Source organism: Bos indicus x Bos taurus, chromosome 6, assembly GCF_003369695.1.
Source record: "Bos indicus x Bos taurus breed Angus x Brahman F1 hybrid chromosome 6, Bos_hybrid_MaternalHap_v2.0, whole genome shotgun sequence".
In the NCBI taxonomy this organism is placed as follows: domain Eukaryota; kingdom Metazoa; phylum Chordata; class Mammalia; order Artiodactyla; family Bovidae; genus Bos; species Bos indicus x Bos taurus.
In genome coordinates this window covers 21,845,649-21,961,754 of record NC_040081.1, presented here as the reverse complement: position 1 = coordinate 21,961,754, position 116,106 = coordinate 21,845,649, and the positions used below count along the sequence as shown (strand labels likewise).

General features: G+C 37.2%; 1 protein-coding gene across 5 annotated transcripts; it reads right to left on the bottom strand.

Annotated features, from left to right (window-relative positions):
* Positions 1–3,480: 3,480 nt before the first annotated feature.
* CENPE (centromere protein E) lies at positions 3,481–85,841 on the bottom strand. 5 transcript variants are annotated; one of them, XM_027543932.1, is made up of 49 exons: positions 85,713–85,841; positions 84,211–84,302; positions 81,499–81,588; positions 81,265–81,383; positions 80,027–80,146; positions 79,499–79,580; positions 79,282–79,349; positions 79,139–79,204; positions 70,891–70,942; positions 69,091–69,178; positions 68,397–68,526; positions 67,337–67,456; positions 66,285–66,443; positions 62,757–62,901; positions 60,789–60,877; positions 59,121–59,288; positions 55,017–55,091; positions 54,678–54,797; positions 52,124–52,246; positions 51,872–52,037; positions 51,323–51,477; positions 50,517–50,831; positions 50,135–50,407; positions 49,835–49,993; positions 43,022–43,225; positions 40,907–41,065; positions 38,841–39,131; positions 38,558–38,716; positions 35,165–35,449; positions 34,861–35,019; positions 34,375–34,656; positions 33,658–33,945; positions 32,499–32,657; positions 32,037–32,318; positions 30,849–31,007; positions 29,493–29,783; positions 28,721–28,879; positions 28,026–28,316; positions 26,142–26,243; positions 24,024–24,242; positions 21,920–22,117; positions 21,061–21,264; positions 18,686–18,901; positions 16,368–16,553; positions 14,056–14,168; positions 12,047–12,144; positions 9,456–9,639; positions 7,568–7,833; positions 3,481–5,007 (listed from the first exon to the last, which is right to left on the bottom strand). In XM_027543932.1, exons 1-49 carry the CDS (start codon positions 85,766–85,768, stop codon positions 4,913–4,915), a joined length of 8,079 nt encoding a protein of 2,692 aa, XP_027399733.1. In that variant the 5' UTR covers positions 85,769–85,841; the 3' UTR covers positions 3,481–4,912. The 5 variants fall into 5 exon arrangements, with proteins under 5 accessions (XP_027399733.1, XP_027399728.1, XP_027399729.1 ...); XM_027543927.1 differs by lacking the exon at positions 28,026–28,316 and having other exon boundaries at positions 26,142–26,246; positions 85,713–85,840; XM_027543928.1 differs by lacking the exon at positions 28,026–28,316 and having other exon boundaries at positions 85,713–85,840.
* Positions 85,842–116,106: the final 30,265 nt, after the last annotated feature.

The following is a 116,106-nucleotide window of genomic DNA, read 5'->3' as shown; positions in this document are numbered from 1 at the left end:
CATCTTGAGTGCACTGCGGGGGCTGAGTCGGGGAACTTCGAAGTGTATGCTGGGTAAGAGCCAAAAATCAAGTTTGGTTAAAGAGAATGGAAATATCAAATGGAAAAAGATTTACTAGATCATGTGAGCCCTCTCTACAAGGCTTACTAACTCATACTTAACAGGCATGTAACTGAGCCTAGAGACTGTTTAGGCTAGTTTGTGCATGTGCTATTTAAGTAGGGGTCTCTTAATACCCACGTAACTCACTTTCCCCTGCCTTTTGCTTTATAAAAGCTGGAAAACAACTCGCAAATTCCCAGCCGTCTTTGCTTCTAGAGCTGCTCAATGAAATAAATGTAAGCTGAAATCTCCAAGATCTTCCTTCTTGGATAGAACCCTGAGGACTCTCTGAAAAAGCTTTTGACTTTTGCCCTTTTCTCCTGGAATGCAGTTGTGATGCCTAGGGACATGGCAACCATGTTGTGACTTGGTGTGAGGTCAGAAGCATACGTTAAAGACAGCAGGGTGAGTGAGAGAAGGGCCTTGGTTCCTTTAAGACAGCCTTAAGTTGACAGCATTACCATGTGACAGGCTGTCCTATAGTAACCATAACTGTTGAAAATCAGCTCTCTGAACTTCTTATGTGAGAAAATAAACTTCTTTAGATCATGCTTTTTGCTCTTGGAGTGAATGTGTGTTTATAGTAATCACAGTGGCTCAGAACAAAGACTGTGAAGTCAGAAGGATGAAGGTACGTCCCACATCTTTCCCTCACTAGCTAAGTCAGTCACTTAACTCTACAAATCTGTTTTCTCGTCTGTGAATGATCACAGCACTTGCCTCAGCGATGTCACGAGGAGGAAGGACTTGGCGTGTGAAGCCATCAGTAGAATATGCTATTTTTGTACTTTGTTGTTATTCAGTTATTGTGTCCGACCCTGTGACCTCACGGACTGCAGCATGCCAGGCTTCCCTGCCCATCACCAATTCCCGGAGTTTGCTCAACTCATGTCCATTGATTTGGTGATGCGGTCCAACCGTCTCATTCTCTGTCATGCCCTTTTCCTCCTGCCTTCAATCTTTCTCAGCAATAGGGTCTTTTCCGATGAGTCGGCTCTTCCCATCAGGTGGCTGAAGTATTGGAGTACTTGATAAAAGAGTGTTTTTGTACTTAATAAATATTATTAAAAATTCAATTATAATGGATAGAAAATATTGTCCTTAGGGAAAAAAAAAAAAAAAGGCACCAACACCCAAAACACCCTGGCCTAGTTTTTGGTAACAGAACCTCATTGCCTTACTATAGTTTATACTGTTGAGTCTAATGATCTGAAACCATTATCCAGCTGTGCTCCTTGCTTTAATAACAATCCCTTTTCTTTGACTTTTGCAGATTTTGGAATACACATTTTATGAACATGAGAGTTCTCTAATCAAGGCCAACTCTGATACTTTTTCTTGAGGCAGCTTTCTTGAACCTTCCTTCATCCCCTGATCTTCAACAGTAGTGGTTGCTTTATGACCGCCTGTCTCATGGTGATGCAAATATCTGCTTAACCATTTGTATTGTCAGTGGACTAAATTTCTCCAAAGCTAGGGACTGTAACTTTTCCACCTTTACATTGTGATCAGTTCATATTAAAACTATATGCGTTGTTTTCCAAATACGATGAGTTCCACAAAGGAGGTACATTTTGGTGCCTAGACCGATGATGAGCACGTAGTTGATGGTTGTTTAATATTTGCTGAATATGAACGGTAAGGTCTCGGTAATAATTGTGAGGCTCGAGAGCATGTCTCCTATGAATAATATTTTGTCTTCTTTGTTCCTAATTTTGCTTTTCAGATCATTTTAGTATTGTCTGACCATAGTATTGTTTTTTAACATTCTCGCGAGTTTCCATTGCTGATTTTCATAATCGTTCCTTTGCAGTCATTCACAATATTGAAATTCGTTATCATTAGAGGTAAACAACATACCAAGTGAGATGTCAGAGAGATGGAGGGACAGAAGCTCTTTCCCTGACAGACACCAACTTAACAACAATATATGGGCCAAAATACTTTTGTGAAAACTTTAGAAGCCAGTTAAGAAGGGCTTCCCTGGTGGCAGTACCCTAGGTCAGGGCAAAGCTGGGAATGGCCACACTGAAGCAGGTGAGGAGAGCTGTTTCACTTCACCTGCAGCCACCCCTCCCTGGGCTAGCACAGCTTAGCCCCTGGCTCAGTTTCCCCATCATGGGGAGTAGGGGCAAGAAGAGAGTGGAAGGTTCACCGGAAGTTCCAGCTTTTTGAGGGGTGCCTGAGTGACTGGTTACTCTCCCCTGACTCGGAGTCTTGATGGAACTGGCATGGCTTGGCACCAGAGAACCTGCAGAGCCTGGTGTGGCTCTTGCAGTGAGGCCCACGTACCCCCTGGAGGCTTCATTTTTGGGAGGGAGGAGAAGAGTGAGTGTCTGGTGTTCCAGCTTTCTGAATGGCTGCACAAGAGACTGGTTTGTGTTTCGCCTGACTTGGGGTGCTGACGGGGAAGCTGATACACTTTGGATGCGTGGGGGCTGATGAGAAAAAAGGACCGTGGTGTGACTTGCTGCTGCAGCACCAAAGAGCCTGCAGTACTGCAGACAGACACCAGAGGGAGAGATCATGAGCGCCTGAAAAAGAATTTGGCAACCCTCTCATTTGCAAGCCCAGGGAAGGGCATACCCTCCAAAGGTTTCAGAGGCTCCCCAGAATCTATAAACGAGCTGACTGATGAAGGTGTTTCCCTGTATGAGACTAGAAGAGGTGGCTGCTTTTTTTCAAATGCATAAAACCCAGCAAAACGTCAGAAGCCACACAAACATGGACTATCGAAAGAAACAAGATAAATCTCCCGAAACTCAAAAAAATGGTGATCTAAGAATCACCTATCAAAGAATTAAAAATAACAGAAGCTCAATGATCTCAAGACAATGCAGACAACTAAATGAATTTTGGAAAATAATGCATGAACAGCATGAAAATATTAACTAGTAAATAGAAACTATGAAGAAGAACCAAACAAATTCTGGTGCTGAATAATAATCAAATTGAAAAATTCACTAGAGGGGTTGAACAGCAGACTTGATCAAGCAGAAAAATCAACAAACTGGTCATTTGAAGTTACCCGGTCAGAGAAGCCTAAAGGAAAAAAGAAAAGTGTAGAGAGCCTAAGGTACTTAGTGGACCAACATATGGTGGTACTTCGAGAGGAGAGACAGGGACAAAAAGTTGATTTGAAGAAATAATGGCCCCCAAACTTCCCAAATCTGAGGAAGGAACTGAACATCCAAATTCAGAGACTTAAGCAGCATTCTGTTAGACTGGAAACCCGATGACTGATTTTACTGTTAATGGCCTTTAGTTTCCCTGGGGAAAGGAATGCCGACTCACTCCAGTATTCTTGCCTGGGAAACCCCATGGACAGAGGAGCCTGGCGGGCTATAGTCTGTGGGGTCACAGAGTTGGACACAATTGTGTGAGCATACACAGAGCAGTTTTATTATTCAGGTGAATTTACCTACCATTATCAATACTTTGGGGGAAGCGGACATTGTAAAGAATCAAACCCGCAGTGCTGTTACAGTGTCTTGTTTGGGTAACGGTGGAAAGGAGAAACAGGTCCAGGTGAGAGGATTATAGGAGGGGACACTTTCCCCTTAGCGTTAGTGAATTCCTATGACAGTGTTAAGATAAGGGAAAATATCCTATCCACAGACTTTAGAATGATGACTATGATGCAATTCATAATCTCTTTCTCTGAATAAATAGTCTTACCAAAGAGCCAAGAATGCCTTGAAATCACTAACTGTTCTAAATGCGTCTTGCTGTTTTGTGTGGTTTTTCAAAATCGTGTGATATAAAGTATCAGATACTTTCTAAAATCATAGTTCATAACAACCTCTTATAGGTCAGAGACCCCTCTGGGGATATGACAAGAGACAGTATGGACCTTAGTATCCTAGGAAAATGGATCCACACACACAAGTTAATATTTACAGACTGCATGAAGTCCAGATGCCTTGTGTATCTGTGGGCACCTTAGATTTAGAAAACTCTACCTTGATAGAAACTCTGGCGCTGTTTCCTCATGTCTAAAATTAAAGGACACAATAAATTGGTGTGGTTTTTTTCCAGTTGCTAATGAAGTGCAACCGACTACAAAGTCTAATAACAAACCAATTTAGAGTGCTTGCACAGAGAGTGGGGTGGGTTGTAACTGGAAAGTGAGAAACAACTTCCATAGCTGTTTCAGCAAAAGGAAGATTAAAACTAGAAAATGCAGAGGCTGTATCACTTGCTATCCCTTAACAGCCGAAATATGGAATGCATATGTATATTTTTACAGGAAAATTCTGAAAGTCAACACAGAAGAAGAGAGGAGGGCCAGATACACTCTGAGTATCCCCCCAAGAAACCATCAGTTAAATTACATGGTGCTGTGATCTGGAACAAGTACTCAAACATTTACTGAATGTTCAAGACACTAAAAGAAGAGTCTGTAATTTTGTTAATCAAATGATACTTTATATTAACTTATGACTTACGCTTTGGAATTCTCTAAGTCATACGTGGATAACTTTATATTAATAAAAATATATACATTTTATGTATACATGGAAAGATTGGAAATTTCCTTCAATAACTTTATTCTTTATAAAACCTATAAATAAATAAAACTTTTCAACTTCTAAAGGATTACCACGTTTAAGAAGAAGGTATATTGCTATCACCATTCTAGATTATGGGAATGCATCCCATTCCTTCATCTTCCAATCCTAGTGGCAAAGTGGGAACTGAAATGAAGTTGGATTGAGACAGGACTGCCAGGGATAGACACATAAAGAAATAAACACAGACACTTCCAAACATGGAATGCTGGGCCTCCAGGAAAGTGGCAGAGCGGAGTCTACTGAGTCTTGCACTCTGGCACATCTTTTCCTGACGACATTTGCCAAGGACCTGGCTGGGGATCCTCGGTCTCCACTTCAGCAGTTTGTTCTTCTGAGGAGGAAAAAAAAAAATATCAACAACAAAAGTAATCTTAGTGAAAACATAGACAAAACCCAAATATAACTAAAGTGGAAAGGATGTTGTGACAGTAGAGACATGTGAAGAATAAAACATGGCGCTTTGACACAGTTGTTAATTTCCTTGTTAAAAAGGTACGCTTCACTTCATCAGAGTTGAAGATGTTTATTCCCCATTTTCCTATAAAATGAATGGTTAGAAAAACCATATTGTACATAAAACCTAGAAGTAATAAATTTTTGGTTGGAATCCATCAGTCTGAGAAGCAAAGTGAATCAAACAGATTAGCTGAGTTTGGTTTTCTTTTGTCCTATTTTCAGGGAAAAACTAGTGTGTTATACACTACTATGCATTTTAGAGGATACTTAGCCATCATTGGAAAGCTTTCTTTGAAGCTTTAAAAAGGCACTTTAACTGCATCTATTTACTTATAAGTAATAACTGTTTTAAAATTATATATGCATAAATCTAGGATAGCTGATCTTGAGATAATGAAAATTTCCTTTTATAATTAAAATTAAAAACTGACATTAACTTTTTAGGTTGATATTTTATTAATACTAATTCAAGGATTATGTCCTTTAATTCTGAATTGGTGAATTTTTGATTTATGTATCCCCCCCGGCCTTTTATTTCACTTAAAAATCATACCGGAAAGATCCATGTATTGATAAAAAGACTTAAACATTTTTATTTGCAGTTGGATTAGTTCATATTATGCTTGTGCCTTTGGCACTGTCAGATAAAATCAAAACATGATTAGAAAACGTATCAGTTTTTCCAAAGACTCTTCTAAAATGGTATGTGTGTGTGTGTGTGTGTGTACACACCAAAAGCTCTATGGAAGTGTTAACTAGTGGAAGGTCCTTAAGTGTTTGTTAAATACTATTCAAAGAGCTGAATGAAGAGTTTCAGTTTTTTCCCCAAATTGCTTTGTTCTATACTATCTCCCTAAGAGCACTGTCAAGGTGCTGACTTGATTCAATTTGATGTGCAGTTGATGAGAATGAACTGATTCCTTCTTTGTCACAGTTCCCATTTTCTTGCCTGGAGAATTCCATGGACAGAGGAGCCTGGAGAGATACTCCATGGGGTCCCAAAGAGTCAGACACCACTGAGTGACAAAAACTTTGACTTTTCAGAGCTCTCATACACCCTGGCAACCTTTGCTCAGAGCTTTACGTATCTGGCAGCTGCCTCTTTTGATGAAGCTTTTTTTGTTTTAGGTTTCTACAAATGCATAATAGGGTATTTCTGACAGGTGGAGACACTGTCACAAAGGGCTCTGGCCATGCACTCCTGGGCATGTGGTGAGAAAGGCTAAGACACAGCATATTACAGAGCTTCTCCCGGCACGTTCCCCATCTCTGTGGACAGTGCCTCCGCATAGCTGGGGGTGAGCCTGATGCCCGACACCCACTCCATCCAATCAGGCACTGAGCCTGCTGATTCTACCTCCAGATCTCTCCCATCTGTCACATCTCCTCGACTCTATTGTGCCTGCCCAAGTTCACGCTGTCCCCTTGCCCAGGCACCTGTTAAACTCTTGCTCCCATGATTTGTGGGTTACCCTACAGCTGAGGCAATGTGTTCAAAATGTACGCGCCATCACGCTCCTCTGCTCTTGTTTGAAATCCGAAGGCTTCTTCCATCTACTCTCAGGGTCAAGTTTAAATTCTCTACACTCTTTACAGAGTCCTGCAGGTCTGGCTCTTGCCTCTCTTCTTTGGTTCACTGACTCCATCCACAGAAGCCTGCTTTCCTTGCGCCCTGGCCACATCATGCTCTTTCAGCCCTCCCCCGACCGTGGTCCCTCCTACTCTGGCTGGGGCTGTCAATGTTCTGTTTGTAAATGCTCTGCCCTCCTCTCTCTGCTCAGCTAGCTCCCGTTAACCTGTTAGATCTCAGTTCCCCTCTTCAAGGAAGACTTCCGTAATATTCCTAAAACAAAAACCTACTCTAAGCCTCAGAGCCGTTTGCACTCTAGAATTTTCCCTTTGACTACCTGATTGCTGTCTATACCTAGTACACTGTAAGCTCTAGAAGGACAGGAACCACATCTAGTTTTGCTTGTTACTTCACCATTAGTGTATAATATGTATCACAGAGTTGATATTAAAGAATTCTGATATTAAAGAATTGACTGAATGAATCAGTAAATGATACAAGTCTATGATCTGGCTTGTGTAAAATGAATATATAATCCTACTGGAAATACTGGCCCACTGAATTCATAAGAAAGTCTTTTTCAGTAAAAGTAGTTTTGTGAATAGGGTAGCATCTTTATGTCCTTGGGAATGTTGCTTGTCCATTTCAGGGAAAAGTTGACGGTTTAACACACAGACTTCACTCAGGGTAAAAAGTGACTGTGCTTCAGAGAAACTCGGTCCCCCCCAGAAAGCAATGAAGTCTCTGCCCTGTGAGCTTGGTCAACTCTATCCTCTCCTGTCGGTACTTGCCTGTGGCGTCACGTGGTAAAGAGAAGTTCCCACTGTTATCCCCCCATTTCTGAGTAACCAGTGTATTTACCTACCTGGACAAAGGCCTAAACCTGAGTTATCAAAATAGCGAACTGGAGGAGGTACTGGTAAAGACTTTGATCGGTTATCAAAAAACCAAGATTTCGGCGACTCCTTCGGCACAGGATCTTGGACATTCCGTTCCTTGCATTGAGAAGACATATGGTGTCTCTTTTTAGAGGGTGTCCCAGTCACTTTAGGAGACTTTGGAGAATTCTCACAAGTTACTTCTTTGTGAACCTCTCTTTTAAGCGTTCTCTCCTTCCATGTCTTGACCTCACTGGAAAGATGATGATAATAGCTTAAATGTGGTGGTGGTGGGCGAGGGGGAGTAGGAGAAAAAAGGAGACCACAGACTGCAATTCCTGCAATGTATTCACACTTTAAAAAAAAAGTTTTTAAATTGTGGTGTGTGTTACAATATACATAACATAACATTTAGCATTTTATCATATTTACATTCTTGTTTCAACCTAATGCTTCCTGTTTGGACTGTTTTGACAGTTCAGAAAATGAAATGAGGTCAGTATAAACTGAGTAATTGTAGTAAATCTCCATAATCATGGGGGTTTGAAAAGAAATGATATCAGATTTTTAAATGAATCAATGATATGATCTAGTGTATTTTGTGGCCATAATTTGATAAATTAGTCTCTGGGATAGATGACTCTAATGTATCTGTTATTTTAAGAGAAATAATTCGTGGTGCTTTCCTGGATTCATTATATTCTTGCTTCATAGAGGAAATGCTACCACATTGCTCTGGTTCCTCCAGAGAGAAACCTGGGCAACAATCCTAGGGCCCCGTCTTCCTCATACTTATTCCTCAAATTCATCTCCTTATTTTTATCTGCACTGGCACTATTCCAGTCCATGCCAAAACTATCTTTTGCTTGGGCAACAATAAACCAATTCCTAAGTTGGGGCCTCCTATACTGAGATCCTGTCTGATCTCGGAAGGTCAAGGTCTCCTCCAGTGGAGGCAATCCTTCCATTACATTTCAGATCCCCTCCAAACGTCCTCCCAGTGACCTCTGGGGGCCTGTGCTATCCGGACCAGTTCCCTCTGGTGTTTCATCTCACGCCTCACTGTCTCCATCTCTGCCCTTGCTACACTGGATGTCTTTCAGCTCCACCAGCAGGTCACTGTTTCTGACTCAGAGCATGTGCACATGCCATTCCCTCAGCCTAGAGAGCTTACCTGCCTCTCCTTTCATCTGGCCTAACTTCTATTCAGTTTTCACACTGAATCTTAAAGATTAATCTCTTGATCAACACCACTCCCCACACCAAGACTTGATCTCTCTGTTATATACTCTTTCCTCATGTCCTACTTTTTGATGTTGCTGTTTGCTTGACAGCACTCACTACAAAGAATTAGTTAGTTGTGGACTTTACTTAGTTTAATGCCTATTTTTCCTCTATTGTATCACTGGTAGAGGTTAGTACAAGATTCTATTCTTGGGTAGAAGCCAAATAATTAAATTTGTTAGATACGTTTACAAGTAAAACTAAGCAGCTACAGTAAGGGACCTAAGGGGCTCTTCCTTGAGTAGGGCCCACTGACTTGGGTATATGGACTTGTGGTATATATGAGCTGCCCCTCAAAGATCTTTTTTTACTTCCTGGTTCTTGGCTTAGTTAAACGTAGGTCAGTTGATACATGGCAAACAGATGGAATGGTGCTAGTGTATTCCTATTCCTTTTAGAAAAGACACATGAACTTTAAAAGTTACTTTCTCCATATTGTGTCAAGGATTATCAAATGCAAAAAAATATTTAGTTGGGAAAAAGTCCCCCCCTCTAAAAGAAAACAAACTAAAAAGACAAAACTTATGTGTTTACACCATTCTCCCCAACATGTAACAGACGTAATTTCTGTATCATATAAGGCCATCTTACCTTGACAGTTCGTTCTTTTGCTTTATGAGCTGTTCATTTTGCTGCTTTAACTTAGAAACCTCCTTTTCCAGCCGTATATATTCACTTTTCAGGATAAGAGCTTTCGTGCTTTGTACAATGCCGCTGCCACCTCCACAGGTTAAGGGTTTATTTGAAGGCTGAGTATCAATATGTTCTGATAGTACTGTGGGATGCAAAAGCACAGACAGGTGGGGGATAATTTGAATAGCTCAAAATTAAAACCATAACAAAGGGCAGTAAGTCATAAAAATACTTCGACTACCCTCTATCTGGAAGTCAACCTTGACTTCCTTCTCCCTTACCTCACATGCCTATTTGGCCATCAATTTCACATAGCTCTAGAATCCTCCTGCTGCTTTCTACCAATCAATCCCACTACCATAACCCTGTTAGTATTGTTTTCCGTGGCTGCAGTAGTAAGGGTCCTCCCCAGACAGAGCCGTCCCTCACTTGTTGGTCTTCTATTACCAGCGGAACCACCTGGCAGACTTCCTCCTACAGTGTGTGTGTGTCCACCACTCAGTGAACCTCTAGTACTCAATACTGTTCACTAAATGAACCTGAGTTGATATTAAAGCATACATTATTAAAGATTCTACCCTATGTGTGCAGAAGAAATGTAAGGAACTGCTTTGTGCATTTTAGATAAAACTGCATGAAACTGTGAGGTGCTTTCTGACGTAGACTAATCCACTGGGTCACTGGCAATTTCTTACAGAAGGGTACAGGTGTGTGTGGGGAAGATACTCAATGTCCATTTCCTTTTGAATGATTCTGAAATCAGGGACAACATGAAAGTCACAAATCAAGAGTACTTATAGTGATCCTCCTGTAACAACAAGAACTCTCAGGTCTATTTTTATCTCTTGAAGTTTTTCAGGTTGCAGCTGTGATCACCTTAACACTATCTCTGATTCTTTCTTTCTTTCTTTACTTGGCTGGTCAGGTCTTAGTTGAGGCATGTGGGTTCTTTTGTTGTGGCACACAGGCTCTCTAGTTATGGCACACGGGCTCTCTACTTACGGCACACAGGCTTAGTAGTTCTGCGGCATGTGGGTTCTTAGTTTCCTGACCAGGGATTGAACCTGCATTCCCTGCGTTGCAAGGTGGATTCTTCAACCACCAGATCACCAGCGAAGTGTACTCTGATTTTTTTTTTAAATGAGTGGACAATAATACACACAAATATCATCCTACATTTGCTAGACCTTCAGAATTTTCAGCGTGCTCGCACATACAACTTTTAGTGTGATCCTTCAAACAATTACACACATAAGCTAAGTCAGGGCTGTCCTCAGGGTTTCACACAGCGTTAAACGAGGGCAATCAATTCAGAGACCTGTCCTTCACTGTGAATTCAATGCTTGTCCTACTCTACAAAGCTGATCTAAGTATTGGTTAGTGTTTTCTCTTTATAAATGAAACACAAGAAACAGAAATACAGAAAAAGGTATAGTTTGAGAGATAGTGTCAGACTTTATTTTTTTGGGCTACAAAATCACTGCAGATGGTGACTGCAGCCATGATATTAAAAGATGCTTAATCCTTGGAAGGAAAGTTATGACCAACCTAGATAGCATATTCCAAAGCAGAGACATTACTTTGCCAACAAAGGTCCGTCTAGTCAAGGCTATGGTTTTTCCAGTGGTCATGTATGGATGTGAGAGTTGGACTGTGAAGAAAGCTGAGTGCCGAAGAATTGATGCTTTTGAACTGTGGTGTTGGAGAAGACTCTTGAGAGTCCCTTGGACTAGAAGGAGATCCAACCAGTCCATCCTAAAGGAGATCAGTCCTGGGTGTTCATTGGAAGGAATGATGCTAAAGCTGAAACTCCAGTACTTCAGCCACCTCATGCGAAGAGTTGATTCACTGGAAAAGACTCTGATGCTGGGAGGGATTGGGGGCAGGAGGAGAAGGGGACGACAGGGGATGAGATGGCTGGATAGCATCACATCCGACTCGATGGATGTGAGTTTGAGTGAACTCTGGGAGTTGGTGATGGACAGGGAGGCCTGGTGTGCTGCAATTCATGGGGTTGCAAAGAGTCAGACATGACTGAGCGACTGAACTGAGAGATATATAGACAGAAATTTGATCACTGGACTTGAAGACTGTTCCTATGATAAATTTCAAACACCCTGCCAGTAAGAACAAGTTGGATAATATTTATTTTTACTATGAATGGATATTTTTACTGTGCATGTGGTTACAATCTAAGATATGTGCTTGTATTTTTATTGGGAAGTATACTTATACCCTGATAGTTAAGTTATTCTTTTATAGTACTGAAGATATCTTCACTAATATGTAAAGATTTGATAATGCAAAAGCAAATTTCCTATTTTCTAAGACTCTATAATGGAGAAACAGTCAAGATTATAGGAAACTAAGAAGATATCACAGGATAAATATAAGCCCAATGAATTCATCTGAAAAACAAGTTTTTTCTAAATCAGTGATTAACTTAGGTTTATTCTTGATCGTCATTACCTATAATAGTACTGTTCAAAATGTTCAAGTGTACTGAAGTAAAATGGAAAGATCAGGAAGTATCAGCATTTTCCACTTACTTGAGGTATCTTGGGCCTGTTGATTTCTTCTAAGATTTTCTCTCAATAGCCTTATAACTTCTTTTTGATATTCTACAGTGGCTTTTGTTGAAGCAATTCTATTAAGAGCAACAGAAATATGTAAAAACCCAGAAACAGATTTTTAATGAAGGAATAAACACAACTGCTGTCAAGAATTTTCTAGTAAGAAGACACATCATATCAACATAATGTTTATAGGTAGCAGTAGGTAACCCCTCATGATACCTTCCTGGTATCACACATTTCACAGCTATTATATCATCAAATTGGAAGCATTTTGCCTGGTTGCAGGAATGATTTCTTTTTTTAACACTGAGAAATCAATTCTATTTAAATTTCTGGAAGCTCAATAGCTATTAAAGGTATATTGAGTAAAGTTATACCTGGGGGCACCATAAAACAAGTAAATACCAAGAAGGTGTAACAATCACCAGAGCATGAAAGCAAAAAGCAGCTTCCATTCTAAAGTCAGGAAAGCAAACCCTAGCTGCAGGTCTGGTCCAAAGCGTTATAATCAAAGGTCAAATTCTGCTCACTGTTCCCTGGTAGAGACATTTTATGAACTGTTCGCTTAAGCATTAATCAGCAGAGATAAATTGTACAATACTCTGCTTTTTTTAGAGGCTGACAGTATTTGCTGATTCTATTCTGTAAGTAAAATTGCTTTTTATGATGAAGATCTTAACAGATATGTTTAACTTTTTATCACTGGAAGGCTGGTTAGAACGAATGAAGATCTGAAGTGCTACGTATTTAGCAAAATTACACATTATCATTAAATATTTATTAAAGATTTATAGGAAGAATTAAAAATGTTAAGAGCCAGGAGGGATAAGAAATCCTTTAATATAAACCAATCCTTTTATTGATTATGAATGTGAAGCCCAGAGAGATAAACAGCTTGTTAAAGGTGATATATTCATTAGAGGCAATATATTTCTAACTTAGTTTCCCTGACACTAATGGTCTTTTCATTATTCTATATCACAAAGAACTTCAGGCATGCTATTATGTATATGGTGTGTGTGTGTGTGAGTGTGTGTGTGTTAGTCACTCAGTTGTGTTCAACTCTTTGCAATACCATTGACTGTAGCCCATCAGGCTCTTCTATTCATGGAATTCTCTAGGCAAGAATACTGGAGTGGGTTGCCGTTCTCTTCTCTAGGGGATCTTCCTGACCCAGGGATTGAACCCAGGTCTCCCACATTGCAGGCAGATTCTTTTTACCATCTGAGCTACCAGGGAAGCCCCATGTATATGGTACTACATAAATAAATCAGTAAAAAAGAATATGCTCTTGGGTATTTCCTGGAGAAGGAAATGGCAACCCACTCCAGTATTCTTGCCTGGAGAATCCCATGGATGGAGGAGCCTGGTAGGTTACAGTCCATGGGGTTGCAAAGGGTCGGACACGACTGAGCAACTTCACTCACTCACTTGGGTATTAGGTATTATAATTTAAAAGGAAATACAACTTTTCCACAAAAACATGACAGAAATAATAAATAAAATAAGTAAAAACCAACAGAAACCTTAGCAAACTGGAACCCACAGGTCTTTTTTTTGGCCACATCTTGTGGCTTGCTGAATCTTACTTCCCTGGCCCGGGACTGAACCTGGGGCCGTGGCGGTGAAAGTACCAAGTCCTAACTACTGGACTGCCAGGGAACTCCCCACCACAGGGTTTTTAACATTCACTTTCAAGCATAAAAAGGGTATTTTAAAGCTATTTATACATAATGAGCAAAAAGCACCCCCCCCCCCCAAAAAAGACATAGTGTTAGCAACCGGGATTGTGCTTATTTTAAAACCTTTACATATGTAATGAGAATTTAATAAATTTGAAATCCGTGAGTGGTTAAATTTATTTTTAGAAAAGCAAATAATAATAATTTCTTATATTTTAAAAACAACTAATGTAAAGAAATTTATATAGTTAAAGGAGATTTAAGCTTTTAAAAGCATGTTCGATTAAGGCAAAGACATACTCCTTTTCAAACTCCTTTGCATTTTTCATCTTCTCTAGGTCTACTTTCACCAGCTTCATTTTGAGATCTTCTATTTCTTCTTTATAAGGTTTAGCTCCTAAAGCAGCTTTGTCCTAAATGTTTTAAAGAACAGAAAAATATAATAATTGTATAGAAATTTTGAAGAGCTGCCTTGATCTGGCAGATACATTTGGAAACAGCAATCTTTTAATATATGAAAAGCAGGGGAGGCACAAATTTTAACCTTGAAATGAATAACAGATAGATATTTGAGGTAAAGTAATTGGAAGCGAATATGTATTTAGAGAACATATAATTTTGTTTCTCTCAACAAGTTTTTTTTCCCAATTTAAAACAATCTACCTAAACAAATGAAACAGAGGTGGAAAACAAAATGAAATGGATAGAGACAGGTTAATCAGGAAAATGAAAGAAAAAGATGTCAGTAAAACAATATAAATATCAAACGAATCAAATTTAAGGCACAAAGTATTACTCAGCATTGTTGAGGGTTTTTTTTTTAAACTTTTTGTTTATTTTTGGCTGTACTACATGGTGTGCGGGATCTCAGTTCCCCAACCAGGGATCGAACTCACATCCCCTTGCCATGGAAGCACAGAGTCTTAATCACTGGACCACCAGGGGATTCCCTGCTGAGGATATTTTATAGTCAAAGATGGTCCATCCACCAACTTGGAACTCAGGCTTTTACATGAGCTAGAGAAGAAATAACCTTCCATCTTATTTGAGCCATTGCATTTTTGGTTCCCTTTTTTTATAGCAGCTAGCGTGTCACATTAACACACTCTCCTGGATTCTCTCTTCAAAGGACAACTGTTTAAAAATTAACTAAGACCATGATATCCTTTAGCTAAAATCCTCTGATGATTTTCCATCCCACTTAGAATAAAAACCAGAGGAGCCTGCAAGACCCTTTTTGATTTGGCTCTCTGCTATTTTTCACCTCCTTTCCCACCTCTATCCTCTTGTTCACTCTGTTCAGGAAGACACTGGCTTTCTTGTGGTTTCCTAAACATGTCTAGACTTTCTGTTTCTGTGTTGAGACCTTCGTGTTTGCTACTTCCTTTGCCTAGAAGGCCCTTCTACCACACTGCTCACCCCATCACTTCACATCACTCTAAAAGTGTGGCCCTCCTCAGTAACCCTTTATAAAATCACATCTCTTTCCCTTACATTCCTACTTTATTCAGTATCCCCGTACCTTGTCTGGCTTAATTTTTTTCCATTGCATTTTTCACTATTTGACACACGCATATATATTTCATTATTTTCTCACTTCCTGAATGATAATGTAAACTCCTTGAAGGAAGGGAGAAACTTTTTTATCCCATCGCTGTACATGTGGCATCTAGAACAATGACTAACACATAGCAGGTAGCCAACAAATATTTGTTGAATGAATAAAAATGTGGTCATTAAATTACTTGAAATATTAAAATAGTAGTCTCAAAATTCTAAAGCTTCACAGTGAATTTTCTTGGTTTTAGCTATACCAACATTTGTCACCAAAACAAAAAAGATTATTTTCTCTTGCCTCTCTGTTTCATGTCTCATTGAGTGAGCCTGAATTTTTAGAACAATATTAAATAATGGAAAGAAGAGACATTCTTGACTAGTTCCCGATTTTACCTCCAATGAAGAGACACTGGAGCAGAGATAACACAAATACCTATTAGAATTGGACTCAAGTAAAAGAAGAATGAGAAGTGGCTGGGGGCTAAAACAAAAGGGAGTGGTAAAGACACAACAAACGAGGGCACAGACGGTATAATGGCACTCAGGGTCAAAACATTCATAGACATTCCTTAAAATACAGGTCAGAGTCAGCTGACAGGCTAGCAGGTGGGACTCAACAACAAGGGATTAAGTGGAAGAAAAGAGACTTTTAAAATGTACTTATCTAATAAAGAATATTATTTGGATCTGAAGCTTTTTTATGAAAAATAAAAAAATATACTTTATTTTATATTTTATATAAATATATATATATAAATATATAAAATATATATAAAAATATATTTTATATTTATATAAAGAATAATATTTATATGTCTCTTAAAAACATTTTTTTAGGAAGATAAAAATCATTTTGGATGAAAATATATTCCTACATTTCAAAGTTTTCACTTGCTTTTTAAAAGTTTTGAGTCCTGAACTTCAGATATGCATAGATAATACAAAGTTCAAGTAAAAGCTGAGTCCCAAAGCATCTGCCAAATTCAACAGTAAAAGAAAAAAAAACAAAAACAAAAAACCACTCTTATATTTGTAAAATGAGATTGTTAAATTACCTGAAGCACTTGGATCATTTCTTTTGTTTTTTCAAGGTGTTCATTTGATTCATTAACTTGCCGCTGAAGTTTTGCTATTACATCATTAGTCATCTCAAGTTCTTTCTGCATCTTCATAATCTTGCCCTCCTTATGCACAGCACTTTCTTTAGCTTCACGGAGTGATGTTTCCAGAGCTTGAATTTTCTATTAGAAAAAGTATACGTTTAACGTCTGCCATAAAGACAGTCACAATTAAGACAAAGATGATCATATACAGGTAAGCATTTTCACAGATCGCATTAACAAAGGATAAAAGAGAAGGAGAAGCCAAATGCCAATTTACACATGTATTTTTTTTAAATTTATAAGCTGACACTTTTTGAGTTAAAAAATGCCCAGATTTTACATTATAAGGTTTAGTGTTTATTTACTAGTTAGCATGGTACCAAGCATTTTAAATAGGCACCTACATTTTAAATGAACACAACTTGAGTTGATAATTAGCTCTTTAATATGTCTTTTCCTTTATTTTTATTATCTAGTTTTGAACTTGAAAAATAAAAGCATAATGGAACAACTGATGAAGAGTAACTTTCCCCACCTCAGTACCCCAGTTGATCCTAAGGTAACAACTTGACTCTTCCAGGTCTATCCTTCTGGAAGTTTTCTATGTGTAACTAAGCATACGTGAATATTCAATTCATAAAAACAGTCACACACACAGTAGGAATATACTATAGTTCTGCATTAAAAAAAAAAAACAACTCGACAATATATTTTCCAGATCTTTCCATTATCAGTGCACATTGTTGTTGTTCAGTAGCTAAGTCATGGTCGATTCTCTGCAACCCCATGGGTGTAGCCAGCCAGACTCCTCTGTGCATGGAATTCACTCCACGGCAAGAATACTGGAGTGGGTTGCCATTCCTTTCTCCAGGAATTTGCTCAGATTAATGTCCATTGAGTTGGTGATGCTATCTATGTAGATCTCTCATATTTGTTTTCATGGATACATACATCCTGTTTCATGGAAATCATCTGCTAATGAACATTTAGGTGATTTCTAGTTTTTTTTTCCAGGTACCAAAAATACTGGAATTTAAATATCTGAGTTTGTTCATATTTATGAGATTATTCACATAGATATACATGCAGGTTTCTCAGAAAATAATTTCTTTTTGGCCTACCCAGAATTTATTTTTGTTTGAGTGAGGTGGAAATCCAGATATTTTTTTTCCCCAGATGTCAAGCTGGTTGTTCTAAATCAAATATTAAGTAAATCATTTTTCCCTCACTGAGTTGATTGTTAACCATCATCATATACAAATTCTCAAACTTTCCTGAGTGTACTGAATTTTGTTCTGTTCCAATGCTCTATTTACTTATTTCTGAATCATTACCAAACTATTCTACTTCTCTATTCCTATATCATTACCAAACTATTCTAATTTGGCATAATTTCCAAACTAATAGCATACGACTTCTTATCTGATAAGGCATGTCCTGGGTTGCTGCTTCTGCATCTTACTGCTTTGTGGGATGGGTTTCAAATTCCTGCCAGCTGACTGAAGTCTGCAGTAATCAATACACCAATCTACTGTATACTAGTGACCTCTGGTTTCTGCTGGTATTTATTAAACTAGTGGCTGTTGTTTTATTATGAGTGTTTATTTCAGTGAAAATGACCAGTTATAATTTACTCTTGGGTTCCCCTCTAAGTCATTTTGTATGATAATAAAATAAAATACCATGTTTGCTTTACAGAGTCCCAGTAAGGGTAAAGTAATTGAATTATTCAAGTAACATACTGATTCTTCTGCACAGGTAATCTGCTTACAAAATCTATTTTTAGCCTCTTCCATTTTTATTTTGATTATAACATTAACCAATATGAAAGACATTGATGATAATTAGAGAAACCCTAAATTGCTCTTTCCCCTTAAACTAGTTTTATATAAAGACACAGACTATAGTTTAATAGAAAGTCACAAGATTTAGGAAGCTTACACTGTACGGTAACAACACTTTAAGTGGTATATGCATCTAGTAATCAAATTAAGCTATGAGTTACTTCTGCTTCATAATCCAAAGGGAAGATCTTATATAACACCTAGCTGTTTAATTAGCTGAATGATAGCCACAATAGAACTTTATTTAAAAAAACAAGCCCATCACACCTATGCAAAGATAACCCATGTTCCCTAACACATTCAATACTATAATTTTGCTCTGAAATGCTATGTAAGACCTGTTATATATAAATGTCATATAAAATGTTAAAGGCATTTTAAGATTTTGATGAAACTGCAAATTGAAAAATCTAAGAAAGTACACACCTCTGTGACTTGCTGTGTAGCTCTTGTTGTGACATGAAGATTCCTGTCTTGTGTAGTAGGATTAACAAGAGCACCAGGGGTCAGGGAGAGCTTCAAAGTTTGGTAGTTTTTAAATAGTTTTTGATTGTTTTCTTTCACTGATTTCAGATCGTGTTCCCATTCTTTGGCTATGGTAGCATTTCTTTCTTCAAACTCTGTTAATTCATTCATTATAGCCTATTGGATTGTAAAAACACCATTATAGCTCTAAAATGAAATGAATTACATAAAAGAAAAAAAGGAAAACACTATGAAAATACTAGTGTTCTACGACAAGGCATATGTCGACACCTATTATTCAGCACACTCCAGAAAAGAACTTTAAAAGAATGTGAACATTCTTTGTGGTTCAAATCAGTTCCTGAAATTTCAAATGACGTTTGGATATTGGTGATGAGAATAAAACAGTAAGGGCTGAAGAGCACCTGTACTGCTTTGCAAGATGATAATTTCACTGTATTGGATCCCGACTAACATACGAAGAAGAATCTGAAGAGTTATGCAGGTTAAAGTTATTATGCACGTTATGACATATACCACATCATACATGAACATTAACTGACATCTAATAGCAGGACATACCCAGTAAACTGAACAAGCTATTTTCATTCTAAACCTCAGTGTTTATAGGGAAAATCATTCACTGACTTTTCGTAATGAATCTGAAAACCCTGTACTTCTGTGCAGGGAATAATGATCAATCAATATCTTCTTTTACATCAAAGCCTAACTGGCTCTGAAATTACTCATATCATCCTTTTACTCCTAACTTCTAAGGGATGTGCTTTTTGCTGTCATCATGGATGCCTTATTGGTCTCACCCATATATTTCTGGGTGGCTTTACGGCCAGTTTGTCAGAGTTGGATCCTAACTTAGCTGTGTTCTTGCCAGCATCCTGGATGCTCCATGGCTCTCAACTAGGACCTCACACTACATAGAATTACCAGCTGCTTCTTTCAGGGTGCTGGAAGAAGCCACATATCCATGCTGGTCCTCATTGCAAGAGTCCCTACTTTCTTTTTTCATTGAAGTTTAATTGATTTACAATGCTGTGTTAGTTTCAGGTGTAGAGAAAAGCGATTCCCTCTATCACTATTCTCTCTTACTTTTTCTTCAGATCTTTCCCCTTACAAGTTATTACAAAATATCGAGTACAGTTCCCTGTGCAGAACAGTAGGAACTTGCTGGAGGAACTCCTACTTTTTGATCACAACTGGGCCTTCAACATTACAAGAACAACACTTAAATATGTGGAGATTACCTTATCCAAACACTGGCTATGCGTTTCTCCATTGACTGTGAACTATTTTTTTTTTTTTTTTGAAACAACTCATTTACTATTTTGCTAGCCTGGATTATTTAACAGATGGATGAACAATCCAGTCACAGGCAATTATTTTTTTTAGAAACATTATCTATATTTCAATATGATTAAAGTATTGTTTCCAGATGAAGTTAAAGTCTTTGTTTGGAAATAACTACCCAAACACAGAGACATAACACTAATATTAAACGCTGTAACATTAATCCAGGTCCCTCTGCTCCAGTTACTTATGGTGGTTTAGTCACTAAGTTGGGTCTGACTCTTGTGACCCCACGGCCTGTAGCCCACCCGCTCCTCTCTCCATGGGATTTCCCAGGCAAGAATACTGGAGTGGGGTGCCTTTTCAACCGATTTCCTTCTCCACTGGTTACATGCAGTAATAAGCAATGTTCTCATTACTGTGTATTTTTCTAGGTAATGAATATTCTGATTAGTAAAAGGTGAAACAAACTGTCTGAAAGCGATGTTGGTTCTTATGAATCTGTTCCCTAGGGCTGGTCACCTTTGGAACGATGATTACAAACCACGGTGTGAACATCAAAGCTGAAGGATCCGGGCATGTGACAGTGACACTGCCGAGATGAGAAGCATGTGTGGCCTTACTAATGAAGCAGCTGACTAGCTGTCCAGGGGTTTCCTCTAGCTGTTGCCTGTAGCCCTGAAACAGGCTCTGGGCTCACATTGTCGGGGGCTGCTTGGAAAAGAGGCTCAGTTCCTACAGAAGCAGCCCAAAGTGAGAATAGAAAGAGGAAAATGGCAAGAGGATTTTAAGCGTAAAAAATTGATTGTTACACAGCAAGATTTTATCTTCTTGACAAGTATAAATATATCTTTAATTATCCTAAGGAAGATGTTGTGCAGTCAACTTTTTTCACAAAGCACACGCAAATAAATTTTAAGAAAATACTTAAAATTAAATTGTTCTTAGATTTTTTTTAAACAAATGAGGTAGAAAAATTAAAGCAGACAACAAGAAGAAGAATGAGGTAGCACAAGAAAATTACTACTTACCGTTATTTTCTTATGATACAAGTTATTCACTTGACAAATACTATCATTTTCTTCCTGGATGACATTTTTAAGCTTTTCTATATCAAAATGAGCATTCAACCACTCTTCCAGAAACCGAGTCATTTCTTTTCTATTACTTAATACTTGCTGAAATTCAGTCTTTATGCTATGGAAATCACTTTCTGAAAAGTCCTTAAGAATTTCCTGTGAAAAATAAGCATTGAATCACCTGAACATTAGAAAAGTTTTAATCTAAATATCATAAAAAGGGAAAAACACCTTACTGAACTTTATTCTTAATATTTTAAAGTAAATATAATTTTAGTTTAAAACCTTAGTTATTGATAATAAAATTTTGGCAGTACAACCTATGTAACAAAGGCAAGTCTACAAATCCTGCTCAAATTAAAGCCCCTCAAAACTATACATCTGTGACTAATTATCACAATATATGAACAGTCTCTGGATGTTGCTTTCTGTGCACATAACAGGCTGCACATGGTATTGGAAATTGGATGCTGGCCTCATACTGCTGAGTAGGACACTTCATGTGGAGTTGTAATGAAAATGTTTCTGACTCCCAGTCACAGATCTAGGGAGTTTCAGAAGGCATTTGGAAACTTATTCTGGGGTTCCATGAATTCCCACTTGATGATATTACATCTATTTTTCTATATCTTTGGGGTTCTGAAAGGACGCTACACTATTATCTGGCACTCTTCACACCTCGCCAGCTGTCATTCTGCAACTGATTTTTTATTTTTTGGTAAGTAAAAATGACTCTAAATATATGCAAAGGTACTTTTCAACTTGATAAAAGGCTTGACATCTACTTAAACCCATTTTAAACAAATCATACCTCGATATGTAGATCCATGCTCTGGTTCAATCTGAGGTCTCTTGATTCTCCGGGTGGTACATCATAATCTTGTTGAAGGTGCTGTATTTTCATTAGCAGTTCATTTTGCTTTTCCACTTCATCAATAAAAGCCATTTCATATTTATTGATGGATTCATGTTGTTCTTCCTTTGTCCTTGCAACATAGCTTAGCACATACTTGCAGAGAAACATAAAACAAATTGGGAAATGAAACTTGTACCATGTTTAGATGAAGCTTTAGACCCCTGAGACTATGAGGCAGGATGGCATCTCTTGTTTATCTATGTTCCCTGGTTAAGTGAGGAATGTGGAAACAGCCATTCTACTCTCAATTTTCTCTTCTCAGCAACTTGGGAGAATAACTTCCAGGCCTCTCTCTAGTTCTATATTTTTGACTTCCTCCTGCAATACACTGCATAGATGTCCTACAATCACCTCAATTTCAATAGGCTTAAAATGTACATGATTACTTTCCCTAGAAACCCATCTATGTCTATTATCCTCTTTTTGGTTAATTATATCATCAACCACCCAGGTTTCCCGGCTAGATACCTGAGATCATTTTCAACATCTTCTGCCTGCCTTGACCGGGTAACAAAAATGGGTATGACATGTCACAAGATTTACTTGTCAAGTGTATTTAGATGTCTGGCTTTAAGATGATAATAATTTGAATATCCTATGCTGCATGGATCTCTTTAGTAAGTTCTGGATATCCAATTGCCAGGGTTTGTGGAAGAGTATCAGGGCCTGCAGGGGAATTTACCAAACAGGAAGGCCAGATACCAGTTCTCCACTTCCCTTAACTTCCACCATTCCTTAATCTCTTGTAATTTGGCCTCTTCCTTAATCACTCAACTAAAACCAGTCTGACAGAGGTCACCAGTGAGCTCTATTATCAACAAATTGGGGGGATCTCTTCAGTCCTTATGCCAGCTGACACATCTGCCCTCTTGCCCACTTCATCTTTGGCAGACTCTTTCACTGACTTCAGTGATAGCATTTTTGCTTGGTTCTCTTCCGTCACTTTGACTTTTTCTAACCTTGAACCCATAAGCTGCTCTTTTCTGCTACTGTCTCTTGAAGAATCTGGGTGATGTTACTCACAGATGTTGTGCAATGTATCATCTATATGAATCCCAAATCTTTAGCTTTAGTCCTGACATTTCTCCTGACAAGTCTCAGACTCTCAACTGAATGTTTACTTGGTCTCTCTTCTTAAACACTCTGTCACAGGTATTTCTACCTCAAAACATGTCAAACTGAACACCTAATCTCTTTCCCCTCTTTATTTGTTAATGGTAACACTGTCTACAAACCTGGCTAAACCTGAACCTTGATTCTCATTTTAAACTCCTCTCCCTTACCTCGACCATCAATCACATGGACTACTATCTCGAGCTGTCACAGGTTTGTCCCCTCCATCCCAAGAATCCTTCCCTAGTAGGAGTGTCACTTGTTACAGCTTATCTGGATCCAGTGCAACTGTTTCTGGCCACAAACTTATTTCCTCTTTGTCTATAGGGAAGTATCTAAAATAATAACCTGATCATGCCACTGCCAGCACCTTAAAATAACTATCCAATGGCTCTGCCTCATCTACAAAATGAACTCCAAGCTTTATCGCTTAAGCCTGTCTTCCACTACAGTCTTATCTTCTCTAACTTTTTATCTGGTATGTCATACAATCTAAATATACTTCTATAACAATGCTTATTACCTGTTTATATGTCTGCTTCACTCACTATGAGGTTCTTGAGATGCTATTCACATCAGTCTCCTAAATACCTGGACAGTGTCTAGGTCCACAGGCAAAGCTCAGGTTTTGTTGAATAAACAGGTCCTAGGTGCACTGAGGGTCTTGCACACACTGTTCTTAGACCCATGCAATCTTCAATTTAATAGTGAATATGCTAACTCTCAAAAAGTGAAAAAAGTAAAAGTTCATTGCTAAGCTGTGTCTGACTCTTTGCAACCCCATGGACTGCAGCACGACAGGCCAACTTTCAAGGTAGGACTTACACACGTTAGTAATAGAAATTTACAGCAGTATTTACAAAGATATTACTTAAAAAGATGGTACCTGAAGTTTCATCACGACTCTATGAAATTCCATGGAACACCTCTGGTTTGCAGTGAGAAGTTTCTGGATTTGTTTGGTTTGTGGACATGGAAGTGAGAGGTTTGCTTTTACTCTAATTGAAAGTTCTTTTTGGGTTTCAATTTCCTTCTTCAAGTCAAGAGACAATCTATTTAAACATTCATAGTGATTATCCATCTCTGAGTATCTCTTAAGAAGCTCCTAAAGAAAATTAGAATTTATTCAATGTACTAATTTAACAAGAAATAGTCCCAGCCCTAGAACTGCAACAAAAAGATTTACTACTTCTTGTAGGAGGAAAATAAATTATGATGTTTGTGTTTAAAAAACAAAAGGAAACTTATTATTGATTTTGGATTATAAAAATTACTGTGGAAATTTTTTAAAAATTAAACAAATATAACAAAGAAAATCAGAAACAATCATTGTTATCATTTGATGCATTTTCTTTTGGTCTTTTGAACATCCATGATTTGAAGGAGCATTTGTTTATATAAAGTCTGAAGGGAAATTTGAGTGAATTCAATCTAGTATGTATTGTAGCTCAAGTCTGAATGCTGTTTTATATTTACAGTGGGCAGTATGAGTGAGCAGATACGTGACCAAGAATCAAACTAATTATTTGTCAATTTGGTGGAGCTTCTTCACACATTTCTATTATTTGCCTAGAGTCTAAGTTTTCTAACCTTTTATCAGAATTTGAGTTTAGATTCCAGCTCTGCCACTCGCTGACTGGGGAAACACTGAGCCATTTTCACCACTATAAAATGAGATTACAATAACTGCCACAGAGTTTTCTAGGGGATCAAATATTAAATGATACCAGAATATATGCAATCTACAAAATATATAGATATTATTTTAAAGGAAGTAAAAATTATATTTGTAAAAATGCTTCTATGCCCAAGTTTTACACTTTGTCAGACTTGATTTCAAATCCTTATTCTACTAATTTATTAGCTATGTGAACTTGGGCAACCACTAAACTTCCTCTGAGCCTCAGTTTGTTTATAAATGGAACAATGAAACCTATCTCATGAGGTAAGTACAGTGCCTGCGTATGGAAGACAATGAGTCTGGGCCCATAAATACAAATGATGAAAGTCCAGGCAGCTGAGCCCTTGGTGAGAGTACAGGTGGAGGAACATCAAGTTGCTACAATCATGTAATAAATAACATGTTCAGGGTGTTAAATTATGGAAGGGGCTGCTGACCACAATGAATTTTTTTTTTAATAATTTAAGGAAAAGCTAGATAGATGTTCATTAATCTGTGGGTGTTGCAGGGGGGATGCTGCCTTTAGTCTTAGAATGAATCATATTATGGCATGGGGCAGCACTATATGCCATTCACTGTACTTTTAACAAAGGCATTCTCAATGCTGATTTCTGTCGGGAACTGTGCTAAGAGATATAGCCATAAGCAACACAAACAGTTTTTAGGGACTGCATTTTAACAGGGGTGACAAGAGTCCTGTTGGCTTTACCCTTAGTATATATTCAGAATCCAACACTTTCTCAGCACTTCCACTGCTCCCTCTTTGGGCTGAGCCACTATCACCTTTGCCTGGATTACTGGAATTAGTTTTTCAATTGTCCTCCCGCTTCCACTCATTTTCAACCTAACAGAGCCATTTCTTTAAAATCTAAGTCAGATCATGTCTCTCTCAAGAGATCTCCATCTTAATCAGAGTAAGCCCGCAGTCCGCTTGAAGCCCCACAGTCTGCCTCTTCCTCATTAACTCCAGACCTCACTTCTAACTGGCTGTCCTCCTTCCTGAAGACCTTGGAACCCACCAAGCAACCTTTGTACCTGCTGTTCCCTCCGCTTACACTGCTCTTTCCCTGGATACAGGCCTGTGTGGCTTGATCCTTTACCTCTTTCAGGCATTTGCTCAAATACCACCTTTCCAGTGAAGCCTGATGATCACAAACTCCTCTGTTTTGTGCGTGTGGTGTATGCGTGTATCTATGTATACATGTACATACTAGTGCTAGATTATAAAGTTTAGAAAAGTATTGAGCATTATCTATTCAATCCACATTAGACCTCTAGAAGCGTACAAATATTCATTTGTAACTTTAACAGGAGAACACTTACTTTTATCCTACAGCACTTTTCTCTCAGGCTTCCTATCAGGTGTTGGTTTCCATCACATAGTGACCTTTTTTCATATTTTACCTCTTGGTGGTTCTGTTGATCCTGCTTTGATAGAAAGAAATCAGCAAGACTTCAGCTGTAACTATATTCACATATGTCTAATCATATACTTTGATTACATTTTAATATCTTTTCTATAATAGAATTAAACATAACACATCTAACTTAAAGTAGTCTTAAAAATACTCAGAAAATAAATAACAGTATCAGTAAGTCTTGAATGACCTCAAGTCATCGCTAAAAGTGGCAAAACCACATAATTTTGGAAGATAGGAACTGTTCCTTTACTACTTATAGTTGAAAATTGGATTTTAGATATATTTCCTGGTTCCTACTCTTCCAAATTTCTGCCTTAGAATCACTGCTGCCAACTCGATATGCAAGCAAAACCAAGTATATTACTTATGGTGCTCTAAGTCCTACTGATATATTCTTTCCAGAACCTTGGAACAGAAAATTCATACCCTGTTTATATTTTGTATTTCTGATTAAAAGTGCAAAATAAAATATTGTTCAATAAATATTTATTGAATACATTTCGTCTCTTTATAAATTTAGTTAGGGCCCACTAAAGATGATTTCCAAGTGTCTGATATTTCTACTGAGATTACAGATGATATTACTTTCCACTATTTCTTTACTAGAAGATAATGATGAACATGAAAATGAAATATGAGAATAAAAAAGATTTTTTATAGATTTTATACAATTTCTTATTCATCTGAATTTTATAGAGTGACTCAGGTTCTTTAACATATGTGAATATTTATAAATACATATTACAAGAACTTCCTTATTTATACTTGTCTTTTTTCCTTCAAAACTCACTAACAAGAGCCTATGTTTAAAACTCTACCAGGCAGAAGCACAGAAATGAGATATTTAATCTTTTATAAATCCTTCAAATATTTCTCCACTGAGAATAATGCGATTTCTTGGCTTAGAAATCCTTTAAAAAACTACAGTGAAGGAAATAGTCTGCTTTATTTAACATTTTTTGTTTTTTTTTTTAAAACTAGAGAATTAAAAACGTATTTTCTGCAAAACAAAAACACTAATTTGAAAAGATACATGTACCCCAATGTTCACAGCAGCACTATTTACAATAGCCAAGATGCTGAAGCAACCCAGATATCTATCAACAGATGAATAGATGAAGATGTGGAACACATACACAATGGAATATTACTCAGCCACAAAAAAGGAACTACAATTTGCCATTTGCAAAAAACATGGATGGACTTGGAGGGTATTATGCCAAGTAAAATAAGCCTGATAAAGACAAATATTGTATGATATCACTTACATGTGGAATCTAAAAAATATAACAAACTAATGAATTTAACAAAAAAGAAGCAAACTCACAAATATAGAGAACAAACTAGTGGTTACCAGAGGGGAGAGAGAAGGGGAAAGGGACAATACCAGGCTAAGGGATTAAGAAGTACAAACTATTACGTATAAAATTAGCTACCCAGAAATACTGTGCAGTATGGAGAACAGATAATATTCTACAGTAACTATAAATGGAGTATACTCTTTAAAAATTGTGGATCACTATACTGTATATTACAACATATAATACTGTATATATAGTACACTTCTATTTTAAAAAATTCTTAACAACAAAAAATGTGGTATTTCCTGAATAATATTTTGGCTTCTTTTTAAAACTGCATTTTCTATTTGTGTGAAAACTATAGTTAAGTTTCCTTCATTATCTTTTACTGTTTGCAGACATAAATATACAACAAAATATTGTCACGCTTTCCAAAAAAACCTTGATTCTCATAGTTACTAGATAGGGAATGATTCTGAACTCACTCTAGCTATCAGGTCTCTTAATTTTTCTCTGCATTGGTCCCTTTCCATTTTGAGAGACTCTTTTATCTGTCTCAGCTCATCTCTTTCTTTAGCTACAATTCTTATTTCTTCAAGGCTTTCATAAAGTTTCTTAGTCAAATGCAAATTATCCATTTCCACACTTTGCATAGATAAACTTTGGGCCTCAAACTGCTGCTTCAATTGTTTCATTTCATTCACTTTTTTATGAGTTTTACTGACATCTTCTTTCATTTTAAGAAGTTGAAGCTCTTTTCTCTGAAGTTCTTGTATCTTGACATAATTATAAAACAAGTTAGAATACAAACAGAATTCCTTAAAGAAAGTAAAATAGAGTCTATTTATGGTATACATACGTATATATTTATATTGACATATCTGTATCTATGTTCTTTCTCATTTCATAAATAATTTTGGACAGTTATTCCCCCAGAGTTAGGGGCTTCCCAGGTGGTGCTAGTGGTAAGGAATGCGCCTGCCAACGCTGGAGACATAGAGACACAGGGTCCAATCCCTGTATTAGGAAGACCCCCTGGAGAAGGGAATGGCAACCCACTCCAGTATTCTTGCCTGGGAATCCTGTGGACAGGCTACAGTCCATGGGGTCGCAAAAAGCTGGACACGACTGAAGTGACTTAGCATGCACATGTTCCCTCAAAGAACAAAACAACACATACCTTTTTCTGAAATTCATCTTTTGATTTATTTAAGTCCTTTTGAATATTTGAAACCTGAAACGTCTTTTCTGAAACTCTCTCTCTCAATTTATCAATAGTTTCTTGGTGTTCTTTCAAACGGATATGAGCAATTTTTAGTTGTTCTTGTGTTTCCAGTTCCTTTGTTATCAGAAGAAATTGAGAAATATGACCTAAGGCAGATTACCTTTTCTTAACAATGAACTAGCTAAACCAAATCTTAAAAAATACATATTCATAGTTAGAAATAACCAACATGCCACTGCCAAATTAGAATAGTTCAGAAGGACATACAGTCTAAGGCCCTGACCCTAGCCCCACCCATCCCAGTCCTGTAACATGCTCAACTCAGCCACTTATTTTCCACATTTCGTACCATCTGGATATTTTTCTAAACCAGTATCATGTAAAGAGTGTCCTATTCTTCTGCTTAGTTTTCCACTATACAGACGAACCCCACTTATCCAGTGCCTTACTGACAGACACTTGGATTGTTTCTGATTTTGTTCATCACATATGGTGCTGCAGTGAATGCGGTTGTATTTCTGCCCGTATATGTGGATATACTGGTAGGATAAATTCCTACAAGTGAAACTGCTGTAGCAAATGTCTCTGTTGATAGATTTTAAAATACTATTGTCAAACTGTCTCCCTGAAAGGTTATAACATTTAAATTTTCATGAATAGCATCAATTATTTTCAAACTTCTTAGAATAAAAACAGGTATTTGGCAGGAAGGAGGAGGACAACTCACTCTAGCTGTGCTTCCTTGCAGGTCGGCCTTGAGTAGGTCTCTCTCCAGTTTGAGGGTCTCTTCCAGTCCCCTTAGGTTATCTCTTTCTTTCATTATAGATTTCATTTCTTCAAGGTTTTCATGAAGCTTCTGAGCCAAGTTTAAGTTCTCCATTTCTATTTTATTCATAGTTAAACTCTGGCACTTAAATTCGTTCTTCAGTTGCTCAATGTCACACATTTTTTTCTTGGTCTCACTAATTTCTTCTTTTAACTTAAAAAGTCTCTGTTCATTTGCTTTCAGTTCTTGGACCTTAAGATAATCATGTTAGGATTAATTGGAAATTTTTTAGGGAAGGATTAAGAATAGTTTCTAAACTGATTAAGACAATAGTTATCCCATTTTACTCATTAATGTGCTGTATAATTTCATACAGGATTCAGTGTCTTTTGTGATATAATATACATGACTACACATAATCTTACATGTATACAGCTCAGCTATACTCAACATATGCAGACAGCTATATAACTAAAACTCAGATCAAAATATAGAACACTTACTTTACCTGTGTGCTCTTCCTAGAACAAATCACTATTTTGACCTTTTTCATCCCAGATCAGTTTGTCTGCTTTTTAAAAAATTTTATTTGTTGTCTTTTAAATATTTTATATTGGAGTAAAACTGATTAACAATGTTCTGACAGTTTCAGGTAGACAGCAAAGGGACTCAGCCACACATAAACATGTATCCATGCTCGCCGAAACTCCCCTCCCGTCCAGGCTGCCACATAACACTGAGCAGAGTTCCCTGTGCTATACAATAAGAACTTGTTGGTTATCCATTTAAAATACAGCAGTGTATACCTGTGGCGGATTCATGTTGATGTATGGCAAAACCAATACAATATTGTAAAGTAATTAACTTCCAATTAAAATAAATAAAAATAAAATAAAATATAGCAGTGTGCACAAGTCCATCCCAAACTCCCTAACTATCCTTTCCCCTCACTCTTACCCTGTGGCAAACATAAGCTCGTTTGCCTACTTTTAAACTTACGCATCACAATGTAAATATCGATTCTCCTGTTGATAGGCATATGGGTTGCTTTCAGTTCTTCGCAATTATGATTGCAGCTACTGTGAGCACTCCTGTATGTCTTTATGTGGAAGAATGCATCTTTTCCTTAGGTACATACCCAAGGAGAGAAAATTCTGGGCCACAAGCAGGTATATGGGTCAGGGTTAGTAGAAACTACCAAGCTGCTTTCTAATGTGGCTGAAGTGTTTTATATCCCTCAAGGATTTTAGGTATTACTTTTTATTCTAGGAATATATCGGGTATTCGAACATATAAGCCCCATGACCCTCTCAATACCTTTTCTTGTAATTTAGCATCTGAATTTTCTAAATCCATTTGCATATTTGATATTTCTTCTGCCTTCTCAGAGACAATCCCTCTGAGTTTATCAATAATTTCCTGGTGCTCCTTCAGATGCAAGTGAGCTATTCTTAGTTCTTCTTGTTTTTCCAGATCCTTAATAGGAAAAAAAAAAACACAAAAAACAACATAGCTTAGTGTTAACTACTTTCTTTTTAATGAAAGCGATATTTTCTTAGTAAAAATGATAAATTTCTTATTTCTTCCTCTACATCTTTGAGGTTGTTAGAAAACTGTAGGTTTTCCCTTCCCCTGGCCTCACCTCCCCACAGTGTACTCACATTTTTCAGAGGCGAGCATGCTATACATGTGCTCTTCTACAACCTGCTTTCCCCCCTAAGGTTTACTTTGGGCTTTCATATTAGAACATTCAAATCTATTTCGTTTTTTAGGGGTTGCATGTATACTGTATGTGCACACTCAGTCGCTCAGCCGTGTCCAACTCTTTGCGATCCCATGGACTGTAGCCCAGCAGGTCTTCTGTCTATGGGATTTCCCAGGCAAGAATACTGGACTGGGTTGCCATTTCCTCCTCCAGGGGATCTTCCCAACTCAGGCATTGAACCTGTATCTCCAGCATCTCCTGCATTGGCAGGTGGATTCTTTTCCCACTGTGCTACCTGGACATGTGCTCAGTCGTGGCCCACTCTCTGTACCCATGGACTGTAGCCCACCAGGCTCCTCTGTCCATGGGATTTTTCAAGCAAGAATACTGGAGTGGGTTGCCATTTCCTTCTCCACCCCTGGGACATATTGCATATATTTATTCAGTTTCCTTGTGATGCACATTTAGGTTATTTCCTATCTTTTTTAAAATCACAAATTGCTGTAACGAACAACTTTATGGTATGTATGCTTATATGTTTGTGTTATGAATACACACACACACACATATTTGCTTTTTCTTTATCTTAACAATTGAGCAAATGTACATGTAGGGTAAAGCCCATAAAGAAAATGCTGGTTACAGAATTTAAAATTTTCAAAAATAATACCAAATTACCTGCCTAAAAGGTGGTATCCTGTTAACTCTCACCAAAAGTACCACTCATTTCAAAGAAGGGTTCACTGATATAAGGAAAACATCATATTAAATTGCTGGCAAGAGGAATGAGTGTAACTTACTTTAGCTTTTGTTTCTCTGAGGCTTTCCCTGAGTTGATCTCGCTCCATTTTGAGGGTTCCCTCCATTCTTCTTAGGTCATCTCTTTCCTCAGTAACAGATTTTATTTCTTCAACATTTTCATGGAGTTTCTGAGTCAGCCTTAACTTCTCTGTTTCTATGCTTTCCAGGATTGAATTCTGAGTCTCTAATTGCTTCTTCAATTGCTCTGTTTGATACATATTTTCCCTGAGATCATTTTTCACCTTAAGAAGTTGATGTTCTTTCTCCTGAAGTTCTTGGATCTTGAGATAATCAAACAGTAAGTTAGGATATAGACAGATACAGAGAGAAAGTTAAAAAATAGTTTCTAAATTAAATAGGAAAATCTCTACTTATCTTCAGTATTTGACAACTCATACCCTGTTTTATAACACAAAAGACCTGATTCAAACTCTCAGTTACTTAGATATTATAAGAAATACCTGTGCTTTTAAGGCTGTATTTGTGTTTTCTAAATTCATTTGGATATTTGATATTTCATCTGTTTTCCCTGAAACAATTCCTCTGAGTTTATCGATAGTTTCTTTGTGCTCTTTCAGATTCATCTGGGCAATTCTTAGTTCCTCTTGTCTTTCTAGGTCCTTTATTATTAGAGAAAGAAAAATAATACATTCAGAATAATACAATTCAACAATATGTAGGAAAGGCATAGGGTAAGAAGTAAAAATTTCCCCTTCCTCCTTGGGCCTCTCAGTTCTCATCCTCTGAAAGTAACTTCTGGATGTCAGTATATTCTAAATACTCCTTTTTCCCATCGGAAACTTTTTAATCAGCTCTATCTCATTTTTTACCTATGTGCTGGTATTCCATGGTCTGAATGTGCTGTATTTTTGTTCAACCAGTCTAATGGACAGTGAGGATTTTCCTATTGGTGAGGGGGGTTGCTTAATTTTGTTATTGCAACTTGATGCAATGAATATCTGTCTATAAACATCTTTGCACAAGTATGCTAATGTGTGCAGATAAACAGCAATAACTGGATTTTGGGGGTTACTGCAAACAACAGTCTGTATAGTCAAAGCTATGTTTTTTCCAGTAGTCATGTATGGATATGAGAATTGGACCATAAAGAAGGCTGAATGCAGAAGAATTGATGCTTTTGAACTGTGGTGTTGGAGAAAACTCTTGAGAGTCCCTCAGACAGCAAGGAGATCAAGACTAGTCAATCCTAAAGGAAATCAACCCTGAATATTCACTGAAAGGACTGATGCTGAAGCTGAAGCTCCAATACTTTGGCCATGTGATTTGAAGAGCCAACTCACTGGAAAAGACCCCGATGCTGGGCAAGATAGAAGGCAGGAGAAGGGAATGACAGAGGATGAGATGGTAAGATGGCATTATCAACTCAATGGACATGAGTTTGAACAAGCTCCGGGAGACGGTGAAGGACAGGGAAGCCTGGCATGTTGCAGTCCATGGGGTCGCAAGGAGTCAGACTGAACAACCACCACCACCACATATCCATCCCTCCAGTTTTCCCCAAAGGTTGGACCATTTTTACATCTCCACCAACTCTATCAATCACAGTTCTTTTAGGACACGATTTCACATTTACAAGTTGGGTGAAAGATGGTAACTCACTCTACTCATTGTTTCCCTTAGGTTTTCCTTGAGCTGGTCTATCTCTACTTTGAGAGTCTCCTCCATATTCCTAAGGTCATCTCTTTCTTTTGTGACAGATCTTATTTCTGCAATATTTTCATTGAGTCTCTGAGTTAACTTGATGTTCTCCCATTCTGTATTTTCTAGAGTTGACTTTTGGGCCTCAAGTTGCTTCTTCAAATTTTCCATTTCACATATTTTTTCCCAAGTCTCACTGACATCTTTCATCTCAAGAAGTTGATGTTCTTCTTCCTGAAGTTCTTGAATCTGTGAAAATTATAAAGCAAGTTAGGACATAGGCAGAAAATATTAGGAAAAACAACTGTTTCTAAAATTATGCCAATCATCTTTATATTTTAGTTTAATGTATGTATTATTTTCTTCCTTAAGGGATATGAAGAACACAATAATAGGATGTCATTTTCTAAACAATATGAGACCTACGTTTGCCTGTCAGTATCTGAATTCCCTAAACCTCTCTGGATATTTGTTCCCTGATCTGTCTTCTCTGAACTATTCCATGCATTAATGGTTTCCTGGTACTCCTTCAGAAGGATATAAGGAGCTTTTAGTTCTGCTTTGATTTTCTGTTCCTTTATGATTCGAGGAAAATTAATCTAACTTAATAGTGAACATCATCATTATCACCTTAACACTACTTTTATAACCAAAACACATCAAAAGAGGGAAACCTACATCAGCTACAATTTCTTTAGTGTTTTCTTTGAGTTGGTCTGTTTCCTTTTGAAGGGCCTCCTGTACCCTTTCCAGTTCACCTCCTTCCTTAATTATGGTTTTTAATTCTTCTTGACTTCCTTGAAGTTTTTCAGTCAACTTGAGCCTCTCACTTTCTTTTCTTTGTAGTGATGAGTCTTTGGCTTTGAGGTGTTCCTTTAACTGTTCCAGTTCACTCATTTTTTCCTGAGTCTCACTGATTTCTTTGATAGTAATAAACTGTTTCTCATAAAGCTCTTGAGTCTAAAAAAGAAAAAGCCAAAAATATACTTGCACACAAACACACATAAAAATGTGCTTATATATGTATATGTATATATATATTTTTTTAAGGAAAAAAATTTAGGATGCTTTCTAAAACAATTTAGTAAGTAAACAGTAGTCTTTGTAATCTAGTTAGCTACTTCCCTTAAATTTGCTTCCCCTGTTCCTTTACTCCCATTTTACCTTTTTCTGTAATTTATCATTTGCGGTTTCTAATTCCTGTTGAATATGTGATATTTCAGTTTCTCTCTTTGATAGATCCACTCTCAGTTTACCGATAATTTCCTCTTGTTCTTTTAGGTGACAGTGAGCAACTTTAAGTTTCTCTTCAGTTTCTAGTTGCTTTATTATTAAATTGCAAGAAAATTTGAAAACATTATAATCATTACATGGTGACGAATTCCTTTTCCCCAAAGGTTTAGTTTTTACCAAGATATTTGCTTACAGAATATTAACACACACACACATGAAAATGAATGACACATACTTTAGCTGTCATTTCTCTTAAGTTTTCTTGGAGTTGGCTCTTTTCAGATTGAAGAAATTCCTGTAGCCTCTGAAGGTCAACTCTCTCCTTAGCTACAGCTTTCACTTCATCATGACTTTCTTGAAGTCTTTCAGACAATTCGAGCTTTTCCATTTCTAGCTTTAGTAGTGCTGCGTCTTTGAATGGCTCTTTCAATTGCTCCATCTCATTCATTAATTTCTTAGTCTCACTGTCCTTTTCTTTCATATCGAAGGACTGTTCTTGTTTGTCTTGAGATGTTTGGATCTAAAGAGAATCATAAAATGATACAGTTGATACCCAGAGATACTTTATTTCATTTTTGGGGAAAAGAAACAAGGATGCTTTCTAAAACAATTAAATCAGGGATTTAACGGCTCATTTCCAGAACAATATTTCCTCTCACCCACTCTTCCATTATTCAGATATTTAACACATTTATTGAATATTCACTGTGTTGTCAGTATCCTATAATATTAGAAGTTGGAGATGAAATGGTAAATGAGACTTTACATGATCGGCCTTTTTGAGACTTACACATTTTAGAAGGAAAAATACATATTATATCAAATCTTAACCAAACAGAGGTGGTGGGTTATTTCAGGGTACCAGTGGCAAACCTAATCTATTCTGAGTGATTAGGAAGGGCTTCCTGGGGGATGGAAAGCTTCAGTTGAGATCTAAAGGCTGAGAGCAGTTGTTAGGCAAAGAGGAGTATGGAAATACTACAGGAAGGAAGACCAGACCATCTGAAAGCTGTGAGACGTGGAAGAGCAATAGACTATAGAGTTGCCTGAGCACAATGAACAGGAGGAAGAGTAGATGAAACAGGGGTAGAAACCAGCAAGGTCTGGGATCCAGGATCATGTGAAATACAGACACTAGTCTGTATTTCAAGAGCATTAATAAGCTATTAAAAAGTTTTAAGGAGAAACATCACCTTGGCACAGAATGGGGAATGAATTACAGAAGTATGAAATGAATGGAGAGACCAGTTAGGAGGCTATTGCAGGAAAGCCAGAGAGAAATAATCCTGGCTTGGATTAGGGTATTGGTAAAGTGTACTTTGGATGTAAACTGGAGAAGAAAATTATGACAGAATATGGAGAAGAGTGGGAGGATTTCACACATAGGCACATGCCTTAAAATCGACAAGGTTTTGATTCTTGGATTATAGAGGGAGTGGGGAGGAAGGGATAGTAGTAGGCTTGATTCTCAGATTTCTGACTGGATCGGTGAGGGAAATGGTAATGCCTATGGGATGCTGGAGAAATAAGTTTAAACACAGAAAGAAAACAGTGTTTTTGACTTCATCCTTTCCTGTAATTTAACACTGCTTTTTCTAAATCATTTTCAATACTTAAGAAAACAAGTCTCTTCCCTGAAACATTTTCCTTCATTATCCATAGTTTCTTAGTATTTATGAGCAGTTTTTAGTTGTTCTATTTCCAATCACTTCGTAATTAAGAGACACTTAAAGAAAACTGGTAGGAATATTATAACTATGAATGCTCTCTTTCTCACTTATAAAATATAAAACACTTATTAAATGGGAGGAAAGGATGAGACATACTTTAGCCAGGGTTTCTCTCATCTCTTCAGTTGGTCACATTCAATCTAAAGTGCTTCTATTGTCATTTTAATATTCTCTGTTTCCTTAGTGAGAGATTTTATTTCCTTGTGACTTTCTTGAAGTTTTGCAGCCATCCTGAGACTTTCCATTTCTATTCTTGCTAGTGTTGTTGAATCTTTGGTTTGGATTGTTCTTTCAACAGCTCTGGTTCATCTATTGCTTCCTGAGTAGCAGTGATTTCTTTCACATTAGGAAGTAGCTCCCGTTCCTCATGAAGCACTGGGATCTTGCGATATTCATATAATACTAAGGGTACTATCTAGACATTGTTGTCATAATTTTTAAAGGGAAAAGATGAGGATATTCTCCATAGCAACGGAAGTGATTTTAAACCTTCATGGCCTACCACGGACCACAATCTCCTATTTACTCACTTTCCCTTGATTCCTACTCAAACTATTCATGACTGCTAGTCATATTCTGTCATAATTTTCTTTCTTCTCCAGTTTATACCCAAAGTACACTTTACCAATAAATTATTAATCCAATCAGCTGCATGCTTAATTTCTATCAGTTCAATTCAGTTGCTCAGTCACGTCCAACTCTTTGCAACCCCATGGACTGTAGCATGCCAGGCCTCCCTGTCCATCACCAACTCCTGGAGCTTGCCCAAACTCATGTCCATGAGTTGGTGATGCCATCCAACCATCTCATCCTCTGTCGTTCCCTTCTCTTCCTGCCTTCAATCTTTCCCAGCATCAGGGTCTTTTCAAATGAGTCACTTCTTTGCATCAGGTGGCCAAAGTATTGGAGTTTCAGCTTCAGCATCAGTCCTCCCAAAGAATATTCAGGACTGATTTCCTTTAGGATGGACTGGTTAGATCTCCTTGCAGTCCAAGGGACTCTTAAGAGTCTTCTCCAACACCACAGTTTAAAAGCATCAATTCTTCAGTGCTCAGCTTTCTTTATAGTTCAACTCTCATATCCATAAATGGCTACTGGAAAAACCATAGCTTTGACTAGATGGACCTTTGTTGGCAATGTAATGTCTCTGCTTTTTATTATGCTGTCTAGGTTGGTCATAGCTTTTCTTCCAAGCAGTAAGCATCTTTTAATTTCATGGCTGCAGTCACCATCTGCAGTGATTCTGGATTCATTTCTATACTAGTTCTGATTCATTGCTATACTAGTTCCATTTCACTGATTCATTTCTATATTAGTTCTCAAATACAACCGGAGAAAATTCAGAGCTGAGCAGATTATATCCCAATAAATGAATGGCCCCATTCTCAGATTAATTCTAATGCTACTTAACAAATTTTTTATATGTAAAGATTGATTTCCTCTTTCCATGATCACTAATGTTACTGTCATATTTCTGCATTTATCAAATTGGAATTGAGAATGTTTTTTATATGCTCATATTGGGGAAAAAGAGCAATGTCTTATTCATATCCACAGTCTCAATACTGAGCACACAACAGGCTTTTAACATAGGTTGGTCTAGTGTATGTTTCATTCTCTCCATAGCATTTGTTATTATCGTAAATTATCCTATTCATTTGATTGCTTATTTGTTGATAATCTCTTTCCACTACAAAATAAGTTCTATGACTGCAGAGGATCTGTCCACCTTGTTCCCACTTTATTTCTATAATCCAGGACTGTACCCGATACATTAAAAACTCAACAAATATTACTCAATAAATGAATTAATTATAACCCATTCACTACCTATCTTTCCTTCAAAGGAGAAAGAAAAGGGAAAGAAAAAGAAAGGATGGAAAGAAGGAAGGACAAACCTTTTCTTGCAGTTCAGTTCCGGATTTTTCTAAGTTCTTCTGAATATTTACTATCTGAGCTGTCTTCTCAGAAATGGTTCTTCTGAGTTCTTCAATAGTCTCTTGGTGTTCCTGTAGATGCAGGTGGGCCATCTGCAGTTCTTCTTTTCTTTCTAGACCCTTTATTAGGAAGTGAAATTTAAAGAATAATTGTAAGAACATCATCCACCACTGCCTCCCCCTTTCCAATCGACTCAGTCTTTAAAGAAACATTTAATAGATGAAAGAAAAGGCCGTGACTTACTGTAGCTTCAATCTCTCTTATGTGTTCTTTAAGCTTATTTCTCTCTACTTCAGATGACTCCTGTAATTTCTTTAGATCATTTCTTTCTTTGGTTATGAATTTCATTTCCTCACAATTTTCATGAAGTTTCTGAGCTAACTCTATCTTCTCAATTTTTATACGTTCCAATGTTAATTCTTGGTTCTTTAGTTCATTCTTTAAGTTTTCCATTTCATTCATCTTTTTCTGCATCTCGCTCATCTCTTCTTGTGCACTAAGCAGTTGCTGCTGTTTTTCTTGCAGTTGTTGGCTCTTAAGAAATACAGTTTTTATAATTACTATTTTGTCTATACTCTCTTAAAATTCTTATGTAAAATCTACTTTGCAAACTGAAATAATCATGATCACAGCCTTGCCGACTACTCCAAAATAAGCAGACAAGGGGCATTAAAAGTAAAATAGCCTTCTAGGTACAATGTCTAGTGGGTCAAATAGCATCCCACGCCAAATTCAAGTCTACCCAGGCCCCGAGTACCTGATCTTCTTTGAAAATAGGGTTTCTGTGGATGTGATCAGTTAAGGACTGAGAAAGAATCTTCCTAGATTAAGGTCGGCCCTAAATCCTAAATCTTGTCCTTATAAGAGACAGGAGGACACACAGAGAAGATGGAGGCAGAGACTGGAGAGATGTAGCTATAAGCCAAGAAACACCAGCGTCAGCTAGGAGTCAAGGACAGGAAGAGGAATTAAAGGATTCTTCCCTAGAGCCTTCGGAGGGAGCCTGGTCCCGCCAACACTGTGATTGTGAACTTCTAAGATGCAGAACTGTGAAGGAATAAATTCTTGTTGTTTTAAGCCATCAAGTTTATGGTAATTTGATACAAAAGCCCTAGGAAACTAATATAGTGCCACTAGGTTAATCAAGGAAGAATGTGAAAATGAGAAAAACTAAAAAACAAAAGAGATTAATTAAATATGCAGACATCACTGTGCCAAATAACTATAATGCCACGTCTCTTAAGAACTTGAATAATTTACTTCCATTTCTAGTGAGGGCCATATGAAGTGGCCCAAATAAACAAAGAAGCATTAACTTTTACATAAGCCCAATGATTTCCCTCCTTTAGGAGGAATATGAAATAGAAATTAGGTTTTAACATATTCAATTAGGTTATAGTAAAAGGGATGAGAATTAAGAGAATCCATATTAGGAAAAAATATACAGAAGCACAATGGAAATCACTATACATTATCTGTAATGAATGTGATACTGCTTCTAGAATATACAGAAAGATCTCAGTGGGTACATTTTAGAATTACTTGGGGAATATAATTATTACGAGAGTCTTAGACTTTTCTACAAATTTTACAATAGCATCTTATTGACAATATCTAAGTGATAATATAGTCATCCCTTGTTACCCACGGAAGAGTAGTTCCAGGACCTCTGCAGTTATCAAAATCCATGAACGCTCAAGTCCCTTTTATAAAACGATAACTATTTGTATATAACCTAAACACATCCTCTCATATACTTTAACTCATCTCTAGATTACATATGGTACTGAATACAATATAAATGCTATGTAAATAGTTGCCCAAGTGTGGCAATTCTGGGTTTCAGTTTTTGGAAATTTCTGTATTTTTCCTCTGAATATTTCTGATCTGTGGCTAGTTGAATCCATGGATGCAGAACCTGCAGATACAGAGGGCTGACTGTAGAGATGAATCTCACATTTCAGAGCATGACTAATGCATCCCTATAAGGGCAGAATCTTTGTTTTGTTGACCAATGTATCTCAAGAGCCCAGAAGAGTGCCTGGCTACAGCAGTGCTCAATAAGCACTTGATGAACGAATATATCAAATGACTTGTTTAGAAAAATGAAGGCCTTCCCCCATCTAAAGACTCCAGAATAATATAATCGTCACAAAGGATGTTGGTTAACATCTCAGTAGGAGTTGAAATTGTCCAAAATATTGTCCATTAAGATCTGTTCATCTGAGAGGTTATTTCAATTTAGGTTTGCTGGAAAGTACAAATTTTAGTCAGGAAAAATGACCAGGAAGATAACTTTAAAAAGTCACCTTTTCCTTTAGCTTTTCTTGAACTTCTGATAGTTTTTCACAGGTCCTAGAAAGTTCTTCTTCTTTCTTAATGGTATGGTTCTTTTCTTGTGCAACAATATCCTGTTGTTTTTTAAGTTCGTTTCCAAGAAATCTTAATTCTTCCTGGTTTTCAATGGTCTAGAATTTTTTTTAAAAAGTTGAGATCAAAATAGTACTAACTTACATTTAAGAAATCAGGTAAAAAGCAGAATTTACTTTAGCCAAAAAATGAAGAGATCATGACAAAGTATATTGGAAAAGATTAATATAAAAAGTGAGTCTTTAATCATATAAATGCCAAGAATCTGATTTTTTAAGTACTGTTTCTTCATTGCTCACCTTACAATCCTATCATGAGAATTAGAACTGGGTTTAGTATTTTATCATGAGAGATTTGCTCATTTTCTACCCCTAAGCCAAAAGACACTTTTAAGCTTTTGTTGACAACAGATAATATGAGACACTTATCTATATATCTATATATGGTTATGGTCTTTTCATATGCTGGAATGGCTTTGATTTTACACATTGCTTAATAGCAAGCTCAAAATGGCAGCACTGCTTAGTAGCATGAGGTGGACTAATTCAAGTTATTAAGCTTAAACAGTAACATTCTTAAGTATTCTTAAGAATACTTAACATTCTTAAGTCACAAAAGCATCTCAAGCCAGAGACTGATAAATGAATATGACTTTTGTCTGTATTGTTACTTACAGTCAATAATTCTAACCAAAAGACAATCCCAAGAAACACAGAAAACCACACAGAAGGTCAGGTGCTACTCTGATCTATAGCAAACTTCTCAAAGTATTAATTTCATTCTAGGTACATTATATTGTCTCTAAATTTAGAAAAAAATACTAAAGTAGGTTTGCAAATATTGGCAAACATTAACAATAAACAATTAAAAATGAAGTAAAAAAACTGCAACAGCATATATAAAAGAGAAACATTTAGGAACAAATTTAAGAAAATATGGAAAAGATCTGTAGACTGAAAAGTATTACATATCACAGACACAGCAAATAATTTATAAAAAGATAAACAATGGCCAATAAGCAATCTCATGCTAGTAAGCATGAAAAGATGCCCAATATCTTTATAGTCATTAGGGAAAGGCCATGAAAACTATGAGGCAAACGCCCAACAGAATGGTTACCATTAAACACAACAATACTGTGAAGTGTTGGTGAGGATGTGGGGTCACCAGAATTCTTTTAATTTGCTGACAGAAATATAAAATGGCACAACTACTTTGGAAGTCAATCTAGTAAATTTTCAGCAAGTTAAATATATATCTCCCTATGATCCAGCTATTCCATTTAGATATTTATCCTAGAGACATAAAAAAAAAATCTCCATAAAAATATTTGTTTATGAATGTTTACAGCATCGTTATTCAAAATAGCCAAATAGTGAAGAGAATCTAAATTTCCACCAGCAGGAGAAAGTCTAAACAAATTGTAGCCTTTCCAACAATGGAATGCTACCCAGCAATAAGCAGGAGACTAGAAAGAAGACATGGGGTTCCCAGGTGGCGTTAGTGATAAAGAACCTGCCTGCTAATGCAGGAGACATAAGAAACAAGGGTTCAATCCCTGGGTCGGGAAGATTCCCTGGAGGAGGGCAGGGGAACTCACTCCAGGATTCACGCCTGGAGAATCCCACAGACAGAGGAGCCTGGTAGGCTATGGCCCATAGGTTGCAAAGAGCTGGACACGACTGGAGCAACTTAGCACGCACACCCAGAAAGAAGACACAAAAGAGTGTATGCCGTGTGATTCTATTTGTATGAATTTCTACAAGAGACAACGTGATTAAGGTAAAAACCATAAAGATAGTGACTACATGGGGCAGAGACTAAGATTGGGATTGAGTAGATCAGGGGTCAAGGGAACATTCTGGGGTGATGTTCCACGTCCTGATGAAAACTGAAAGTCCACAGTAGAGATATTTGTCAAAAGTCATCAGACTGTATACTTGCATCTGTTACATTTATCACATGGCATGTAAGATATACCTGGATAAAACTGTAAAAGTCTAAAATACACAAGGACGAAAACATACTGCAAAGTATACAGTGCTTAATCCTACCATTTCAATGTTTTCTCTTAGGTCAGTCTTCAGTTGTTCCTTTTCTGCTGTAATACTCTCTAACATTTGTTGCAGTTCATTTTTCTCCTGTATCAAAGAAAATATCTTTCTCTGTTGCTCAGTTAGCTCATTATCCTCAGCATCTGTGATCACAGCTTGGGTTTTTGTGGTTTTCAAATTTTGGCTTTTATCTATGCCAACCATCTAAAATATAAATACAGTGAAGAGTTTCTTAGTTAACAATACTTTTAATAATAATAATAAAAACAGCCAACACATATTACTTATATATCAGGCAATATTTTCATATATTGACATACTTAATCTTCACTATAACTTTATGAGGTAGGTACTATTATTATCTCCATTTGACAGATGAGGAAATAATCCCAGAGAGGATAGGTCACTTGCCCAAGGTCACTAAGAGATGAATAACCAGGTTTTGAACCCAATGCTCTGGCTCCAGTGTGTGCTCTTGTGCCTGATCACTAATAAGAACTACCTAAACAGCTGATAGAATGTGGTCCACTGGAGAAGGGAATGGCAAACCACTTCAGTATTCTTGCCTTGAGAACCCCATGAACAGTATGAAAAGGCAAAATGATAGGATACTGAAAGAGGAACTCCCCAAGTCAGTAGGTGCCCAAAATGCTACTGGAGATCAGTGGAAAAATAACTCCAGAAAGAATGAAGGGATGCAGTCAAAGCAAAAACAATACCCAGCTGTGGATGTGACTGGTGATAGAAGCAAGGTCTGATGCTGTAAAGAGCAATATTGCACAGGAACCTGGAATGTTAGGTCCATGAATCAAGGCAAATTGGAAGTGGTCAAACAGGAGATGGCAAGAGTGAACGTCGACATTCTAGGAATCAGCAAACTAAAATGGACTGGAATGGGTGAATTTAACTCAGATGACCATTATATCTACTACTGCAGGCAGGAATCCCTCAGAAGAAATGGAGTAGCCATCATGGTCAACAAAAGAGTCCAAAATGCAGTACTTGGGTACAATCTCAAAAACGACAGAATGATCTCTGTTCGTTTCCAAGGCAAACCATTCAATATCATAGTAATCCAAGTCTATGTCCCGACCAGTAATACTGAAGAAGCTGAAGATGAAAGGTTCTATGAAGACCTATAAGACCTTTTAGAAATAATACCCCAAAAAGATGTCCTTTTCATTATAGGGGACTGGAATGCAAAAGTAGGAAGTCAAGAAACAACTGGAGTAACAGGCAAATTTGGCCTTGGAATATGGAATGAAGCAGGGCAAAGGCTAATAGAGTTTTGCCAAGAAAATGCACTGGTCATAACAAACACCCTCTTCCAACAACACGAGAGAAGACTCTATACACGGACATCACCAGATGGTCAACACAGAAATCAGATTGATTATATTCTTTGCAGCCAAAGATGGAGAAGCTCTATACAGTCAGCAAAAACAAGACCAGGAGCTGACTGTGGCTCAGACCATGAACTCCTTTTTGCCAAATTCAGACTTAAATTGAAGAAAGTAGGGAAAACCACTAGACCATTCAGGTATGATCTAAATCAAATCCCTTGTGATTATACAGTGGAAGTGAGAAATAGATTTAAGGGACTAGATCTGATAGATAGAGTGCCTGATGAACTATGGATGGAGGTTTGTGACACTGTACAGGAGACAGGGATCAAGACCATCCCCATGGAAAAGAAATGCAAAAAAGCAAAATGGCTGTCTGGGGAGGCCTTACAAATAGCTGTGAAAAGAAGAGAAGCGAAAAGCTAAGGAGGTAAGGAAAGATATAAGCATCTGAATGCAGAATTCCAAAGAACAGCAAAGAGAGATAAGAAAGCCTTCGTCAGCGATCAATGCAAAGAAATAGAGGAAAACAACAGAATGGGAAAGACTAGAGATCTCTTCAAGAAAATTAGAGATACCAAGGGGACATTTCATGCAAAGATGGGCTCAATAAAGGACAGAAATGGTATGGACCTAACAGAAGCATAAGATATTAGGAAGAGGTGACAAGAATATACAGGAGACCTGTACAAAAAAGATCTTCACGACCCAGATAATCATGATGGTGTGATCACTGATCTAGAGCCAGACATCCTGGAATGTGAAGTCAAGTGGGCCTTAGAAAGCAACACTACAAACAAAGCTAGTAGAGGTGATGGAATTCCAGTTGAGCTATTTTAAATCCTGAAAGATGATGCTGTGAAAGTGCTGCACTCAATATGCCAGCAAATTTGGAAAACTCAGCAGTGGCCACAGGACTGGAAAAGGTCAGTTTTCATTCCAATCCCAAAGAAAGGCAATGCCAAAGAATGCTCAAACTACCGCACAATTGCACTCATCTCACACACTAGTAAAGTAATGCTCAAAATTCTCCAAGCCAGGCTTCAGCAATACGTGAACCGTGAACTTCCAGATGTTCAAGCTGGTTTTAGAAAAGGCAGAGAAACCAGAGATCAAATTGCCAACGTCCGCTGGATCATGGAAAAAGCAAGAGAGTTCCAGAAAAACATCTATTTCTGCTTTACTGACTATGCCAAAGCCTTTGACTGTGTGGATCACAATAAACTGTGGAAAATTCTGAAAGAGATGGGAATACCAGACCACCTGACCTGCCTCTTGAGAAACCTATATGCAGGTCAGGAAGCAACAGTTCGAACTGGACATGGAACAACAGACTGGTTCCAAATAGGAAAAGGAGTACGTCAAGGCTGTATATTGTCACCCTGCTTATTTAACTTCTATGCAGAGTACATCATGAGAAACGCTGGGCTGGAAGAAGCACAATCTGGAATCAAGATTGCAGGGAGAAATATCAATAACCTCAGATATGCAGATGACACCACCCTTATGGCAGAAACTGAAGAGGAACTAAAAAGCCTCTTGATGAAAGTGAAAGAGGAGAGTGAAAAAGTTGGCTTAAAGCTCAACATTCAGAAAATGAAGATCATGGTATCTGGTCCCATCACTTCATGGCAAATAGATGGGGAAACAGTGGAAACAGTGTCAGACTTTATTTTTTGGGCTCCAAAATCATTGCAGATGGTGATTGCAGCCATGAAATTAAAAGACGCTTGCTCCTTGGAAGGAAAGTTATGACCAACCTAGATAGCATATTCAAAAGCAGAGACATAACTTTGCCAACAAAGGTCCATCTAGTCAAGGCTATGGTTTTTCCAGTAGTCATGAATGGATATGAGAGTTGGACTGTGAAGAAAGCTGAGCGCTGAAGAATTGATGCTTTTGAACTATGGTGTTGGAGAAGACTCTTGAGAGTCCCTTGGACTGCAAGGAGATCCAACCGGTCCATTCTAAGGAGAACAGTCCTGGGTGTTCATTGGAAGGAGTGATGCTAAAGCTGAAACTCCAATACTTTGGCCACCTCATGCGAAGAGCTGACTCACTGGTAATGACTCTGATGCTGGGAGGGATTGGGGGCAGGAGGAGAAGGGGATGACAGGGGATGAGATGGCTGGATGGCATCACCAACTTGACAGACATGAGTGAGTAAACTCCGGGGTTGGTGATGGACAGGGAGGCCTGGCATTATGCATCATGGGGTCTCAAAGAGTCGGACATGTCTGAGCAACTGAACTGAACTGAAACAGCTATAGATATAACAATTATCTTTATGTATGATGGGTTAACCCGATTTTCTGAAAAAGTAAGCTACTTTGGGCTCTATCATTTTATTTCTTTCCTTAAAAGCTGGAAATCATTCCCTATTCCCAATAAGAATATTCCCACCTTTCATTTTCAGAAGCAGTGCATACTTACTTACAATGGTAAGTATGCACCATTGTAAGTATACATGTAGAGGGAAAAGTAATTTTGGTAGAAATATATCTCACATTATAACAGTATAATTCATCTTTTCTCAATATATAATTTTCAATTACTGCTTAAGAAAAGCACGTTATATAAATTCATTTATCCATAATAAGTCTTAACCAAATGTAACTTAAAATGTGAAGTCCCTGGTAAAAGGAGACTAAGACTAACATCACAGTTGTTGGCATGAAATTGGAGTTGACTCATTGGAAAAGACTCTGATGCTGGGAGGGATTGGGGGCAGAAGGAGAAGGGGATGACAGAGGATGAGATGGCTGGATGGCATCACTGACTCGATGGACGTGAGTCTGAGTGAACTCCAGGAGTTGGTGATGGATAGGGAGGCCTGGCATGCTGTTATTCACGGGGTCGCAAAGAAGCGGACACAACTGAGCGACTGATCTGATCTGATATACCTTTATACTAGTCTAATAAATATTCAACTCCATACTGGTCACATATGTCTTAAAAGGTTTTTATAAAGATCTATAATTAATGTTAGAAAAAAATCTGAAAAATAAAGAGAAAAAAAAACCATCAATATCACAAACACAACCACTATTAGAATTCTGGAATATTTCATCCCAGTGTTTTCCATTAACTTTTTAAAAACATAGCAATCATAATTAATTTACATATATAGGATTCATTGTAGCTTTTCTTTTTCATGTAGATCATATGCATTTTCCCATACTATTATGTAAACTTCAAATTAGTATTTTTAGTAGTTTCTTTGTTCTCTAGAGTGGATAAGGACAAACCATCCTTTGTTTAGTTACCCTCTTAAGTGCTGGCAATACTCATGAGCTTCTGACAATGTTGCACACCGTGGAGCTAACTGTATGAGAACTTAAGGCGGGGAACATATAGCCTTTGGGAGCAGTTTGTCAGATACTATAATTCGCACTCCTGAATTTTTGCTGCTACTGCTAAGTCACTTCAGTCGTGTCCGACTCTGTGTGACCCCACAGACGTCAGCCCACCAGGCTGCCCCGTCCCTGGGATTCTCCAGGCAAGAACACTGGAGTGGGTTGCCATTTCCTTCTCCAATGCATGAAAGTGAAAAGTGAGAGTGAAGTCTCAGTCGTGTCCGACTCTTAGCCACCCCATGGACTGCAGCCCACCAGGCTCCTCCGTACTGGAGGCAAGAGTACTGGAGTGGGCTGCCATTGCCTTCTCCATCTGAATCTTTACTCCTAAACAAAGAAATATCTACAAAGACAAAGAAGATAGAGACAAAGTATTCTGATAACCAAGGTACATTTCAAAACTGAACTCAGACTAGGAAATATTTCAGCTACTGTGGTTATGAGTAAAATTTAATTTCTGTAGAGACACACTAGAGAAACTGCATTTCCAAAGAGAGAGACATCAAGTAGGTCGAAAATGGGCACTCCAAGAGGATTTCTGACAGACCTACTAATAGACCTCTGTGGTGCCCAGAACAGAGGGGTCCCAGGAGATTCCTGGACCCTCTCTTTTATCTACATGGGTGATTCCAGCATGAATATGGTTATCACTGGACCAAGGTGATCTCAGCCTTCCCGCCCAGACTTCAAGACCTCTAATAAACAGAATGGTGCCGAAAATTCCATCAGACCCTTTGTCACCATGGAAGCTTCTAGCATGAACATAATACTACAGAAGCCATGTGGTCCCAATGAGTATAACTTTCCTCACTTCTCATTTATTGTCTCCTCATGTGTGTGTATGTTAGTCATTCTGTCGTGTCTAACTCTTTGTGACGCCATGGACTCCTCTGTCTGTGGAATTCTCCAGGCAAGAATATTGGAGTGGATTGCCATTTCCTTCTCCAGGCCTCCTTCTCATGGGGCACTATGATTGCATTAGTTTTAAAGCAGATATACATTGTTATATCTTATTCTAAATAAACTATTCAAAAAACCTTCCCCTTACGAAAGCAGAAGTTATAAACTTCAAATTAAGGTCAAGAACCTTTGGCCCACGGTTGATCCAAATTATAGACAAACTGAGAACATGAGATAATAGAAGAAGTGAAAGGCCTTAAGCATAGGAGAGAGAAGAGAAAGCTCCTTTTCCAACACCGGAATATTGTGTGTCAGGGCAGAAGGGGAAAAAAGAAGCTAACTTAAACTGTATAAAAATTTAAAACTTCTGTGCATCAGAGGACACAATCAATAGAGTGAAAAGACAACCTATGAAATGGGAGAAAATACTTGCAAATCATAAAACTGATAAAGGGTTAATATCCAAAAAATAGAATTCTTACAACAACAAAAAACCAACTTAAAAATGGGCAAAAACTTGAACAGACATTTCTGCAAAGATAAACACATAGTTTACAAACAGTCTGTGATATTTTGTTTTGGCAGCCCTAGCAGACTAATATGCCTCCCTTTAAAAAAATCACCATTAGCATCCCAATGCATATAATTACATTTGTAACTGATTGAATAATCAGTTAGGTATTATTTTTTTTAAAGTGGTTTTTCTTCTACAGTCTCAGGGCAAAATGAATCTTACTATCCAGAATAAATTAAGGTAAGATTTAAGCACCTAAGAGTAAAATTAAGGCCCAAACCCTAGAAATAGACACAAACACGATATACAGATTGATTCTATAGCAAACTCAAAACAAACATAAAGTATACAAAATCCAACATAAAACAAATATTTTAGCCATAATAAGCACAGAATCTTTCTCACACTCTTAGAGTTCAGTGAGTTTTGAAGATGTGCAAATCATATCAGGTCTCAGAAAAAAGGTCAGCTCAAAATCTGAATTAGTATTTTTTGTCTTTTCCTTTTCAAACTGATGGTAAGCAGTTATATTTGAAGTTATTTCAAAGACATTAGGCTTAAGCATGTAAATTATTCTGAGTTATTACTACTGTGAATAATAACGATTGAGATTACCATTATGTACTTTAGTGTTTGAGGTTAAGGTTATATACTTAAGTGTCAAGGTTTTATGATATCTTTGACCAGAAACACTCCTTACCTTTTCCTGAAATTCATCCCTAGTTTCTTCTAAGTTTTCTTCTATATGCAAATTCTTGGAAGTTTCCTCAGAAATTTTCATTTTTAGCATGTTAATTGTTTCTTGGTGTTGTTTCAAAGACTCAAGCGCATTTCGTAGCTGTTCCTGGGTGTCTATATTCTTTGTCAGAGAAATAGAAAATAATTTTCATTAGAATATGAAACAATGAAAATAATTTTACAGTTACTGCTTGATCGTAAATAATAAATGATGGCTTCTGAAAGAGGCTCTAAGATTTCAAAAGTTCAGTCAAAACCTTACCATATTTATAGTATCCTGAATGTCACTTTTGAGTTGGTCCCTCTCAGTTTGTAGGCTCTCTTGGAGTTGTTTTTGATCATCTTTTTCTTGGGTTAAGGTTTTTACTTCTACTAGTGTTTGTTGAAATTTCTCAGTAATCAGTGTTTTTTCCTTTTCTACCATTTGCAGCCTAGAATCCCTACTTTCTAATTGTTTCTTCAGCTCTTCCACTTCCTTTGATCTTTCTTGATTCTCAGTTGTTTTTTGTTGAAGTTCTTGGGTTTTGTGAGAGAGCTGTAAGATAAGAAAAAATAAATGTGAAAAGCAGATCATTCTGTGACATATATATGGAAGCAAAACCTCAGAACAAAGATCATTTCCCTAGAGGATGTCCTGCACTAACCTCTGCCTTCAAAGCCTCCAAATTTAACCCAAGTTCTTCAGCTTCTTTAGAGAGATTTCCTATTTCTTGATTCAATTTGGCATTTTCTTCAAGGACCATTTTATACTTTTGCTCAAATTCAATACGGTGATTTTTAACATCTTGGAATTCTTGATCAGTGCTTTCACAACTCAACTGGGGAGTTGGTAGATCATTTTTAGTGCTCCCAATTTCTTCAAGTAAACCTTGAATTCTACTTTCCTTATCAACTACTTCAGAAGACAATTTGTCTTTTTCTGATGTTACTATATAGAGCTCTTCAGATTTATCACGTATCTGTGGAAAAGAAAGAAAACTTAACTATGAAAGCAAGATATGATATAGTTGACCAGTTTTGAGGAAAAAAGCTTTCTTTGCCTTACTCCCTCCCCACCAAAGACACTGAAATTAAACAAAGGTTTGATTGAGGAATGGCAATATTTTTCTTGTCATATCTCTTTAACACATACTATCCTGTTTACTTGCAAAGCTTTGCTTTCTAATCTCTGGTTCTAATAAGAATTGCACACAGAAGGACACTCAGTAGAAACACAATCAGGATGTGTCTTTAAATCCTTACCTATCATTTTAAAATGTTTTCTATCTTTCTGATGAGGCAGGCATTGCATGATTTTTCCTAGAATTTTACTTGTATTTCTATTGCTAACAAACTGAATCAAACATTCATAGTCTCTTGCCTGGCACTTTATAATAAATTACGGCAAAATATTTAAGGTACTTCGCCAAGGTTTTTACTTCATGAGTTGTTTTCTTAAAAATATGTTTACCTCTTTCCTTAGCATTTCTACTTCTGAAGGTAAAGATTTCAACTCTGACAGCAAATTAACTTCATTATGCAAAGTTTCATTTTCTTCGACTGCTTTATTCAATTCTTTCTGCAGATGGGTTATTTTTCTTTCCAATTCCATATTAGACAGAAAATCTAGAAAATTTTTAGTAAGTTTAAAACAGCTTGCAATTATTGGGTCAATCTAAATTATGCATGTAGTTAGATTATTTAATCAGATTGTATAAAATTTATTAAAGAAAGAGTCAGTATTGGTAAATAGTTAATCCAATAGTTAATCACCTTGTCCAGGATTGGGTTCAATTTATTTTAGAAATAATTTTTAAGCTCTTCTGATTTAATGTCTGATAGAAATGATTTAATGTTTATAAATTCTGATACCAAATGACAGTAACATTTAACATTAAGCAATTAAAAACACCAGAGAATAATGGATTTTTAATCACTGGAATACAGCTGCAAAATCTTTTAGGTATTGTTCTATATAAAGACAGATTTGCAAAGAGGTAAGTCTGAAATGATAAAATACCTTTTGGAACTTTGCCATCTATAAGGGAGGTGAGTTTTGTTATTTCATTAAAAGAAGATTGTAATTCTTTCTCCAGATCAACTTGCATTTTCTTTTTCGCCTCCAACTGACTTTGATATAACTGAGTATCATTTTCCATCTGCTTGCACGTACTTGCAAGTTCTTTCTATTGAGAGAAACACTGTAAATTCACAGAAATGTACTGTGAAATGAATTTCAACTGTTATTGTAAATATTATAAAAATCACTCACCATTTTCTCTTTCAGCTTTAGATTTTCACTTCTAAGAAAGGCTGATTCTCTCTTAGCATCAAGAGCTACAGTTTCGACATCAAGCAGAGTCTGTTTCATTTGTTTTAGGTCTTCAGTGTTTTCCTTTACACATGACAAAAAGGATTTAGTGAAATCTAATTTTGTTAGATTTGGAAAAGCCAATATATACATGTATGTTATTCCTAAGAAATGAAAAATGATTACAATATGCAAATTACCAAATGTATTTTTAGAATTAAGATAAAAATGAATAACATTTTTCATAATAAAAATATTTTAGGGAATTTTAAGGGGTTCAGTGGTTAGGATTCAATGCTTTCACTGCCAGGGCCTGGGTTTGATCCCTGGTCAGGGAATTAAGATCCTACAAACCATGTAATACAGCCAAAAGAGAAAAATTAAAAAAAAAATTCTAGCTATAATGTTTCAAATTATACATGCATCATGTAGAAGTACTATAGTAATTCTGCTATTGTTTAAAAAGGATAACATAATTGTTTCTCACCTAGCCTGTTAAAGTTTTCTATGTATTTTTATTTTTTGCTTTACTCGTTTTTTATGTTTTGTTTTGGTCTTGCTGCAGGTCAAATGGGATCTTAGTCCCCCTACCAGGGATTGAACCTGTGCCCCCTGAAGCATAAGTATGGAGTCTTAACCACTGGAATGCTAGGGAAGTCTTTTTTTTTTTTTTTAAGTTACTCTCTGCAAAACATGACAGGTGAGTAGTTAATAATTAAAATTAAGGATGTTTAATCACAAATTTAAAAAAAGATAAATAATTCAGTAGAAAAATAGAGAAAGGATATGAACAGGCAACTCACAGAAGAGAAAAAGGAAATGACTGATAAATATGAAAAAAAAATTTAGCTCATTTTTAGAAAGAAGTGGCAGTTTAACATGACTTTAGCCATACATGAATTCAACCATATGTCCTTGGCAAAACATTAATGGGTGCATGCATGAATCAATGAACTGGATGAATAAAGAGAAAGAAATAAACAACAATTAAAAAAATGGGTAGAGTCATCCCTGGCAGTCCAGTGGTTGGGACTCCAAGCTTCCAATGCAGGGTGCCTGGATCTGATCCTTGGTTGGGGAACTGAGATCCCACATGCCATGTAGCACAGCCAAAAAAATTAAGAAAAAAAAGGTGGTGGGGGGCGGAATTCTCATTCTATCAATAGACACACCAGGATTATATGAAAGTGTCTTTCTCTCCAAGGCCTTATAACAATAAGAACACTTTCAAAAAGATCATTTGCCATTAACAAAAGGTAATAAAAGAGTACCAACAGAAGATAACAAAAAGTACTCTGAAAAACTCAAATGCAAACAAAAGAAGAACAATAGCAGCTAATAATCTAAAATTTTTGGCTAGAAATTGCTGCCTTTTAAAAAGAGAGTTAAAAACTAGAATTCAACTGATACTTTCTTGAAGTAATCAAGTGAATTGAAAGAAAATAGAAAAAAAAAAGCTAATTCCACCATAAGATTCAGTACTGTTTAATGGCACGATCTTATACTGACCAAAATAACCTACAGCTACAGTTTCTGAAAAATATCAAACTGTTAAAACAGTTACTTCATTATAATGAGAATGCATTAATATATATACTAGTGAAATAAAATTAATGTAATTTATGAAATCATGCCCAGTTACATGTTTTATAGTTCTAATTACTAACCAATGTCAAGTGCTTACCTGAAGATACTGATTATATATTTCTCCATGTATTTGTATAAAGCCATTGAAAAAAATTAAAAAAATTTTTAATTACTGATTTTTAATGGAAGTCAGAGACATTACTTTGCCAACAAAGGTCCGTCTATTCAAGGCTATGGTTTTTCCAGTGGTCATGTATGGATGTGAGAGTTGGACTGTGAAGTAAGCTGAGTGCTGAAGAATTGATGCTTTTGAACTGTGGTGTTGGAGAAGACTCTTGAGAGTCCCTTGGATTGCAAGGAGATCCAACCAGTCCATTCTAAAGGAGATCAGCCCTGGGTGTTCTTTGGAAGGAATGATGCTAAAGCTGAAACTCCAGTACTTTGGCCACCGCATGCAAAGAGCTGACTCATTGGAAAAGACTCTGATGCTGGGAGGGATTGGGGGCAGGAGGAGGAGGGGACGACAGAGGATGAGATGGCTGGATGGCATCACTGACTCGATGGACGTGAGTCTGAGTGAACTCCGGGAGTTGGTGATGGACAGGGAAGCCTGGCATGCTGCGATTCATGGGGTCGCAAAGAGTCCGACACGACTGAGCGACTGTACTGAACTGAATGGAAGTTCATCACTAACTTGTTTACGTTCGATTGAAGGATAGTATTGTTAACTCTAATTTTTATCCATAAAATGGAAATGATATTAATTGTGCCTCTCTCACAGGATTAAATAAAATACTGTACTTAAAACAACTAGAACAATGCCCAGCACATAGTAGTATACATATTTGCAATGATGATGATAGTATAACTACAAATACTAATGTCAAATGTCAAAATGATGATACAATAAAATAAATCTGACTTTTACCGATGAGTATGACGAGTCCATTTTCCTACTTTCTGACTTCTGAGATTCTATGTATTCCTGTAGCTTCTTAATCTGGTCTTCCTTTTCTCTAAGCAGCTCTACTTTTGAACTTAGTTCATTCTAAAACATTTAAAGGAGAATGAAACAATTTAAATGGGTTTCAATTTTAAGGAATTAAAAAGAACTTACATTTAATAGTTTAAATCAGTAGATAGCAAAATTCAAAGAGTTGAGATTTTAAAAATATAATTCCCTCTATTTTCTGAAATCATATTTAATTACATAGATGTTTTACAGTTTGGGCTCCTTATCAACAGAAATATCAACATAAATGCTCACCTCAAGATCTTGATTATATACTTCTGCATGCTTAACTAAATTCTTTAAGTTGGAAATTTCATGAATTAGTTGCATCTGTAAGAGCATGTGAACAGGCAACAGAGCAAACCAACAGTTAATAAAGCAAAAAAAAAAAAAAAAAAAAGATAGCATTCATTCACCGCTCTAGAATCACCCAACACAGCAAGAAGGACTGGGAAAGCAACTGTTTAAGCTACTGCAACAAAGCACCTCGTTATTTAAAAAGAAACAAATAAAACCCCAAACTCTCCAGCCAAACAAAAAATCCCCAAACCCTACATAACAAACAAATAAGAAAAAAGAAGAAAAGCCTAAGCATGACCCCAAAATAGCTACGTCATCTGTTAATAAAGCTATAATAACGTCAAAAGCAAATTAGCATTCACCATTTGTAGAAGACATAGTGGTAATCAAACTCTTAAAAAAAACATACTTTTTAATAGATTTTTGTTTTGGGTTAGGTCAGAAACGTATTTATTTTATAAGGTTTTTCTCTCTTTTGATAAATTATCCACCTAGCTTTATACTGGCATACTTTTAATGAGTTGTGACTTGAAATTTAGTTTTGGATTATGACAGTTTTAAGTGGTACCTTTATAATATTTTACTGTTCACCAAAGCTACAGAGATATGTATGGGATTATGAAATATTACCTTGTTGGTTTATTCTACTGGAAATACTGGAAAGACGGTGTTACTGCTTTATATTGTTCAACTGTCTAAAAGTATAAAGATTACTTAAAGATATGAGAATTTCTTTTGAAGTTTCTTTTTTATTGAAATATCTGCAGCATTAAATATTTAAGTACCAGAAATTTTAGTGTTCAAAACAAGTAAACTATAACAAAGATAAGTGTATTACCTCTTAGAGTTTCTTAATCTTCATAATCAGATGAGTCATTGGTGAGTAAAAGCAACTTCTAGTCAAATATAAGGGGCTTACAAAAATAGCATCTCATTTAAATAAAATTTTCTGGATGAATAACTCAGTCCTATCTAGTTTTAGATTTCAGACTACTGCTAGTTTGACATTTTTCTATTTTAGGTCAGCATTATTCAGTAGAAATATAATATGAACCAAATTTATAATTAAAAATTTTCTAGTAGCCACTATTAAAAGTAAAAAGAAATAGGTAGAATTAATTTTAATATAATTAGCCATGCCGTGCTCATGCTCAGTCGTGTCTGACTCTTTGCGACCCTTTGGACTGTGGCCTGCGAGGCTCCTCTGTCCATGGGATTTTCTAGGCAAGGATATTGGAGTGGGTTGCCATTTCCTCCTCCAGGGGATCTTCCCAACGCAAGGATTGGACCCAGGTCTCCTGTGTCTCCTGCACTGCAGGCAGATGCTTTATCCACCAAGCCATCGGGGAAGCCCCTTAACATAATTTAATCTAATAAATATAACTATTATACTTCATGTAATCAGTATTAAATTCATGTAACCTTTCATCTTTTTTTCATACTTAGGTCAGTAGAGACTGGCCCCATTTCGAGTGCTCAGCTGGCACATGTGATTAGTGGCAAGCCCATTGTTCAGCAAAGTTTTAATCTGTATTGTTACAATTTAAATTGGCTGGCTCTTTTACCTTTTCTTCTCTAACTTTTGAGCAAGGAAACCACATTTGACAGAAATGAAGAACTAAATAATTAACTTTAAGTTTTGAAAATATTTAGGAGGAAAAATTCCTTTACTTCTCATTTGAAATTGCTCTTCATTTTAAGTACTGGTTCAGATAAACAGAAAAAGATTAAGTAACTTTTGTAAAGAGATTAGTGTATTCTTCCAATGACGTATTGTTTAAAATGCAGAGAGTAGAGAATGTATATGATATGGTCAAAGTTAATCCACTGCTACATAAAAAATGTTGCATATTTCAGCTGTAATTTTTAGCAGGTGAAATGAAACATTTAATTAACATAAATATCTCTAAGTTGTGAAAATTATAAAATTAAATCAAGCTAAAATTGGTAGAGAAATGAAATTTCTCTTGTTCCCTGATCATGGTAATACTTGACCTTGTTTATTCCTTTCTCTAAAATTACTATTTAAATATCTTTACTACTGTATCTTTACTTGAAAATTACCCACAGCTTTAGTGATTTTTGACAAAACCCGTAGAAGCCAGGACAATGGTCACGTGTCCTAAGGCTGTAATTTGACTTTTACTCCTTTTTGGCTAAACTTTCCCCCAAAATGTAGGTTTTAGAAAATACTTCATTGCTTACAATGAACAGACTTTCATTTTTAGTTTAATATGGAATGGATATTGTAAAACTGTCTTTGAACAGATTAAGTTTGTATTACTTAAACTTTTAGGTTACTTCACAGAACCTAGAATTTCAAAGTGTCTCCAAGTAAAAATGAAGAGAATAGGATTATTTACCCCTTTCATGGTAAAAAGGAAAAAAAAAAATCAAGATGTGAGACTGTGTTATTTTTGTAATCTTTCTGTATGTGATTCAATTCGGTGAATTTGTTCACTTTTAGTGATTAATGGAATATATTTATTTAATGTAAGAAAAATTAGAGACATTATTGCTATACTTTGGGTATAAAATTGCCCAAAGTTAATTTTATACCATTTTATTTATAAGATACATATAAAAAATTAGGTAAGATTTTGGCATTAGAAGGGGACTTGAAAAGCTCCCAATTTAACTGCAAGAAGGAAGATACACAGAAAAGTAAGCCCTGAGAGATTTGATGACTTTCTCAAAGCCGTGCCCACAATTCATGCCAGGCTCAAATTGGTGGTGAGCTAATAAATAGCAAAACCAGAGCTTCATTCCAGGCAGTCTGCTCCAGAGACCATAGTCTTAAACACGATACCAGAACTTCCCTCTCAATAAAACTCAGATTACACGTTGAAGTCCACTCTTCTTTTCGTGATGTTTTACATTTTGTGAATTCACAAATTTTAAAACAAGTTCAATGGAACTCTGTGGAGAACTTACAGATTTTTGCCTCTCACACTATACCTATGAAATATAGAAGTAAATATACTACAGTTTGTAGGTAGAACTTGTGGCACAGAATCCTTTTTTTCCTTAAGAAAGAAAAACAGGTAAGAAACTATGAAACTGAGAAAAAAGAACTGTGTCCCTCTGGGCTCTCCACACAGAAATCTGAGAAGCGGCTACAAACTAACTCATATATTTTACCTACACCAAAACACTGACTCTCATTTTTAAGGGGATTCATGGATCATGTTGGGCTTCTCTTGTGGCTCAGCTGGTAAAGAACCCACCTGCAATGCGGGAGACCTGAGTTCGATCCCAGGGTTAGGAAGATATACTGGAGAAGGGAAAGGTTACCCACTCCAGTATTCTGGCCTGGAGAACTGCACGGACTATACAGTCCATGGGGTTGCAAAGAGGCGGACACGACTGAGAGACTTGCACTTCACTAAAGGATCATGTCCCAGGTCTGATAGTAGCTGTGGATTCTTACTCTAGAAAACTGAATATGGACTTCAAAATTCCATAAAATAATTTCAAAATGTTTATGAACTCTAGGTTAAGGACTCTACACTAAGAAATCTCTTGAATCTTTTGGACAGTTTCCAAATCCCAAAGTCTGATGGCTTCTGCATTAGCTTAACATGTAGCCTAATACTACACACAGTTATTTAGGTATATACTTTCTAAAAAAACAAAATTCATTAATAGAAAGTATCTATATATAAAACATTCATCTGGATATTAAAATTCATGTTGGTCTCAGAAGGAAATGGCTATAGTCTAGGCAGCACTTCTCATATGCTCAACAAATTAAATACTTTAATATACAAATTATAAGGAAATAATTTCTTCAAGACAAATCCATCAATAGGCAGATTCACCAAACCTTCCTAAAGATGTTCTTAATTTCTTCTTGTGCATAAGCACAAGAGAAACAAATATGATTTAACTATTTTTAAAATAATATAAATAAATTATTTCTTAAATTCCCTAAATTGTGTATATATGTGGAAAACAGGTACATCTTCAATATCTCAAGTTTAGAAATAAATATTTTTAAGAGAACACTTCCTTTAAACTTGTGTTTTTAGTTTAGTTTCACATTTCCACACTCTTTACCTCTTGATCTTTCTCTGCTTTTCTTTCTAGAGCTTCAAATTCATCCAAATCATTCTTTTCTTTTAATTTCAATTCCATTTCTTCATTTTCTCTTCTTAAATGTTCATAGTCTAGTACGAGGTTATCATAGTTAGCACGAAGTGAATTCAATTCACTTTCTAAGTTTTCCTATTGTAAACAAAACCAAAATTTCAAGTTAGAAGTCTAATCATATATTCTTTGTTTTCTTAACTAAAATTTAGATTAACCAAATAATTAATTTAACTTTGAATCATTTGGTGGTTCAGGCCATTTTCTTCTTCAATATCTTTTTAACAGTCCAGCTTGATACAGAGTAAGATAAAGGGTCTGCAATTTTGGTAAACTAACTCAGAATAGAAGAAGACTATTTTGAAAAGGTTAGGATGAAAAAAAAAAAAGGATCATATAAACCAATGCTCTTCCTGTTCCTGACTGGAAAAGTCGAGTCAAAAGTAGGAGGTAGGGCTCATAAAATGGAATACAGGTCTTTAAACTCGTTAGTTATAAAGCTGATAATTTAACTGTCCATTTGTCTGACTACTATTTTATTTCTCAGGTATCTCTGAATTTAAGAAGTGAAACAGATTATTGATCTTTAAAACTCTAGTGGCTGCTAGGTTTTCCTATATTCAAAAGGGGTCTGTTTCTGCTTTCTACACTGTTTGAGAGTCAAACCATGAGTTAAAAACAAAACTAACATCAAGGATTTTCAAAAAACACTGAACTTCTAGGGTATGTTTTAGGGACATACAAACACTTTGTCTAAATACTTAACTAATTAAAACTAGTTGCAATGATCAGCTAATGGTCATAATAATTCCCAAGAATTACTGCAATTTTCCTCCAAAGTGAAAATAAAATTTTCTTTAATAAATACATTTGTAAAACTATACTTCTTTGAACATTAAGAGCCTAGAAAGTAAATATATAATTTAACTTACTATAGTATTGTTTATACTATTTATTTCTTAAACTCTTGATAAGACAATAGACACTTACTTTTAATATTCAGTATTATCTGGCAATCTTACCATTCCCTAACATGTATCATTCTTCTAATATACAGCTGAGAATTTTGACACTAAAAGTCAACCCTTTTTATCCCTAGGGGATTGTCACTAAGTCACTTGCATCTGACTCTTTGCGACACTATGGACCGTAGCCCACCAGAGTCCTCTGTCCCTGGGATTCTCCAGGCAAGAATACTGGAGTGGGTTGCCAGGGGATCTTCCCAACCCAGGGAATTGAACCTGCATCTCTTAAGTATTCTGCATTGGTAGGTGAGTTCTTTACCACTGGGCTTCCCTTGTGGCTCAGCTGGTAAAGAATCCGCCTGCAATGTGGGAGACCTGGGTTCAATCCCTGGGTTGGGAAGATTCCCTGGAGAAGGGAAAGACTATCCATTCCAGTATTCTGACCTGGAGAATTCCATGGGCTGTATAGTTTATGGGGTTGCAAAGAATTGGGATAGGACTGAGCAACTTTAACTTTCACCTTACCATTAGCACCACCCAGGAAGCCCTAAACGAAACTAAAACTGTTACTGAAATTAATTGAAAGCTAGAAATGTGTTACAATAAACACCAATAACAAATGAGTTTTAAAAAGAGTAAAAGCATAATGCTCTGTAAAATACACTTAAATTACCTGACTTAGTAGCTTTGTTGCTGGATTCCATTCTATCTCAGTCAATGTATCAAGAGTGTTACTGAAAATATCAGACTCTGAACAGAGAGCTATAATTATAGAGAAAAGAAATTTATCCATAAATATGTTATTAAGCTTCTTAAAACTCAAAGATTAAAAAAATTCTCATTAGAGGTAATAAACTCAAACTAATATGTACTTACTATATGAATGAGAAGAATACATTAAAAACAAATATGAACATTTGTATTATTGTGTGAATTAAGATCACTGGTTAGAATAAGTGATAAAATACACGGATCCTTAGTACAGTATAGGTAAAAAGGACAAATTCTAAATTTGAGATTTGATTATTTTAAGTGGATTTAAAAATGCCCCTAAGAGAAATAATAGCATATGAAGCAACTGACAAAGAATTAATCTAAAAAATATACAAGCAGCTCATGCAGCTCAATTCCAGAAAAATAAACGACCCAATAAAAAAATAGGCCAAAGACCTAAACAGACATTTCTCCAAAGAAGACATACAGATAGCTAACAAACACATGAGAAGATGCTCAACATCACTCATTATCAGAGAAACGCAAATCAAAGCCACAATGAGGTATCATTTCACGCCAGTCAGAATGACTGCTATCAAAAAGTCTACAAATAATAAATGCTGGAGAGGATGTGGAGAAAAGGGAACCCTCTTACACGTTGGTGGGAATGCAAACTAGTACAGCCACTATGGAGAACCGTGTGGAGATTCCTTAACAACTGGAAATAGAACTGCCATACGACCCAGCAATCCCACTGCTGGGCATACACACCGAGGAAACCAGAGTTGAAAGAGACATGTGTACCCTAGTGTTCATCGCAGCACTGTTTACAATAGCCAGGACATGGAAGCAACCTAGACGTCCATCAGTAGACGAATGGATAAGAAAGCTGTGGTATATACACACAATGGAATATTACACAGCCATTAAAAAGAATGAGGTGGATGAAACTAGAGCCTATTATACAGAGTGAAGTAAGTCAGAAAGAAAAACACCAATACAGTATACTAACGCATATATATGGAATTTAGAAAGATGGTAACGATGACCCTAAATGTGAGACAGCAAGAGACACAGATGTAAAGAACAGACTTTTGGACTCTGTGGGAGATGGCGAGGGTGGAATGATTTGAGAGAACAGCATTGAAACAAGTATATTATCATATATGAAATAGATCGATAGTCCAGGTTCGATGAATGAGACAGGGTGCTCAGGGCTGGTGCACTGGGATGACCCTGAGGGATGGGATGGGGAGGGAGGTGGGAGGGGGTTCAGGATGGGGAACACATTTACACCCATGGCTGATTCATGTGAATGTACGGCAAAAACCACTACAATATTGTAAAGTAATTAGTCTCCAATTCAAATAAATTAATTAAAAAAAAATAAAGAAAAGTCAGCACAGCAAAAAATAAATAAATAAAATGCCCCTAAAAAATACTTATAACTAAGGTGGGGACAATTCTGAAACAGATTTCTGTTGTAAACACAGGAATTCTTTCAAGATTAGTAGTTTAAGGCTGACGTTATGTGGATACTAATTTAACTGGATAATTATTATAACAAAAATGTGTGCTTCAACTACAATGCATCATCATTCTTAAGAGATGTGGAAATAATAGAAAACTTCATGAACGTTCACTTTTTAAAAATCACTTAACTTTCTCATTATCTCCATTGTAATTACACTTAAAATATTAATACATACATTTTATTTAAATGTGTTTATCACATTACTGAGTTATAAATAAAGTCCTGCTTTAGGGAGGGGACATATGTACACTGATGGCTGATTATGTTGAGGTTTAACAGAAAACAACAAAATTCTGTAAAACAATTATCCTTCAATTAAAAAATAAAGTTAAAAAAAACGTCCCTCTTTATAAGGATGCTTTTATAAATGAAAGTAATTGGAAAAGTACTCACATTCATCAATTTCTCCTAAACTTACAGTAGCCTTATGTGTTCTTGTTGTTACATTCACTGCCATATTAAATGCATTTACGTAGTTTGAGTCCTTCATTTTGTTAATTTTCCCCGCGCACCAAGTGACTCTTCGTTTTTTTTTAGCCTAAAAAGAAAGAAATCAAAATTACCTCACATAGATTGGGGCTCATATACTGTAAAACAAAGGAACTAGTTTCCATTTTAAAAAACCATTGCCTTGGTGGAATTTTTACTAAGTTGAGTTTAGTATCTTAATAGTTTAAGGATATCCTGAGATAAGAAAATATACTCAAGCTTTTCAGATCAGTGTTTAACCCCTGAAAACTTTGATGAAACCATCATTTACACTATATGTTTTATTTGAAGGTTTACTTATAAGCTTTTCTGGAACATAACTGAAAGGAATTGGTTGACATACAACTCTTCAAGTACTCTGGTGTTACAAGGAAGGGACAGCTGCTGCTGCTACCCCATGGCTATCAACAGCACTTTGATAGTTGCTGTAGTTAACAACCCAGTTCCGTTCCCTCAGTTATCTGGTCATCTGTCACCTTCCCTAGCACCTTCCTCTTGGCTTTACAAATGCTCAAGCCTATTTATTTGCTTTTGATTTTTTAAAGAAACACACTTGCCTCCTCACTTCTCTCTAGCTACCATTTTCTTTTAGTTTATACACTATCTTCTTCCTCATCATTTATCTACTTCTTCTTTGTCTCTTCAGGATCATTTCTGTCTATTGCACTGCATCTCAAGATTAACTGCTGTTCCCAGAATACACTGCTCGCTTTCATGCCTCTACACACACTACCTTTAGGTTTGAGACAGCCAGCCCTTTCCACAGCCTGCTCTGCAAAACCCAGCTGTACATAAATATTTTACTCCAATGACCTTCAGCTCAACACCATGCGCTATACTATTTCAAACTCTGAGCACTATGAATGTGTGTCTCCAACCATCTTCTGATATCTCAGCAGAAAAGTTAAACCTATTTCACAAAGACAATATAAGCCTAAACTTACAAAAGCATTCCTTCTTCTGTCCTTGTTGAACAGATGTTTCTCCTTCTAAGGCCAGACTCTTCAACTATATTCAAGATCCCATCCCTTTGGGTATCTCTACCCACAGGAAGGTGGCTTTTATTACCAACGCATAACTCAAACTGCTTTTGCAAATAAGCTTTTCATTTCTAAATCTGAAGCATCTTTGTCTTCAGCATCTGTAAGCAGATGTAAGCAGAACATGACACTGCTTACCACATTCACCTGATTTCCTTTCAATTCTAGAGCTCAACATGGGCTCCTTTAGGGATTCTTTTATTCTGCTTTTGACTAAAAATTGTTGTTTCTTGGGGTTCTGTGTTTGACCCTCTGTTCTTTCCATTCTCAACATGCTCCAAGGGCAAGCTCATCCATTCCCAGGACTTTAAATTGGATCAGCTGTAGTTAATACCCAAACTAACATCTCCATCTCAGACCTTTCACATTTCCAACTGCCTGATCTTTTAAAATGGAGATGTCCTGAATCAAACATTGAGTAGCTCCACTACTCTTCATTCAGTGAATACACACACTACCAACTGCCCAGAAAGCCTACTAATGCTTGCAAGTCATTCAGGATGCCTCCTTCTCTCTTTCCTTGCCCCTGCATTCCAACAACCACAAAGTCCAGTTGAGTCTGCCTCCCAAATGGCTCTCCAGTTTATCCAATTTCTTCCATCTTCAGAACCACAATCCTTGTAGAGGCCAAATCAATCTGATGCACATAGCAATCACACCTTTCCAAAATGCAATTGCGATTACGTTCTATACAAGGCTTTTCCTTGTCTTTAGCAAAATGCAAAGTTCAAATCCCTTAATGTGGTTTACAATGCCCATGCCACCAGAAAGTCTAATATATTGTTGTCCCACAACTTCAAGCTTTTGCATATGTGTTTTTCTGAAATACTATTCCCTATACCTTCCACTGGGCTATTTTCTACTCATCACCCAGTCAAGAAACAGATCTTGAGTGTCTCTATACTTAGTGTGGTGATCTGTACATGATACCTATTAATAATACATATATTTTAAAAACATATTTATTTCTGGTTAGGTAGGGTCTTTGTTGGTGCGCAAGCTTTCCTTTAATTGCAGTGAGTGGGCCTCTCATTGCAGTGACTTCTGTTGTTGTGGAGCATGGGCTCGAAGTGGGCTTCAGGAGTTGTAGCTCCTGGGCTCTAGAGCACAAGCGCAACAGCTGTGGAGCACAGGCTTTGTTGCTCCGCATTTGGGGTCTTCCCAGAATAGGGATCAAAACTGTCTCCTATGTTGGCAGGTGGATTCTTTACTACTGGAGCCACCAGGAAAGCCCAGTAATAATCTTAGCAGTATACATTTAATGAGGATTTCTGAGTGTAAAGTATAGTGTTATGCACATACTGTATGTTACTTCACTTAATTCTCACAACAATCCTATGAAGTAGGGGTCAACCTATTATATCACAGATAAGGAAACTGTGGCAAAGTATATTTGAGAAATTGTCTAAGGTGAGGTGTTAGGAATTGACAGAACTGGGATTCATACCCAGGGAGTTGAAATCCAAAGGCTATCTTCTTAAATAAAAAAAATCTGTCAGATAAATAAAACCCTATTAAAAACAAAAAACATACAAATCGGAAGTTAGAATTTTGATTACTATGCTGATCTATAGTCTAGATCAATTTCTTGATATTAACATTCTTGTTTCTTTAAACAGAAAATATTCCAATATACTTCAGACACCCATGGTTTCCAATCAGCTAATGAATTATATAAGAATTTCTTAAGAAACCTATTGCAAACAGATTCCTTTGCTATACTGTAGACTGAAAACCACAAAAGACTTCAAATAGCCAAAACAGTCTTGAGAAAGAAGGGCAAAGCTGGAGGCATCATGCTTCCTGATTTCAAACTACAGTGCTATAGCAATCAAAACAATATGTATGATAGTGCCACAAAAACAGACGCATAAAATCAATGGACTAGAAGCCCAGAAATAAACCCTCACATGTATGATCAATTAATTTACAACAAAGGAACCAGGACAATAAAATAGGGAAAGGACAGTCTGCTCAGTAAGTGATGCTGGGAAAACTGGACAGCCATATGTAAAAGAATGAAACTGGACCACTATCTTACTTACACATAAGTAAGAAACATTTACACTGGACCTCTATACTTACATGTACATAATATATGATTTTCTCATATATAAAAATCAATTGAAACTGATTAAAGACTTGAATGTTAACACCTGAAACCATAAAACTCCTAGAAGAAAACTTAAGTAGTAAGCTTGAATCCTTGAATTAGTACTTCTACATCAGGGGATCGGTAATTTTAACGAACTTCAAATATACAACAGGTTCTTGGTTTCTTGAATATAATGTAGTGAAAGATGATAAACGAATAATTATGTAATAAATATATAGGAATGTCCAGTTCTATTCTCTGTATACCAAGTTTAAGCTGTCATTTTTAAAATTTTACCTTTAATTCTTGCTGCGATGAGAGGGAAGAAGATGTCACTAGCATCCGTGTTAGGTTTTGGATTTTCTCAATCTGGACTTTTTGAAGTAGATCTTTTTCTTCCAAGAGCTGGGCCAGTTGGTCTTTTTCCATTGCCTGGGCTCGAGTCTCTAAAGAAACCTATAGAATGTAATAATGGATTATGTTAATAATAAATGTAGCTATATTTTAAAACCTTGAAAGTAGCTTAAAAGAACAGAATAGAAATTTGTATGTGAACTAAGAGAATTTTAACTATATTGAAATAAAACATACTCTATGTGCAGAACTCTAATACAGTTACCATAATCAGTAATTTCTCAAACTAAAAATAAAGTAAAATAACCATTTCTTCTCATGTCATTATTCTAAATGCTGTGTGTAAAATTATTACAATGCAGCTAAGGCAATTCTATTAACTGCTTAAAATATATAAATAGAAGGCAGAGAGATCATAAAAGCAGAGACTTGAATACCTACAGCAAAGAAGAGATGTTTTCATAAGATTACCATTTGTTATTTTAGATCACTCCTAAAAATATCACCAGAATGCAAGATTTACACAAAATCGAGGGCCATAATAGTCAAAACAAACAAATTACAATTATAAGTGATTATCCTATTTTATTGAATTCCTATTCTGGGTTTGGAAAGAAAAGTTCAAGATAATGTGAAACTCTGGAAAGTAGTTTTAGGTAACTATACATGGCCTCTCTCTTTTTTAACCTAATTTCCTATGTATTTGTGATAATTTTTTACAAAAACTCTGTCAACTTGGCCCATCTGAAAACATCAAATTTTGCCCTTTGAAAATGAAAAACAAAACCTAAAATAATTTCAGGAAACCAAGTCTTTTAGTTTATAGTATATTAAACTAAATTTTGTATGAGTTGATTTCTTCTTAGTTGAAAATTGTTTTAAACTTTCAGTTTACAAGCTCAGTTATTGATGGCTTCAGAATCTCTGGGCATTTAGGCAGATCTCAATTCTAAATCTGTCTCTTCTCTTTACTGAAATACATGGTTCATACATACCTCCTCTAACTGCTTTTTAAGATCCATTATTTCTTTCCTATATCTTTTCAGGAGAGCTTCATCACTTGATACCTCGTTAACATAAGGTGTATTCTTCATATATTTGGCAGTGCTGGCAAACTGGGAAAAAATGCAGAAGTGTTATGCACTCAACATACACACAAATTAATAATACTTGGTTTTCTTGTAATTAAGATTTGTAAAAAAAAAAAAGAAAAAAAATCAGTACTCTTCCCTTCCCAGGTAGTTTAATACTTCTGATACAGAGAGCATTCTATGTCTCCATAACAAGGCCAGTAGTGCTCCCATCAAAAGCCCTTCTCCTTCCTTTGAACTCTATCCTACTTAACTAGCCACTTAAGCATTAATCCAAGGCAATCATGTTGGAAGAAAGGTCTTGTCTTCCTATAAGACTATCAATTCTGTGAAGCCCATGACTCTATTTTCTATCTTTTTCCTCTGACAGTACCTAGATCTAGAACTCAGTAGCTATTTAAACCAATGTTTCTTAGAGTGTATCAGAAGTAACTTTAAGTGGGTACATGAAGTTGTCCATTATATATGACACTGAATCCTTCATTGAGACAGCTATTCTACTGACAATTCAGTTCTCCCACCCTAACCCTCCTCCTTTTTTTCTTTAAACATAAAATGCAGGACCTAGGCTCAGTGCAAAGACAGGCAACAATTGGCTAGCAGGAGTTTTGGAAGTTTTTTTGTTGTTGTCATAAACACATATAAATGTTTTTTGAGTCACCTTCTATTTGTTCTAAGTGCTATTAGTTCTTCATTTATGGAACTGATATAAAGTTTCCTTTCATAAGTGAGTTTGTAAAAATAAAAAATCAAGTCAATTTCAGTAAAATAGTGTTGAATGTGGCAGAAATTGTGGAGGTGGGATAATGGATTTTGGATTTTGTGATTTTGGAAAAACATATCAATCTTATTTTATCAGGTATGTTATGTCAATTAAAAGACCTATACCTATTTTTAGTAGGTAATTTTTCCTTCTTAAAGATGATATCCCCTCATATTAATTTGAGATAAAAATCAAACTCACCTGGAGAGTACTAAGTGTTTCATCAAAAGACACTGGAGTAATTGTGCAGATGATACGTGTTTTTGCATTTCCTCCCAAGGAATTCTGGAGAATTCGTGTTAATTTGCTATCTCGATAATTTATGAAACCACTTAAAGAGAAATGAATTTGGGAAGAAAAAGAGAAAGCTTTTATATAACAAAATTGGTTGGTTTTTAATGGAGAACCTTAAAATAGCTATAGTTATAAAATTAGTTCTTTACAGGTTATATGGGGTAGATTGAAACTGTTAACTAAAAAAATATTTAAAATACAGAAAGTAAATTTAATAGAACACAATCATATGTATAAGAAGCCACAAATGCTCACAGTCATGAGAGCTTTTGAATATATGAAAGAAATAGGCACATATATTTTGAGTGTCACTAAGGGATTCCCACATGGCACAGTGGTAAAGAATCTGCCTTTTCCAGTGCAGAAGACTCAAGAGACGTGGGTCAATCCCTGGGTCAGGAAGATTCCTTGGAGTAGGAAATGGCAAACCACTCGTGTTCTTGCCTGAAAAATGCCATGGACAGGGGAGCCTGGTGGGTTACAGGATATGGGGTTGCAAAGAGTAGGACATGACTGAGCAACCACACACAAAACTATTAAAATTTTCAACCTAATTTAAACATAAGTATTAACAGACAAATGTACAGTGGGGTACACTTACCCAACTTGTCCATCGCTAAGTTTCTTGATCACTTGTCCCAAAATAAATAAACTTCGATTTATATTACAGCCTTCCTTGAGTCGCAAACCTGTATTTATTACACAAATATAAATACTAATATTGAGCTTTGTATTGGATGATGAACTTATTTATCAGCAAATTATGAGAGAAAGTAGAAATTAAAGGGACAGATGTTGAAGTCTCTATTTTGGACTAAATCTGAGTCTACCTTTAATATCACCAATGGAGGTGCTCTCTCCCTACCCTCCCACCTATTAGATGAATCAGAAAGGTTATCATCTGAGAGAAACAGCACAACAGAAAAGATGAAAAAAAAAAGAACAAGAGGGAGGAAAAGTCCGTTTCCTAAAAGATCCCCTCTAATTACTGCATTTGAATCTAGTTTTTTTAAAACTTCAAATACAGACAACTACAGACTTAAAACCAAATTTGTGGACTCACAACCCCAAAATCTTTAATTTTAAAACTAAATATACACACATGACTCTAACATTAAAAAAAGAACAAGTACTCTGAAAAAGCTCTATTCCAGTTTTATGTCCCTACCAGGACAGGTTTCCTATCCCCTCTTACCAGGAAACCATGTTTATTATTTATTCTTCTGGAGATTTTTAGAAATACAAGTTCATATACACTCATTTCTCTCTTTAATTCTCAGACAAATAGTAGCATACTACATATACTATTTTGTCCTTTGCTTTTTTTCACTTGCATCAGATTAGTAAACACTGGTCTTTTTCATTCTTTTTCATAACAGAATTTCACTGTATGGACGTATCAGAAATTACTTACCCAGAACCCTGTTGAGGGATATGTAGGATTCCAATCTACTATGTACACACAAAATAATGCATCAAATAACTCTGAATAGCTGTTATTTCACAGGGGCATTATTTAGCTGCTACTATAATACTGTTATTTAATAAGCCAACTTGAAACAACAGTATGTACTTCCTGTTCATAGGTCTGATTTGGTGGAGATGGGCCATGCTCAGCTGGGTAACTTTATGTCAAGCTGCAGGAAATTAACACGAGGGAGGCTTGACATCTTTATGATTTTGCACCTTTCCATCTAAGTGTGCGTTTCCATTTGTTTATGTGTTAATATTTGGTTATGTCCTTTAGGTCTGTTTTTGAAGTTTTATTTTTTTGGCTCTGTGCAATTTTTGTTGAGTTTCTTCTGAGGTATTACATCTTCTAACCTATTATTGTATATTGCATATTTTTGTACACTAAATATTGTAGCTGGTTGTCTTTAAGAATTATTAATGTCTGAATATTGTGTACCCCATGACCTTTCTGAATTTTCTTACTAATTATGAAAATTTAGATGGTTTTCATGGTACTCTCATAAGCTCTTCAGCTATACAATTCTAGAAACTGAATAGTTTTGGCTTTTTAAAAAATTGATGGTACAGTAGCCCAAGGACTTCCCTGGTGGCTCAGTCGGTAAAGAATTTGCCTTCAGTGTGAGACATGGGTTTGATCCCTGGCCCAGGGAAGACTCCCTGGAGAAGGAAATGGCAACCCACTCCAGTATTCCTGCCTGGAGAATTCCATGGACAGAGGAGTCTGGTGGGTCACATGGGGACGCACAGCCCATGGGGTTGCAAAAAGCTGGACACAACTCAGCGACTCACACACACACAGTATCCCAAATGAGATAATCAGTCAGATACAGAAGCTACTTTTTACACTGAGGACTTTTATCACAATATTATTATTATCCTTACTTTATTAGTTTCTAAAATGCACGGCAGCACTTTAAGTTTTCCTTACCTTCAGCACCTGTTTGAGCAGCCCGTTCACTGCCTGCAAGATCGACCAAATTCTGTAAGACAGATGGAAATAAACCTTTAGAAAGTATAACTGGAGATAAAATCCAAACCACTGAAAGAACATTTTAATCACGCAGTTTACTTGAACACTCCACCTGTGACCTCATCTCTCACCTCACCGTTTAGGCCTTGCCTTGTCAAACCAATCCGGAACGTTTGTTCCTTCTTTGTAACGCAACATATCTCCATAATGCCGCCAGAACAGGTTTTCTATTTCCTACACAAAGTTCAGAACCGTATCATGGTGAATGTGATTCTTTGCAATCTGGCACTTGTGTTGCTTCAGCCTTATATCTATTCATTACCTACGCCTAACTCAAGCGGAACTACTCACTACACCCTGAATACCTCACATACTTCTACACTTCCAAGTGCTACCCTATGCCATTCTCTGTTACCTCTAAAGTTCTTTATTCAGGATCCAAGGCAAATGTTACTTGCTCAGTGTAGCTTTGCTGATTTTATCCTTCCTCCTCCCATTCCCTGAATGAGCTGCTCTTTTAAACTGTGTACCCAGAGGTCATTTTCAGTTCAGTTCAGTTCAGTGGCTCAGTTTTGTCCGACTCTTTGCGACTCTATGAATCGCAGCACACCAGGCCTCCCTATCCATCACCAACTCCCGGAGTCCACTCAGACTCACGTCCATCGAGTCAGTGATGCCATCCAGCCATCTCATCCTCTGTCGTCCCCTTGTCCTCCTGCCCCCAATCCCTCCTAGCATCAGAGACTTTTCCAATGAGTCAACTCTTTGCATGAGGTGGCCAAAGTACTGGAGTTTCAGCTTTAGCATCAGTCCTTCCAAAGAACACCCAGGGCTGATCTCCTTTAGAATGGACTGGTTGGATCTCCTTGCAGTCCAAGGGACTCTCAAGAGTCTTCTCCAACACGACAGTTCAAAAGCATCAATTCTTCAGCGCTCAGCCTTCTTCACAGTCCAACTCTCACATCCATACATGACCACAAGAAAAACCATAGTCTTGACTAGACAGATCTTTGTTGGCAAAGTAATGTCTCTGCTTTTCAATATGCTATCTAGGTTGGTCATAACTTTCCTTTCAAGGAGTAAGCGTCTTTTAATTTCATGGCTGCAGTCACCATCTGCAGTGATTTTGGAGCCCCCCAAAATAAAGTCTGACACTGTTTCCACTGTTTCTCCATCTATATCCCATGAATTGATGGGAGTGGATGCCATGATCTTCGTTTTCTGAATGTTGAGCTTTAAGCCAACTTTTTCACTCTCCTCTTTCACTTTCATCAAGAGGCTTTTTAGTTCTTCTTCACTTTCTGCCATAAGGGTGGTGTCACCTGCATATCTGAGGTTATTGATATTTCTTCCAGCAATCTTGATTCCAGCTTGTGCTTCTTCTAGCCCAGCGTTTCTCATGATGTACTCTGCATAGAAGTTAAATAAGCAGGGTGACAATATACAGTCTTGACGTACTCCTTTTCCTATTTGGAACCAGTCTGTTGTTTCATGTCCAGTTCTAACTGTTGCTTCCTGACCTGCATATAGGTTTCTCAAGAGGCAGGTCAGGTGGTGTGGTATTCCCATCTCTTTCAGAATTTTCCATAGGTTATTGTGAAGGCTTTGGCATAGTCAATAAAGCAGAAATAGATGTTTTTCTGGAACTCTCTTGCTTTTTCCATGATCCAGTGGATGTTGGCAATTTGATCTCTGGTTCCTCTGCCTTTTCTAAAACCAGCTTGAACATCAGGAAGTTCATGGTTCACATATTGCTGAAGCCTGGCTTGGAGAATTTTGAGCATTACTTTACTAGTGTGTGAGATGAGTGCAATTGTGCAGTAGTTTGAGCATTCTATGGCATTGCCTTTCTTTGGGATTGGAATGAAAACTGACCTTTTCCAGTCCTGTGGCCACTGCTGAGTTTTCCAAATTTGCTGGCATATTGAGTGCAGCACTTTCACAGCATCATCTTCCAGGATTTGGAATAGCTCAACTGGAATTCCATCACCTCCACTAGCTTTGTTCATAGTGATGCTTTCTAAGGCCCACTTGACTTCACATTCCAGGATGTCTGGCTCTAGGTCAATGATCACACCATCGTGATTATCTGGATCGTGAAGATCTTTTTTGCACAGTTCTTCTGTGTATTCTTGCCATCTCTTCTTGATATCTTCTGCTTCTGTTAGGTCCATACCATTTCTGTCCTTTATCGAGCCCATCTTTGCATGGAATGTTCCCTGGTATCTCTAATTTTCTTGAAGAGATCTCTAGTCTTTTCCATTCTGTTGTTTTCCTCTATTTCTTTGCAATGATTGCTGAAGAAGGCTTTCTTATCTCTTCTTGCTATTCTTTGGAACTCTGCATTCAGATGCTTATATCTTTCCTTTTCTCCTTTGCTTTTCACTTCTCTTCTTTTCACAGCTATTTGTAAGGCCTCCCCAGACAACCATTTTGCTTTTTTGCATTTCTTTTCCATGGGGATGATCTTGATCCCTGTCTCCTGTACAATGTCACGAACCTCATTCCATAGTTCATCAGGCACTCTATCTATCAGATCTAGGCTCTTAAATCTATTTCTCACTTCCACTGTATAATCATAAGGGATTTGATTTAGGTCATACCTGAATGGTGTATATAGGTATGACTTATTCTTACAACACTTACTGTATAGAGCTAGTCACATGTTTTTGATTATACTGCAGCATCTTTAAAAGCACAAAGCTCTCGTTCATTTCACAGATATTGCTGAAAAAAGTGACTGTCACGCTTCAGGTAGTATGTTAGGTCTTAGGGATACGGCAGTGAACTAAACAAGCAAGGTCCCTGTCCTCATAGATCTTATATTGTCTATGGAGTGTATGAGATGAGGAAAAGGATGAAGAGACAGAAAAAGACAAACAAATGAGAAATAGAATATGGTAAGTGTAATAAAGATAATTTAAATAGTCCTGGAAGAGGGAAGAAGGGACAGAGGAGGTTCTCTGATCGGTAGGGTAAGGCTTCCCCCATTAAGCTAAGATCTGAAATGACAGAGGAAGGCAGCCATGCAAGACCAAGGGAAACACAGTCCAAATTAAAGGAACGGCCAGTATGTCCAGTCATAAAACGGATGAGCTTGGTATGTTCATAAAACAGAAAAGGCAGCATGGTAGAGTTGGTGAAGTGGAGATGGGACAATACAGTGTAAGAGAAGGAGATAGGAGTCAGATTACTCAGGGCTCTGTAAACAAGGATAAGGACTCTGGTTTTCCAAATGCAATGGGAAGCCGAGACGGGACTTTAAGCAGAAGAGTGACATACCTTGATTTAACCTTCTGAAGGATCACCTGTGGCCCCCATAGATGGAAAATGAGCTGGAGAGGGGCAAAAGTAGCAGTGGAAGCCCAGTCAGGAGGCTGGTGCAGGACTCAAGTGAGAGATGATGGTGGCTTGGGCTAGGGAGGTGGTTCAGTACAGTTCAGTTGCTCAGTCGTGTCCGACTCTTTGTGACCCCATGAATCGCAGCACGCCAGGCCTCCCTGTCCATCACCAACTTCCAGAGTTCACTCAGACTCACGTCCATCGAGTCAGTGATGCCATCCATTCATCTCATCCTCTGTCGTCCCCTTCTCCTCCTGCCCCCAATCCCACCCAGCATCAGAGTCTTTTCCAATGAGTCAACTCTTCGCATGAGGTGGCCAAAGTACTAGAGTTTCAGCTTGAGCATCATTCCTTCCAAAGAAATCCCAGGGCTGATCTCCTTTAGAATGGACTGGTTGGATCTCCTTGCAGTCCAAGGGACTCTCAAGAGTTTTCTCCAACACCACAGTTCAAAAGCATCAATTCCTCAGCGCTCAGCCTTCTTCACAGTCCAACTCTCACATCCATACATGACCACAGGAAAAACCATAGCCTTGACTAGACGAACCTTTGTTGGCAAACTAATGTCTCTGCTTTTCAATATGCTATCTAGGTTGGTCATAACTTTCCTTTCAAGGAGTAAGCGTCTTTTAATTTCATGGCTGCAGTCACCATCTGCAGTGATTTTGGAGCCCCAAAAAATAAAGTCTGACACTGTTTCCCCATCTATATCCCATGAATTGATGGGAGTGGATGCCATGATCTTCGTTTTCTGAATGTTGAGCTTTAAGCCAACTTTTTCACTTTCCTCTTTCACTTTCATCAAGAGGCTTTTTAGTTCTTCTTCACTTTCTGCCATAAAGGCGGTGTCACCTGCATATCTGAGGTTATTAATATTTCTTCCAGCAATCTTGATTCCAGCTTGTGTTTCTTCCAGTCCAGCGTTTCTCATGATGTACTCTGCATATAAGTTAAATAAGCAGGGTGACAATATACAGCCTTAACGTACTCCTTTTCCTATTTGGAACCAGTCTGTTGTTCCATGTCCAGTTCTAACTGTTGCTTCCTGACCTGCATATAGGTTTCTCAAGAGGCAGGTCAGGTGGTCTGGTATTCCCATCTCTTTCAGAATTTTCCACAGTTTATTGTGATCCACACAGTCAAAGGCTTTGGCATAGTCAATAAAGCAGAAATAGATGTTTTTCTGGAACTCTCTTGCTTTTTCCATGATCCAGCGGATGTTGGCAATTTGATCTCTGGTTCCTCTGCCTTTTCTAAAACCAGCTTGAACAACTGGAAGTTCACGGTTCACATATTGCTGAAGCCTGGCTTGGAAAATTTTGAGCATTACTTTACTAGCGTGTGAGATGAGTGCAACTGTGCGGTAGTTTGAGCATTCTTTGGCATTGCCTTTCTCTGGGATTGGAATGATAACTGACCTTTTCCAGTCCTGTGGCCACTGCTGAGTTTTCCAAATTTGCTGGCATATTGAGTGCAGCACTTTCACAGCATCATCTTTCAGGATTTGAAATAGCTTAACTGGAATGCCATCACCTCCACTAGCTTTGTTCGTAGTGATGCTTTCTAAGGCCCACTTGATTTCACATTCTAGGATGTCTGGCTCTAGGTCAATGATCACACCATCGTGATTATCTGCATCGTGAAGATCTTCTTTGTACAGTTCTTCTGTGTATTCTTGCCATCTCTTCTTGATATCTTCTGCTTCTGTTAGGTCCATACCATTTCTGTCCTTTATCGAGCCCATCTTTGCATGAAATGTTCCCTTGATATCTCTAATTTTCTTGAAGAGATCTCTAGTCTTTCCCATTCTGTTGTTTTCCTCTATTTCTTTGCATTGATCGCTGAGGAAGGCTTTCTTATCTCTTCTTGCTATTCTTTGGAACTCTGCATTCAGATGCTTATGTCTTTCCTTTTCTCCTTTGTTGTTTGCTTCTCTTCTTTTCACAGCTATTTGTAAGGCCTCCCCAGACAGCCATTTTGCTTTTTTGCATTTCTTTTCCATGGGGATGATCTTGATCCCTGTCTTCTGTACAATGTCACAAACCTCATTCCATAGTTCATCAGGCACTCTATCAGATCTAGGCCCTTAAATCTATTTCTCACTTCAGAAAGAATGAAGGGATGGAGCCAAAGTAAAAACAATATCCAGCTGTGGATGTGACTGTGATAGAAGCAAGGTCTGATGCTGTAAAGAGCAATATTGCATAGGAACCTGGAATGTCAGGCCCATGAATCAAGGCAAATGGAAGTGGTCAAACAAGTGATGGCAAGAGTGAATGTCGACATTCTAGGAATCAGCAAACTAAAATGGACTGGAATGGGTGAATTTAACTCAGATGACCATTATATCTACTACTGTGGGCAGGAATCCCTCAGAAGAAATGGAGTAGCCATCATGGTCAACAAAAGAGTCTGAAGTGCAGTACTTGGATGCAATCTCAAAAACGACAGAATGATCTCTGTTCGTTTCCAAGGCAAACCATTCAATATCACAGTAATCCAAGTCTAAGCCCCAACCAGTAACGTTGAAGAAGCTGAAGTTGAATGGTTCTATGAAGACCTACAAGACCTTTTAGAACTAACACCCAAAAAAGATGTCCTTTTCATTATAGGGGACTGGAATGCAAAAGTAGGAAGTCAAGAGACACCTGGAGTGACAGGCAAATTTGGCCTTGGAATACAGAATGAAGCAGGGCAAAGACTAATAGAGTTTTGCCAAGAAAATGCACTGGTCATAACAAACACCCTCTTCCAACAACACAAGAGAAGACTCTATACATGGACATCACCAGATGGTCAATACCGAAATCAGATTGATTATATTCTTTGCAGCCAAAGATGGAGAAGCTCTATACAGTCATCAAAAACAAGACCAGGAGCTGAATGTGGCTCAGACCATGAACTCCTTATTGTTAAATTCAGACTTAAGTTGAAGAAAGTAGGGAAAACCACTAGACCATTCAGGGAGGTGGTAGTGAAGACAGCAAGTAGTGGAGGGATGTCTTCTTTTTTTAAATTTGAGAGTCCAGTAAATAGTCTTAATGTATTTAAAAAAAGTGGAGTTTTAAGTTACTTCTTTCTTTGTGGAATGGGCAGATAATTATGTACTCTTGTTTTACAGTTCTGTCTCAGATATGTACTATTTTCACTAAAATACGCAAGGAAATCTACTCGCTGTTATATAGCATCTACTACAAATGACCTTGGGGCTCAGACGGTAAAGCGTCTGCCTACACTGCGGGAGATCCGGGTTCAAGCCCTGGGTCAGGAAGATCCTCTGGAGAAGGCAATGGTACCCAACTCCAGTACTCTTGCATGGAAAATCCCATGGATGGAGGAGCCCAGTAGGCTACAGTTCATGGGGTTACAAAGAGTCGGTTACAACTGAGCGACTTCACATCACAAATGACCTAGGTAGGGGCATAACAAAGGGGGACAGTGGTAAGGAAAGCAGCATGAAATTAAGATATAAGTACTACTGGTAAAAGGAATATTCACTATGATAGGAATAAATTAATTTGGCTTTAGACCCACTGAAGCTTGAGATAATTAACAGTGGGACAGTCTTTATGGAGAGACATGACTTAGAACTCAGAGACTTCAGAAACAATAAATATTTGACCATCATCAACACAGAAATGGTAACAATGCCTGAGGGCAAACAAGTGAAGAAAGGCTACAGAACACTCTTGTGCTTTGATTAGGAGGGTAGGAGGAAGGAAACCCTGATAATAAAGGACCTGGGCTGAGAGCACTTGGATTTTATTATTCCGGGAAGGTGAGAAGACACTCAGGAAAAAAAAAAAAAAAACTAAAAACCATCTTTAAAGAGCCAGAAAATGACTCTTTGGGGAAGTCCTCTTTCCAATAAGATACTTAAGAGTAAGTGGCAAATCTGGAGTGTTGGGTTAAATAGTATCTATGGTCCCTAGATGATAGATCATCAAAAAATATGAGAAAAGACACCAAATGGATCACTGAGTATGTCAAGACTAGTAAAGTTAAATTATATTAAAAGTTAAAATTGTAGTGATATATACAGGCCAGCTTTGGACAACAAAACAGAAGTTAGGTTTGTTGTTGTTAAAAGACCAGTCTATTAAAATAAATGCTATACTTATATGGTAAAATAACTAAGGTGAACCGGAATTAGATATTTAACTGAGTTTTCAAAATCTGAAAGTAAATATATTATAGATTTATTACTTTTTCCCTTGAAATTTTCAAATCAAATGCAGTAATCTTAAATCATATCCCACATCAAACTAAAGAATTCAGGCCTTGAAGACAGAGAACAAAACAATAACGGTAAGGAATAGAAAGGAAGCACAAAAAAAAAAAAAAAGAAAAATGATGCAGTTCAGCAAGAAGGAATGTTTGCATAATGCTTATATTCACCTACCAACAGACAGGTACTGAATATAAACTAGAGTAATGTGATTTTTTTTAACTATTTCACCCAGGTTTTCATTTATCTCACAAGTCTCAGTTGCACTGGTAGAGGCCAAAAAACAAAACCCCAAAATCACAGACACACAAAACCCCATCGAATCCCAAGATTACATTAACTCTTAAGTGTGCATAGAATTAGCCCTTTCTCCATTACTGGTTAGGGAAGGCCCCACTCCTACAGTTCTTACACCTAAAGCTTAGGGAGTGGCAGCGTAAGATCACGGGAAGTAAGATCCTCTGACCTCTTCCTACATTTCTGCTAGAAATTTCATGTTACTGGTGAGACTAAACTATCAATTTATAGATGCTTTTGCCAAATGGTCAAGAGTTCTTATGAAACCAAACCTTCAGCAGCTAAATTAAATTTTGCTTTGACTCGTATAGTACATTATCACGGTTCCTCAATACTCACCAAATGGGACACTTTGACAGATCCTTCAAAATTAGAAGGTTCACCTTTCTCTCTGCTTTCCAAAATCTAGAAAGAAAAGGCAACTTATAGAAAAATTAGTGTATTCTTAATTGGAAAGACAAAATATAGAGAGAATTACCTACCATCCTAAAAATGGTATGAGAACGACTACTTCGCTGATTCATTTTTGTAATTCCATAATGCCTGTTCTCTGTAAGAGAGTCACATTTCAGCTGTGTGTATTAAAATCCAAAGAAAAACACAACTTGTATTTTAGATGAAAAGTGTGATTTAAAGTCTAAATACATTCAATTAAATAGTTTCTACAAGTGTTTTAAGAAATATAGTACGAAGTCTTACTTTCTCCCTTAGTGATCCACTTCAAAGCCATTTCTGATGTATAAACAACTTCTTCTGTGAGGTCAGCCACATACACATTCCTCTGAAACAAGTTTAATTACGGTAAAAGTAAGGAAATATAAGTCACTTAAAAGTTCGCATTTCAAAAAGAAAGTACAAACTATCACAGAGTTCATTTGTGGATGTCATGTGGAAAATGGGGATTTTTATTCTGTATGAAAATAATAAGTATACTTCTGATATTTACAATGTATTTCCTATGCCAAAGTATACCAAATTCTAATCTGATAGTTCCATCTCACTCTTTTTAAGCACTTACACCAAAATACTTTAACTGTCAATATTTAAAAACTATACTTATTACTTAAGAGATAATCTCTGTAAGTGTCTAAGAAAGAAAATAAAAAACAAACCATAGTAATAGGAGATACTTTAAAGTATACAGAAATTAAAGGCAAATGTTCAAGAAAAAACAATCCCAATCAGTGTATCTAATTTTTGAGCCACCCTGTTAACTCTGTTACTCACATTGAAGTCTTCCCGAATTATTAAAGGCTTCATTTTTTGAGTGTCACAAAGTAAGTCTGTAATGGTTTCATTGTATATTTCCATGTAAGACACACGTAAGAGAAATTCCCTATCAGGAAACTAGAAGAAAAAGATAATGTGACGACTTCAGAGATCATCTAGTTATGAAAACCTAATAACAAATGCTCACGTGCTAATATTAAATATTAAAATATCCTTTGAGAAAACACATTTATAGAATTTTAACTTATTTTTTAGTTGATGTGTGGTTGACCCATTCCACTATGTTAGTTCCTGGTACATAACATGGTGGGTCACTATTTCCATACATTTCCAAGTGATCACAGAAGTCTAATTGCCATGTGTCACCATACAAAGATGTTACAATATTACTGACTATATTCCCCACACTGCACATTTCATCTCTGTGACTCATTGATTTTCTAACGGAAAGTTTGTGCCCCTTAATCTTCCTCACCCTATTTCTCACTCCTCCAACTTCCATGCCCTCTGACAATCACCTGTTTGTTATCTATGAGTCTGTTTCTGTTTGTTCTTTTTTTTTTTTTTTGATTCTACATAGAGGTGAAGTCATGTGGTATTTGTCTTTCAAGAAATTATCATTATAAAACAAAAAAAACAAAAAAATTCCTCCCTGTGTTTCTATACCGACAATAATAATTAACAACAACAAAATACACAGTTTCAAAAATAACCAATACTATCATAGAATTGTAACAGGAAAGTACCCCATTCAACTCTCTAACCTCAAAATAAAACTCAACCTGTATATATTCAAAAAATTGAAAATCATTAAAATAATGATGAAAAAGTAATTTAAAATCAACTCTTAACTAATTAGGTTGCCTATTCTGGCCTTCTGGTCTCCTTGTCTTTTACCCAGTCTACTTTTTACTGCTCCTTAATAATCACTGGTAGCTAAACAAAGGTAATAAGGACCCAACTGTGATAAAGTTTTCCTGTTCCTTAATGCCCACTGTTTGGTGGGAGTACTGCTTCATGATTTAAGGGAAAGAATAAAAAATATTTAAGTTTCTTAAGTAAGTTTATGGGGGAAAAAAAAAGAATCTATGCTATGGCTTCCTTCTTTCCCCCTGGATAATTAAGAGATAAGTATAAATCTACTTCCTTTCATCATTACAAGAGAACAGTAAGATTGCTATCCTATTATCACTATTTTTACCTGCATGTACTAGAAACTTAGCTAAGTTCTTTACCTTCTTAATTTTCTGGAAAATGTCATGAATTGCCCTAGGTATTACTCCCAAATACTCTTGTGAACCCATCATAGTATACGTTTTTCCTGAAGCAGTCTGCCCATAGGCAAATATAGTACCTGCAAAAACAAAACAAACACATGCAGAGATTACAGTGAATCTACAGTGTAGAAAATGATCGATGCCTGCTGAACGGACACCACAGACTGCAGTGTTTCTGCAGTGAATACTCACCATTGTAGCCTTGAATGGCAGAATCGATGATTGGTACCGCAATTTCTTCATACACATTTTTAGTAGTTTCATTACTATGAAAGACACGATCTAAAAAACAAATCATATTTAAGTTAAACCAAACAAATTGATTGTATTTTCATTCTGAATTAGTAGTTGCCCAAAGAAATAAAATTGTCAGGATATGGTATGATAGAATATTTAAGGTACAATATTTTCTTCAACTCATTGGTCCAATGAAAATACTCTCTAGGTAAAATGTGTTGGTCCTTACACAGAAAAAATACAAGTCTATTATCCTATGTGCTTTCAAGAGGCAGTAGGGCATGGTGGCTGAATCTGAATAAGGGGGTCTGGAATCAAGACTGCAAATCCTGATTCTGCCACTTATAGGCTGTGTGATTTTGGGCAAGTGGTTGATGGCTCCATGCCTCAGTTCCCTAATCCGTAAAATGGACATCTAATATCTTCTCCATAGAATTATTGTGAACATATGTTAACACTTAGGAAATGCAGACTGTTACTATTCTTTGAGAAATTCTAATGTTTCTAACATACCTAGCAAGAAAGTCTAGCTCAAACTAAACCAAGAAATGCAGATTATCTGGAAGAAAAGAACTGACCAAAGCTAAAGTGTTATGGGGAATGATCAATGAGCTGGCTGCTGAAGGCTGGTGTTTAGGGTGGTATTTACACTGATGAATTCACAGGTCCAGGATGTGGTTCTCTGCTTTTGTTAGCACATTAAAAATAGACCACTCTTTTAGTGGTGGCCTCACTTTAAAAAGCTCACAAGAAATGGATTTGTAAATCAGGAGGGATTTACCTGCAATCAATAGTTCAGTGATTATACTCCTTGCACAGTGACCACAAATCTGCCCTATTAGCAGAACACTGTGGAAAACCTAAGTGCCATCTGAAGGCTGCTTAAGGGTCATTATCTCAGAGCAAGGAGAAATGGCAGATGATTCAAACCTTAATGTTATGTGGTTCAGATAGGTGGATAAGTCCAAATTCTTTATGGGCATATATGGCTACTGAGAATCTGTGGTACTTAGGCTTTTTAATCTCTAGCAGAGACTCACAGACTTAGAAAACGAACTTATCGTTGCCAGAGGGGAGGGAGAGTTAGGGACTTTGGGAAGGTTATGTACACACTGTTACATTTAAAATGGATAACCAACAAGGACCTATTGTACAGCACAAGGAACTCTGCTCAATGTTATGTGCCAGACTAGATGGGATGGGGATTTGGGGGAGAATGGATACATGTATATGTATGGCTAAGTTCTTTCACTGTTCACCTGAAACTACCACAACGTTGTTAATTGGCTATACCCCAACACAAAATAAAAAGTTTGAAAAAAAAATTATGTTAATACCATCAAACATTCCTTTACCAGAATTCATTTTCTCTTCCACACATCTTTGTGGCTTTTTGCTGCTGCTGCTGCTAAGTCGCTTCAGTCGTGTCTGACTCTGTGCGACCCCATAGAGGGCAGCCTGGCTCCCTCTATGGGAGCTCCCAGGCTCCCCCGTCCCTGGGATTCTCCAGGCAAGAACACTGGAGTGGGTTGCCATTTCCTTCTCCAATGCATGCAAGTGAAAAGTGAAAGTGAAGTCGCTTAGTCGTGTCCGACTCTTAGCGACCCCATGGACTGCAGCCCACCAGGCTCCTCCATCCATGGGATTTTCTAGGCAAGAGTACTGGAGTGGGGTGTGGCTTTCTAGTTTCACACTAATTTGACAACTTAACCACGATTACTTATGAGGTTGTTCAGAGGACGTCACTGTCGCTCTATGGAGCCTAAGTGGGAGCATGGTGGTATGGCTAGAATACAGATCTGGAGCCTTTCTCTCTTATTTGCTGGCTATGTGACTCCAGGCCACTGTGCTTCAGTTCTTCATTAAAACAGGAAGGCACCAAATACACAGGCTTGTTAGGAGGATTAAATGAGTGTATATAGGAAGTGCTCAGAACAGTGCCTGGCACTGTGGCACTGGTATATAGTTGTCAGCACTATATACATGCTAAATCAATGTACAAATCAGTCTAGTTAATCATCAGAGCCTGAAGTCCCTCTGTTCTAGCTAGCTCTCACTCATCCTGCAGGTCCTGGTGTAAATGGTACCATTCCAGACACCAAGTTTAGATCTCTGCAAAAGCTTATGTCAGCGGGTGAAATTACTTGTTTAAAGCCTTTTTTTCCATTATATAAGCTCCACAAGACCAGAGGTAGGTTCCTGCTGCATTCCAGCAGACAAAGAAGCAATATCTTCACTATTGATTCTTTAAAGAGTTTTGAAAATAGTTGAAAAACAAACAAAAAAACCAAAACAACAAAAACAAATTGGAAGATCTTAAAGATGACTTGACACTAAGCAACATATTTTGGGTTTACAGAATTTCAGGCCACAAGTACTCTCATGAGTAAGAAGAAGAATGTTAGTTTCAGCCATAAGTTATAGTGACTACAGTAATAGTATATGTGTTTAATTTTTAAATTCTTTTCTTTTTTACTACTACTGTATTTAAGCATCAATTTATTAGCTTATAAATGATGGATGAACGATTTTTCAAAATTTCCATTGAAGCAGTTTATTGAACGCTTGGTTTGATCTTTAGTGACAAATCCAGTGTTATTCATAAGGCTTTTGTACTCATAAAGAAAAAGGATACCAGGTTAACTTTTGATGCTATTATGAACTCACCAAAATTGAAGGATTTACTCCCATCAACTTGATAAACTGTATTATTGTCAGTTTTCCAGTAAACTTGAGTATCTTTTTCAGGCGCTTCTTCTCTAAAAGAATAAAAACACTGAATTTTAGAATAACTGGTCATAGAAGCTGTGTTATATGAGAGACAGTAGAAAGACTTCATCTTCTGATAAATATTTTAAAAGATTGTAATGACTAATACCATAAATAAGATAAATGTGGAAAATCTACCTTTGAGGGGGCAACACTTTTAAATGGGGCTTCAGTGACCTCCTGCACTTTCATGAGAGTTTCTTTGTGAAACTCTTCACTTCCACCTTCCTATGGAGTAGTGGCAGTTGATATGTCTCTCTCTCTTAAAACATTTAAAAACCATCTGAAATCTTTAATTTGGTACATGATACCTCTATCACTATAATTTTTCTCTTAAAATCTCATCTTCCTCTAAATTCTGTACACACCTTGACTCCCAGAGGAATCAACTACCTGAAGTTCACTCCCAAAATCAGATTCAACCTTTCTCTGCCTGGAATACCCTGACTGAGGTTTCCACTAAGTACCTTAACTGTTCTTTCATTCATGATTCAGGTGTTCCCTGACACTGCCCTGTTCCTCTCCTACAGTCATCTCACTAAAGGACTAATGGCTTCGCTAGCAAACATTCTTTAACTGTCTATCATAACATCTGTCAAGATATATTATAATGGTTTCTTTATGTAGCTGTCTTCTAATGCATCAATAAACTTACTAAAAATAGGAAATTCATCTTGATATTCTCATTTATTAAGCGCCCAGTAAGATTTAACAAATGTTTCTCACAGACAAAACTCTGTTAGCATTCTGGGGCGAGGACCCAAGACTGGCATAGCAAACAGACTTGCCTTGCTTCCCTTTCCTGCTTTTTCTCTAAAGCATTTATTACTCCAGTATCGCCACCTATTATTCTATATCTTTTATCTATTTTCTGTTGTGAGATCCACTGGGCAACGATGGTAGTGTCTATTTTAATACAGTACACTATACTAAAAAACAAATCAATATTGATGAATATCGTTCATTCAACATTCTGAATGCGGAATTCACTTATTGACTGAAGTACCGAATACAATGCAACAAAACTGATTCGCTTTCGCTCTTAAGGAGTATACAGTAAAGGGGAAGCAAGAGTCAGTTAAACGTGAAATTTAACTGCACTGTGATGAGTGCAGTAGGATCTTTCCGATTTCGACTTTCCCGGTGGGGACCGCAGCGCAGGGAGTAAGGTCTTTGACGTCGGTGAGCCTGGGTTACAGATATAAGAGAATTCCACAGCTGAAAAGGATCCTCTAGCTCCTCGATCCTGCCCCGTCCCATTAGGAAACCGAGGCACAAAGCGGGTAAGTGGCCGAGTTTCTAGGCAGCTGAGCAAGAAAGAGGAGCGAGGACTCATTCCTCCGGTTCATGCCGGCGCCGGAGTCCGCAGTGGGGACCTGGGCTCGGTCTGGCCTACCTACCTGTGATTGAGCGGCCGAACCCGCACGCAGACGGCTACGGCTCCTTCCTCCGCCATCCTGGCTGGTTGGATCCCAGGGAATACGTCAGAAACCTCCACGGCCGGCGCTTCAGAGCGAACGGGCCACCCCGCCTTTAAATTTAAAATTTCCCAAACGCCGCGTCTGATTGAGTCGCGGTCTCGTGACGTCACGGCCCGTTCCATCTGTGTCGCGGCGCGGGGGACGCCAGGCCGGCGGTAAGTCCAAGGATAATGGGTTGGACTTGGATAAGGGGTTTCGGGCTGCAAAGACCGGGTCCAGGAAGCGCCTGGTGAGCGATTCACCGCGTAATAGCGGAAATAATTAGTATTTGCTAACTGCAGTTGAACTGCTTGCAGCCTTATAGAAACGCCTTCTTTCGCCCCATCCTTAAAGTGAAATCTGGAAAAAACAAAGCCGAAAAATTTTCTTCTTTATTAATAAAAGGGAATTAGGAACGTTAAAGAACTACATTAACAGTTGTTAAAAAAAAAAAGGTTAAAAAAAAAAATGAAACAAACGAAGTACCTCAGATGACAAGAGTTGAAAGTTACTGCCCAACCCAGAAACAAGACTCTGGTACTGGTTTGAAAAGTCTTGGGTTTTAGGTTGTTCATTTTCCGCTTGCTTACACTCCCTTTTTCCCATTCGCTGTGAGTTCCTAAAAGGCTGACTTGGGAAAAGAGTTACTGAAGACTGGTAGTTAGATGAAACTTTTATTAGCAGAAATTTGTTGTTTAGTCGTTCAGTCGTGTCGGACTCTGCGACCCCATGGACTGCAACACACCAGGCTTCCCTGTTCTTCACTATTTCCCGGAGCTTTCTCAAACTATCGTCCATTGAGTCAGTGATGCCATCCAACCATCTCGTCTTCTGTCATCCCCTTCTTCTCTTGTTTTCAATCTTTCCTAGCATCAGGGAAACAGAAATAGAAGTCTGTTGCTGCTGCTGCTGAGTCACTTAAGTCGTGTCCGACTCTGTGCGACCCCATAGACGGCAGCCCACCAGGACGACCCGTCCCTGGGATTCTCCAGGCAAGAACACTGGAATGGGTTGACATTTCCTTCTCCAATGCATGAAAGTGAAAAGTGAAAGTGAAGTCGCTCAGTCGTGTCCGACTCTTAGCGACCCCATGGACTGCAGCCTTCCAGGCTCTTCCGTCCATGGGATTTTCCAGGCAGGAGTATTGGAGTGGGGTGCCATTGCCTTCTCCGAATAGAAGTCTAGATAATTGTTTTTCAGAAATAGCGTTTGCTTTTTCAGAACTCTGTATAACAACTTTCTCGTCTATTCTGTTTCTTTTAAAATATCTCTCATAACTTTCAGATATAATTAATATGTATTCATTTATGTCTATATTATGTTTCCTCCCACCAAAGTGTCAACTCTGTGAGGTTAGCAACTTTGTTTTTATTTACTCCTTATACCCTGCACCTGGAAAGATACTTGGAGTTTAGTAAACATTCAATTAAAAAATTGCCTATTCAATTACTCAATAATTTTGACATAATTTCTAGAAAGGTACACTTATTTCCTTTGGAGGGGAGGACTAAGAAAATAAATCTAGGCTTCCCTGGTGGCTCAGACGGTAAAGCGTCTGTCTTCAATGCGGGAGACGAGGGTTCGAGCCCTGGGTTGGGAAGATCCCGTGGAGTAGGAAATGGCAATTCACTCCAGGACAATTGCCTGGAGAATCCCATGGACAGAGGAGCCTGGTAGGCTACAGTCCATGGAGTCGCAAAGAGTCGGACACAACTGAGCGACTTCACTTACTGTATAATATTTCATAATTACTAATATCTTAGTGAATATTGATTGTTTTCTCCCAAATTTAAGAAATTTGTAGATTAAAAAGCTGTAAATAGAATAGTCTACTCTTTTATAGGCTAATCAATATTGTTTTGTTAACCAAATGTGAGCTGGTATACACTACTTTTCTCACAGCTAAACTGTGAAGATGCTGGGTGTTATCTGATAAGATAATACAGAGATAAAGAAGCTATGTTTTAATTTAAGTGGTTAGGGAGGGCAAAGGGATTTGTTAAAGATAAACAGAGGCATATTAAAAATTGTTAGGCTTTATTTGAGTAAAATTGATTTGAATCAGGTAGTATCCAGTCTACTAGATAGAAAGGAGCTCCAAGGACCAGTATAAAATGGAAGACTTTCATAGGCAGAATGGGGCAAGGAACTTGTACAGGTCAAAAAACTGGGCTAGTAATTGAAAAATTACTTTTCTTTAGGGATTGACTGGGGCCTATCAGTCAGATTGCTTAACTAGTGCCATTTAGGCAATTCCTGATTGACTAGCTTACAATTCCATTTCTGGCTGAGCTAAAACGGTAATTAACTTAAACCTCTGTTGATATGGAACTTGGCATATGCAACTCTTTTGTTTTTAAAAGATTAAAGAACTTGTCTGAAATTAAGGAGTTTCTGAAGAGAGGGGCTTAAAATTGGGATGCATACCACTTCTCTTAAGGGTAATCAAAATTTTTATTGATTAACTCTTTTGTCATGTAATTCTTTTATTTATTATTATTATTATTTTACTTTACAATATAGTATTGGATTTGCCATACATCGAGGAAACCAGAATTGAAAGAGACACGTGTATCCCAATGTTCATGTAATTCTTTTGTTACATGAAAGATCAATACATGCGTGTGATGGAAAAATTTAAATAGTACTGTTGCAGGGAAAAGCCAATTCTGACCCCATGCTGAAACTAATTTTTTAAATTGGACACTAATTGTTTTACAATATTGTTGGTTTCTGCCATATACCAACATGAATCAGCCATAGATGTACATATGTCCCGGCCCTCTTGAACCCCCTCTCACCCCTACCCTACCCCATTCCATCCTCTAGGTTGTCTCAGAGGACTGAGTTTGAGCTCCCTGCTTCATACAGTGAATTTCCACTGACTATCTATTAATACTTTTACATATGGAACTGTTTCTTTGGCTTGCTTTTCGCTGCCTTTGTTATACATATATACTTAATGGCCTGCCTCAGAGAATCCTCCTCCTCTGCCTGACTGTTAAACTAAAGTGCGGTTGTTCAGAACCATGTTCACATATAGATGGCAGAAAGGAAGAAATTAACACATACCCAATTTAACTCAGATGACTGTTATAGCTACTACTGTGGGCAAGAATCCCTTAGAAGAAATGGAGTAGCCATCATAGTCAACAAAAGAGTCTGAAATGCAGTACTTGGATGCAATCTCAAAATGACAGAATGATCTCTGTTTGTTTCCAAGGCAAACCATTCAATATCACAGTAATCCAAGTCTATGCCCTGACCAATAATACTGAAGAAGGTGAAGTTGAATGGTTCTGTGAAAACCTACGAGTCCTTCTAGAACTAACACCCAAAAAGATGTCCTTTTCATTATAGGGGACTGGAATGCAAAAGCAGGAAGCCAAGAGATACCTGGAGTAACAGGCAAACTTGGCCTTGGAGTACAGAATGAAGCAGGGCAAAGGCTAACAGAGTTTTGTCAAGAGAACTGGTCATAGCAAACACCCTCGTCCAACAACACAAGAGAAGACTCTACACGTGGACATCACCAGATGGTCAACACCAAAATCAGATTGATTATATTCTCTGCAGCCAAAGATAGAGAAGCTCTATACAGTCAGCAAAAACAAGACTGGAAGCTGACTATGGCTCAGAACATGAACTCCTTATTGCCAAATTCAGACTTAAATTGAAGAAAGTAAGGAAAACCACTAGACCATTCAGGTATGACCTAAATCAAATTCCTTACGATTATACAGTGGAAAAGAGAAATAGATTCAAGAGATTAGATCTGATAGACAGACTGCCTGAAGAACTATGGATGGAGGTTCATGACATTGTACAGGAGGCAGGGATCAACTGTCCCCAAGAAAAATAAATGCAAAAAGGCAAAATGGTTGTTTGAGGAGGCCTTATAAATAGCTATGGAAAGAAGAAAAGCAAAAAGCAAAGGAGAAAAGGAAAGATATATCCATTTGAATGTAGAGTTCCAAAGAATAGCAAGGAGAGATAAGAAAGCCTTCCTCAGTGCAAAGTGCAAAGAAATAGAGGAAAATAACAGAATGGAGAAGACTAGAGATCTCTTCCAAGAAAATCAGAGATACCAAGGGACCATTTCATGCAAAGATGGGCACAATAAAGGACAGAAATAGTATGGACCTAACAGAAGCAGAAGATATTAAGATGAGGTGGCAAGAATACCAGAAGAGCTATGCAAAAAAGATCTTCATGACCTAGATAACCACGATGATGTGATCACTCACCTAGAGCCAGACATCCTGGAATGAGAAGTCAAATGGGCCTTAGGAAGCATCACTATGAGCAAAGCTAGTGGAGGTGATGGAATTCCAGTTGAGCTATTTCAAATCCTAAAAGATGATGCTGTGAAAGTGCTGCACTCAATATGCCAGCAAATTTGGAAAACTCAGCAGTGGCCAGAGGACTGAAAAAGGTCAGTTTTCATTCAATTACAAAGAAAGGCAATGCAAAAGAATGCTCAAACTACTGCACAATTGCACTCATCTCACATGCAAGCAAATTAATGCTCAAAATTCTCCAAGCCAGCCTTCAATAGTAGGTAAACTGTCAAATTCTAGATGTTCAAGCTGGATTTAGAAAAGGCAGAGGAACCAGAGATCAAATTGCCAACATCTGTTGGATCATCGAAAAGTGAGAGAGTTTCAGAAAAACATCTACCTCTGCTTTATTGGAGAAGGCAATGGCAGCCCACTCCAGTATTCTTGCCTGACAAATCCCATGGACGGAGGAGCCTGGTAGGCTGCAGTCCATGGGGTCGCTAAGGACTGAGTGACTTCACTTTCGCTTTTTACTTTCATGCATTGGAGAAGGAAATGGCAACCCACTCCAGTATTCTTGCCTGGAGAATCCCAGGGACGACGGAGCCTGGTGGGCTGCCGTCTATGGGGTCGAGCAGAGTCGGACACAACTGAAGTGACTTAGCAGTAGCAGTCTGCTTTATTGACTATGCCAAAGCCTTTGACTGTGTGGAGCACAAAAAACTGCAGAACATTCTGAAAGAGATGGGAATACCAGACCTCCTGACCTGCCTGCTGAGAAATCTGTATACTGGTCAGGAAACAACATTTAGAACTGGACATGGAACAACAGACTGGTTCCAAATCAGGAAAGGAGTATGTCAAGGCTGTATATTGTCACCCTGCTTATTTAACTTCTGTGCAGAGTACATCATGAGAAATGCTGGGCTAGAAGAAGCACAAGCTGGAATCAAGATTGCCGGGAGAAATATCAATAACCTCAGATATGCAGATGACACCATCCTTATGGCAGAAAGCAAAGAACTAAAGAGCCTCTTGATGAAAGTGAAAGAGGAGAGTGAAAATGTTGGCTTAAAGTTCAACATTCAGAAAACTAAGATCATGGCATCTGGTCCCATCACTTCATGGCAAATAGATGGGGAAACAGTGGAAACAGTGACAGACTTTATTTATGGGGGGCTCCAGAATCACTGCAGATGGTGACTGCAGCCATGCAATTAAAAGACACTTGCTCCTTGGAAGAAAAGTTATGACCAATCTAGACAGCATATTAAAAAGCAGAGAGATTACCTTGCCAACAAAAGTTCATCTAGTCAAAGCTATGGTTTTTCCAATAGTCATGTATGGATGTGAAAATTGGACTATAAAGAAAACTGAACGCCAAAGTATTGATGCTTTTGAACTGTGGTGTTGGAGAAGATTCTTGAGAGTCCCTTGGACAGCAAGGAGATCCAACCAGTCCATCCTAAAGGAAATCAGTCCTGAATATTCATTGGAAGGACTGATGCTGAAGCTGAAACTTCAATACTTTGGCCACCTGATTGAAGAGCTGACTCATTTGAAAAGCCCCTGATGCTGGAAAAGATTGAAAGCCAGAGGAGAAGGGGATGACAGAGGACGAGATGGTTGGATGGTATCACCGACTCAATGGACATGAGTTTGAGTAAACTCTGGGAGTTGGTGATGAACAGGGAGGCCTGGCGTGCTGCATTCCATGGGGTCACAAACAGCTGGACACGACTAAGCAACTGAACTAAAGTGAACTCTGAGGCTTACCATTCTAGGACATATTTGCAGCAGTAATGACCTTTTTGTTTCCTTAACTTCCCCATCTCTGATCTGTAAAAGAACCCAGACCCAGACCCCAATAAGATGGTTATTTTGAGACATTACTCTGCTATCATCTCTGTCAGCCAGATTTCTATATAAAGCCATATTCCTTGCTTCAACACCTTGGCCTGTCTTTTGGTGTGTAGAATGATCTCGGACTCAGTAACAGTACCAGAAGAGCCACAGCGGAAATAATCTTTCCACATATGATCCCTAGGGTGCCAGTTTATGTCTCTGGAGGCAACTGAGCCATAGAGTATTATCCTCAAATTAACCTACAGTTAGACACATACATGTATCTTTTTCTATATTGTGTACTTTTTACACAAATAGATACCTGCTATACATGCTGCAGTGCACTTTGTTTAAAAAGTGATCTTTACATAAATATTTTAATTCAAAGTTTAAAAGTAAAGTGAATTTCTGAGGCATGTTATGTTGGTGTTCAAATTACTGATTTTGTTTGTTTTGTTCTTTTAAATCACAGTTGTGATTTTATTTATTTCTGCTGAAACTGCAGAGGGCACTGTAATCCTTCCAAAAGCATGGCATAGCCTGGATGGTGCTTTTCTGTTCTTGAGGATAGTGCACATTTTAGGATTTGGACAAGATTCTGATATTACAAATATACATCATCAAATTACTCAGTTCTTATAGGTATCTTATTCAAAATCAGTTGCAGTATATTTGTATCATGCCACACCTTCAACAGGAATAATTTTTGTTTAGTGGATACAGTGTTAAATTTTGACAGCAGTGAGTCTTGCCTTAATTTTGTGACAACCATTTGTGATGATTGCATACATAGTATCCCTTTCTTTATATAATCATGGTTACACAGGGTTTGTGTGGCACCTGGGTTAGTCTGATTTTACCATTTATAAACTATTGCTTCATTAGAAAATCATTTATCTCTGTGACTCACCATTTTCTCATCCACAAAATGGGGGAATTGGTATTCCTAAGGTTCTTTTCTGTTTTGATATTCTATAATATCTTCATAAAAGAAGAAACTTTTAAAAATAGAGTATGTGAAGTCGCTCAGTCGTGTCTGACTCTTTGCGACCCCATGGACCCTACCAGGCTCATCTGTCCGTGGGATTTTCCAGGCAAGAGTACTGGAGTGGGTTGCCATTTCCTTCTCCAGGGGATCTTCCTGACCCAGGGATTTGAACCCAGGTCTTCCACCTTGTAGGCAGACACTTTACCATCTGAGCCACCAGAGAAGTTCCAAAAAAATAGAGTATAGATGAGTGTAAAGTAGAGTACGGATGTGTGAAGGGGTGGAAAAGTGATGTATGTTACAGACAAAATCTAAGGTGCTGCAGAGACTGATGGTAGTCCACCAAAATCTGTTCTCTTTCTGGCCAGAAAGTAAGACTATCCTCCCAGCCTGTCTTACACCTAGTCTGCTACTTCTAGGACTAGATAATAAAAACTTCACAGGAGCACCTTTCCTTGCTTGTCCTGGTGAACATCGTTTCAGTTTACCTTATCGACCATTCCAAACCTTGACCATTCTCCCCAGTCCTGGGTCCCATCCTCCTTTCTGAGAAACCATAACTATTAGGTAAATCATATCTCACCTCCCAGCCCTCCCACCCGTACAGCCTGCATTCCAACTGATCAGCCCTACCAACTCTTGCCACCGTTCATGCACTTCCTGAAAATGAGGCATCTGCTGTTTCTGAGGTGGATCTATTCGTATATGCCCCCAATTCTTTCCTTTCAGTCTCCTGTAGGACTTTACTTCAGCAATTATTCTCTATTTCAGAAAAATGCTGAAAAACAACAGAAAGAAGAATCACTGTAATTCTACTGGTCTAACAAAATTATCTAGGACTGTGAAGTGAATATTCCTTGTCACCCATGCATCAAATTTCATCTTCTCTAAAGTGACTCTTGGGACTCTAGAGAAATCTGTATGCAGGTGAGGAGGCAACAGTTAGAACTGGACATGGAACAACAGACTGGTTCCAAATCGGGAAAGGAGTACGTCAAGGCTGTATATTGTCACCCTGCTTATTTAACTTATACGCAGAGTACATCATGAGAAACTCTGGGCTGGATGAAGCACAAGCTGGAATGAAGATTGCTGGGAGAAATATCAGTAACCTCAGATATGCAGATGACACCACCCTTATGGCAGAAAGCAAAGAAGAGCTAAAGAGCCTCTTGATGAAAGTGAAAGAGGAGAGTGAAAATGTTGGCTCAAAGCTCAACATACAGAAAACTAAGATCATGGCATCTGGTCCCACCACTTCATGGGAAATAGATGGGGAAACAGTGGAAACAGTGACAGACTCTTTTTTGGAGCTCCAAAATCACTGCACATGGTGACTGCAGCCATGCAATTAAAAGACACTTGCTCCTTGGAAGAAAAGTTATGACCAACGTAGACAGCATATTAAAAAGCAGAGACATTACTTTGGCAACAGAAGTCCATCTAGTCAAAGCTATGGTTTTTCCAGTAGTCACGTATTGATGTGAGAGTTCAACTATAAAGAAAACTGAGTGCCAAAGAATTGATGCTTTTGAACTGTGGTGTTGGAGAGGACTCTTGAGAGTCCCTTGGACTGCAAGGAGATCCAACCAGTCCATCCTAAAGGAATCAGTCCTGAATATTCATTGGAAGGACTGATGCTGAAGCTGAAACTTCAATACTTTGGCCACCTGATGTGAAGAGCTGACTCCTTTGACCCTGATGCTGGGAAGGATTGAAGGCAGGAAGAGAAGGGGAGGAGAAGAGGATGAGATGGTTGGATGGCATCACCAACTGATGGATATGAGTCTGAATAAACTTTGGGAGTTGGTGATGGACAGAGAGGCCCGGCGTGCTGCAGTCAGTGGGGTCACAGAGTTGGACATGACTGAGCGACTGAACTGAACTGAACTGAAAGTGACTTACATTAAGTTTCTTTCCAATCTTTTCTTGAGCAGTTGCAAGAAATCTGTATACAGAATCAGCCACATTTATATTTTCAGGAATGGAATCACTCTGTACTTACTGGTGTGAAATTTGCTTTTTACACTAACAAATCAATATGTATTTTTTCCTCATTTGCCTAATATTTTTTCCTCATTTTCAATTATATGGTTACATTTTAGTTTATTTGATCATGCTTTTATGGATATTGTGATTGCTGCCCATTTTTCAATATAGCTAATAATAGAATATCCATATATATACCTCTTTATACTTTCATGATATTATTTTCATAGAATAGATTACTAGAATATTAACCCAAATGATATTTTAGTTTTGAGTTATAATAACTATTACCAAATTTCTTCCTAAATAATCTGTATGAAAGCCAAGAAGATCTGAATGTTCATTTCTTCATTCCTTCTCCATAACATGGTATCAGTATTTCTATTTTTGCAGTTTTATGGGGAAAATATTTTCTTATTTTAATTTGCAATTCCCTGACTGCAAATAGGATTGAATGTCCTTTCATTGCTTTTAGTAGTATTTACATCTTAGTTTTGAATTGTCCATTTGGATTAAATAGTCCTTTGTTCCTATGCCCATTTTTAAATGTAGATTGTATATCTGTTCAAATATTTTTCTCACTTTTAAAAATTTGCCTGTTTTCTTACTTTTGAGTCTTAAGAGTCCTTTATATATCCTAGATATGTCCTTTACCATATGTTATTTACATATATGTGCTTCCATTTTATGAGTTATATTAACAATGTCCTTCATACAACAAAGATTTATAGTTTTTATGAAGCTGAATTTATCATTTTTTTTTCTTTTATGGATTGTACTTGGGGACATATCTAAGGACTGTTGGCCTAACCTAGTTCACAAAATTTTTCTTCGTGTTTACTTTAAGAGTTTTGTAGGTTTAGATTTTAAATTATGTCTATGGTCTATTTTGGGTTAGTTTTTCTATAAGATGTGATATATGGAATTATGTTCATTTTTGGCATATATATATATAGTCATTTGTGCCAGCACCATTCATTGAAAAGGTTCTGTTTGCTACATTGAATTGCCTTTGTACTTTTCTAAAAAAGTCATTTGATCTCTTTGTGTCTATTCTGGACTATTTATTTCCCTTGATATACATGTCTGTCTTTGTTATTTTTTTAAGCTTCTAAATTTTAAGGCAGTTTGTTATATAGCAGTATATAGCTGACAGAGTCAGTGTCAAGAACTATGAAAGATGTGAGATTTAACTTTTCTTGTAAGCCAACAAGTCAGCTTGACACAGTTTCATGGATGCTAGTAGAAGATCCAAGACTTCTGGGTCAGGGATGGAGAAAAGTTTATTATAAAAAGCAAAAATTTATTACTTATTATTGCAATAACAGTAGCCAGAACATCAGCGTTTTTGTACTAGTTTTCTGAACCCCAGTTCCCACAAGACAATGCAAAGAGGGTCAAGTGAGACTTCTACACACAGTGGATTTAATCACAAAAGAGGAACCTTGCTTAAGAAATCTTTATTTTTTATAATGGGCAGTAAGTATGCCTTCTCTTTGCTCTGCAATGAGATATTATCTTAATTTTCCAGGACTGTTCTTTATACAAGTATCTTTGGAAAGATATGTTGAAATAAAGGATGACCAGTGCTTTACTTATAAGATCTACGGAAACTTGAGACCTATGGAGAATTGTCTCCCAATAGTCATGATTACTTCTTTCCTGAAATATTCTTTGTCTGATAGAAATAAAAGCCACGATACCTATTAGCCACTCAAAAAATACAAAACAGAAACAAGTGAAATTAATTAAAATTAATAACGTTTTAGTTAAACAAGTATATCCAGGATATTATCATTTCAACATGTAATCACCATGAAACAGGAGAGTGAAAAAGTTGGCTTAAAGCTCAACATTCAGAAAACTAAGATCATGGCATCACTTCATGGGAAATAGATGGGGAAGCAGTGTCAGACTTTATCTTTTGGGGCTTCAAAATCATTGCAGATGGTGACTGCAGCCATGAAATTAAAAGACGCTTACTCCTTGGAAGGAAAGTTATGACCAACCTAGATAGCATATTGAAAAGCAGAGACATTACTTTGCCAGCAAAGGTCCGTCTAGTCAAGGCTATGGTTTTTCCAGTGGTCATGTATGGATGCGAGAGTTGGACTGTGAAGAAAGCTATTGAACTGTGGTGTTGGAGAAGACTCTTGAGAGTCCCTTGGACTGCAAAGAGATCCAACCAGTGCATTCTAAAGGAGATCAGCCCTGGGTGTTCTCTGAAAGGAATGATGCTAAAGCTGAAACTCCAGTACTTTGGCCACCTCATGAGAAGAGTTGACTCATTGGAAAAGACTCTGATGCTGGGAGGGATTGGGGGCAGGAGGAAAAGGGGACAACAGAGGATGAGATGGCTGGATGGCATCAGTGACTCGATGGACGTGAGTCTGAGTGAACTCCGGGAGTTGGTGATGGACAGGGAGGCCTGGTGTGCTGTGATTCATGGGGTCGCAAAGAGCTGGACACGACTGAGTGACTGAACTGAACTGAAGTGAACCGAATGGTTCACTCAAGAAGAGCAGGTTACAAATCACTACGTGTACACTGATGCAATTATTGTGAAGAAGAATTAAAGGTTCATTGGTCTAAATGTTTTAAAAACAACTGTTCTACTTATGACTTAAACATGGGCATTTAAGTCACTTCAAATAAATATTTGCAACTATTCTTGTTAAAAAAAACTCAAAACCAAAAAGCATATCATCAGTGTACAGAAGCTTTAATAAAATATTTTTACATTCTGTTCTTCATACAAAAATCTCCAAAATGAGTGTATTTTATATTCATCTATGTCACAATTCTAATGCCAAATTTTTATCAGAGATACTTAAATTTGTTGAGTTTTACAAAATTTATCATTGAAAAAATAGATTTACATATTGAAGTTATCATAAGCATACTTAAACACTTTTCGAAAACTAAATCAAATACCAGTTTTTAAATGAAGTTAAAAATTTAATTCCTCAGGTGCACTAGGCACATTTCAAATCCTCAATAGCCACATGGGACTGGTGGATTCTGTATTAGACAGTATAGCTCTGACCCCTGTGATTCTCATATACATCCCTTCGCTGATTCCCTTCTTCTAGTCATTGCTCTTTGGTTTCCTTGGTAAGCACCTTATCTTTGCCTTATTCTTGGAGATTATGTTTGCTGATGGCTTCATTCAAAGTCCTCTGCTCTTTTTAATCTGTCACCTTTCATTGCTCTAGTTATCATTTGTAGGTTGATAACTCCCAAATCTGTATCTCTAAACCAAAATCTTCTCTGAGCTTTAGAAATATACATCTGACTCTTTACTGGACATCATATGAACATTTCACAGCCATCTCAGAATTGCCCAAACTAGTTTCATATTTTTCATTACATTAGCTCTACCTCCTTTATTTGGGCTTCCCAGGTACCTGAAGAATCCCATGGACAGAGGAGCCTGGCGGACCACATTGTATAGGGTCGCAAAGAGTCTGACATGACTGAAGCAACTTAGCACTTATGCACGCTCCTTTATGTGAATTTCCATTTGGTTTGACAACAACTGGAAGTTACTTTTAACTACTACTCTTGCTCAGAGCCCATGGCTAACAAATCAAAAAGTCCTATGGAGTTCTTTGCTAAATACTTTTTTGAACCCCTTACCTTCTTGTGCATCACTAATACCACTGATATGTTTCAGCCTCCCCTCCTTTTTGTGGCTGACTCCTTTTTTCCCCCCCAGAATCAGTTCAAACACCATTTTCTAAGAAGCCTCTGGTTTTTAATCCTATGTGTCACTCTCGTACCATAGGTAGTACCTCTAACTTGGAGCCTGATATGACTTCCCAACAGCCAGTAAACTCTTAAAGAGTAGGGCTTAGTCTCATTTTCCTTATATCCTAGTTTTTAAATTATTTAAACACTTGATATCTGTCTTTTTGAAGTATCAGTTGATGACAGTTATATCCTCAGCATTTTCATGATATTATAAAAAATGAAATACAGATACTTTAATACCTGTAAAAATTATTGTTCCCAAAGAAGTTATTTCTATACTGAGAGAAGCAGCTGAAATTTCTCATATCATTCTTTCTGAAAATGTTAATTGATATACTACAACTAGAAAGGACCTAGTACATAATTTTTAATATTTAGAGGCATATCTAAAATGCAGTTGCTGAAATGGGTATATGTCAGTCATATTGAGAATCACATCATTTTATTCCAGAATCCATGAAGAACACTGCATATGTAATTAGCAGAACAAATTAACGAGTCAGGTTACATTTGAACAGTCAGTTAAGAGTGATTGTTTTGATTATGATTTCCATATATGTGGTTTTTTTCTTCTCTGACTTCTGTTGTCATTCATGTATATATCCTAGTACTAGAGGATACAGGAAATTTTTATAATAAAACACCTATTTAATTTGGTGAAGTGTAAGATCTCACCAGTAAAACATGCTGGTTTAGCTTTATTGCTCATATGTTTCTCTAAGTATTTAGAGCAAAACTATTTAGTTTGAGTTTTGAAAACTTATTTTTGAAGTACTTTTTTGCAAATGTATGTATGAGAACAACCTGAATTTTCTTAGTACACAGAATAATGATGTTTATTTGAAAACCTAATAGTCATACTTATTACAGCAAAACATTGAGCTCTTTTCTAGAGTACCCTTGATTGTTTATTTTTCAGTTTCTTCTAGACAACTTTGAAATTTGAATTTTCTTTTGTGAGATAACTTGCCATCTTGTAAGAAACTACTGGAGAGTTAACTGAAAGTGCAAGCAAATCCCAAGGAACTCTTAAAAAATAGCTCTATTTTTTACCTCCTAAAAAAATACCCCTTTCCTATACTGCCAACCTTGGCTTCTACAGACTAAAAAAAAAAAAAAAAACAACCAAAATAAACTCACTGATAATAACCCAATTATATAGGAATTTATGTATGTACTATTTGGAAAGAGAGTTCAGTTCCCACACTATCTAGCTATTTGAAAGCAGCTGCCTCAGAGGAATAGTTGTGGGTGGTAGATAGAGTAGAAACTGCTGTTTTGTTTTCTTTCTTAGGCTGCACCTTGTGGCATGTGAGATCTTTGTTCCTTAACCAGGGATTGAACCTGTGCCCTCCGCAGTGGAAGCTTGGAGTCTTAACCATTGGACCACCAAGGAAGTCCCTGCTGTTTTTGTTTTAAGCTTTTTCACACTACTTAATTTGTAAATCCTATGTACATAGTATATCAATAAAAATAAAAACTTTACTTGGAAGAAGAAAACTTGTACGATGAAATTATTGAGATGATATTATTAACCCCAAACTTGGGCATTAGTTCCTGTGTTATTTCTTATACACTAGATGTACACCCACTGAAAGAAAACCAGAGTGTTTCTCCTTGAGTGGGACTTTTCCCAGAGACCCCACTGGAGATTGCTGACTGTGGCAGGAGTTAATCATGAGGAAACAGCTCATGAGTGGAAGTGGGGGTGTCATTACTTGTATCAAGGGGACCACAGGTGAGACATTCTTCAAACACCCTCAAAGATAAAATATTACTTCCCAATGCAATTCTTTCCACTCTGGTGCCCAAAGCCAGTGTGATGGACTGATGTTTCCTATCTAAATGGGGAATGACACCAGAAAGCCAGTATTCCTGTGATCCTTGGACATGTAGAGCCTTTGTAAAACTCTGGTCTCTATTTTGGGAAACATTAGAGAAGCATTCACTTGCATCATCAATGTCCTTGATCTCCTTTGCTTGATAATTGAAGAAGTAGTAAAAATAAAATGAAAATGGCTCTAGCTGGGCCATATTGGGCTTCCCTGGTGCTCAGACAGTGAAGAATCTTCTTGCAATGCAGGGGACCTAGATTGGATCCCTGGGTCAGGAAGATCCCTTGGAGAAGGGAATGGCTACCCACTCCAGTATTCTTGCCTGAAGAAGTCCATGGACAGAGGAGCCTGTACCATTCTTACCAATCTTTATCCCTTGACCAGATTTTGTCATTTGATTTAGTATGATTGACGTTAGTGACAAAGTTGCCAGGATGAAATCCTGATTGATGATGAGAGCTGGGGAAAATGGAGACAAAGAAAATTCCTTTGCCTCCTCCTTTGCCTCCTCGGAGTATGGCCTGCTAGGAGCCCATTTTCTTTGAAGGCACTGGGCTCTGGGTTCTCACTGAGATCCATTTGGGTAGCCAGACAACTCAGAGGAGGTCTCCAGGTAGAGTAAAAGTGCAGTCGCTCTTTTGGACATTTACCACAGGGAGTGAAAACAAGTTCACACAAATTCCTATACATGAATGTTCCTAGCGGCTTTATTTTCTAGTAGCCAAAAGCTGGGGATATCTCAAAGGTCCTTCAACAGGTAAATGAATAAATAACCTGTGATATATTTATGCCATTCAGTATCACTCAGCAATAAAAAAGGAACCAGTGATACATGCAATCACTAGGATGGATCTCACAGTAATTATGCTGAGTGAAAAATGCCAATCTCAAAAGGTTGCATATCTTATGATTCCAACTCGAGTGATAAAGAACCCACCTGCCAATGCAGGAAACATAAGAAACATGGATTCGATCCCTGGATGGAGAAGATCCCCTGGAGGAGGGCATGGCAACCCTCTCCAGTATTCTTGCCTGGAGAAGCCCATGGACAGAGAAGCCTGGCTGGCTACAGTCCATAGGGTCTCGCAGTCTGATATGATTGAAGCAACTTCACATGCACACACATGATTCCATTTATATTGGAATAAAATTACAGAGATAGACTGGTGGTTGCAAGGTGTTAGAAATGGGAAGTGAGAGTAGAGTGGGTTTTCCATACAGAAGTGAGGGGAGCATTGTGCTGATGATCTGCATCTTGATGGTGGTGATCACACAAATCTACCCATGTGATAAAATTTCATGGAACTCCATATGTATATGAATACATATAAAACTAGTGAAATATGAACGAGCTCTAGGTTGTGCCAATGTAATTTTCCTGGTTTTGGTACCCTATTATAAGTTATGAAAGGTGTTATCATTGGGAGAAACTGGATAAAAGGTACAGTAGAAGGTCACTCCCTTTACTTTTTTTTTTTTTGCAATTTCAGGTGAATCTACAATTATCTCAAAATTAAAGTGGAGGAGGAGGGAGAGGGTAGGATGTATGGAGAAAGTAACATGGAAATATACATTACCATATGTAAACTAGATAGCCAATGGGAATTTACTGTATGACTTAGGGAACTCATATCAGGGCTCTGTAACAACTTAGAGGGGTGGGATGGGGAGGGAGGTGGGAGGTGTGTTCAAGAAAGAGGAGACATAGGCTGTATACCTATGGTTGATTCATGTTGATGTTTGGCAGAAACTAACACAATACTGTAAAACAATTATGCTTCAATTAAAAATAAATTTAATTTTAAAAAGTTAAAGTGATTTACTCAGTGTTTAGACGTTTCACAATGATTATTCTAATCTTTTTAAAGCAGCCCTGAATCAACATTTAATAAATGTGGAAGATGGACTCTTCGTGCTCCGGGTAGCACAGTTATAAGTGATTTTCTTAGGAAAAGAGAGGTTTTTTTTTTTTTTTTTTTTTCATGTTTAAACAAAGCCACATTGCTTTAGGAAAAATAGTTTATTTAATTTTTAAAGATTGTCAATTATGCAGGACTTCAAGGTAGGACTGTGTCTTATTCATCTTTGTTTGCTTCCATAAACAGTAACAAACAAAACACATTAATCATTTCAGACACTCAGCATGTCTGCTGATTTCTTAATTTTTCTGCTCTATTCTGCACTATATTACTCCAGATGTGCAATAACTCCCTTTCTCCTTGATGTTCATGAAAAAAAATTTCTGGACTAACTTACTATCAAAGGCCTTTGTGTGGACAACTAATTTTTTAAGTAAGAATAAGTGCAAATGGTTTACATGATGTATGGAACTTAATATTTAAAATTCTCTTTTTAAAAGTTCTTCTGTGACTCCTCTCACAGGCTAGTTATTTCTATTGTCTTTAGCCTTCTGCCATGTTTTTACATATCTTATCCCTTTCTCTCTGTAGTCTTTATTCTTCTCTCTGTTATATTCTTTCTTGCCCATAAATTTCTGTCTTAAAAAATTGTAGAGCCATTTCTTGGTTTCTATGTCCCTCTCCAACTTATACCTTCAGAGTCTCATCTTTCATTCCTGACAAAGATTGTTCCTCCATAAGTGGAGCTTGGGTGCTGCCTATTAATAAAACTTCCAGTGTGGTTATTGCAATTTTAATACCTTATACATTGGGGTATAAGTAAATAAATAAGACAAAGTTATGTATGTAGCACATAGAAATGCATACATGTGCTTCAAAAGAGATATATAAAAATGTTCATAGCAACAGTAGTTGCAATGGGCAAAAAAGTAGAAACAATCAAATGCTTATCACAAGTAGAATGAGTAAATAAATTACGGTATTTTCATGTAATGAAATACAGAATGAAAATGAATGAAGTACTGCTACATACAGTGAAGTATTTAAAACTCACAAATTTGCTGTTGAACATAAATAGCTGGACACAGAAGAATACACACTATTATAAATAAAATTCCGAAATAGGTAAAAAAAATCAATAGTGTTAGAAATCAGGATAGTTGTTTCTTTTGGGGAGGTGGAGTGTTAGAACTGGAAGGGGCTTGATGGGGACTTCCAGGGTTCTGGTAGTATTCTTTTTCTTGGTGTCTGTGGAGATTGCAGAAGTGTGTTCACTTTGTGAATGTATATTGAGCTGACACTTGCAGTTTATGTTATTTATATCATACTCAATTACACACTTCATTTTTAATCCATTTCATTTTTGTGTATGGTATTAGAAAGTGTTCTAGTCTCATTCTTTTACAAGTGGTTGACCAGTTTTCCCAGCACCACTTGTTAGAGATTGTCTTTTCTCCATTTTATATTCTTGCCTCCTTTGTCAAAGAAAAGGTGCTTATAGGTGCATGGATTTATCTCTGGGTTTTCTATTTAGTTCCATTGATCTATATATCTGCCTTTGTGCCAGTACCATACTGTCTTGATGACTGTAGCTTTGTAGTATAATCTGAAGTCAGGCAGGTTGATTCCTCCAGCTCCATTCTTCTTTCTCAAGATTGTTTTGGCTATTCAGGGTTTTCTGTATTTCCATACAAATTGTGAAATTATTTGTTCTAGTTCTGTGAAAAATACCACTGGTAGCTTGATAAGGATTGCATTGAATCTATAGATTGCTTTGGGTAGTACACTAATCTTTACTATACTGATTGTTCTAATCCATGAACATGGTATATTTCTCCATCTATTTGTGTCATCTTTGATTTCTTTAATCAGTTTTATGGTTTTCTATATATATAGGTCTTTTGTTTCTTTAGGTAAATTTATTCTTAAGTATTTTATTCTTTTCATTGCATTGGTGAATGGGATTGTTTCCTTAATTTCTCTTTCTGTTTTCTCATTGTTATTGTATAGGAATGCAAGGGATTTCTGTGTATTAATTTTGTATCCTGCAACTTTACTATATTCATTGATTAGCTCTAGTAATTTTCTGATGGTGTCTTTAGGGTTTTCTATGTAGAAGATCATGTCATCTGTGAACAGTGAGAGTTTTACTTCTTTTCCAATCTGGATTCCTTTTATTTATTTTTCTTCTCTTATTTCTGTGGCTAAAACTTCCAAAACTATGTTAAATAGTGGTGGTGAGAATGGGCAACCTTGTCTTGTTACTGACTTAAGGGAAATGCTTTCAGTTTTTTGCCATTGAGGATAATGTCTGCTGTAGGCTTATCATGCTGCTGCTGCTAAGTCACTTCAGTTGTGTCCGACTCTGTGCGACCCCATAGATGGCAGCCCACCAGGCTCCCCTGTCCCTGGGATTCTCCAGGCAAGAACACTGGAGTGGGTTGCCATTTCCTTCTCCAATGCATGAAAGTGAAAAGTGAAAAGTGAAAGTGAAGTCAGTCAGTCGTATCTGACTCTTAGTGACCCCATGGACTGCAGCCTACCAGACTCCTCCATCCATGGGATTTTCCAGGCAAGAGTACTGGAGTGGGGTGCCATTGCCTTCTCCATAGGTTTATCATAGATGGCTTTTATTATGTTGAGATATGTTCCTTCTACGAGTGCTTTCTGGAGAGTTTTTTTTTTTATCATAAATGGGCATTGAATTTTGTCAAAGGCTTTCTCTACATCTATTGGGATAATCATATGGTTTTTATCTTTGTTTTATTAATGTGGAAAAGGTGAGTTCAATATTCTCATTTCTGTTTCACAGTTGAGCAAGCTAAAATTAAAAGATTGAATTATTTGCCTTTGAATCAGAAGTGGAATGCAGGTCCAGTACTTATGTACCAGTAGTACTGCTTTCAAAAAGGGTTTATTAAGCATCCACGTACATGATTAATTTTTTTCTGACACTCTTTACCTTTTACTTTTTCTCCAAAAGACCATGGCCATTATCTTAGGCTTTGTGGACCTTGTGGTCTGTGTTACAATTATTCAGTTCTGCCATCACAGTCTGAAAGCAGCTATAGATAATTTGTAAATGAATAGATATGGTGGTATTCTAATAAAATTTTATTTAGAGACAATGAAACTTAAATTCATTTAATTTTTACATATCATAAAATATTCTTCTTTTGTTTTTTGAATTTAACCATTCAAAAATGTAAAAACCATTCTTATTTCCTGGGCCTTACGGAAATAGATGATAGGCTGGATTTGGCCTGTGGGCCTGTTTTAGGAGGTCTGTTTGTGGTATTGATATGAATTACAATTTATATCCATAATTTATGTGTTTTCTTATATATATATGGGCTTGCTACTTTGTGAGACTCTTTAAATTGTAAAATTTCCAGCTAATTTCATGGCTCATAGGTTAAGCTAGAAAGTTTTCTGAAGAGCAGTTTTATTCACAGTCTTTCTTGTGTTTTCTTTAATTTCTTCCCTTTGCATTTAATGTGAATAAACAAAATGTTCTGGGATAAGAACAAAAGGATTTATCAAATGTCAACAGCTGTTGAGCCATCTGTTATTGAAAAAGAGTTTGATGAGTGCCTTGGGGCAATCAAGCCATTTTAGCTCTGAGGTACTAGAAGAAAAAGGAGATGGAAGACACAACCAACCAATGATGGGTATCACTACTGACAGCATCTCATTCATAAAAAGATTTAGATAACAGAAGAATTAGTAATTTGAAGGTTCCTGGTAAATTATCATTCTTATAAAATTTTTTATTCATTTTGATAAAAATACGAAAGGAAGTTATGGTATATGGCTGGCCACCACTCCTGGCCCTGGTTTGAAGGATACAGTTTTTCTGTGTTATCAATTTTACTCACAGTGGACCTTTTGCCAGTCTGTTGGATAGATGCTTATACACCAGAGTTTTCAACAATAGACAACTTGGCAATAAGATAAAGATATGAAATGTATCTTTAACCTTGATGAACAAAGCACGGAAGACACATTAAACAAAAGACATGCTGTCTCTAAAATTAAAGTAGACTTTTAATTATTCTTTTTTACATGTATACAAGGCTGGTATAGTAGGTGGTTGTATACGGCTATTTCTAATAAACACAGCTTTTCACTAATTTCAATACATTGATCCTACTCTTCCTTTGTGATGATACCTACTGTATTTGTCCTCTTTCACATGTCAGTCTTTCAGACAGGTGAAATATTTAATTATGGCTTCCACGTGTAAATCACTTTTAGTTATTTAGTTCACATAAACTATGTAAAGTAGTTTCCATACCCCTCATTACCCTTGTTTTCCTCTTGACACACTGTTATTTGTCAGTATCCTTCCTGAGGTTTGGTGCCCAGAATTAAACCCGTCAGTATGGCTGGCCATTGTCAGGTTACAGTGAGTATCAAGTACTGTGCCCCTCTTTGATCTGGATGTTAACTTCCTGTCAATGCAAATTAAAAAAATGTGTTTTAAATATCATGAGTTATTATTAATGTTGTACTTTTGGTCATTTAAAACTTCTTTGGTTATTTTTATGGGAATTACTATTACTCATTTTCATCTTGTACCTAAGTTCTTAAGGTTTTATTTTTATGTTTCAAACTTTATATTTCCTCTTCATATTTTTTCATGTTGATTTTTAGCTTATTTAAATGTATGAGGGCTAGTTTGAATCCTTTTTATGTCACCTATTACATTAACAGTCACTCTTACAGTCATATCAAATGCAGTTTTGAGACACATACTTTTTATGTCTTTATTCACATTGTCAATAAAAATGATGAACAGGGTAGAGCCAGTAATAGAGTTCTACAGCAAATCGCTACAGAACACACTCCAGGCTGACACTTATTAATCAGCAAACTAGCTATTATTCTCAATAAGCAAAATGTTATCACTGATTTCCTCTGAAGAGGCTCATGAAGGAGGTAAAAATTTTGTGTCTTTTTTTGTCGGTTTGATGTTTTTCCGTGGATATTTGTTTATTTATAATAAAAAATTAGAAAAGAACCTGGACACTTTTTTTTTTAAAGATTATGAAGTAAAATTTATATGCAGTGCCATGCAGATATACTAAGTGTAGAATTCTGTGAATCTTGACAAATCCATGTCACTTGCATAAACACAAACGCAAAACATTCCCATCACTCCAGAAAAGTGGCTCCTTAGGTATGCTTTTTGAGAACTTCTGTAATGGCTCAGTGGTAGAGTCTGTCTGCCAAGCAGGAGATGTGCATTTGATCCCTCGGTCAGGAAGATCTATTGGGAAAGGAAATGGCAACCTACTCCTGTTCTGCCTGGGAAATCTCATGGACAGAGGAGCCTGGTGGGCTATAGTCCATGGGGTTGCAAAGAGTCAGACACGACTTAGTGACTAAACAACAATAAAAAAGTATGCATTTACTATCTCCTTTTCTGATAGGGCTTCAATTCTTTCTTGACGGTGTTTGTTTTATTCTTTTGATTCATGATAATCTGTTTCCCTAGTCCTAAGATGGAGATAGGAATTCTCAAACATAATAAACAAGTCTTCTTTTGGCCTTCTTCCAACCATTATAAGGGAAAGCTACACCAACCCAAATTCATCTGATATTTTGCAAACTAGTAGGTAAAATAATCAATAGACAAAATTAATAGTACTCATATTTACACATAATAACCTATTACAGGGCATAATAGGCAAGAAGAATCCTATTAATGATGAAAAATTGAATGAACTGAAATAGAGTATCTAGGCATGAACTTAACAAGAAATAGTCAAGCTTGTGTGAGAAAACTATGAGACAACTCCAAAATGCACAAAATTAGATTTGAACAAATGGAAAGACACACCATATTATTGTCTTGAATATCACATATATGACAACTTTTTCTAAATTTAGAAATTTAATTTATTGACTATGCCAAAGCCTTTGATTGTGTGGAACACAACAAACTGTGGAAAATTCTTAAAGAGATGGGAATAGCAGACCACCTAAATTTAGTGTTATCCAAATGAAAACTGGAGTTATATTAGTTGATTAAAATTTTTATTTGGATTATTGCCAAGCAAAAATAGTCTAAGGAAAACCCTAAGAAAAAAGGGAAATGACTGGAATGTTAGTCCTAACAAGTATTATTAAAACGTTCAAAGAATGCCAGAATGTAGAATACCAAAGAATGTTCAAACTACCACACAATTGCACTCATCTCACATGCTAACAAAGTAATGCTCAAAATTCTACAAGCCAGAATTCAACAGTACATGAACTGTGAACTTCCAGATATTCAACCTGGATTTAGAAAAGCCAGAGGAACCAGAGATCAAATTGTCAACATCCGATGGATCATTGAGAAAGCATGAGAGTTCCAGAAATACATCTACTGCTTTATTGACTATGCCAAAGCCTTTGACTGTGTGGATCACAACAAACTGTGGAAAATTCTTAAAGAGATGGGAATAGCAGACCACCTTACCTGAGAAATCTGTATGCAGGTCAAGAAGCAACAGTTAGAACTGGGCATGAAACAACAGACTGGTTCCAAATTGGGAAAGGAGTATGTCAAGGCTGTATATTTTACTTATATGCAGAGTACATCGTGAGAAATGCTGGGCTGGATGAAGCACAAGTGGGAATGAAGATTTCCAGGAGAAATATCAATAACCTCAGATATGCAGATGACACCACCCTTATGGCAGAAAGCAAAGAAGAACTGAAGAGCCTCTTGACGAAAGTGAAAGAGGAGAGTGAAAAAGTTGGCTTAAAACTCAACATTCAGAAAGCTAAGATCATGGCATCTGGTCCTATCACTTCATGGCAAATAGATGGGGAAACAATGGAAACAGTGAGAGACTATTTTTTTGGTCTCCAAAATCACTGCAGATGGTGATTGCAGCCATGAAATTAAAAGACGCTTGTTCCTTGGAAGAAAAGCTATGACCAATATAGACAGCATATTAAAAAGCAGAGACATAACTTTGTCAACAAAGGTCTGTCTAGTCAAAGCTATAGTTTTGCCAGTAGTCATGTATAGATGTAAGAGTTGGACTATAAATAAAGCTGAGTGCTGAAGATGCTTTTGATGCTTTTGAACTGTGGTGCTGGAGAAGACTCTTGAGAATCCCTTGGACTGCAAAGTGATACAACCAGTCCATCCTAAAGGAAATCATCCCTGAATATTCATTAGAAGGAATGATGCTGAAGCTGAAACTCCAATACTTTGGCCACTTGATGTGAAAAACTGTCTCCTTGGAAAAGACCCTGATGCTGGGAAAGATTGAAGGCGGGAGGAGAAGGGGACAACAGAGGATGAGATGGTTGGATGGCATCACCCATTTGATGGACATGAGTTTGAGCAAGCTCCAGGAGTTGGTGATGGACAAGGAAGCCTGGCGTGCTGCAGTCAGTGGGGTGCAAAGAGCCAGACATGACTGAGCGACTAAACTGAACTGAACAGATATTATTGTTGTGTGAATTAGGGAGATTAATGTAATAGAGAAACTAATGTAACTAGACAGACTAATAGAATAGAATAAAAGAATCCAGAAATAGTCCCAAATACATACAGAAACTGATATAGGATAAAGATATCTAAAGCAGTGCTGAAAAGATGGATATTTTAATAAGTGATATTAGCATAATAGCTATATGGAAAGTGATAAAATTTGATTCTCCCTTAAACCATACACTGGGATGAATTCCAAATGTGTAAGTGATACCATGCTACTACTAGAGAAAGTATGGGGGAATAATTTTATTTTGTAAATGGGAAGACTTTCTTGGTTAAGATTTTTAAAATGTGGTAGAAGACATATGATAATGACAGATAAGTTTGACTGCATCAAAATAGAAAAAAACTTTTGCATGAAAAAAGATGTAAGAAAATTGAAATACAAAACAAACTGTGAAAAGTATTTATGAATTATATTACAAATAAAGGGATGCTATCTCCAATAGAAAAAATCTTCAAAACATACAGTAGAAGAAGACCAGTAACCCTAAGAAAAATTGGCAGAAGTTAACTAAGAAAAAAATAATAAATGTTAATGATCCTTAATAAAATGAAAAGATATTCAACATCACCTGTAATGGGAAATGTCTTACATCTCCTGCATTTGCATGTGGGCTTCCCTGGTGGCCCAGAGGGTAAAGTGTCTGCTTGCGATGCAGGAGACCCAGGTTCAATCCCTGGGTCGGGAAGATACCCTAGAGAAGGAAATGGCAACCCAGTCTGGTAGTCTTGCCTGGAAAATCCCATGGACGGAGAAGCCTGGTAGGCTATGGTCCATGGGGTTGCAAAGAGTAGGACACAGCTGAGCAACTTCACTTTCACTTTCTTTCTAGCAACACCCGGGATGCCATTAAAATTACACTGACATACAATTTTTCAACCATCAAGAAAACTATAATAAACACATGACAAGATGCTCAACATCACTCATTGTTAGAGAAATGCAAATCAAAACTACAATGAGAAAGCACCTTGCACTGATCAGAATGGCCATCATTAAAAAAGTCTACAAACTGTAAACGCTGGGGAAGGTGTGGAGAAAAGGGAATGCTCTTGCACTGTTGATGGGAATGTAAATTGATAAAGCCTCTATGGAAGGTGTTATGGAGATTCCTCAAAAAACTAGGAATAAAACCACCATATGACCCAGCAATCCCACTCCTAGGCATATGCCCTGAGGAAACCAAAATTGAAAAAGACACATGTATCCCATTGTTCACTGCAGCACTATTTACGATAGCTAGAACATGGAAGCAACCTAGATGTCCATCGACAGATGAATAGATAAAGAAGTTGTGGTATATATACATGATGGAATATTACACAGCCATAAAAAGGAATGCATTTGAGTCAGTTCTGATAAGGTAGATGAACCTGGAACCTATTATACAGAGTGAAGTGAGTCAGAAGGAGAAAGATAAATATTGTATTCTAACGTGTATATACGGAATCTAGAAAAATGGTACTGAAGAATTTATTTACAGGGCAACAGTGGAGAAACAGACATAGAGAATAGACTTATGGACATGGGGAGACGGGAGGAGAGGGTGAGATATATGGAAAGAGTAACATGGAAACTTACATTACCATATGTAAAATAGATAGCCAACGGGATTTGCTGTATGGCTGAAGAAACTCAAACAGGGGCTCTGTATCAATCTAGAGGGGAGGGATGGGACGGGAGATGGGGGGTAGTTTCAAAAGGGAAGGGATATATGTATACCTATGGCTGATTCATGTTGAGGTTTGACAGAAAACAACAAAATTATGTAAAGCAATTATCCTTCAATAAAAAAATTAAAAAGTTTTTTATTTTATAAAAAAATAATATACCCTATTGGCTGGTAGAAAAGCAGAAAGACACAAACTCTATGGAGGGAAATTGGCAATTCATAGCCAAGTTGTATTTGCATTTTTCCTTTGACCCAGCAACTCCACTTCTAGAAACTCATCTTAAATATATGGATATTGCAAAAGCAAAAAAGAACACATCCACAGAGCTATTCTTTGTAGAACTATTTTCAGTATAAAAAGATTTAAACAAGTCAAGTATCCATGAATGAGAAATAGTCAAACTATTATGCATCCACATAATAATATACTATGCTCCTGTAGAATAAAGAATATATTTATGTACTAGTTTGAAATGAACTCCAGGTAAATAAGTAAAAAAATAAAGGAGAAAACTGTGTGTTGTTGCTGCTGCTGCTGCTAAGTCCCTTCAGTCGTGTCCGACTCTGTGCGACCCCATAGACGACAGCCCACCAGGCTCCACTGTCCCTGGGATTCTCCAGGCAAGAACACTGGAGTAGGTTGCCATTGCCTTCTCCAATGCATGAAAGTGAAAAGTGCAAGTGAAGTCGCTCAGTCATGTCTGACTCCTAGTGACCCCATGGACTGCAGCCTACCAGGCTCCTCCGTCCATGGGATTTGCCAGGCAAGAGTACTGGAGTGGGTTGCCATTGCCTTCTCCGAGAAAACTGTGTATATTATGCTTATTGTTTATCTAAGAAAGTACTTTTAAAAAATTTGTATTAAAAAAATGAAAGAGCAACCCAAAACTAAAAGGAAAAGTGTTATATAGAGTAGGATTTCTCAACAGTAACACTATTGAAACTTTGGACTGAATAATTCTTTGTTTTAAGGCTTCCTGGTGCATCATAGGATGGTTAGCAACGTCCCCGACCTGTTCCTACTAAGGCCAGCAGCTCCTACTTGATTGTGACAAGCAGACGTTGACAAGTGTTCCCCAAGGGGCACTGTTTTCTCATTTGAGAACTTCACTGACTGTGGAAGAGAAAAGTAGAAATGGAAGCTGGGTTTCTCAGAATATATCTTTTTTGTTTTAAGATTTGACTTTGGAACCATGTAAATGTTTTATGTAACTACGCAGTCAATTAATCCAAAATAAAAGCCATTCCTGAAAATTGGGAGAAAAATGAAACAAATTGAGTTGGTAGGTTAATCATACAGGATAGATATCGCAAGTGACTTCAAAACATAATAATTTGACTGTACAACTCTAGTGAGTGTACTGTAAAGAGAAAATGAACTGCAAAGAAATATTAATTTTTTTTAGTAATCAGTGTTAGCAATAATATTGATTTTATTGTTCAATAATTAATGAGTAATTATGTTAATGTTGTTCAGTTCATTTGCTCAGTCAAGTCTAACTCTTTGTTACCCCATGAACAACAGCACACCAGGCTTCCCTGTCCATCACCAACTCCTGGAGTTTGCTCAAACTCATGTCCCTCCAGTTGGTGATGCCATCCAACCATCTCATCCTCTGTCATCCCCTTCTGGAACCAATTTTCTTTTGGCTGCGATGCACTATGGGATCTTCTTTTCCTAACCAGGAATCGAATCTGAGCCCCTACGTTGGAAGTATGGTGTCTTAACCACAGGACCACCAAGGTAGTCCCAAGAACCAATATTTTTATCAAAAAGAGAAGAGATATGACAGTATTAAAAACATCTTATCCTAAATTTAGGTGGAGAAATTAAGATGAACTTATGATGTATTTTCTCTTAAAGCAAGTGTTTCTAGCCTTGTCACCGAAAAAATCCTGAGATGTTACCTTAGAGTACCCAAGCTGCGAAAAATATTTTAATGAAAAAATCAGGCCAGCAACACCAAAGTTCACGAAAGAGGTAGAACCAGATATTATATACTTCTTAGTAGGCATACACAGCACCAACTTGACAATATATAGAGCTGAATCTGAACAGACTTGTATATCCAACTACCCATAGTTAAAGCTATGGTTTTTCAAGTAGTATTGTATGAGTGTGAGAGGTGGACCATAAAGAAGGCTGAATGCCAAAGGATCGGTGCTTTTGAACTGTAGTGTTGGAGAAAACTCTTAGAGTCCCTCGGACTGCAAGGAAATTAAACCAGTCAATCCTAAAGGAAATCAGTCCTGAATATTCATTAGAAGGACTGATGCTGAAGCTGAAGCTCCAACACTTTGGTTCCCTGATGCGAAGAGCTAACTAATTAGAAAAGACCCTGATGCTGGTAAATATTGAAGCCAGGAGGAGAAGGGGATGACAGAGGATAAGATGGTTGGAATGCATCATGACTCAATGGACATGAGTTTGAGCAAGCTCCAGGGAGATGATGAAGGACAGGGAATCCTGGCATGCTGCAGTCCATGGGGTCGCAAAGAGTTGGACACAACTGAGCAACTGAACAACAACACCAGGAGACAGAATAATATGCTAACTGACATCGTGGGGATATAATCAGCAAAATCTAGAATGTGGAAAGCTCGGTAGGAATAAAAGTCTTGTTTCTTCAAAAAAAATTGCAGGAATAAAAGAAGGAACATATGATTTAAAGAGACTTAAGAAATGTCAACCAGATGCAACATTGGACTTGGGTTGATTCTTGATTGAGTTAAGTCAACTCTAAAACACAGTGAAGCAATTGGAGACATTTGAACATTGACTCATTATTTGATAATATTAAAAATATTATTATTAATTTTGGGGGAGAGGGTACCTGGATTAATTTTAAAGAGAGTTATAATGGTTATTTTTAATAAAAACAATCCTTTTCTTGTAGATACACAAACTAAAATATTTATGGGTAAAAATGAAATGTCTGTTATTTTCTCTTTATTGGAAAGGACTACTTAGTGCTACCTCCTCGGCTCTCCAGAATTTGTTTAGAATTTGTGGTTGGTATCTGAAAATCTCAGGCAAGTTGGGGTAACATTTGTAAAGATTGTACTCCTTGGAGAAGATAAAAATGAAATCACTTAATGGATCTTTTGGGCTTTTCTTTGTTATCCATTAACATTCTGTTATCTAACTCCAGCAGGGAAATAGACATTCCTTATTTATTGCTTCCCTGGAATTAAGTAAAGGCATCTCAGTTGTTTTCATGTTTTCCAAAATTCAGGACGTTTTTGGCTTAAGCCTTTCTGGAGCTGTTTAAAGAATTTATATCACTTCTGTGATGTTTATGTTTTAAAACTTTGAGATCATATTATTCTCTCCTTTTGTTTCTCAATAGATTGTAAAATCTACAGTTTCACTGTTTGACTATGTCTAGTATGTCCAGGATTTATTTCTTCTGTTATTCTTTATCCCAAAATAAATAGCTAATTTCCTACCTAAATTTTTATCATGGCTATGTCACAGACTAGTCTGAAAGCGTGTTTTTCCAGTTTTGTGCATGAGGATAGTATCAGAAAGGCAAGAAATGTGTGTGAGAGAGAGAAAGAGAGAGAATTTCTGATGTGTTTTTTAAAAGAAGGCTTTGACTCTAGCAGATGTCCATGTTATTGAAACACCCCTCACCGCTGTCTCTTGCCCTTGTGCTGGATTTGTCACCTGTGTTAGGAAGTGTCACTCCTTTCTTCCACGTGAGAATCTGTAATGACATCATTATCTCTTTTTCTCCCTTATCTAAATGCCCTCAACTAGACTGGCACAGTAAGGCATAAGAATGAACAAACCTTACTTTTGTATGACATCTGGGTAGCTGCTGTTCAGTTTTCATTTCTAAATCATGATCTTCAATAGAAGCTGAAGGAGCAGCACCACCTGTGCCCCTAAACCCTCCATTTCCTAAGGAGAGTTTCAAGGTTGCTCAAGCTGAATTCCACTACCTCCTGACCATGTTGTTTTTCTACAGTGAATCAGCAGAAATGAGTCCACATCCAACATGGGTTTTATATTTTTGCCTGACTGACTTTAGAGCTATTTCTTTTCTATTAGATTTTAATACAAAAAATAATTATTGTATCTCTATCATGAATTTTATTCTATAAATTTTGTGATCTAACTAATGGGGGCCATTTAATTCTTTGTGTCAAAATTTTGAATTGATTAAAAAATTTTAATAACCCTTATTCTATATACTATTATGGAGAGGCAGCACATTTTAATAGAAAAAATGCCAAAAGGAAAAAAAAGAGGAAAGATCACTAAAATATATGTCAAATATAAATGCTGGCATTCTGGCTCCAGAATTTACCAGCAGTGTGACTTGCTGGTATTAGTACACCATTAAACTTCTCTACGGAGAAGGCAATGCCACCCCACTCTAGTACTTTTGCCTGGAAAATCCCATGGACGGAGGAGCCTGGTGGGCTGCAGTCCATGGGGTTGCTAGAGTCAGACACGACTGAGTGACTTCACTTTCACTTTTCACTTTCATGCATTGGAGAAGGAAATGGCAACCCGGTCCAGTGTTCTTGCCTGGAGAGTCCCAGGGACAGGGAAGCCTGGTGGGCTGCCGTCTCTGGGGTCGCACAGAGTTGGACACG

Coding starts and splice junctions, on each gene's coding strand:
- CENPE (XM_027543932.1), bottom strand. CDS start 85,768: ATGGCGGAGGAAGGAGCCGTAGCCGTCTGCGTGCGGGTTCGGCCGCTC. Junction 31,008..32,036: donor TCAGAGAAACAAAAGCTAAA/GTAAGTTACACT, acceptor TTTCCTATTAAG/GATCTGGAAAAACAAGAAGA. Junction 12,145..14,055: donor GCAAAGGAGTTTGAAAAGGA/GTATGTCTTTGC, acceptor TGCTCTTAATAG/AATTGCTTCAACAAAAGCCA.